Here is a 144,179-nt window from a genome sequence, read left to right as displayed (position 1 = left end):
GCGGATTTTAACAATAGCTTGTTCTTCCTGTTGTTTCGGGCAGGAGCGGTTGATTGCTGGGTGTGCTCCTCCGCAGTTAAGGCATTTCGGAGTCTTGGGGCATTTTGGGTGTGGTCCAGGCTCACCACAGACCAGGCAGACTTCGGCTTGTTGGCATCGCAGTTTAGTGTGTCCATACTTGCCACATTTGTGGCACATCATTGGGCGTGGATAGTACGTCCTTGTGGGAACACGGACGTACCCGAAGAAAACGTGGGTTGGAGGGACGGTTCCTTTAATGGTGAGAACCATAGTATCGGTTGGTTCCTCCTTTCCATCGACCTTTTTCAGGAAGCGGTATACTCGGGTAATACCCTGGTCCGCCAGTTCCTCGACGAGTTCCCTGTCGGACATACCGGAAACCTCCCGGCAGGAAACAACACATTGAGTGGTGTTCAGAGTTGGATGGGAGGTAATGGAGACAGGGGTTCCATCAATGAGTTGGTTGATGCGGGTTAATTTGGTGGCTTGCTCCTGGCTGCGGACCTTCAACAGGTAACTGGCTCCGCCTTCGGTTGGATTAACACCTTCGATTCGACCAACGGCTTGGTTGATGGTTTTGGCGATGATAAACGGGTTGGACTTCAATTTGTCTTTGGTTGTTGATTTCATCACCAGAACCTGGACATCGCCGTGTAAGCCATCACGGTCCATCCAGGAGGGCATCGTTCTTTTGTTGCTCCTACCAGGGGGATCCGTCTGGGAGCCCCACGGTGGATTTCCATCCACCGACATATCACCGACCACAACAAACTTTTCGTGAGACTCAATCAGAGCAATAACACGCGGCGAAGAAGAAGACTAAATTTCCTTCGAATGTGATGTCCGTGATAGAAACACACGGCACGCAAAACGAAATTACACGGCACAATCCAAAAAACACGTCTTATCTCGGTGACGTTTCGACTAAGACTGACTGAGCTCCGCCTTCGGCTTTGCTCTCTATTTATAGCCTGTTTTACTCTTAGCGCACTCATCTGAATATGCCAGTTTCCCATTCTACTCAGGATACCACATTCATTAGGCTTTCGTAAAACTGTAGGAAAGGTAATACTTACAATTAAGTTCGACAATTTCAACTAATTACTGAGTACTAGCGGTTTGAAGTGTGTCGGTAATCTTTTGGCTAACCTATCGGTTTAGAAAATTTATATGTGATTTGATGTCCTCGAGTAATATTATTTATCTAAACTTACTGTTAGTTTGAGAACAACTCAGTGTTTTTAGCATCGGTTTAGTAAGTATGTTGTGTCGGCATCTAGTGACGAGCTCCAGGTGTGTTTCTTCCTTTTTCTTTTAACGCGAAAAGATTTAGTTGCTGACTGATTCCAAAGGTTTATTTGAAAGATGTTGATGCATTACCCAATTTAAAGCAAGGAAGTTTTATTCTTCCCAAAGAGCATGTTTATTTTCAAAATTTAGGATCTGTTAAGACTTGTTAAATATTTAAAAGCAGGTGTCATTTTAGAAAAAAAATCGTAATTCTAATTGGAAAGAATCTACTCGATAACAAGATCTCTTCATCTCATATTTCAAAATGTTCAAAACACAATCTCGTTTCACAATTCGTAGAAATATTGAAACTTCTCAATTGTTTTTGTTCTGTTTTAAAAATAGTTTAAATAGTTTGAAGATAATTATGATGGGATAAGAAAGCATTTACTTTGCAAAAACCAAGTGTAAAATAATCGTAAAAAAATCGGGAACAGTAACGGTCTATGTTTATTTATTCATTTAATTTTTTTTTTAATATTCACAATGCAATAGAATATAGTAGAACACACGAGTTGATTTAAGGTTTGATGGAAATGCTACCTAGTTTTAATAACACAGTGAATTATATCTGTTGAAAAATGTTTGAACTCTGATGTCGTGAAGTTGGAAAAGTGCACCATAAAAAAATATCTCGATCAAGAAGCATCAAAATGAAACGAAAGAATGACATAGTTGAGTGTCACAATAAATCTCATTCGAAGTAGTTATAAACAAATATACAGCTTTTGCTTTAAAATCAGTTGAAAATAATTTATACTTCATAAGTGTTGAAATTGATTTCGTTAGTGGTAATGGTGGAATTCCAATAATTGAGAAGCGCAAATAACAATGGAATGCTGGAGTGCGTGTGTGTGTGTTTGTGAATTGAAGTGATCGCTGGTTCGGTCGTCGTTTTTTGCTCGTTAGGTCGTTCTAGTTCTTCTCGTTTAAAACTTTAAACGCATGATAAAATTCGGTGAGTTGCATCGTTGCCAAGTGCATTGTACTACGTGTATGAAAGTGCCACGTTAGAACACTTTGCTCTTCTCGTCTTAAGCGAGCGGTAAAATTCGGTGAGTTACGCCGGTGCTAAGTACATTGTTAGTTAGGACGTATAAAACGCGATGTACTCGATAGTGTGCGACGCGACGTTTTTTTAACTTTGCTTTGATCACATCCCTTCCCAAAGGGAATCCAGATCTTATTTACCTTCCCCACTAACAAACTACCCTTCCTGTGACGACCGTGGAGATTTAGAGGTGTATTCGGTCTCTAGTAGCAACGGAAGTCGAACTAACATTCCTTCCCTTTCCCCGATGAACCGTAAGGACGTGGCCGGCGCCGTTATTGACCATATATGATAAGGAACCTTCGAAACGTGCACACAGAAAATGGTAAGCTAATCCCAAGCCCCATTTATTTGGATCTATGTGCAATTTTGATGGTTCTTGTCAATCACGGAGTAGCAACTACTGAAATGTACGGTTTATCTAAGCTCAAGCTCAAGCTCAACTCAGTGTTTTTAGCATCGGTTACAAACTTCTTCCAAATACTTGGATAAACGGTGTCGCTACTATATTGACCGTTTTCTGTGATCTTCGCTAACCTGTTTGTAAATTGTTTATGCAATTGTTAAATATAATTCGTATAACAAGATCAACTCTTAACTCTTAACTTACAGTGAACTTGATATAAACCAAATGAAGCAGTGATCACGAAACTAATAACAACTTTGGATAACTGATACTCTTTTAAGCTAACTAGCTTTGCACGTTTTCTAAACGGAAATATAAACTAATCGATATGTTGTTCGATCATCTGAATCGGTTAGAAATTCGATAAATGTCACTCAATAAAGATAACTTTGTATTGATACGCGAGCGCTTAAAGTTAGACCATGTTGATCTAATTTCACAGACATTTTACCACAAATTTGTCAAAATATCTCCTCACAGCAGTTCAAATATTTTGCGCAAGATTTAACCACCGTATTTTGTTTATTTTACTGGTGGGCAGCTTTTCTACCTTGAAGAAATGAAGTCAAGCCTTTCCGGGAATTCCCGATGTCAATAAAAAAAGCTAAATCACAAAAATTAACACGATGTTAATTGGAAAAATGGTTCAAATTGAGCTAACCAACTTCTATCGATAGTGAAAAATATTTCTTTTTTTTTTAATATTTGCAGCAAGAATCAGCCAAGTTTGTCTGTTAAAGTACTTAGTTTTTGGATCTTCGGTTTTATAATTGCTATTTGAATTTTTGAGGCACTGAAAAGTTTAAATTTTTTTTTTTAGGTTTTATTTTTGACACTTTACCAGCATTATGGCATTCGTGGACAAAAGTTTAAAATGTTTTGAAATACTACTACCTGAAACATTAAAAATATCATATAGATAAGGTTTTTTGTGCAGAAGAGTGTTAAAATCTTCATTTTCAGTTTTTTCGGGATTCCGGGAATTCCCAGGAAAAGCAACGTAAAATTTCCCGATTCCCGGGAACGCTAACATGACCGGGAAATGGACACTCTATTCGCAACGTCCCGGAAAAAAGTTGAGGATGAAGCCATTTTTTCCAACTTTAAATAAACCGACATTTGAAAAAATACAATGTCAACAATACATTTCATACAAGGTTTATAAAATTTTCGTTAAAAATATTTAATGGGTTGTTTTCGTCAATGTTTTTCCCCTGGTTCAATTTGTGGCGGGACAGGCTTTTTGAACTGGCTCCTTGAAATTTATAAGATTGTCATGTAAAAGGTGATACGGTCAAAATTTGGTCAAGGGAAAACGCGTGTAGATCGGTGAAATCGTTTATTTAAAAAATCAAGTTAAATTTCCTTTTCAAGTTTAATTAGTATAAAATTCAGGAAAAATATTCAGTTAGGCTTTTCCAAATCCGAATTGCCGGGCCTTACGCTTAACCCCTGCCATCAGATTTTGTACAGCCACCTTGTCCACCTTCTTCGCCGCAGAGAGCCAGTTTGCCTTGAACTGCTGCTCGTCCTTAGCAGTTTTTTGGTCTTCTTTAGGTTCCGCTTGACAATAGCCCAGTATTTTTTTCAATTGGGCGGAGCTCTGGCGTGTTGGGAGGGTTCTTGTCCTTGGAAACCACCTGCACGTCGTTGCCAGCGTACCACTCCATGGTATTTTTATCGTAATGGCAAGATGCCAAATCCGGCCAAAACAGTACGGAACAACCGTGTTTTTTCAGGAAAGGCAGCAGACGTTTATTCAAACTCTATTTCACGTAAATTTCTTGGTTGACAGTCCCGGAAGGTATGAAAATGCTGCTTTTCAAGCCACAGGTACAGATGGCTTGCCAAACCAGATATTACTTCGCGAACTTTGACAGTTTCATGTGCTTGAAAATATCTGCTACCTCTCCCCTTCCTCTTGCCGTATAAAACTCCTGTCCCGGAAGCTGCTTGTAGTCGGCTTTGACGTAGGTTTCGTCGTCCATTACCACGCAGTCAAACTTCGTCAGCATCGTCGTGTACAGCCTCCGGGATCACGCTTTGGCCGTCGTATTTTGTTTATCATCGCGATTTGGAGTCACTACCTTCTTTTAAGTCGATAGTCCGGTTCGTTTTTTGGCTCGATGCACGATTGTAGACGATACTCCCAGCTTATTTGCGGCATCTCGGAGAGAGAGGTTAGGGTTCCGCTTGAAACTATCGGCGACTCTCTTTGTCGTCTCAGCGGCTTCCGGTTTTCGATTTCCCCCCGATCCAGACTTCCTGGCTGTCGACAAACGTTCCCGAAACACTTTAATTACATTTGTAACGGTTGATTTGGCAACTTTTAGCGATTTTGCCAGTTTTGCGTGCGAGTAGCTCGGATTTTCGCGATGCGCGAGCAAAATTTTAATACGCTGCTCTTCTTCCTTGGACGGCATTTTGACAACTGAGGAGTGAATTCCAAAATCAAAATAGGAGCAACATTCTACACACTAAAACCTTCAACATTCACACAATTCAGCTACATACCTATAATAATAAAAATTCAAGTTTTTTGAGTTTTTAAATTTTATTTTTTGACTAATTTGTATGAATTAATTTCGTGTCACCATCAGCAGCACATCATCACTCGGTTCCAACGAGTTTTTTTTTACCACAGCCGGTCCTTTGATTCTGCACTTTTTCCGGTCATAAGCTGAAAATTAAACAAAAAATGCAGTTTAGTCAAAAAATAGTTTTAATTCACAATTAATAAACTTCAACTCAAACTTACCATTTAAAAGATCTAAAGCACATTTTATGATCAAGAATAACAAACATCTTCCTATGAGCATTGGAAGTATTTGGTGAGTGGAGATTTATCCACTGTTTTGCCACATCATATACAAGCACGTACCACTTATTTCATTTCTAGCGTAGATATGGATCACATCATTGATCAGACAAGATATGGAAATTTTAAACGACTGTTTCCCGACCAGAATATGAAATACGCCAGTACTCAATCTTACAAATCGTTCTATTAACACTTCCCGAAATAAATAACACCAGCTTCTTTGCTTAGGGTTCGATCATCCATGAAAAGCAGATAATTTATTCTTTCCAACTCCGCAGCAGAGCTCGATGTTGCAGACTGTTTAGCCGGAAGAATCACACTTCCGAACAGAAATAGTAGGTAGGAAGGTAAAACCTGCTCGATGAGGCGAATGCGAAAAGGCATCAGTTACAGAGAGCAGAACCCGAAGAATCCGGAAAACCGACCTCCCAATTTGGAGGCAGATACCCACCTCTACATAAACTGAACTGACTGGACGAACCTAAAAATGATATCAACTTGTCTTTGGCACGTGTTTTGCTTCATCGCCAATTCGGTTCTTCCGGCCGGTCTTGGTGTGTATGTGTGTGTGTGCGGTAAACGGCAAAAGCACGTTGTCCTATTTTGGTCAATTTTGAGATCATTGGCGCGTGCTGGTCGGGAATTATGAGGATAATTTAAACTTAATTAGCTTAAGTTCATCTGTGGCTTAATTATTAATCTTCGAAACTCTACATTAGTATTGATACTCTCTGGAGCCACTTTTTGAATATCTATATGTACAGAACGAAACAAAATTTTACAACAATTTAACGATTCCAGACACATTTTTTGACAGCTTAAATAATTTTGTTCGAAAACATAGGACGTTATGTTGGTGTTATTGTTTTGCAGTAGGAAATTCCAGTAGCAAAATTGAACTGAATATCATGTCGCACCCAGGAAACAAGTTCTCTTATTTTTCACTTTCAGTAGATCAAGAAAAAAACATCAAAACTTCGACAGTGAACGGAAATTTTCAAACTATATCGTGTTGAACACAGAATCGCTTAAGAAGTTGATTTAACCATGGGCGTTAATATATGATGAAAATTGATATATAACAAATGGTGTTTAAATCCGACAACACTAGGCTGATTTTTATAACAATTTATGATATTTGGATTTCATGAGATTTTTTTTTAAACGTTTGTTATTGGAGCCCATCTTTTTGGGAAGGTTTGAAGTGATTTTTTTTTAATTTTATTTTTAAAATTTAATCCAGCTTACCCAAAAGTAAGCTGGTGCCTCTGGTGCCGGAAGCTAAGAGCGGGGGAGCCATGTGCTAATCCTTCGGCATCAATCATTCGCAGAAGGCCTAATCCAAATCAAACATGACCGAAAATTGACTCAAATTCCGAACCAGACCACGGCTCAAAGAACAATCCTTCGCTTGGGTAGCTTTCCGTTAGGCCATGGCAGCAGCAGAAGCAGCATGAGAGAAGGATGGGATGGGGGAAGCTGCTGGCGGAAAATATATATTTAATGTAATTTGTTACAATCGCTTTCCGGTTGTGGTGAGTCCGGAATCAGTAATTCAGCTCACGTGGTAGCCCCTCTGCTGTTGCGTATGAACCATGAGTCTCCGGTAGCACACCGGTCGGTTGGTCTGAGCTGAGGTGGATGGTTCTGGGCCTGGGCCGTGAGACTGGCTGGCTGCTGGCGAGTCCCGTTGGGTTGAGTTGTTTCATGCCAAAGTACTGTGTTGATAAGCGATATCTCAACAAATCCCTCAGCAAAAAAAAAAGGAGAAAGAAGAACCGGAGACGGAGAAAGTGCCACAAAACCATGGCCAAGACTCCAGGTTCGAGGTAACAAATGCAGTAGATTCGTGCGCAAAACCAGACTGCGGGAAAATCTTCTAAGCGGAAATGAATCGGGCCAGGGAAAAATAACACGATGAAATTAATTGAATACAAAGTCAATACGAAGGTGGAATAATGATTAGATGTGGAAAAGCGGATTGTTGTTGATACTCATTCTGCATGGATTATACGGAGCGGAAGTGCTGCGTTCATTGTGTGGTTTATATTTCCGGTTCCGGTTAGAAGCGCTTAGCAGCAGTCTGGGGAACTGGTTTTATTTAATTTGGTGCTAAGCGAAAACGAAATTTCATTATGAGATCAATATCGAAAAATTATTTCGAGATTTTTTAATCAATTTGATTTTTTCTTGTCGCTGCTAATACCATATTACTTAAAAGCTTTCTATTGTTTTTTAAATGTCTTTAAATTGTAACAAAGGAATTTGAAAATTGAATTGAAATAAAAAAATCTTCTTCGTTCTGCTACGTTGTTTCATTGAAGTATAAGAACAAGAGCAATGATACTGAACTTTTTTTTCCGGAATCTATTGCAACTAAAAACGTCTGTTTCACAGCATTAAAAAGATAGAATTTTTCGCATAACTATCGATTCCAAACCATTTCTACAGATCTTTTGTTAAGAAATGTTATTGCCACAACTCATGCACAAAGATTCTAATGTCGAACCTAGGTCTGGCAAAAAGAAATTTGCTTGCAGCTTTTTCGCAGCATTTTTTACATTTCGACAGAAAAATGAGCACTTTTTGAAAAGATTTGTAATCGTTTATGATGAAAATTCGATCCGGAACCAAACAAAATCAACAAAGCTATTGTTTCATAGATGAGGCATGCTCAGTTTAGTGAAACTTGTAAACTTGTCCAATGCAAAACTCTCTCAAAGAGTAAAAAAAGGTTTAAGAATGAACATTCTAATGAAACAAAATTTGATACCTGCTCACTGGTCGGTGATTTAATCAGTTCAATTCAAGGCCGTGCGAACGAGGGGGGGTTTAGGGGTTTAATCTTCCCATGAAGATTTTTTAGAATTTCTTGATCTTAAATGTATTTGGAAATATGTGTAGCAAGTCATAAATTTTTATCGCCTCCGGCTTTTTCTCATTTATCAAATTTTAAGAAGTTCTAAACCAAACTGAATTTTAGATATTTTTTCAGCATACATCTTTTTGTAGGTTTCAACAAATAAGATAAATGAAATCAATTTAACACTTTCTCCAGTAATGTCAAAAATACTTGTTGATATCTTTCCATTTTTTTTTTTGATTTGTTGAATTTTACTTTTTTAGATCATGCATCATTTTCATCATAATATTATTTTTACATTGAAATTTTTTCAGCACGTATCCGGGCCGGACAAACAGGGAAATTTTCTATAAACACCTATCAAAATTCGGGAATTAAATTTCTACGAACGAGCAAAAACTTCAATTATCGAGAACTGTTGATCTTTCTGTCAGTAGATGGTGTTAATGTTTGTTAAAAGATTGTCTGTTGGCATTTGTATGAACATTTTATAGAGCTTTTGAATGGAATTATTAATTTTTGTTGTAATTCTGGAAAAGGCTTCGCGGGTCACACAAAGAAGGCAGTGGGCCACATGTGGCCCGCGGGCCTTGATTTGGCCGCTCTGCGAGATTGGATCTACGATTTGTAGTTTTATTCCCAAACATTGCAGGTTTGCATTCAAGCTTTGAGTAAAAGCACAGAGAACACAGTTCGGGCTGGAGCTCAAAACGTGTGTGAGATTATCAACCTAAGTTTCAAACCAAATTCGTAAGTGGACTAACATCTATAAGATGTCGCTACTGTTCGGCCGTGGAGTACCAAACCCACTGGGTACGATGTGTCATCGCTGGTGAGAAAGCTGGCAACAGTGTTCCTCACTCGAGTACAGTTAAGTGACGAACCAAGAGAAAACCGCATGCTTTTTATATTTGCTACCGAATAAAGTTTTGTCATATTAATCCGTATATTTCCACTCGTTCACGCTAATTCCACTGTCCAAAAACTCCTACAGCTACCAGTACCCCTTATATTTTTTTTCATTTTTTCGACACGCTTAGAAATTAATACTCATCGCTTACCTCAAAGGAGGCCAGTGCAATATATAAGAGTTACACAACTTTTAGTGTAATAAATCATAAAAAAAAATCATGATTTTAAAAATGCTAATCATATTTCAATCACAGTTGATTTAATCGCTGTCATATGCCCCATATTGAATTGAAAGTTGAATTCCAAGTTTGAAAGTATGGGCTTTAATTTTACTATCAGTAAACTATTCTAGAACTGAAAATGTAAACATAAATGTTTTAATTGTAAATTATGGGTCGATATTCTGGTTGATGATACCTGAGATCGATACATGAGCACTTGTAATTCAGGATTTGTAATCAGTAGAAATGAATAAACCCAAGTAACCAAAAGTTCCTTAGAATGGTCTCTTAGAAACTTACTCAGCCCTGATTGAAGGCTTTATAGCGTTCTACTCAGCTGAAATTTTAAGTTCTTATTGATACTTTCAAGTTCCATAAACAAAGCTGAGTAGAAGGCTATTCAGCTTCAAATGAAACTTTGAAAAAAAAAATCTTGCAAAAATAAAGCGTTCTAAAGTCGTTTTTTACTTTTAATTCTGATATGCTTTGATCTTTATTATTATTTATATTTTTTTCTATTTTCAACAATTTTAAACTTACTTGAAAAATTTTCCTGCATGGAGATTTGAACCTGAACCTATGGAATGAAAGCTGAGCACGTTACCTTTGACCCATGGCTGTTTTCTGATTCAATGGTATTTAAAACATCTATTTGAAATAATTTACGGGTTATCATTTTAAAGGTAGGCGGGATGAAAAATAGAAAACAATCAGCTTCAAAAAGTAAAATAAGAAGTTGTGAAACGAGGGCTGTCGTACGAAATAAATTATCCTTGCCTGCAATTTTGTGCACCATGAATAGATAATCTCCGTGTGAGTCGTATCCGCAACATTTAAATTTGAACGTAAGTGCACGAACTGAATTCTTTTTTGTGACAATTGTATCTCACTGTATAATTTTTATTTGCAGTTAAAAAAAACGAACATTCCTAAATAGGTGGACCGTGAACAAGCCGCTGCAACTTCTGTTACAAATCAATCCAATTTTAAAGAACTGCAGAAACAGATTCAACTGGAGCAAGTTGTAATTTCTTTCTAGTTTTTTTTTCTAATATTTGCCTAAATTAAAACACATTTAATGTACATTTTAGATTGGCTGAAACCAGATAACCAAATCTAAAAAAATATCAGAATTGTTCGATTTTTACGGCAAATCGTCGCATTCAACATTGGAAAAATAATGAGCTCAATCGACCCACATTTCCTAAGTATTCATCGATGAACTGAAATTATCTTCCTCTGATGTTTGTTAGAATGTACTAGGTGCTGGATGTGTCGTTAATGTTGCAGTGAGAGTTACTCTCATTGAAAAGGGAAATAAGAAGAATCGGAATTACTATGTTTCTACTTATGTGGAAAACGTAAAAACTATGAAATGTAGTCTTATAGTGAATTTTTATATGTAATTGAAATTTATAACCTAATAATATACAATCGCTGATTAATATGCATTTCCCAAATAATTTTAACTTTATTTATGTCTCTCCCTCCACCCATTTTTGTCGAATTCACCATCGACGTAGGGATAAAGCAACTTTTTTTGGGGAAAATTCTGAATGATCATGATAGATCGAACTGTTGCCAATTAAGAAAGGTTCTTTGATGTTCCAAAACTAAAGGGTTTGTGTTTGACAACTCTGGTGCTGAAATTTAACTTTTAATTAGTAAAATATTCTCCTAATATTATTTTCTTCTGTACATACTTAATGTTCTTTCATCATTCCAATTTTTTTCCAATAGTCGGCGACGGTAATAAAACAAACCATTCATTCTTATTTTTTGTAAATAATCCATTTTTGTTCACAAATTGAGAACGCCTTCGAAAATTTTTTGAGGAGAATGTAAACAAACCATTTGAAAATTTTGACACAACTCAATTCGCATTGAAGTTCCATAGAAGTTCCGCCTGGAACCAAAAAGTTCGTAAGAAGTTCCGCATGGAACCAAATAGTTCGCAAGAAGTTCGTAACGAAGCACGATAAGCCGAGTTGATATCCGGACTTTTTAAGGTACTTATAACGCACAAATATGTTATATGCTACTTATTTAGACTTTTATTGTTCGTTCAGAAGTCCAAATGGAGCACTTAAGGATAACAGATTTTATTTCTCTCGAGTACCTTTTACTCAGCGAAATGTGAACTTTAACGTACAAGATTAAGTAGCTATGTGACTTTTGGTTACTTGGGAAGTTATTATTAATCATGAGTTACAACCCCTAATGTATCGATTTCAGGTAACATCAACCGGAATATCGATCCATAATTTACAATTATAACATTTATGTTCACATTTTCTATTCTAGAAAAGTTTACTGATAGTAAAATTCCAGCCCATCCTTTCAAACTTGGAGTTCAACTTTCAATTCAATATGGGGCATATGCTGGGGCATATGACAGAGATTAAATCAACTGTGATTGAAATATGAATTGCATTTTTTTAAATCATGATGTTTTTTTTTTAAATTTATTACACAAAAAGATGTGTTACTGTCATATATTGCACTGGTCTCCTTTGATATAAGCGATTTCTATTAATTTCAAAGCGTGTCGAAAAAATACAAAAATAGGTGTACTGGTAGCGACATCTTATGGATGTTAGTCCACTTACGAATTTGGTTTGAAACTTAGGTTGGTATTCTCACACACGTTTTCAACACATTTTTGTTCGGGGCTCGTTGTCTGTTCTCTGTGGTAAAAGCACATCTTAGCACTAAAACATTGAACATCAAACGTCACATCACTCCAGTACCAGGTGTCCTGTTTTATTAGAATTTGTTCTGATTTTCGAGAGACCGTTCTGATTTTTCAAAAACTCTCGAGTTGTCCTGATTTTTGAAAATTGATCTCCAAAATGTCCTGAATTGTACTGATTTTCATAAAAACTTTTCAAATATAATCGAATTTGTAATTTAATGCTTATCAACTTCAACGCAGCCTTTTAGTTACAGTTAACTTTATAGTCAGGTTTAGGAAAACAATTTGTAGTTAAAGTATGAGAAAATCGAATAAATTTGTAATAGAATGGTTAAACCCATTTGACAGATGGTAATCTTCAATTTCAGAAGATATTTTTCGATATGAACTGCAGGCCAGACGAGAAGCTGCGTACTGCTGTTGAGTAAATCGAGGCGTTTACTGCACCTGTAATGCGCCTTTATTTATGCAATCTAGGCAGTGATGCTTATTATGTCCATGAATCAAGAGGAGTTATAAAAAATCCTTATTTTTAGCTTCGTGTTGTCCCGAGTTTTGACGAAACTACCTTGCACCCCTGTTAGTTAATCTCGTTTTTAAGCTTTTTTATCAGATTTAAGCTTTTTTGCTTTAATAGCACAGGAGATGAAAGCTTAAATTTAAGAAAAAAAGCTTTAATCTTAGAAAAAGCTTCATTTTGACTAAAACAAAAAACTATAATCTGATAGATGTTCTCCACACGGCACATTTCTGTCTAGCATTGAACCGGTATGTAATTTCCTTTCTTGTGAATATATTTTTAATGTCTAAACCTTACGTTAACATACTCAAAAACCAGTACAAAGCCGAATTTAGGAGTTAGAATAGTCTCAGAAAATGTAGATTGATAAAAAAATATCTAAAAACAGTTACTTTTGAATAGCCTTCTAAAATTTTGTGTTTCTAAAGATGCCAAAATGTTCCACATTACGTAAACTTTTTAATTCTCTTTTCAACATTTCTACTGTGATTGGAACAGCTTTGGCGGTTGATTCATTAAAAAGTACGATTTTTACACCACTTTTTTATATTTTGTGTGGCCATGATCTAAAGAAATTTAAAAAAAATATTTCCAAATGTGCAATGTACAGCTTCTACCTTCCATTTTCTCAAGCACTAAGTGAATTTTTTTTGAGCTATTTATAACTGACTTACAGCCTATTCCCCGAAGAATTTTTTATCTGATTTTTTTTTTCTTAGACTTTGAATAACTTTAAAATAAATAATTGTTGCTCAATGTTGTCTAGAAAAACTATTTGCCAGTGAATTTTTTGAGATGAGGGCCAATTTTACAAAAATAAGAGATGTTTATAAAACAAAAATTTATCTAACTATGTCAATACTGGTTTTATACTAATTCTTATGAAGGCTGTCAAATTCGCAGAATAATCTATAATTTCACAAAATTTCAAGTAAATTATGTAACAGAATACCGAATATTGGAGTTATGCAATATTGAATTTCTTACTTTGAATTAGAAAAACACGATAAAATTTATGATGTTGATTGATTTTTGAAATGTAAAGGTTGAAAATATCTTAATTTTAACGACTTTTCAATAAAACTAATGGAAACGATAAATGAACTTGTCGCTACACTAATTGGCCGACAAACTCATCCTTATCCTAAACCGTGTTTTCCCATTCGGAACATTCGTAACCTCAAATCGACGAAAACTTAAGGCATTAACGACCCCTCAAGATGACACACGCTTAGGAGTTGGGTTCAGAGTTCCGCAACCAATCGAATGATAATAAAAGAGAAATTATGGTGACATCATAACTTTCTCAGCCAAACTTTATACTTTTCACAAACTTTTTGTCATCCTCCTAGCCCCAGCCTGAGGCTGGGTATGAGACAGGAAAACACGCTTTACCTTTTTCAAACTACGGCATCCCCACCTTCTGCCGAAAACGTGTGAAAGCTTATAAGTAGGTAAGTTCTTTGGAAAAAGATTTTTCCTGCCATCCACCCGCCAAGCGCATCTCTTCATCGACACCGGACGCGTTTTTCGAAGATTCTGTCTGACTTCCGATTAGGGCTTCTAAATCATGACAAGGAAAGAACAAATCTAGCAACACGCGGAAGGCAGAGAACGAGATAGCACCACATTGTAGAGCTTAATTGAGAAACAATGGCAGAAAAACTTGGTTTTATTGTTTCTTGTGCGTTTCTCGGGGAAGACTTTCACTGTGGATTCGGTTCTATGGAGAAAGTTGCTCGTTTTGATTGGCCGGAATAAAGCCAATCCGGTTTTCCGTACCGTTCGATGCCGGAAGGCGAAATAGAGCACGACACACTTATCGAATGTTCGGAAAAGAGGAACCTACTGCTGTGAATAGTGGAGCAAAAGTTTTGCAGGGCGCAGTTGGTCGGGACGGCGAAGACAGTCAATGTTATCTACATTAACAAGTTGTATCAGAAGCGGAAAACTTGAGGAAATACTAATTTCATTTATAGACTTAGTTTTTTCCTGGACTCTTCTCTCGAAATTTGAAGGGCAGCGGCGAAACTTCGCTTTTTGGTACGGTAAATTGAAGGAAACTTGGAGGTTTTCTTCCACAGACAGATGTAATCGGTGGGAACGAGTTTTCGATTTCTGCATACTTCAAGGAACTTTTTATCAAATGGTATTTTTCGGAAGATTGATTTCTAAAAAAACTAGCTTTTGCCCGCACCCTTTTAAACTTCTGGTTAGAAATATTAAAGCTAAAACCTCAACGTTCTGCTGATGCTTCAAACTGCAGAAATTTTTAGTGCAACGGAAGATCCACTCGTAAATCCAGCTGCCAGAATCAATAATTCACCTTTTTTCAGCCGGCATACGGCAGCGAAAACGTAATATTTCAAGATTTCCTGCTGACCTGGTTCGTTTCGTTTCGCTTCGTTTAGGGATCCAATGTGTTCCGGAATGCATAGCGTCTCCTCCATGCGCACAATTAGTATTACTTTTTCCAATTTAGCCTACGAAAACGGATTGTATCAATTTGTTCCACCGATGCATCTTCTTTGCCCGTCAGATAAATCCTCGAAGGAGCCAAACGCGTAGCAGGGTAGTGCATATTCTTCGGTTGGCTCTCAGACGGAAGAAAGTCGTCTTTGCCGCACGGTGGGCCAGGTTAAAGAAATTCGGTGTACCGTACTGTTTGTAACAAGTTTTTTTTTTCTCGCGTGAGCTTTCATTACGCCGAAACACATCTTAAGAATTCAAAGCAAACTACTGCAAAAGTTATCAAAACAACTTCAAAATTTTTGTTTCACATATAGAATATGTTGTCCAGACTACAAATATTCCAATTTAGAAAAAGTTGCGACTAGTTTATGTCAGGTTTTGTTTTCTTTTGTAACAATACTGTTTGTTTACATTTTACCGGCCATTGACGAAATACTTCATCATTTCTTCTACACTCCATTTCAAAGATTCTTACTGATCACAAATTGATTTCAAGTTTTACCAGAATCAAAACAAGCCGATAACTTCTAGAATGCACTTATCCCTGTATTTATGCAAATACTTGTAGCTTTCCTCGAGCGTAGATGCCTGAAAGTTTAAAACAGAATAGGAACATCTGCTCAAAAAACCTTACATTTATTGATGGCAAAGATGGAAAATTCAATGACTGATTAGCGTTTATGCGCTTAAAATGATTTTCTTTACTTTTTTCTCAAGGGTAGGTATAAAATGTTTTCCCATCTGTCTTTCCAATTATCACCAATACTTCCATACTAAATCTAGAAGAACTTGGAGGACTTGAAGATTAGAAATATTACGAAAAAAAGGAAATATTCATGCTCATCCCATTTTACAGCACCGCATTTCTTATCGATATAATGTTTTAAAAACCTTCAAAATCAGATTTTTTTAAATCATTTCGTTAAATTAATGATATGCGACAAGCGTTGAACGCTTTGATTAAGCGATCACTATCTTTAGCACAACATTTAGTGATTTGGTAACTTGCCCGAATATTTTTTCAGTTAACGACACCGAACAATGCTAATTTTTTTTTATAAAGTTCTATTAGAAGAACAGGTTTTTTGTGTTTATCGCCCTGTGAATATTAAATGCGTCCACTTCGAAGTTACAGTAGAACCTCCGCTTATCTGAGGCCAACAAGTTCATACAAAATCCTCATATTAACCGAGCTATGCGCCCGGATGATATGCAACACAAAAGGAACATGATAGTGTTTTCAGAGTATTTCGTGCTTTCCAAGGTGCTTCTATCTCTGATTGTCTAGGAAAAAAGGGTTCTACTGTAGTTGATTTTTAATCTTAAAGAATTTCGATCCATTTTTGGTTCAGCTTCTGCTTCGATGATAGGTACATTAAATAGAACTGGTACACATGACGAAAGCTATCAGTCTTGTGAACTTGGGTGAAGGACAGTTTTTGGACTATTTTCGAAGAAGGTATTTCTGTCATATTTAGTTTTTTTTACTCTGCAATTCAAAATAGATGTTTTTATTTTGGCCTGTCACCTGATATCTAAAAGTTCCATTTTTTTTCAGATCGTATACAGACCGGGCAAATCCGAGTATTTTCACCAAAAAAACTGGTAAAATCAGGGAATTGGAATTTAAAATTTCCAACTCAGAATCTGGGCAATATCTGGGTAAACCCGGAAAAAAACCTGGTATTTCCAGAGCATTTCCAAAAAATGTCGACATTTTTATTTCGATGAAACAAGCTATAAAATTAATGTTATTTGAACACGAAAGCATTAATCATATGAAATTAATTGTTTGTGATTTGGATTTAGCTGATATTGTGGCAAAATCCGGGTAACAAGGTAGGACTGGGATTTTTAAAAATCCCGGCAATATGTAATGCTTAATCCACGTTATAATCATGTGCAGATTTTTTCCAATACTTTAAGCTGATCTTTTTATTTATTTATTGTTCACGGTCTTCGATAACTTAATATCATACAGACTGGTTACTTAAACTACGCTTAAAACTATCCTTACTTATATTAAAATCAAAATACACATACACTTGGTTGAACAATCTACAAGAGATGTCAAATGGATTATAAAATTCATTTCTTCCATAATTGTTTAATCTTAGCGGCTCGAAATTTCTTAGGGAACGAGATGGGACATGATACGGTATCCTTTCGATGAGACTGGCAATATCTATATTCCCGGATATGACGTCGAATATAAACAAACGACGAAGCAGCACAACACGACACTCTTCAGGATACAAACACTATGTTTCCTGCTTAGTTCATGGTTTGCATCATAACTGTTTCAACCGACAATCTTGATATCATTTTTTCAATGCATCTTAATAAGAATTACCAATAATGGAAATAATGATTTTTACTGCCTGGTATTTACTGAGCACATTAACTTCAGGATCAGTGAACAATTTTTTTTTTTTTGTTTCGATTATAGTCGTTTTACCATCTTTATGGCATTCGCGACTTTATCAACGTTGCAGTTGGCGGATCGTTATTGAAAAACTTATCCGGTACAACTGTGTTCGATGTTTACTCTTGGGCTCAAACTCGCGGACATCGGCTCAGGAGACAACAGACTTGCCAACTGAGCTATGGGGATTTTTTTTTATTATCTGACAATTTGCGCCGAGGGTCTTCAGATTTTCCCCAAAATTGAAAATTTGGTTCATTTTTGCGACTTAAAAACACATGTATTTTTTTCAGATTTCTAACATTTTTATTTTTTGAGTTAGCTTCGGTTAGATTTTTTTGTAAATAAAAAATAACCATTTTTCAAAGCTACATAACTCTGTTGTTCCTCAACGGAAATTATAAAATAGCACATCAAAATACATTGAAATTTTATCGGCTTTCCAAATAAAATAGTTAAAAAAAATTAAATAATGACCTTCAACATGAAAAGTTGTAAATAAACTTTAAATGGCGTCTAAAAGTACCGTCTGCACCACCGAATATTTTGCAAAAAATTCCATTGTATAGCTCGATTCATGATGCAACTTTCATCTGAAGACACCGAAGTGAGCCATTAACACCTTGAAGAGTTATGAAAGAAATAATGACAATAAATCTCTTTTTTTGCATCGAAAACAAACAATGGTGGAACAACTGCACTCACATATGGAGATAGCAAGCACTTCTAACAACATGGAAACAAAACTTTCCAAAGCAGGTAAAAACACTACTTTTTCTGCTTTGTAGAGTGTTTGCAGCAAAACTGACTTTAAATTTTAACCAAAATTCTGAGTATCGTATTGTTTTAGTGATATAACTAATAATGGGAATGTTGCTTTTACAACCTGGTCATATACTATGTAACTTATTAATTTTTCGATCAAAGATCATTGTGAAGCATAATCAATGCCAATAGTAGAAGGTTCAGTTCCTGTGTTTGGGATCACAAAATGTGATTAAAAAAATGAAATATAGACGTGCTTTACATAGTTTTTATATCGGGAGCTAAGCACTGGACACCAAAATCCTTTCCCATTGATCAAAAAAGTATAAGAAAGTGGCACAAATGTTGTAGAAATAATCAAAGAGCTCAGTATGGCCATCCCAGGCTGTAAAATGATGAAAATATGATACTTTTACCGTATTCGTTTTCTACATTCGCCCAGTTTTGAGGTTTACCATACTAGAACGAACATAATTCGTCGTCAGTGTTTTGCTACCTCGATCGCTCACACACACGAATCTTCAGTGTTCCACCGTCCATTTTAAATCAAATATTGGGAATTACGGATGCAAAACTTAGCGCATAAACTTCTAAAAATGACAGTAAAATGTGCATAACTTGTTGTGACCTGGTGCAAAACTGGGTATAAACGAATACGTTAATAGATTTTTGGATATAACATGAAGTCAGTTGAGCTGCAACAATCTACCCTTCTTTCATAACAGTCCCATATACAAAAATAAGCAAGCGAGACAATCAGCTTTTTTTGTTTTAGAATATATTTTTCAATTGTGATCACCACTTTCAGCATAAACGAAAATCGTTTCTAGGTTGTCATAATAAATCGTTAGGCTTGAAATTTTCGAAATTGGGTTATTGGTAAGGTCGAGAGCACCATTTTTATTCATTATGGGACTGTTAATCGACCATATTTGAAACCTTTTTCGAATCTTCTAGCATAACAGTCCCATACAAAGTTTATTTTTCTCACCAAGCTACTTTCTAAGACTTAAATTTGATCATTTTTGAACTTCTAAATGAAATTGTCAGAAAAAGAAACATACTTTTGCAAAAAAATATCATGAATTCCACATTGTAAGTTGAATCTTTTTACGATTTTTGATTGCATCCGATAGTTTTTCGCTCAGGAAGTCATTCCTAAGAAAGTCATACCTGCCTTCGAAAACTAGTGTGCATCATTCGACATCAAGTGAGTTAAAAAAATGTTTAAATGATTCAAAGCAATAAACCGAAGACTATTTCGCCGAAAGAAACATTGAAAAGTAACCGAATCCGTGGTATTTCACATATGGGACTGTTATTCAGGAATATTTCATATAGGACAGCCACGAATTGATATTTTTTTTCGAAATTTCTAGAACAAAACCTCTTTTTTTAGTCTTTTATGTTGAAGCCTTATGTTGACCTAAAATGACGAAATTTCATATGGGACTGTTATGCGAGTAGGGGCAGTCTGAAAAAGACGAAAAAATAGTGTTTTTTACCTGCTTTGATAAGTTCTTTTGTTTCTATGTTGTTAGAAGTGCTTGCTATCTCCATATGTGAGTGCAGTTGTTCGACCATTGTTTGTTTTCGATGCAAAAAAGGAGATTTATTGTCATTATTCCTTTCATAACTCTTCAAGGTGTTAATGGCCCACTTTGGTGTTTTCAGATGAAAGTTGCATCATGAATCGAGCTATACAATGGTATTTTTTGCAAAATATTCGGTGGTGCAGACGGTACTTTTAGACGCCATTTAAAGTTTATTTACAATTTTTCATGTTGAAGGTCATTATTTAATTTTTTTCAACTATTTTATTTGGAAAGCTGATAAAATTTCAATGTATTTTGATGTGCTATTTTATAATTTCCGTTGAGAAACAACAGAGTTATGTAGCTTTGAAAAATGGTTATTTTTTATTTACAAAAAAATCTAACCGAAGCTAACTCAAAAAATAAAAATGTTAGAAATCTGAAAAAATACATGTGTTTTTAAGTCGCAAAAATGAACCAAATTTTCAATTTTGGGGAAAATCTGAAGACCCCCGGCGCAAACCCGTCAGATAATAAAAAAAAATCCCCCTATATCACAAGCCCTGTCAGTGAACAATGTATTTTGAGATTTCCGTCGAAAGTAGAAAAAAAATTATGTAGATATGTACATCTTAAATATGGTTCGATTTTGTTACACGAAAAAATCGAACCTCAAATATCTCGGATAATGAAAAATTGAAAATCAGCAAAAAATCAAATGTTCAAAGAAACAAAAATGAGTCCAATTTTAAGTTAAGGTTAAGATTTGAAGACCCCCGGCGCAAATTGTTTGAGAATAAAAAAAATATACCCTTAGAGCGTGATCTACAAAAATCTATGAAGGCGATTAGCGCCTTCCCATGCAACCAAAAGTCGCGTTTTATTTGAAGATGGAACTCCGAAGTTCAAATTTGGCTGAAAAAAAAATGTTTTATTGGAATTTCAGGTAACTCTTGTCACGTAAAATTTACTCAGTAACCGCCAGTTCTTTTGAAAGGTTAAATTATCGATAACGGAACTTATAAGCGCTTTTGATGCAACTTCTTTCAAGAAGGTCGATAACGTTCGCGTAATTCTTTCTAAAATCAATGTGGTAGACCGTGATAGACCGGCAACCTAGCAATCTGTAATCTGGTTGTCAGAGCAATCTGTCAACCAGATTTATTTCGGCGCGTAGAAGTTTTTCGACTGAAAAGCTGAAAAGCATTCTCTTCAGCCACCTAATCGAACTTCAAAGTAGCTTTAGGAACTTAAATTTTGGGCTAGCAATCTCTTCAGACAATAACGAGAGCTGATTAAGCTTATATGAAACCTTTAAAAGGGAATTCTGGTTGCTTGGGTTTCCTTGAAATGCTGGACATGTCTCCCTTATTATTGCTTAAATGTTCTTAGGGATTTCATCGTGAAACCCAGGAGTCGAAGTTTTTAGCACCAGACGTGATTCCTTATTCTGATTTACAGTCCAAGTTTATAAATCGTATTTTTTTTTATTTCGTAGCCGCGAGTATTGAAAATTCTATTGATTTTGTGAAAGAAAATACCTGGAAAACATTGCTTACGATGTTTTCCATACAAACATCCGTCCAATCAAAGAATGAAATCGCCTGTTGGACAGTAATGAACCTGATTTTCAAACCAGCACAACTGAAACTTGGCCAGGTACTAGATTAATCATTTTTACATCTTTGGACCAAATTTCAAGATTTTTCAATGAAAATTACCAAAGATACATAGAATTTAATGAAGCAATTCCAAGTTTCCTTTTTTATGGAAAAAGCTGTATCCTTTTTTCTAGTTATTATTAAGCCTTCAAATTTTGCAGAGCGTTAGTTGGATAGTTGAACTTAATTGTGAGAAAATTTCATGAAAAAATATCAACCGAGACAGAAATGGCAGCTTGTCAAAGTTGGAAGAGAGTGCGCTGCTTCACGCGGTTTCATTCTTTTTTGAACGCAACTAGATGTTGTCTTGTCAGCCGTTTCATCAAACGGCTGTAGGCGCATTTAACGCCGCCGCCCGTGGCGTAGTGGACAGCCTTCAAGTCTTCTAAGCCAGGGGGTGTGAGATCGAATCCCGGTCACGGCATACATAGTACACTTTCGGTGGGATGGTGGTTTTAGCATTTGTAAGATGCTAGCCATCATATCCTCGAAAGATGTACGCTTAGAGTTAAGAAAAAAGGAATCTCTTCGAGGAAACATCATGTTTCATTGAGATCCTGTATGTGTTTGTGTTCGTTTTATCAAAACCTACTAAGCGTATTTAGGAACACTTTCCCCTATAGTCGGATCGAATCTGGAATCTAGATGAGTTAACCAATCTGTACCCCTATACTAAGAGTGTTTGGGCAAATTATTGCGTATTAAGAGAAAAATTGGATTCACGTAACGGTAGTTAGACCCGAAATTTGACAACCGTAACTTGACTTGACAGCTCGATTGATGGGCTGCATTTTTGTCAGTGTAACCGAGTAATACTGAAGAAAATAATCATCTTATATCTGAGGCTTCTTTTCTGATGGTGTTTTTTGTTGTCCTTTGATAGAGAGTAGCATATGCGAATAAAAAGGTACACAGAAAAAATTATTTTCTGTAAAATTACAGCAAATATCCTGTAACAAAAAGGAGCAGGACATTCACCGTTATTTTACAGGATGAAATAAAATTCAAGGACCTGTAATTTTCAGTGTGCAAAACCAATCGAAGGCTCCTGTAAAATTACGGACCTGTAATTAAATTTTTATTTATTTTTTGCTTACATTTAATTTGTTTTTGTTTTTTGTTTTCGGAAATAACAAGCAATTAGAGATTTACCGTTTGTTCCAAGTTGTTTATTCAATTATTTTTTTTTAATTGTTCCTATTAAAGGTACCTAGCTATTAAGTTTTCTTAGATTGATGTTAAAAAAAATGTAGTAAACATTTCCGTCAATGCCTAAACACAATCCCGAAACACTTGTTCTGGTTCCTATTGGTATGTTCACCCATTCGACTTCCTGCCAATCCACAATCGGGTGACGATCGACTATTATCCGGAGTCTTATCGCAGGAGTCATCTTGGTTGACGAAAGCTATCAGGACAGGATGAGAGCTTGGGTCGATAATTTGACAACATTTTCCGATTCCAGATCCTGGAAAAAAAAAGAAGTTATATTATGTTGATTTCTTCGCTTATTTTGTTTCCAATTCTATCAATTTTAACAGCACAGCAATAAAATGACAACAATCTATTTGGTTTATGAAAATGAGCAGCTTAACACTAAAGAAGGCTAACGAGCAACGATAACTACGATTACAAAAATGATAAAGATTTCTTACTCACCCAGAAATGTTTCAGCTAATGAATGTTGTTCCATCCCCGAAAACTTGCGCGTATTCTGGCCTCCTGTACTCAGCTGCAAGACAGATTCCCGGTACCGGGAAAACATTCCTCGTACTTGCCATCTGCTTGTCTGTAGTGCAGAAAACTCCTCCCAATGGTATGTCGTGGCCGTTGCTGCTGCTTAGGATGCGACGGATGATCGAGAAAAGACGGAGGAATTAGTACTGTAGGCACAGAGAACAGAGGTCTGGCCCAGAACAAAAATGAGCCGAAAACGTGTGTAAGAATTTGAATGCAAATACGTTAGTATTTCGTTCAAATATTACTCAGCATATAGCCACTAGATGGTGCTGATTGCTAAGTGAACGAAAACTAAACGAACTGCCCCGTTACTCAACAGGGGTGCCAGGTTTTTTTTAAAACTGCCTTCAGTCTTTTGCAACTAATCCTCAACTTCCTAAAACGCAACCTATATCATAATTAGTTAATTTTTAGAGGAATTTATATTTTCGATTGGAATTGGATTTTGATTGGATAAAACAATGACAAATTCCATAATGTTATATGATTAACCCTTCCAGAACGTATCCAGGCCGAACAAACCCGGACAATTTTACCAGAAATCTTTGCAAAATCCGCTCATTGGAACTCAAAATTTTAGAATGAAAAACCGGGCTGATCAGTTTCAGGAGTGAACATGATTTTTTTTTCTCGAGACACCTTAGTGGCATTGATCTTATTTATGATTTTAAAAAATAGTTAAAAGTTCAATTTGATTAAGCAAAAATTGTTATTTGACGCAAAAATCATGAATCGTTAGTTTTATTGGAGCTTTTGGTTTTGATTTCACCAAAACTGTGGATACATCCTGGTAAAAACCGAGCTTTTTTCTATACCACCCTCAAACCTCGCTTTCATAATTTTTTTCTTTGAAAATCCGCGTAAGCTCGTAGATAAAACCAGCCAATCTGGTATCATTACACTAGATAGCATTTCTTTAGAGGAATTCAAAATCGCAAAGTAAAGTAAATCGAATTGTGGCCCAAGATTTTTAAGGAAAAAAGAAATTTTCATCAAATTGGCATCCCTGATAATGTTTTGAATTTTCGTCGCCACGTGGTCTAAAATTGTTGTTTACATAAAAATTTGCATTTCACACGCTCTAATTTTCTCACTCATTTTAATTTATTAACTAATTTTATATTTTACTCACATAAAATGTTATTGTAGGAATCGATTCATAAAAACTGTTGGCTAGAGTTTGAATGGTTTGAATCCTGGAGCTCAAATGAGTTTTTTCATCAGTTCAAATCAGACAATCATTCAATCAATCATTCAATGGTTTGTTTTTGAATACTGTTGATAACTTACACAGCAAGCATCATTTTTTGTTTCCTACGATTCAAAACAAATTTTTATGTGTCTGGTGAATTCAAATATTTTGGCGCTTGGAAATGCTAAAATTTACTAGTATCTAGTAAATTAATCATTAGTAACTGATAAACCAACACACCTTTATGAAAAAATACTTGTTTTGAATCAATTTGTTATCCTCTAATCAATTAAGGTTTTTTTTTCCTAGATGCGTTGCGTGGCTTTTAGGTCTACATTTTTTTCAAGGATTTCTATTTTTCTCAACAGTTAAAACTTTCATAAAAAAACGAGAGCCCATAGAAGAAAAAAAAACAAAGATGCCTCCAAATAAGTCATAACTATGTGCATCTCGGAAAAAGTAAATTTGGTAGACCTGTGTTATCAATACCTCTAAATACCAATATATGAAGAAAATTTGTGTTTCTCTTGTTGATGATTATAGTTCAGCAAGTTGGATAAAGATTGCACAGTAAAATGCAAACAAAAGATATAGATTTTACAGCCATTCCTTCAAAACGTTGGATCGATAGCTTTTCAACTGACGATCAAGTAAGTAATTAAATCAACTAAAACTTTATCGTTTGTATACATAATGAAACTTTTCTATTTTTTTATTTAATTTCATAAGTTCATGCGATGAATGTTACCAAATAACCATTCAAAAATGTTCAGAGAGGTTGTACATTAATGCTTGAAAGTGATGTTTACCTTAGCGTGCATGTTTAACGAAAATAAACAAATCTTCGTTAAGTTTGTTCTTAACGACATCTAGTGGCTATATGCTGAGTTATTTTTTTCTTTAAAATAACGGTTGGCATTTTTACACAAGATTTGAGCTCCAGCCCGACCTCTGTTCTCTGTGCTGTAGGGATGATAAAACTAAAAAAATAACTTACCTTGAACACCGCATCCAATCTGTTCGCCCGGTCGATCGTCTACTTCTGCTCCTGCTGTAAGAGCAGTAGATATTCACCGGACCGCTTCAAAAGATCCGATGCCGTTGCTGGTCGCAAGACTTCCGTCTCCCGAATCCGGATCGTCGCGGGAAAACAAACACGGTAGAACACCCCCGGCCGACATAGAAATTTTTGACAAAAACAAAGAACCAAAACAAAACACGCGGCTTTTGACGATTCTTTTTCTGATAAAAACTGAGATGCCAGGCGCCCTGAATTTTTAATGTATGTACATTAAATGTTTGATGTTTGATTAAAAATATAATTGAAAATTATTTATTTTTACAACAAATGACCTGTAACAAAAGGAGCATGACATTCACCGTAGTTTTACAGGTCGAATAAAATTACGTGCCATGTAATTTAACGACACGTAATTTATTTTCGACCTGTAAAACTACGGTGAATGTCATGCTCCCTTTTGTTACAGGTCATTTGCTGTAAAAATAAATGATTTTCAATTTAATTTTAAATCAATCAGTTGAAAATTTTGTTTTTTTTTTATTACAGGTTATATTTTTTATAGGGTAGACGTTTTCAAGTACACGTAATAGTCATTATTTTTTTCTGTGTAGGTAGAAGTGAAATATGATTTTGCAAATTCAAAATCAAAATCGCTTTCAGGTATGGCGCTTTTGAGAGCAGAAATGGAGAAGCATGCGTCTCCTAATACAATTGCCCATAGTTTGTTTGGGTACTATTTTTTGGGACTGGAAAAGTAGAGCTTGCCAAAATTTACAACAACAACAACAATCGGAAATTGAGTTAGGGGCCGTTCAGATACCACGTGGACAGAAAAATGAGATTTTTGACCCCCTCCTCCCCCTCCGTGGACAAGCGTGGACATTTGGCAAACCCCTACCCCCCTCCCTGGATGTCCACGTGGACAGATTTGAAATAGTTTTTTTTTAAATACCTTCGACAGTTAGAAAACACCACTTTTTGCCTTTTTGATTTTGATTAAAACCGAATAAGACATTCCTGATATAGAACAATTTAAAAAAAATTAAATTTCTAAATTATTATATTTGCTTTGCTTTCAAGTAGCTACTAATAATTGTTTAAACCTTAACTGGAAAGCTTTGAAATTTTAAGATTTTGATTTAAGGGGGGGTAGGGTCTAACGGGTATAAAAAATACACCATTTTCACGATTTTTTTTCTAGAGCTATCGTTCAAACAAATGTATTTAAATTTTTTGCATTATACAAAGCATTGTTTAAAGAACATTTAGTATTTTTTTCGTAGAAAAATATTGAAAAATGAGCCGGTGACGGAGCACTTTCTAGGATGCCTTTTAGAAAACAGGATTTGCGGTGGACACTGTACCTCAGCACAGAATCATCTGAAGTCAAAAAATCAGAGTAAAATATTTTTAATAGATGTTTTTCTGGACCCCAACGTTTTTTTTTAACTAAAATTTTTTTTTATGAAATTTTTGTGGCTGTTTGAAGTAAAAACTACGATTTTTCACGAAAAAATCCGCCATTTTTCACCTGTAAAATCTCCCCAAAGTAAAAAAAACAAAAAAGAAAAACGTTGGGGTCTGGTATTTTATATGTAGAAAATATATTCCAAATTTGAAAAGAATCGGATAAGTAGTTTTCAAATGACGATGTCCACGGACTTTAAGAATGTGCTTTCGAGAAAAACGCGTTTGAAGTTTCTGCTCTTGCTTTCTTGCAGTATTAGATAGGAGGAGATAAAGGCCTATAATTTCTACAGTTTTGCTTCAATTGGCTTGAAAATTTGACACAACATTCTTGAAATGTTTTACAATAAGAAAATAAAAAAATAAAAAAATCGATTTTTTGAAAGTGTTAGACCCTAATCCCCCCCCCCCCCCCCCTCCTTAAACATCTTAATATTTATTCACCTTTAGAAAATATTTTGAAAGTAAGTATGTCCACGTGGACATGACCAAAACCCCTACCCCCCTCGCCGTGGACAAGCGTGGACATTTCCATGCCCCCCTCCCCCCCCTAAGTTGTCCACGTGGTATGTGAACGGCCCCTTAGCAAGTTTGAGCTCAACGGAACGGTTAACAGATGCAACAGGGTAAAAATCTTTTTAAAATTTTCCGAAACAGAGCGGAAGTGGATTCAACAATTCTAACAACAACAACGATTGCTCCATCGGAAAATTCATTTTCATTAGAAGTAGTCAATGAAATTCCCGATTGCACAGATGTCGATCACATTTGATTCCATTTTATTATTTTAATATTTTTTACTTCCGTTGTATGTTGTTCGGTAGAAATTAAGTAGCCAAATGTTTTCAAATTGTTTGTTTAATTAAATAAATATTTCTAAAATATCAATGGTTTTCTTTAAATAAAAGATATTGAAAAAAATCTGAAAAATGTTTTGGGTTGTTTTAGGCATCCATTTTTTTTTAAATCAGTGGTTGTTTTATCACGAAAATAGGTAATAAAAAAAAACATTTCATGTTAATTGTTAAAGAGTAGTTTTTGAAATATATTTTGTTCTACAACTATAAGAGTTAATAATTTTATAACTAAATTTGTTACGGAATGGTAAATATGTAAGGCTGAAGTCAACTTTTCTATTGCAAATTAATGGAATTTGATTTTTTCTTAAGACGTCGAATACAATCCCTTCACTATATTTTTGTGTAATTATGACATAGACTTTGAATGATTCTGAACAAAGTAATGCTTGTTCCAGCGCGTTTCTTGACGTGTCGCTCTTATTATACCATCCACTTTAAAGTTAGAAAATAAATCCCTTAATACTATAAATTCCCGTTTTGTTTTTCAAATCAATGATTCGATACATTTCTTTACTAAATAAATGTGATAAATCATATAAGAATTGGTAAAATGCATCATTCGTAATTGACTTTTAAACAACAGGTTTTTTTGCCCGCAAAAACTCATAAATATAATCTGAATTGTTTGTTTCAGTGCAACAGCTTTGACGTTTGGCGGTAGTTTTTCTTCTTCTTTTGGAAGAGTTGCAAAAATCCAACTTTTCTCTGTAGGAGCAATACGATCGTTGTCAGACATTGTTTTGAGTAGAGATGTACCGAAAAGTGGTTTTCGGCGAATGGCCGAATACCGAATATTGACCTTTTCGAAAAAAACGTTATCCTTTGTGCGGTTCGTTCGGTTGTTCAATCGCAATTTAGTGATTTCGGGACTCACTGAGAATTTGAGTTTCACCAGCAGTGTTTGGGAAATTTTTGCAAGAACGGATAATTGTAGAATTGTGAATAACCCAGCTGGTTCCGAAATAAATAAAAATAAAATAAAAACATTCACTACATATAACAGAGTGCATGCGGACTATCCTGGGTGGATCTGTTAACGATAACAGAAGAAGATTTAGAAAGTTCCCCTTTGTTTTGTAGACGTTGAATGGGCGCATGGGAATGTTTTCCGGACTATCGTTGAGTGGCGAAAACGAAACGTAAGTTCAAATATTATTTATTTATGAAACCTTGAAGTTAATAGAATATTTTAGAAAGACATTGTCCATAACCTTTTTACTGCTACGGTATTTCCACCGAACAAGCTGTCTTCCCGTACCGAAGACAGTTGTTCTGTCACATCCGCAGAAGAAGGCTTGGAAAAGCCAGGAACTTCGTACGGTTCAGTTCCAAATCCACCATTATCAAAACGTAAGCGTATTAATTAGCAATCGGACGAAGACAGAGAGTCGTGTCCCGAATCAAAATGTTCCATGGATATCACTTTTTGTCTCAAATTTCTGGAAGGCATTTTGAAGAAAACCAAAGAGGGTAAATACATTCTGGAACGTGTTAAAACTGACCTCTTGTGCTAAGCTGACAGCCATCGTTATCGAATTCAAATTGTCAAACTCATGGTTATAAAAAGACAACAGCAAAGGATTTCGAAGATTACGACAAAGCTATTCGCACGTTACTGAAGCATGATCCAAAAGTAATTGTTACGTATATTTCTGCTAAAGCATGCGATCCTTCAGCGCCAGAAATAGTCGATCATTTTTTTTTCTTCAACTGCATCCGAGGGTAATTAATTTATAGAACTTTTTTTTAATCTAAGTAATTGTTAATTTTCACAAATTCCAAGTGGCGTGCTGTGCTAATAGGGTTAAATACTAGATTGCCACCGATTTTAACAGGTCGCGGTTCAGACCGTCGATACAAGTGGCTCAAGAGAACACTTTTGTGCAGAAAGAATAGGCTTCTTATTCTGAAAGAAGATTGCGATTGGCACCAAAGCTCGTTATAGTTGGAAATAACTATCGAGACATTGAAGTCCTTTTTATTTATACTTCGATAGTTTTTATTATTAGTTTTCCAGCGCGCTGCGTGTAATAGATGTACCCATCAAGCTAACAGCAGTACTGGGATTGCCGTTTTCGATACTGTCGCAATTAGTTCGGCAGTTTATCAGTGCTTCGCTATGCTGCCAGTACGAGAACGATATATTAACATTGTGAAACTATCTAAGCACTTAAATACACAACCTCCGAGCGTTTCAGAACCTCGGTAGAAGGGCCACAGCCGGTACAACTCCTACTCAGTCTGGGATCCAAGAACGCGCTACCATTTCCGGACATGAAAACAAAAACTTTTTATCATTTGATAGCAGACGTCGAAGACATGATAGAGATATCCCAAGAAGTAGTTAAGATCAACAATCGCAGCACAACAGCCTGCTACACTCAGAAATGAAAAAAAATATGAAAATTATTATATTTCAATAACTCCGATATTTCTCTGTCATTAATATCCAGAAATATTAAAAAATAACTATTTCAGATATTTAAATTTATGCATCCGAATAATTTCTTGGCGTGTAATGATCCAATGCATAAAATTTAATAACCGAGAAATTATATATTATTTTCTTCAAACAAACGCTTTGTGCGTTTGAGTCCCAACTAAACGGGTATGAGCACATGCTAGATTCTTCAGTTGCTAAATGCCTTTCAACTTGACTGCATGCAGATTCCATTCTCTGTAAATATTTAACTGAATCATATTTAAAAAGGATGGACTCAATTGCAGTAAGTAATATTACCAGCGAAATGCACATGTTTTTATGCTATGGTCAATTATGCACATTGACCATAGAACATGAACAAAAATCAAACGATTTTCGTTTGGTTTTTCTGTTTATTTCTGCTTTAAGCGTTTGCCTTTACTTTACGGCTCAAACTTTTATTTCTGACCACCAGATGTCGTTCCATAACATTTCTCAATGCATAAATTTTAATCGCAGAAATATTTCCCAGTGAGAAATATCCCAGTAATTACACCATGAGAAATATCCGTGTGCGTAAAGAGGGAGATATGTGAAAATACCTAAAATATAACTGTTTGATATTTTATTTATTTCTGAGTGTAGATGATTAACTTCATTAATGCACACAAAAAGAACACGGCACAAAAACCATCAGACTATTTGTACAAAACTGCAATTGCTGCCACAAAACAATTTCTCGTATCCGACCCAAACATCATTGTACTTGAAGCGGACAAGGGCAACGTTACAGGAATGATGAAACGTGAGGATTACGACAGAAAGTTGCTCACACTAATTGAGGACAACAACACATACACTAAATACGGATTTCAAACTGAAAATTACGAGTATGCAAAACGGTTAACAGATAATTAATTGATCGAAAAACAGAACTGAAGTTGAAAACCTACAGAGCAACAGCCCTCTGCATATACGGAGCACCGAAGGCACACTAGGAAGGCCTCCCGTTGAGGTCAGTCGTTTCGTGCATGACGTCACCATCGTACGAATTATCAAAATATGTAGGGCGAATATTTAATGCAATCAGAATTTATCAATGTCGTCATTTTACCACTTGGCTGCAAGGTTGCCGAAAAAAAAAATCTGTGTTTTGACGAAAAAAAACTGACTTTCTGTGATTTAATCCAAAAAATCCGGGACGTTTTTCAGTGATGCTTTTTCCATTATTTTCATTCAAAAGTCATGTCAAATTGCATCTTTTTTTCATTTTACTTAAGAAAAATCAATTAACATTACCAATTTTATGATAATTTCCAATTCAAAGATAATCATCCTAAAATTAATATTGACATTCATAATTGTATTTTATAAAAAAAAACGTTTTTCTGTGATTTCGGCAACCTTGCTTGGCTGGCGAATGGAAGATACTGCGCAACACGAGGTCATATCCAAGGTTGCCGAAAAAAATTCTGTGTTTTTGAGAAAAATAATTCTGACTTTCTGTGATTTTACCCAAAAACTCTGTGATGGATTCCTGTGATGCTATTTCCTTGAATTTCATCGAAAATTCATGAAAAATTGGGTCTTTCTCACATTTTAGTTGGGCGAAATCAATTACCATTATCAATCTTTTCATACTTTTCTGATTCAAAGTAAAATATCTAAATTTGATACTGTCCAAAAAAAAAATATTATTTCGGAAATCCATTCAAAATTTAGAAATTCTGTGAAATCTGTGAAAATTTCAAAATTCTGTGTTCTGTAACACAGATTCTGTGATGAAAATTTGCTGCCAGAGTTGAAAAATTTTGAAAGGATACATTGAGAGCGAAAAAAAAATTTCTTCCATTCAAAATATCCTATTGAAAACTACTGAGGGGTTGGGCGTGGGGTGGGTGGTGGGTTTCGACTAGATTGATTACTCCATTGGATTGCCAGTTCCCCTATTAGTGAGTTTTTCATTCAATCAAAAGCTGACCCTTCGTAAACATTCCGGTTGAGTTAGTTGATCTTTTCATTTGGAGAGGACCCTTTGTAACATTTCGTTAGTCAAACTCAATAAAGTTCTACTTTCAAAAGTTATTTCTTCAGCATATAACTGGAAACAAAAAAAAAAAACAGGCAGCTTAACCTGTGAAGTAATTTCTTTTCCGGCACCATAATTGTTGCTGCTAGCTGGTACAAATGCAAAATGCTTGGGTAAGAAAATATCAGACGGATGACTATGAATGATTTTTTTCTCCTTTCACTTTCACTTGAATCACTTGACAATGACTAAATCAAGTGTTCATTTTCAGTGAGGGCAGTCAACGAACGAGTGTGGAAGTAACTGAAAAAAAAATATTCTCGAACGTGGCAGAGTGTGGATTTCATGCAATGTGGTGGAAAGAGAGGTGATGAGAAATCCGACGTGCAATAGTGTGCGTTCCTTTGCGCCACCTTAGTAAAAGTGTACCTCATTGGATTTCATGAACGCACCTCTTGTTTATTTATCATGAACTGCGAAAAGTATCGGGTGACTGAGATGTTTTCTCAATGTTACGCGATGTCAGCTAAATGATCTACGATATTTTCAAGACTGTTTGCTGCCTTGTCAGCACAAATGTTGCACCGTCTTTTCGCTGACATTTGGGATACTGCAACATTCCCAACCGACTGGATGCAGGTTATCCTCGTAAAGGTCCCGAAGAAAGGAGACCTGACAGAGTGCGGTAACTGGCGAGGCATAACGCAGATCTGTACAATCCTCAAAGTTGATCCTCCAACTGCCATGCCATGGCAAGTATTCTGCTGTTTATTGTTTTTCCCCGAGTCACGCACCTCTGCCTTCCAGCCACTTATGCGCCTCAACTCAGCCTTATTTTACCCGTTATGTTGTACATTTCACCACGGATGTCAACTCTTTGCCATTGCCTGCTGCTAACAATGCTTTGAACACTGAAACCAATCTGGCGAATCTCTTCTGGATGTCGGGACGCACCAATCAAGGCAATTTGGAAGTTCTTTTTTCTGACCACCAACAACCGCCCGTTCCTGCTTCAAGTCGTCCCGTGTATCGGTCAGGTGGCCTAGGGGAAGGCTTCCAATTGCCATTCTATGGCAAGTATTTTCCTGTGCTTTGTTTTTCTCCGAGTCACGCACCTCTGCATTCTAGCACCCAATCGGATACGTCGAATCAGTTTTATGCTGCACATATTATATCTCAAATCTACCCGGATGCCAGCTTGATGCCACAGCCTGCTACTATAGATGGCCTCGATATCGACTCTGTTCCTGCGAATCTCTATAGGACCTCGGGACGCACCTCTCTAAGCAATCTGGAAGTTCTTTTCCCTGGCCACCAACGACCGTTCGTTCCTGCTCCAAGTCGTCCCGTGTATCGGTCAGGTGAGACAGGGGGAGACTTCCAATTGCCTAACTATGGCAAGTATCCATCGGATTTTAACATTTCATCCAGTCATGCATCTCTTGCGCCTGATGATGTTCCCTTTTCCAGCGTACATCGCACACAGACATCCGGATCGAAATCTTTCGATTCCATATCCCTTTACTACCAGAATTTCGGTGGTATAAATTCCTGCTTGTCCGACTACCTTCTCGTTACCTCATGTTCCTGTTATGACGTCATCGCCTTTACGGAAACATGGCTGAACGACTGCACACTATCTGGCCAGATATTCGGCCCTGATTATTCAGTGTTTCGCTGCGACCGTAGTGCCCGTAACAGCAAAAAGTCTAGTGGAGACGGAGTGCTAATTGCCGTCAAGTCGAATCTCTCAGCACAGCTTATCGACGATAATTCCCGGTGCGATCTGGAACTTGTGTGGACTCGCATCGATCTTGGAGATAGGAAACTGTACGTTTGCGTTCAGTATTTGCCGCCCGACCGCTCTAGAGATGCTGCCCTAGCAGAGTCGTTTTCACGCTGCATCTCAAAAGTAAGCTCTTCTTGCGCCCCGGAGGATGACATACTCGTCATAGGCGATTTCAATATGCCTGGTTTGAAGTGGTGCTCCAACCATGGTAGCTTTCTGTACCCGGATCCTGCTCGTTCTACCTTTTCGACACCTTCGGACATCATATTAGACTGCCTGAGTACATCGACCTTGCGTCAGATCAACAGCGTGGTGAACGAAAACGGTCGTATGCTAGACCTTTGCTTTGCCAACGATTGGTCTCGTATACCGACCATTGAATTAGCTCCTGCACCGCTCGTTAAAGCAATTCCACATCATCCTGCTCTATCGGCCTCACTTGAAGTAACTAAGTTGAACGCTCGTGTTGTAAATTTACCAGCTTTTTACCTCGACTATAAGAACGCCAACTTCGATGATGTTTCTCGCATCTTGGCCACCATCGACTGGGCATCGGAGCTCGATTTATCGGATCCTAACTCTGCTGCAGAAACCTTCTCGCATATCCTGAACTATGTCATTGATCTTCATGTGCCTAAACGTACTATCAGACAAAATCTACGAACTCCCAGGGTTACGACTGAATTGCGACGACTGATAACGGAAAAAAGATGTGCGCTTCGGCATTATAATGAACAAAAATCTCTTTACACCAAGTATATATATCGGAAGCTTAATTCCGCTTATAAAAAAGCCAGCAAACGTTGTAACCAGAACTACCTTTGCCGAGTACAACGTAACCTCAAATCCTGCCCAAAAATCATTTTGGAAACTCTTGAATAGTCAGGGGAAAGAACCTGGTATTCCTACCCATATGTTTCTGGATGACATCACGGCGAACTCTGATCGTGGAATTTGCGATCTTTTTGCCCGAAAATTTTCAAATATCTTCACTACAGCTTCCACATCCCCAGAGCATTTGGCTAGTGCTATCAGGAACATTTCGCCACTGGGCTTTTCATTAAACGGTATTGAAATCGAGGATGCAATCATCTCAAAGGCAGCGTCGAAGCTCAAGAATTCCTTTTCTACGGGTCCAGACGGGATACCAGCTTCGTTTTTAAAAAGTTTCATGCCTGTTTAGTTGACTCCTATTCGTCTTATTTTTCAAGCTTCGCTTGACAGAGCTACCTTTCCACTTCTGTGGAAAGAAGTTTATATGTTCCCGGTCCACAAAAAAGGTGATAGACGAGATGTCAACAACTACCGTGGAATCTCAGCCTTATGTTCGATAGCCAAACTATAAGTATTGGTGGTCTTGGATCCCATTTCCTCGTTTTGTAAGAATTACATTTCTAATGACCAGCGCGGATTCATGCCTAAACGCTCTACGACAAGCAACTTGTTGACATTCACTTCTTTTGTACATGAAAGCTTTGCTGCAAAATCTCAAACTGATGCCATATACACCGATCTGTCAGCTGCATTCGACAAAGTGAACCACGAAATTGCCATAGGGAAACTTGGACGCTTGGGGTTCGGTGGTACTCTACTTGGCTGGTTTCGCAGTTATTTGACTGGGCGCAAACTGACTGTTCGGACTGGTGATACACTTTTCCAAGCAGTTTTCTGCCTCATCCGGTGTGCCACAAGGAAGCTATTTAGGAACGATTATTTTCCTTATGTATTTTAACGACGTGCTTTCACTCCTTGACAGCCCAAAACTTTGCTATGCTGATGACCTAAAACTGTTTTACAAAGTAAACGACTACGACGATATTAATTTTTTGGAAAATCAGATCAACCTCTTTGCTAATTAGTGCGACATCAATTGCTTGCCATTGAATCGTAACAAATGCGCAGTTATCAGTTTTTCCCGTAAGCGGCAGCCTTTGATTGCGGAATACTACCTTGGAGAACAGCCCATCGCACGCGTGGACCATATTAACGATCCGTGCGTCATCCTCGATAAGCGACTGGAATTTTAAGACACATACAAACTACGTAGTCAACAAAGCATCCAGAAGTCTTGGTTTCATTTTTAGAGTAGCGGAGGACTTCAAGGACGTGTATTGTCTTAAAAGCCTATATTGCAGCATTGTTCGTTCCATTCTTGAATACGCATCTGCCGTCTGGATCCCCTACTACCAGAACGGCGCTGAACGTGTCGAGGCTATCCAGCGGCGCTTTTTGTGATACGCACTTAGGCATCTGAACTGGCAAGACCCTTTCCGCTTACCAAGCTACGAAAATCTATGCCGCCTTATAGACATTGACACTCTTCAAGCCCGTAGACATGCAACCCGTGCATCTTTCGTTGCTGATCTCTTGGCATCGCGAATCGACTGTCCAACTCTACTGGAAGCTATTCCACTAAGTTTGCGACCCCGTGATCTTAGAAATCAGGATCTTCAATTGTATGTTCCCATCCGAATGAACAATTATGGAGCAAACAGCGCCCTCATCGGTGCAATGAAATCGTTCAACCGTTTTTCCGAGCATTTTGACTTCGACGTTTCGAGGGATGTTTTCCGATGAAAAGTCTTAAGTGCGTTGAGGAGCCCGTAGCTATACCTAAGTGTTTTGTTTTAATTTAATTTTAAGTCATCATTTGGATCTATATGTGATCTGTTGATCAGAATAAATAAATAAATGAAAGTACTCTGCAAAGTGATCCTTGACAGGATCCAGGAGAAAATCGACGCTACACTCCGAAGGCAACAAGCTGAATTCCGATCCGAACGATCATGTGTGAACCACATCACAACGCTACGAATAATACTGGAATAAATCAACGAATTCCATTACTCTTTTCTGCTGGTGTTCGTTGATTTCGAAATACTTATTCGACCACCTGAACCACGAAAACATCTGGGCGGCTTTAAGGCGACGAGGAGTCCCAGAGAAACTAGTCCATACAATCGAAGCACCGTACGAGGCATTTTTGTGCAAGATCTTGCACGACGGTGTCTTGTCTGATCCAATCCCGGTAACTGCTGGAGTGAGATAAGGATGTATTTTATCTCCGCTACTCTTTCTCTTCGTAATGCATGAGATTCTGACTGAATCGATTGACTGTAGACCAAACCGAGGATTGCCGTGGAATCCTTAAACAATGGAGCAACTGAACGACCTTGACCTGGCAGACGATATATTTTTGCTCGCCCAAACACAACAAGACATGCAGAGCAAACTCGACGACCTCACCGAAAGCTCCAAGGCAGCAGGTCTCAAAATCAATGTCGGAAAGACCAAGTCGATGGAAATCAACACGGTAAATCCATCCAATTTCGGTAGCTGGACAACAGGTTGAGAAAGTGGAGTGGTTCCAGTATATTGGTAGCCAGATTTCGCCTGATGGTAGTACCAGGAAAGACATCGAAACCCGGATCAGAAAGACCCGATTTACGTTTGCGAGTGCCCGGAACATCTGGCGGTCACGCCAGATCTTTCTACGAACTAAAATCAGAATCTTTAACTCAAACGTCAAATCCGTATTGTTGAACGGGTGTGAAACTTGGCGCACATATGCGGTGACGACGCGAAAAATGCATGTACAGTCCCTCCACAATCATGGGTCACACACAATTATTAGTCACCAATCATTAAAACTGATGATATTCACTTATCTAAAAGAAATTATTTCATATTATTATTTTAAGTTAATCGACAATATCATCAAAATGCATTAAAAAAAATTATTTGAGCGTTTGATAACAGTAAAATTGCTGTTTGAATACTTTTTATCATAGGTGAACTATAATCTGTCGAACTATCGCATAAAATTCCAATGTTATAAGGTTGACATCTTAAACCGTTAAGCCTCTTATGCGGGTATTTCAAAGATTCCAGCCAAATGAATTGATCCCATATAAGCACGATGGACTAGTTTACATTTTTCAAGTAAAACTGAGCAAATGAAATGCGAAAATTCAATAATATTTGGCAAAATAAAAGTGACCCATAATTGTTACAGAATTCATCAAGTTTCACACAATCATGGGTCACTTTTTTGCAGGCAAAACAAAACATTTCTTGGTTGCTATAGCTCAACCCAATTGCCCTTGAACGTATACTAGCTAAGAATGCCCCTGAATGTTTGCCAGAAACTTGTTGATTTTCATTTTGATATTTGGGTGAAGCCATGGGCTTCTATGTGACTAATAATTGCGGGCAATTTGACTAATAATTGTTACAAGCTATAGTTTTGACCCATAATTGTGGTTTTTAAAAACGTTGATTGTTTTGGAAAATTATGTTATTTTTTAACAAAATTGAAAATAGAAATATATTTAAAATCAAAGAGGAAGTATTTAATGATTGAAATTCATGCAAAGCTTGATATTTGGTCCACTAACACCCGAATAAACGAACATTTTGTGGTGAAAGGATACGTTAATTGACTAATGATTGTGGGGGGACTGTATTTGTAAATCGCCGCCTGCGGAATATCATCCGCACTTAGTGGCCTGGCAACTGGATCTCAAATGAGGAACTACATCGCCGGTTTCATCAAAAGGCGCTAGAAATGGAGATTCAAGAACAGGGCTTGTGATATAGCTCAGTTGGCAAGTCACTTGCTTTCTGAGCCGATGTCCGTGAGTTCGAGCCCAAGAGTAAATATCGAACACAGTTGTACCGGATAAGTTTTTCAATAACTGTCCGCCAACTGCAACATTCATATAAAGTCGCGAATGCCACAAAGATGGTAAAATGACTATAATCGAAAAAAAAACCAAAAAACAAAAAAAAAGACATTAAGGAAAAAAGACATTAAAAAACGTAAGTGGAGATGGATTGGGCACACGCTGCGAAGAGCTGGAAACGATATTTGCTGAGAGGCGCTTGACTTTTATCCAGATGGGTATCGAAGAAGGGGCAGGCCTAGAAGCTCGTGGCGGCGTAGTCAAGCCGCTGAAATCTACACAGTTGACGAAAAACCTTGGCTGGCAGCAAGTGACGACGATGGCTTCGGATCGCCAGCAGTGAAGATCTTCTATCTCAGCCCTATGCGTCTATTTGAACAAGTTATCTTCAAAATAGTTGTTAAAAAGAACAATGATCCTTAACGTGCAGTATATCATACGAATCCGCACATAATTATATAGTTTTTTGATTGAACATGAACCCGAAAAGTCTGTATTAATATTATCAATAATGATAATGATGATGATATTTATTTAAGACCTTTTAACCTCAAAGGTCATTCGAGTCTGTAAATTAATAAAATGATCCTATAAAAGTTTTTGAAATTCCCAATTTTCCAACCAATTGTTTGAAATTTCAAATTACCATAAATTCCGATGAACAGTAAATCTTATTCATCTTTTACAAAGTTTGTATAAGTTTTAAGTAAATTTATCTAATTTATTTTAAAGGACTCTGCGTTTATTAATTTTCCGTGAAGCTTGATTTAGTGTTGGAGTAGAAACCGGAAATTGTTTCAAGTCAAGAATAATAAAATCTCTTTCAACACAATCTGACACGTTATCCGGTGGATCCATTGCTCTTAAATTGAGTCAATCCTCAAAAAAAAATGTATTTCCTTCTGCATATCTGCATCTCTTTGGCTGCTATCCGTGCGCTGCATTTCCCTTCGCCAGCATCACGGGATAGTCGCGAAGGAAAAAATGACGAAACAATATAAAGAACGAAAAATAATTCACCCTATAAGTTTTCCTTCCTCCCGAGCTAGGCAAATGATTGCATAGCAGGAAATATTCAAACGTTTCGGTTGTTGATCCTATCCTGGGACCAGCTGTACGGGATTGAAAATCCTTAATAACTGGAAGAATACAATGTTGGCAGAATAGTGTTGAGTTATTGGATTAAAAATCAAGTGTGAAAAAAAGATAGGAAATCGACGTATGTATGTTGTGGTGCGCTGAACATCTGCACTGAGTATGGAAATTGTACCACTCAGCTTAAAAGTAACCAACTACCCTAGTGTTCAACTTTTTCGTCCCTCTTGAAGAGAGTGAAGCTTCTTGTGCTGTACATGTGCTCCTTTCGTTAATCCTTATTTATTCAGCAGTAACAGTTTTTTCTACTTTTGCTTCCCAAATGTAAAGCCATCTCGTGGATTTGTTGCATGGCTTTGCTACTGGTCCCGAGAATAGTATACCGACTGGAGATGTTTGACAAACCAAGGCAAAGGCGTCCAGAACCAGGCGTAGCGAAACCTTGGCGAGGCAAAAGAGACTGGTGGCGTATAACGTGGTTAAATGACAAACTTTTGCATTATGCACCGAAGCTATCGTGTGCTCCAAGTGTGCAAGGAGTTTGGCTCCTCGGGCAGGACATGTTGGCGGGCATGCAATGGTCGTTGCCAGCAAAAATTGCATACCCCATAATATGCATCGAATCTGGTGCCATTGTTGATACATTTCAATAAATAAGTCTTAGTCCCGTCGTATGTTTTTGTAAGCTTGCCATCCCATTTTCAGGATGATAAGTGGCGTTGAATAGAAGAAACTTTTGCCCATCGTCTGAAGAATATTAAAGGACAATTAGACTGGTTTCTCATGACTTTTTTTTAGATTTTTTTTGTATTATCGACCTCATTTATTAGTTGTTTTGCTTAAGTACTTATCTCTTTTCGAAGCTTGAACTGGAATAGGACCACATAAGACTGTACCACTCGAAAAAGTTTTTTTCGATTATAGTCGTTTTAACATCTTTGTGTCATTCGCAACTTTTTATCAGGCGGTGCAGTTACTCGAAAAGGTTACGAATTTGATGACAGTGGAGTTTTATGTTGATCTCTTCATGGATGATTTGCAGAATCATTTTGACGATTAAAGCGTCAGAACGATTTACTAAATTTTGCAGGGTAGTGCCTCTCACTTATGCAATTGTTCATGACCCATTCCAGGCGCCCACCCACGTTAAGCAAACACTACAAAAGGTTTTATTCACTCTATTTGTTCAAGTAACTTAGCTCTCGAAAATCACCGATTACATTTGAGTATTTTATGGGAAAGTAATTTCAAAACGCCTGAAAGTATAGGGGAGAGTGGGGATACTTGATCCCCTTTTCTTATTTTCACCATATCTTTTTGGAAAAATTTAGCAACTCGCCGTCTTTGACATTTTCTGACAGCTTGTAACTTCAAGTTTCTATGCTCCAAAAATTAGAACGATACTTGAACCCGTTGATGAACTAGAAGCATTTTCGTGGGAGTAAAAAAATTGTGATGTTTCTGAAGTTAGGGGAGACTTGATCCCCTATTGAAGGAGACTTGATCTTTTATTCAGGAAGCCCTAATCCTTGTATAAAAACCAAACAAAACCCCAAGATAGAATGTTAATTGACTATTTTGATCATGTTTGTTCTCATTTCACAATTTATAGCAGACATAAGAAGAAAATTCTATAACTTTGTCTCAACGCTAATAACATTGCATACTTAAAGGCACTATTTTTTATAATTATAAGAAAATTAATTATTTTTGCTCTTTTCTTCAGACAATTGTTTGATAAATATTAGTTTTTGGATAAATATTAGTAATTTCGTAATCAGCAATCATAACGATCAATTCAGAAGAAGAATATGCCGTTTGGAAGGGGGATCAATTGTACCCAACTCTAGGGGATCAATTGTACCCATAATCAACATTTTAGAAAACTTTTTCTGAAAAAAGTTGAGAGTTTTCCATTACTTTGAAAATATGACATTATGAAGTTCATTTTACGCTCGAACGATTGATACATTGGAACAAATATTTTTTTTCATATTTTCCCCATGTAACGAACATTTTAAAGTGATGAAAAAAGATCTTCAAGTTACATTTTGTGAAATTTTTCAAAAAAAGTTCAATTACTCAAACAATTATTTTGTTAAGATTTCTTAAACTACAAGCATTGTTGTTTTGCTCATTTTGGCACATTTTTCTAGAACATTTGATCTTTGTAAGACTTTCCAGTTTCGATATATATCTAAGGAATCAAGTATCCCCAGGGATCAAGTATCCTCATTCTCCCCTACTTGTTTTTTTAATCATAGATTTTTTTCTGGGATTTTCATCCTGTTGGATGATTCATCCCTAACCTTCCAAATCATAGATTTCTGAATCACTTTTTTCTTTGAAATTTCAGATTTCAGATTATATAAATTAAACTTAAAAATATTGGAATATTTTAACGTAAATCATTTTGACTCGTTTTTTTAATGGCGTTTGAAACATTTCAGTTGGAAAGTAAGTAAGTGAGGGTGAAGAAGGGTTTCAAATAAATTAAAACGTGTGTATTCTTCACCTTCGATTTGCTTCTAAGCAGAGCAAAATCGTATGATTGGAACAGGTGATCCGCGATTTTCAAATTCCTAGGTTTTCGGGTCGTAATTGCGATGATGATCTGTAAAGGGTTAAGCTATATTTCAAACCAATTTCGGATTAAATGTCTGACTTAATTTAAGCTTAAACAAAACGCACATACGGAAAAAATCGTTAAAAGTTTAAAGTTATTGATGAAAATCCATTCCTACCTCCTTTTCCAAAATAATGATGACATAGTGTCTCCTCCGCGCAGACCATGGCCTAGAAGATAACGTTTAAGTCTTCTAAGCCAGAGGTCATGAAATCGAGTCTCGGTCACGGCATGCGTAGTAAACCTTAGTTCTTTTAGAAATGGGACACTTTCTTTTGCTGATAGCTCATTTACTAGAAATCGAACATTCAAAATTTTGACAGCATTTTGCTGCCTGTAGAAAGTATTTTTAGACCTATTTTTTCCAAAATTTAGAATTCTCGCGTTTTTTTTAGATATTTCCGATGTTAAAGATAAAGAAAAAATAATTTTGCACAATTTCCTTCAAAATCCGTCATTATCAAATAAATAGCTGACAAAACCGATGACTATTCAAAGAATTACTATGTGTGAGTGGTGGAAAAGTATGCAAACACTGTCAAAAATGTCCAAAAAGTTCAAATCAAGCATTAGAGTTAAACACATGATCGGCAACTACGGTTAAGGGTTATCAGGGAAGTCAAGTTTCATACCAGCATTTAACTAAGTGTAGAAGACTGAAATGTCATAAAAATTTGTCCGATAAGCTGAAAGTGTTGCCTAGTTATGATTCATTCAAACTAAACTTCAAACGACAAATTTTTGCTTTTTCCAGAGCTCGTAAGCTGAAATTCCATTAAAAACGCTTTAAAGGGGCTTAAAATTAATCAAGTTTTATTTATTTCGAAACAGTTGTATCCACTAAATAGCCCTCAGTTTCTTTTTAAATATAGAAGTATTAGACCGAAAAGTAGCAGAAATTAAAGAAGGAGGATGAAGCCATCTAAAATACAGATTAGACGAAGAATAAGTTTGAAAAACTGATCAAATAATGACTGAAAAAGATGTAAGTCGGCCGATAGGAGGTCCCAAAAGTAAAATGAAAAAAAATCATATCAAAAACGATATTTTTTTATTTTTTTTTAATGAATGATCATAGATGGTTTTTGAGATACACGCATTCGTAACTGTCCCATTTCTAAAAGAACTAAGCTTTACTCTTTCTGCGGGCTGGTGGTGTTAGCATTAGAATGATGCTTAGCCATTAAACCCTTGAAAGATGTAGATGTAAATGACGAGTCACTGAGTGAAAGGTAAAATCTCAAGTTACATAAACATATAACTCCTGCACTAATTCGTGTTTTTCTTTGTGTTTTATGTGACTCTTGAACGAGATTTCTTCACAATCTACTCACCTTGGCTTACGTTTCGTGAATTCGCTGAAGTACCGTAAACTGGGGGAGCATTGATCAGCGAGGTAACTTTGATCAACATGATATTTTTGCGGATAATCATCATTAACTAAGTATAAAGTTAAAATAGCTGAAAACTGCTTACTAAGTTTGAAAACCTATAAATTGAGTTACAATTAAGCTAAATTTGGTTTTTATTATGAGATTTTTTAAATTACTTAACATGGAATTTTAAAATCTTAAAATATCTGGTTTTTCGAAGGCTCACAAACACACATCTCTCCTGATCAAATGCAAGCATTTAGGAGCAAATGGGTTGTTTAATATGAAAGTTCAACTTTTTTCTTGGTTTAGGTTTAGTTTAAGTGCTATTTTAATGATCATTTGATGATAATTTTTGGATATTGAAAAAAAACAGTCATTTTCCACGAAAAAGCCTGTATAGAAAAAATGGCTTAAAATCCTATCAAATGGTTTAGTTTGAAGAAACTTAGTGAATTGCATGAAGATAAAATTTCATTTGGTTTTGAGGCAAACAAATATTGAGAAATGGTTATAATTTTTGCCCCTGAATGTATGCAGCAGCGTTGTCCATCTTTTGAGTATATTTCTTTTTGAAAGAAAACGTTAAAACATTCAATTGAGTCCAAACAAAAAAAACTTTTATCGATGTTTTGAGCCTTCTGTGCTTATTGGCATCAAAACAATAATTTTGAAGATGTTGAGATACTTAAAAACCATAATGATCTAAGTTACCCCGAAATTCGAAATCTCGTTTTGTAACAAACATTCAATTATAACCACCAATGTCGTTTGAATTTACTGCAATCAATGATCATGTTTAATACTCCTCACCTCAGTAAGTGTTTTAATGCTTTCAGGTATTACGAAAAAGCAACCCTTTCCAAAATATTAAAAAATGAATGAAAAAAGTGATCAAAGTTCCCCCAAACAGCCACTGGTATTTGTTGTGCATGCAAACTCGATCTGGCAAAAGAAGAAGAAATTGTGTGCCAAGGATTTTGCCGCTTTACTTTCCATCTAAAGTGCACCAATTTGAACCCAGCCACCAAGGTGGCCGAAATCACAGAAAAATCTGTATTATTACAGAAATTTGAACAACATTTCGTCACAGAATCTGTGTCACAAATCACAGAATTTTTAAAATTTTCACAGAATTCACAGATTTTCTAAATTTTGTACTGATTTCCATAAATTATCAATTTTTATGTCACTTTCGAATTTTTATGTCTGACTCCAATTCATGAAAATATGAAAACAATTTAATGCGAATTGATTTTTGTCTATTAAAACTCTTAGTAGTATCCAATTTGATGGTGTTTCACATGATTTTCAATGAACTTAATAGAAATTGCGTCGCAGAAAACCGTCACAGAATTTTAGGTTCAAATCACAGAATTCGAGAATTTTTTTTGTCAAAAACACAGAATTTTTTTTGGGCAACCTTGCCAGCCACCCGTGATCTGGTTGCAAGCAGCCACCAACTATTTTGGATATGCGCGTCCTGCACTAAAATGATGGCCAATGCAACTTTCCGGCAAGGAATCGTATCCACTTACGCTGTGATTGAAATGGTGCGTGATGAACAAAACAAAACTTTGCTCGTTTTACAGAAGGCGATTTCACCGATATCGAAAAAGAGGAAAGTACCGCCAACCGAAAAGCGTTTCGCCAAATTGCCAAAATTACGCTTAACCGGCAGCAAAAATGTGGATGCTGATTTTCCGGTGACGCTCGCAAATCAAACTCGAATGGCTACAGCAGAAAACAAATTCTGGCTATATCAATCTGGTTTCGACCCAAGTTGGTGAAAAAAATCTCCAGACAGACACCGCGGACGTAACGAAGTTAGTTCCCAAAGGTAAAAATCTTGCCGAACTTTCTTTCGTTTCGTTTAAGGTTGGAAACATACACCCGGTGGAAAACTATCGCGGGATATCGATTTTGAGTTGTTTTCCCAAATTGTTCGAGAGCCTTGTCTATGATTCACTGTACCAATCTGTACGTCATACTATCTCAGAAAATCAACATGGATTTATGCAACGCAGATCTACGACCACCAACCTCATGACGTACGTTTCAAAGTTAATGAGGAGACTGGACAAACGTCAGCAAGTGGACGCCGTGTATGTTGACTTGAGTAAGGCCTTCGATAAGGTGCCACACGTATTGGCTGTAAAAAAATGCGTCGTCTAGGTCTTCCTAGTTGGATTAGTAAATGGATCCATTCATACATGAAAGGCCGAACTGCTTTCGTACGACTTGGTGCAGTGCACTCGACACCATTCCAAATCACATCTGGTGTTCCCCAAGGGAGCCACTATAGACCATTGATCTATCTTATTTTCATCAACGACTTATGCGCCATTCTTGAGTCGGAAAACCTACTTCACGCCGATGATCTTGAAATTTTCCGTACAATTTCATCTCTTGTGGATTGCTGCGCACTTCAAAAGAACATCGATTTTCTTCAGGCTTGGTGTCATCACAACAATATGGCTCCAAATATTGCCAAATGCACTACCATCTCGTTTTCCGTCAACGAAATCCCACCAACTTCGAATATAAAATGTCAACGACCGTTTTGAGCCGCACATTAGTCGCCAAGGACCTTGGAATCACCCTGGATAGCAAGCTCAATTTTTCATAGAATATTTCCTCAACGATAGCGAAAGGTTTTGCGGTCCTTGGCTTCATTCGTCGAAACACGAAATTCTTTAATGACTTTTATAGTTTGAAGATTCTGTATTGCGCTCTTGTGCGCAGCATTATTGAATACGGGGTGCAAATTTGGGCTCTATATCAAGCGGTACATTCGAATAGGATAAATAGAGAGGATACAACGATGCTTTATTAGATATGCTCTACGAAAACTACCTTGAACGACCCATCTGACCTCCCGCCTTATGAACAACGCTCCTTGCTACTAAATTTGCCGAAGCTGGCATCAAGGCGCGTCTTCCTGCAACGGCTTTTTATTTTCGACATCCTGCATAATAACGTAGATTGCCCAGAACTGTTATCGTTGTTACCGTTTCATGCTCCTGTGAGAACAACTCGATCCCAGGATTTCTTCAGGCTTGCTGTTCGACTGTGAACCATCTACGAAGATCAAATAAATAAATGTACGCTTTAGCCTTAAGTAGAATTTAGATCTCTTCAAAGAAACATGAAGTTTCACTGAGATCCTATATGTGTGTGTTCGTTTAAAAAAAAATCGAGCAAAGTTTTATAATTGAAAAAAAAACCTCTTTCAATTATATTACTCATAATCATTGTAAATTTTTGAATACATTTAGAGCAGATTCACTCGTGTCGGGAAAAGTAGTATAAATTTTGACACCTGTAGCATATTCATTTTGAAAACTCTACCATGCAAAAACATTTTCAAGATCTGCTCAGTGATTGATCGTTCAAGAATTTAAACATTGACAAGACATTTTTGAAAATTGTCATGACGTTCTGGGATTCTTTTATTATTTATTTATTTATTTATTTATTTATTTATTTATTTCGTCAATCATTAGTAGACACATACATTGTTGGTTTTGCACCCTTTAATGCATAGTGTTGTTTTAAAACAACACTAATCAAAATCCAGATCTCTCGAAAACGCGTGGATATTTTTGAATCGTGTATTCACAAAAAATATTCTAGAGATTAAGATAAATTAGTCCATGGTATTTTCGTTACGATATTTTGATGTCTGTGTGAAATATTGAACAAAGTATGCGGAAAAATTGCAAAAATCAAATTAATTTATTTTTTTGAAAAAAAAAGTTTTTGGAAAATCGCTGTTATTTCTTCAGATTTGCAAATTCTAACAAACTTGTTAATCTGAATCAATCACAAACACCTTCCTGCACCCAATAAACAAGGTTTTGAAGAAACTTGCAAAACCTAATTAAAATTAACTAAGAATTTCAAAAAATACTTTTCAACTTTGATGGGCCATAACTTTCATAATACTCTAAATAACGACTTCAAACCTGTTGAACTTCGTTTTTCGAATTAAAATGTTATTATTTCACTGAATCAATAACTGCAAATCTCATTTAAAAAAAGTCATGCATTAAAGGGTTAAAACTATACAAAAATATAAAAATAATTATGTTTGTGAGTCAATTATGTCAATGATTTAAAATACTCTTTGAGCTTATGCCAAGATGTTGTAAAGTCAATGGCTTCACAGTGTTGATTATAATAGTTCATCATGCTGTTGATTGGTCCAGTTTTTGCGTATTCTGTGCGATGGTGATTGAGAGCAAATATATTACGGTTTCGAAGTCGTCTTGTTGGCGCGTAAAAATTTAATTTGGAAAGCAGTTCTGCTGTTTCAGCTCTCTGCGAAACAATATCGTTTACAAAAGAAATCATTGCATACTCTCGCCGTTTTCTTAGTGTTTGGATGTCGATTAACATGCAGCGAGCCTCATATGATGGAAGACGGTGTGATGCCCAACCTAGCTTACGAAGAGCATATAACAGAAATTTCTTTTGTACTGATTCTATACCTGGGCGAGGGGACCACACAATGCTACAATATTCCAAAACGGACCTCACATAGGCAACATATAGAGTTTTGATGGTACACGGGTCTTTGAAGTTATAGCAGAAACGCTTTATAACCCTTAACATGCTATTCGCCTTATGTATAACAGTGTTATAGTGGTCAATAAAAGTAAGTTTGGAATCCAGGATAATTCCTAAATCTCTCACTTTCTTACATCTTTCTACATCCTGGTTTCCTAGTGTAATTACAATATTTGGAGACGAAAGTTTTCGGCTAAATGATATTGAGTTACATTTTTTAACATTTAATTCGAGTAAACTTTTCTTACACCAGGTGTAGAAAATGTCTATTTCATTCTGGAACAAATTCATATCTTCATGGTTTTCGATTTCTAAATATAGCTTCATGTCATCGGCGTATATGAGTATTTTAAGATTTTTAAGGATGAAGGTAATGTCGTTTACGTACAAGATAAAAAGAAGTGGTCCTAAATGTGAGCATTGTGGAACACCTGAAGTGACTTGAATGGGATTTGACTTCTTTCCATTAAATTTAATTATATGTTGTCTATTTATTTATTTATTTATTTATTTATTTATTTATTGCCATTATGTAACGTAAGATACAATCTTATAACTTGTTACAATGTGTTATACTGATGTGTTTTCCTAGCTAAATTTTTATTCGCTCGTTTCTTAAAGATTATGTCGTTCTTAATCTGCAAGTCCTGCTAATAAACCCCTCTTGAACTCTGACCTAGATCTAATAGATTTTACATGGAAAGGAATAACGTTCCAGTTAACGATACCTCTCACGAAAAACGAGTTACTATAGTAAACAGAACTGTGTCGGGGAATAACGAAACATCCTGTATGAGAACTACGTAGCGGTACAAGGAGAGATCTTAGATACTCCGGTTTGCCTGAGGAAAGAATCCTATGAATAACAGTAACGGATCTGAAGGCATAAAATCTCTCGAAGCGACATCCTAATAAATCTTTTTGAAGATGTGAGACGTGTGAGAATCTTGTAAGATTAAAAACATATCTGACGCAAGAATTCAGCGCAGTGCGAAGTCTTCTCATAGATCTCTCCGAAGCGTTTTGATAAAGAAAATCACCGTAGATGAATAAAGGATAAATAAACGACTTAAATAGGCGGAGTTTCGTTGAGGTATCCAAATGTTTAGTTGTCAAGTAGAGCTTTTTCAAAGATCCATATATTTGTTAAATATGATTCAAGCCATTTCAGAAGTCCCAAATCAACTCCAATTTTTTGCAGCTTATAAAGAAGCATCGGTATATCTATACGATCAAAAGCTTTGCTAAAGTCTGCCGTGATTGCCATTATCCATTGCATTTAAAGAATAATCTACAAATTCAAGTAAATTTGTAGAAGTTGATCGACCTTTGAAAAATCCATGTTGTTTGGCTGTTATTCGGTTTTTGATCTGAAGGAAAAAAATTTCATTCGCAATTGCCTCAAAAAGCTTGGGAATGCAAGAGATAATAGCAATTCCACGATAATTACGTACATCAGCTTTCCGCCCAGATTTAAAAATAGGAACCAGAAATGAACTTTTCCATACTTTGGGAAAAAAATTCCTGTTTCTAGTGACATATTAAATAGCTGAAACAAAGGGTATGTAAGTTCATTGGCAAGGTTCTTTATAAATACTGGAGGAATTCTATCTGGTCCATCTGGTCCATCTGACGGGTTTGCGCCGGAAGTCTTCAGATCTTCCCTAAAACTGAAAATTTTGTTCATCTTTAAGACTTAAAAACTGAAGTTTTTTTTTCAGATTTCTAATTTTTTATTTTTTGAGTTAGATTCGGTAAGTTTTTTTTAAAAATATAATAAAACTATATTTCAAAACTTCATAACTCTGTAATTTTTCAACGAAATATCAATATGCATTGAAACTTTGTCAGCTTCCCAAATAAAGTATTTAAAAAAAAGTGATGACCTTAAACATGAAAAATTGTAAATAAGCTTTAAATGCTGTCTAAAAGTACCTTCTACATCACCGAATATTTTGGAAAAAAATGCCATTGTAAAGGTCAATTTATGATGCATCTTTCATCTCAAGACACCAAAGTGAGCTAAAAACACCTTTAAGAGTTATGGTCAAAATAATGACAACAAATCTCTTATGTTAGCATCGAAAACAAACCATGGTCGATCAATTGCACTTACAAAGGCAGTGCGCGCTTCAAACAACATGGGGACATTTTCGTAGATGACGGAAAGAATTAAAGAAACATAAGCTATCAAAGAACGAAAGAACATAAGCCGTAAATATCATGAATTTTTCGAAAAAGATACAACGGCTCACCGGCAGGACTTGAACCTGCAATCTCCGCTTAAGTACAACGGCGCGTTAGCCAATTTCACCACGGTGAACGTGGTGAAACCGGCGAACACGAGCAATCGAGCTCTGCCGATCAACCGCTGGACCTTCTATCGAAAACACAATGTATATCCCGCATGTGATCTTTCCCGCTATTGATATCTCTTGTTTCTCTAACCCCACCCATCAACTCGGGATTTAAGCCGAGCGAGCACATGGTCGATTGCTTCGGGTTTGCCGCAACGGAGATTGCAGGTTCAAGTCCTGCCGGTGAGCCGTTGTATCTTTTTCGAAAAATTCATGATATTTACGGCTTATGTTCTTTCGTTCTTTGATAGCTTATGTTTCTTTAATTCTTTCCGTCATCTACGAAAATGTGATTATTTTCAGGTACAAAGATGTACCAAACGATTTCATAACATCAGTATTGAACATGGGGACAAAAGTTTTTATCAAATAGGGTAAGTGTTCCTAATGTGGCATGTGTACCTAATGTTAACATACTGTTCGATTTTGCCTGTTTTTGACGTTATTTTTCACTTATCACAATTATCAAAAAATGATAATGTAAAGGATCATTTGAACTTTCATTTTACTAACAAATTAGCTTTCTAATTCACAAGATTTTTCGTGAAATCCGGATTGTTTCCAAGTATGTCTAAATTGAATGGAATTGTTAGCAAATTTCTTAAAAAACACCTGTTTAGAAATAGAAGATTAAAGCTGAATTTGTCAACCGATTTTTTTGAAATTTTTTGTCGGATTGTTTTTTATCATGATTTAAGTAATAAGTATGTTAGAACCATGTTCTGTTCGTGTAAAAACTAAAAAAAGCATATGTCCACAATTAGGAACACTATTTTCAACGTGTTCCTAATTATGGACATAGTCAAAGTTTTCCGAATTATATCAAAGTCATAGAATGTATTTGAAATAAATTTGATTGATTGAATTGTGTTTTAACATTATTTTCAACGATCTGTTAAAATAAACTGTTTTGAGCTAATAAAACATGATTTTTTTTTTTTACTTCAGTATATCTCAAAGCTTAAAATTTTGAAAAAATACTTTCGCCAGGTTGTAAGGAACGCACCTTTCGCGACAGAGAAGGAAACCATCAAGTTACAGAGAGCTTCTTAACGAGAACAGAATCGAAAGGAAAAATAAATAAAAAATCTGAATAAAATACGTTGTATACCGTCTTTTGGGGCATCATGCAACACTTTTCAACTTCAATTGCTTTTTAAACCCTAATGTCCATTGATAATCCTACCGTTTGTACATCAAAAGTTTTAAGGTTAATGGGACATCAAATTAACGTAGTCAGAAAAATAATTGGTTTCACCAGTTATTTTAAAATTTACATAACATGCGTTTTTAACCCTACTAAGAAAAAGGGGTATCTCAGTTGCAAAAACCTTTGTTCTTAATGAAAAATCAAACAAAAAAATTGGAAAAGTTTTTGACATATTTGTGATGTCGTTACGCATAAAGCATCTGCAGTTATTTAAGATTTTGTTAGAATTAAAGTTTATATTTTTTCTTTTAAAAGAAAGCAGAAGGGTGCTGATGCATTTAGGGATAAATAATACTACAAAAATTTTACATCATATTCTAGCATATGGAAACAAGATTTAAACTGTGAATCATTGATTTGCATGTCGATGCATTTAAGCCCAGACTGGTAACGGAATTTTAAAAATATTTATTTTAAAAAAATAAATGATTGTTCGAAAAATATTCATACACCAACAGTGTTGATGTAGGATAATAAATTCCATATAAAGTTTGTAGGTAATATCACTAAGTCAATCCGTCCCATTGTGTAAAGTTTTTTACGGCATCAAAAATGTAAAAAATTCGATGTTTCGAATTTTCTATGAGATTCAAAAACTTCATAAAACTTTCTCACGATGTGAGAAACTATGGCATCATCGTTTTTTTTATCATTAAATGATAATTTTAATCAATTATATAAAAATAATATAAATAAGTGTTGTGGTACCCAAATGTTGCATCTAAAAATGCTATTGCATGATGCACTGTTTAACTGAACTTATTTGTATCCATTACAATGAATTTTCTACTTTCATTCGGAGTTAGGCATTCGTCGGGAGCAGACGTGGTTTTTCTTCATGTGTGTAGTGCTGCGTGATGTGTTTTTTTTTTCAAGCGGTTTGATTTGCGAATTCGGATTTAGGTGAATGAAGTCAGGTTCACCCAAATTGAGCCTTTTTTACGATTTTTCCATCGGTTCTGGTCGAAATAGTGTGATTCTGGTCTACCGACGCATTTGCCAGATTGCGTGCGCGAGGAAGAAAAGTGCAAAAAATATGAGCTTGGTTATGTTGTTTTTGCAGAGCAAAGGCGCGAATTCGATGTTTTACTTTTGCTAAGCCTAGGGTAAATGATCTTGAGCGGAACCAATTGGCTAAATTCGACGCAACTCGGAACAGTTGACCAAGTGGTATGGCTTTGGATTTTATACGAACAAAAAAATTTTCTATTCAGCGGATAGATCTTGGTTTCTGCTTTCTAATGATGATTTTTAAAATATTTTAGAGTAAATCCTAATAACTCTAGAGCTGTTTTACTGAAGTAAGAATTCTGATCTTGAGCGGAACCACGCTGATCTTGAGCGGAACTAAAATATGATCTTGAGCGGAACCATTTTCTTCTGTCAACATCTTAATAGCTCTTATTCCTAATACTTGTGTAACTGTGAAAACTTCTATTAAATTTCATCTTTGAAGATTTTAAAGTTCAGAAATTAATGTTTTTACATGAAAAAAAGAAACTCTGCGTTCCAAAGCTGTTCTCAAAATATCCGTTAAAATTTATTTCTTGCTTAAAAAAAGTCAAATTTTCCCTTTGATGCACTGTATTGTATTTTGAAAGAATCGATTTTCTAAACTCCAATTTTAGTTTTTTTCAATCTCAAAAATTAAATACGTTATTATATTTGATTGATTTTTTGAATGTGCGTGTTTAGGATCACACTGCTCCGAAAAACTTTTGAAGGTAACGACAAAGTTAGTAAAACAAAAGAAGATGCCTTAAATTACAGATTTGGTAAAAAAACTGTACATTGCTCTGAATCAATGTTTTTGAGAAAAAAATCTTATTTTTTTTAATGCCTATTCCCTTAATTCCTTTAATTTTATTGGAAATTCATGATAAATTGGGTCATTTTCATATTTTAGTTGGGAAAAATCAGTTTACGTTGAAAGTTTTTTCATACTTTTTCTTTTATATTTTAGTAGGGAAAAATCAGTTTACGTTGAAAATCTTTTCATAGTTTTCTAATTCAAAGTAAGAAACCTTAATTTTATATTGACCAAAAAATTTATAATTTTGGAAATCCATCCGGAATTAAAAATTCTGTGAAATCTGTAAATATTTCAAAATATCGTGTTCTGTTACACCGATGCTGTGATAAAAGTTTCCTCAAAATTTTGTGAAATAACAGATTTTACTGTGATTTCGACAACCTTGCTGTAAGCAACTCATTCATAGAATAAAGTTGAATCACGTTAACATTTATTTATATTAAAAATTTATGGAAACATTAATTATTTATCTCAATTGATAAAACAACTATTTCTCAAACCGATTTCCAGTTCGAGCTCAAGTGTAAAGTCAAGGGACAAGGGAATCGGATAGGTTTTCAATACCAGGCCACCAATTGAATCGTGAAGTATTATAAAATAGCTAACCCGGTGTGCTTTGCTACACTTTGTAAAACTGAAAGAATGGGTGTAAAAAACAATTTGAATTTTTGTTTATTAAGTAGTATATCGTTTTAAATTTGAATGCGAACATCTAAAACAATCTCTTTAAAAGAAAGCTACTTCATAAAGTACGAATAGTAATGGCAATGAAGATTGATTCTTATTCTGAAATAATGACTTAACTTTATTGGCTTCATTAGTTCTCGAATTATGCCAAAAATATGTATGAAAGCCTTTCTTCTCCTTCTCGTCGTCCCTCTGAAAGAAAGATTGTGTGCCTTGTTTGGTACGCTGTGTCACCAATTAATTAATTTTTGTTCAATTCGAACCTTATTTTACATTTTTTCTTTCCCTAAAGTTGATAGAATAAGAAATATACAAATGTGCTGCATACATTCAGGGGTAAAAACTGCGTGTGAGACATTAGTCATAAGGCAGCGCACCTAGCGGTTTATTTCGGAAGCTAGTAGTTCCGCTCAAGATCAAAGATGGTTCCACTCAAGATCATATTTTACTTTTAAAAACTACGCTATTTATTGATATTCTGATAGAAAACTTGTTACAAAAACCCGAATAATGCTTTTTTATGAGTTTTTCTACCATTTTAATCATTGAGAATCAGTTTACAACGATCAAGGGTGACATAAATTGACGTTCAAAGTCAGCGTAGATTGATGAAAATTGCAGCAGAAATGGGTATGTTTTTAAATCTTCTAATAACATTATTTCAGTTAATAAATTTTAGCAAAAATGTCAATGCTTGTATGAAAAGATCTTGAAAAAAGTGTTTTTTTAACAATTTGGTAAGATTCATAAACACTCATTGACTAGAACTTAGAAAAAGTAAATGGTTCCGCTCAAGATCAGATTTTGACTAGTTCCGCTCAAGATCATTTACCCTACTCGGTTTTTCGTTTGCGATGTTTTGTTATGAAGGGGAGGTGTGCAGTGCGAAACGCAGTTTTTGGCTCGCTGCCGATTTTGAGGCAAATGATTTAAAACCAAAATTCTTGAAATATATTCGAACAGTAATATATTTTACTCAAAGTCTCTATAATAATAAAAAAAAAAAGTGAAGAGATCTGGGCTGATGTATTGATATGGTAATTTTCATAAGGTAATCATTATTGATGTGGTGTGGATGCAGCGCTCATTATTTTGGAAGGCCACTTTCACTATCCAACGTGTAGTGTACATAAAGCTGACTACAATCCGTAAAATAAAACCATGCTCTTGGGCTCGTGCTTTTATTCGCATAGTTATTTGCGCCTGCGTGTGATTTCTTGGGGCGGTTTAGTGTAGGGGAAAGGTTTCCTAAATGCCTATCGGGTTAAATGACCCTACGGCTGTTTGGCGAAATGGCTGACTAGACAGCTTATCTGACCAATGCATTTTGAGGGTGATACGCTTAGAACATAAGGCAAGAAAGAGTTTTATGAATTTATAAACTCAAAAAAATTTAAAAAATCATACAAGGTTTTGATACATTTTGATGTAATATTTCGACTTTTAAAAATTATACGTAAAGAAGTTTAAAACAAAAACTAGGAAGGTTTTTGTTTCTTACTCAATTGAACTTAAGAAATTAAACATATTTCAGCTTTTGTGGACGTTTAATAATGATTATTTAGTGGAATAATAGAGTGTTTTTGTATGCCCCCATCATGTTTGTAAAATGCCTCCATCCTAAAATAACAGGTTAAATCTATATATATAAAAAGCAATTTCTGTATGTTTGTTTGTTTGTTTGTTTGTTTGTTTGTTTGTTTGTTTGTTTGTCCTCTATAGACTCAGCCGTCTTAAGAGCTAGAGAGCTGAAATTTGGCATGGATGCTCATTACGACCAGGAAAGATGAAAAATGTTTTCAGATTTTCGGATGACCCCTTCTGAAGGGGGTCGTCCATACAAGGCAAATAATGTTTTCGCGATATTGAAGTTACTTTTTGTCGGATTGTGTTGAAAATTTGCACGTGAGTGTTTTTAAAGACGAACAATTGATTCCAGGTGTCAAATTTGATGTAAGGGGTCATCCTAAGGGGTCGTCCATATTAACTGTTTGTTGTTTTTGCGATATTAACGTTATTATGCATCGTATTCAGATGAAAATTAATACACGATAGTTCTGAGTGACGTGCAATCGATTTAAGGTATCAAATTCAGTGGAAGGGACCGGCGAAAGGGGTCGTCCATATCAACTTTTCAATATCTTAGTGATACTGACGTTATTATACATCGGATTGGGATGAAAATTTGACATAAGAGTTATTACGGACAAACAATTGATTTCACTTATGCACATTAAAATCAGGGGTCGGCCAAAGGGGTCGTCTATATTAACTATTCACTGTTAATGCTATATTGCCGTAATCATACATCGGATTCAGATGAAAAATGATACACGAAAGTTTGAAGGAACGAGCAATTGTTTTCAAATATTAAGTTCAGTGTAAGGGGCCGGTAATAGGGGTCGTCCATATTAACCTTTCAATATTTTTGCAATATCGTCGTTACTATACATCGGATTGGGATGAAAATTTGCATACTGTAGTTTTCAGGGACGGGCAATCGATTTCGGATGCCAAATGTTTTGCCATGGGTTGACGAAAGGGGTCGTCCATATTATTTTTTTTTTCGCACTGTTTTAGGAATATTGACATTATTCTGCAATGGTTTGCTTTGAAATTTGCACATGATTTTATAAAAGGCCACCGAAAGGCGATTAATTTATTGACAATAATTGCGTCGTTATGCAACGATCGAGTCGAAATTTATACACGGGGGTTTTTGGCACGGTCAATTGATTCCTGATTTCAAATTTAGTAGCAGATTACAGAGAAAGTGATCGTCCAATATCTTTGCAATTATTACTTAACTTAACTTCCAAGTTGAAAGCGAAACGGAGTTCGTATGGGATCAGCTAGTAGAATAAATAAATGATTTTTATCACTGAACCTTCAAGTCTAAGCTCTGAATAACATCTTAAGAATGAATTGAAGATCTAAAGACAGATTTGATAAAGTTTTTCTCATGGATGAACTACCTCCATAGTATGGCAACCCTAACTTTTGTTTTATTCCACACAATTATAATATACATAGATTTTTATAAAACTTCAGCTTTGTCGTACGGAAATTATTACTTTCTAGCAGTTTCAATGAAATTATACGGAAATATTGCCCAAAAAACAGAAATTTTGTTCAAAACATAAATAGGCGCATTTAGCCCGCACGGTTTGATGTTCGGCATTTTAGACAACACTTACAATAAAATCGTTTTCTTGGAAACAGAAGAAAATTTAAACATAAAAATTACTCCATTGTATAGAAAACAGATGCCTGCGCACGTGTATATAGTTTTTGTACACATATTCGACGTGATATTTGATTAAATCAGTGTTCTGCTTAATAGGCGCATATAGCCCGCTCCTCCCCTAGTAAAGGCTGATATAAAAAACCAATTTGCGAAGAAATTCTGTAGATGCGAATACCATCTGCATCGTCTATGGCGCTGTTTAATGGAGCGGGCAACAGTTTTATGTGAAATCGGTCGGGGTCGAAAATTCTTGCGCAACTACATGCATTGGTTGCATTGTAGTCGCATAAACTGCAAGCAAACGAATTTTAAAGTTGTCCGAATTGCGTTGGAGGGGATGTTTATTTGCAACAAAGCATTGATGTTTAATCGGGTTTTACCGATATCTGGCAGAAGATGAAGAGTCTAACGTGTGAGATTGCGATTGTGTTATTGGTGTTGAAGGTTTGGTTTGTGTGCTGGGTTCGAAAAGTGAAGTGCAGGGGTAAGCAAGGTAAGACTTTGCTTTGAAATCCGAAGTTATGGCGCTGGTGATTGGCAACTTTATCATGAAATCATTGGAGCTGCGAAGTTGAACCATGGTGAGATCGTTTCATTATTTATTCCATTGAACATTATGTAAATTATAAATAAGAATGTTCAATCAGTTGCCAGCTGGCCAGGTATATACACGGATGCCGGAATACCTGAGTAAATTTATAACATTGATATTGTTATTAATTTTTCACTGGTTGAGTAGCTGATTGATTCATGCGCCCAAAATAAACATACATAGACACGAAATACATTCACTCCATAACAGTTCATACGAAGCCATGGTGCCGGGTATGGAATCTGTAAGCCTTTTAAATAATGAATTATAATCCATACTTTGGTCAAACTGCGGTGAATCCGTGCACCCATGGTGGATAACCAACATACATAACATACATTACAATGAATTTTCTACTTTTTGAAATTTAATAAATGTATCCATTGGAAAAGGTAAAGTTCGAATTTAAATGAGCTCAATATTCACTATTTTCTTCAAAACTAGCGTAAATAGCGTAAGCGTAAGGAATATTGTGTAGGGTTTAAATAGTTCTTATTTCCCTATTCATATTCCAAAAACCTTGTTATATTTATAAAAAGGTGAGTTTTAAGATTTTTCTTTTTAAAGTATTAAAAAAACAGACCCATATGCAAAATCAGGAACAAAAAGTGTAATATTTGGGTACGCGGACACATTTTTCCTCATATGTTAACATTAGGAACACCCATATGTTAACATTAGGAACAATTAGTGCCATATTTGGAACATCGACACACTTTATAAAACATGATATTTTTCGTAAATTAAGGGGGGGGGTAGGGTCTAACGGGTATAAAAAAACACCATTTTCACGATTTTTTTCTAGAGCTATCGTTCAAACAAATGTATTTAAATTTTTTGTATTATACAAAGCATTGTTAAAAGAACATTTAGTAATTTTTTCGTAGAAAAATATTGAAAAATGAGCCGGTGACGGAGCATTTTCGAGGATGCCTTTTAGAAAACAGGATTTGCGGTGGACACTGTATCTCAGCACAGAATCATCTGAAGTCAAAAAATTGAAGCAAAATATTTTTAATAGATGTTTTTCTGGACCCCAACGATTTTATTTAAAAAAAATTATGAAATTTTTGTGGTTGTTTGAAGTAAAAACTACGATTTTTCACGAAAAAATTCGCCATTTTTATCTGTAAAATCTCCCCAAAGTAAAAAAAAAGAAAATCGTTGGGGTTTGGTATTTTATAAGTAGAAAATATGTTCCAAATTTGAAAAAAATCGGTGAAGTAGTTTTCAAATGACGATGTCCACGGACTTTAAAAATGTGCTTTCGAGAAAAACGCGTTTGAAGTTTCTGCTTAGATAAGAGAATAAAGGCCTATAAGAGGCCTATAATTTCTACAGTATTGTTCCGATTGACTTGAAAATTTGACACAACATTCTTGAAATGATTTACAATAAGAAAATAAAAAAATTAAAAAATCGATTTTATGAATGTGTAAGACCCTACTCCCCCCTTAAACATGAAAATTTTTAAATAAGCTCTAAATCGTATCTAAAAGTGCCTTCTACATCGCTGAATATTTTGCAAAAAAATACCATTGTATAGGTCACTTTATTTTGACACTTTCATCTCAAGACACCAAAGTGAGCTAAAAACTCCTTTAAGAGTTATGGTTGAAATAATGACAACAAGTCTCTTATGTTTGCATCGAAAACAAACAATGGTCGTACAATTGCACTTACATTGGCATCGCGCGCTTCAAACAACATGGGGACAAAAGTTTTTATCAAATACTTTTTTGTAGAGTATTTGCAACAAAACTGACTTCAAATTTCAACCAATAATCTAAGTATCATATTCTTAAAGTAATATTACCAATGATTGAAATTTTGCTTTTACAGCCTGGTCATATACTGAGTACATTAACTTTTCGTTCAAGAATCATTGTAAAGCATGTAGTCACTGCAAAGCATAACACACATAAAAGTGGATAAAAATCAAATATAAACCAAAATATTCGATGATGAAGACGGTACTGTTGGACACCATTTAAAGCTTATTAACAATTTTTCATGTTTAAGGCCATTTTTGGTTTGTTATTTTATTTGGAAAGCTGATAAAATTTCAATACGTTTTTATGTGCCATTTAATGATTTCCGTTGAAAAATAACAGAGTTTTGAAACTTTGAAATATGGTTTTATTCTATTTACAATAAAATCTAAACAAATCTCTTAGAAATCTGAAAAAATACGTGAGTTTTAAGTCGTGAAAGTGAACTAAACATTCGATTTTGGGGAAGATCTGAAGACCAAATGCAAATTGTCAGATAATAAAAAAATCATTATCACTATGTTTTTTAATTTGTCTTTTGTCAATTTTTTCTCCTAACGAAAAAAGTCTGAGTTCTTCATCCGGTCGAAAAAACAAGTTCAATTCTAAACAAATGTTATAAGTTTCTCAGATTGTGACTATAAAAATCAGAAATTATTGAATTAGTTGGACAGAAGAAGAAAAAACGGCTTTAAAAACGGCACAATTTTTTAATGGAATTTATCTACTGTATTATTACAGATTTAATTGCTTCGGTTTCGCTAGTGTTCAATAATTGGTTCCTGTTCAATAAATATTGCTTCTATAGAATTCGATCAGAATGAGTTAGTTGATCGATTTCACTGTTTTAATGCCTATCGAATTTTGCCATTTTTTGAACACTATACCGTCAACTGGGGCAACATTCAACACTTCTCAACTTCAATGGCTTCTGAAAAACTTATATCCACAGATAACGGTTTATCCATCGAAAGTCTTATGGTTTATGTAACATAAAATTGATGTAGTAAAAAAATGTATTAATTTCTTCAGTACTTTTCAATTTTCTTAAAACATACGATTTTCACCCTACTCGGAAAAAGAGGTAATTTGCATCAAATTTGGATTTCAGTTAAAACTCCAATCAAACGTAGGAAAATTTGTCCTTTTTATAAATTTGTGATGCCATAAGGGCCATAACGCATAAAAACTCCAATGGGCGATGGAATCGAAAATTTATTCTTTCTCTCCTTAAGAAAAACCCGTAAGATCTGTCAAAAGTTGGGTGAAATTTTAGCTGCATCCCGCTTGCACTAATGCAAAACCATCACCCAAATTCGGCAGCGCTTCCATCGCCTATTGTAGTAATTTTTGGTTTTCTTCGAACTAAATTTTACATTTTTTTCTGTCAATAAAGTTGTTACATTCTGCTGCATACATTCAGGGGTATAATTAGCTTCAGAAAAGTCTACAAGCTGAAATCTTGAATATAAATATTTGGATGGACAAAATTTTAACGGAAACAAACACGTAATGCAAAACAATCATATTCCAGGATATAGAAACGAGATATATAAGGTCTCACTTTTATTTATGTTTTTTTTTTACCCCAGACAGATAACTGAAATATAAAAATATTTGTTCAATTTTTGTTTGTGATTATCCGAAAAATGTTTTTTCACAAACACTGTCGTATAGCATATTAAAACCAACTTTTAGGGAATATCATCAAACCAATCAGTCAAACTTGGTTAAAAAATTTTAAGGCATTGAAAAATGTAAAAATTTGTACATCTATTGCTTGATTTTTTTTATTTCTTATAAGAATGAAAAAGCCTTCAAGCCTTCAGATGTTCTTAAATGCTAAGGAACATACAAACATAAACACATGTAAGTCCTAAGCCGATGAAGATTGCTCCGCCAAAAAAGCAATTAGCGACGGAAAAGACAAAACCACTTCATGCAGAATCCCAACAAGACCATTATCGAAGCATTCTGTGCTCAAGAGGAGGAAAGGTTTGAGAAATGACCCAGAAATCCCAATATTTCATTCGGAAACATCCATACATTCAATCATACGATGCCACCCATTGAAGTTTCAAAGCGTTCTTCTTTGTTGGTGGCATTGACCATGGCCACACTCTCAATTCATTCGTCGATCGACGACATCAACGGAAGATGCCGCGCACTGCTGGCTGGAGGCACCGACAAGAACCTACATATGAAATAGGTATGTCTGTATGTTAGGTTCCTTCCAACTCGTCCTGGCCACTGGAACGGAATGGCAAATCGGAAATCGTTACTCAGCATATTTTTGCCGAATCGATAACCGGCAACCGGCAGCAGTGCATAATGAACCAGATGTGATTCCACTTGCTATCTTTGCTTTCGACGAATTATTAGCACGGCTAAAGGGGAAAATGTTGGCCACAGACGACTTACACGTTAAACTATTTTTGATAACTCTAGCGTGTTCAATCATTCATTTATTTTCTTTTAATATTTTTACAAATACTAATTAAATATATTACAAACAACATTTCATGGTCAAAATTCATCATATTTTTAAACAGTTCTTCGATAGAATTAAGCGTGTAACGATGCAACGAGTACAAGGGTTCAAAATGCTATCTATAGATTTCTCGAAAAACTTACAGCAGTGGCCTCCCGACCGCCCTGTAGGTCGCAACCAGTAGTCAAAGAGGAATCATGGATGATGAACGCGGACAGAGTTGAATTATTTCGTCCAGTTGATACAAACTATTGCTTGGGTCTTGGCTTCCGCTTCTGGAGAATAGAATTTTAATCTCTCAATGTCGTGCTGAGCTTAAAAAAATTGATTGATGGCATGTGCGGAATGCTTCTCTACATCGAAGATTACAAGTACTAAACTTTAATATTTTCTTTTGATATGTTTTATTTCTGATGCCACATGCAATACAGTGTTAAGGATCTCCTACACTCGTGGTTATTAGAGAAAAACAGAAGCTTTAAGCTTCCACCATGAACATTTCTTAAAACTAAAGTATAAATGATGAAAAAGAGGTTTGATGGGGATTTGAGAATCATTTACATTAAAACATGATTAAGATGCTTAGAGGGAACCGACAACATTCAAAATTATGGAAGTTGAAACGAATGACATTTTTTTTAAACTTAAAATGACTATAACTCCTATAATGATTTACGATTATTTTTTCATAAATTTTTCTACATGACTATTTTTATTTTCAAAATGCACGTATTGTTTCATTATCCTAATTTTTTTTTTAAATTTATTAGATTTCAAAAACATTTTTTAGTCTGAGTCAATTTGGGGTCATGTTTAAATTTTCTCAAACTCTGGGGATTGAAAAGTTTCGTTTTGGTTCAAAACACATCCATGATTTTTTGCTGAATTTTTAAGAAACGTTTACATGAGTAAACTTGAACTTTTAGGTTTATGTGGGTAAATTGAATAATTTGTAATTTTCAAATCAATATCATTTTTTGTTTCTTCTGTGGAACCGAGCCTGATGGTTTGTGAGCCGATTTATTAATTCCTGCTGAACCACTTTGTCGAAGACCGTAATTTCGTATCTAATTAGACCAAAAAATTATTAGCTGTTTAACAGGGGTTTTTTCTTTTGGCGTTGAAAAACAATAAACTCAATTGACATCACTGCTGGGTTCCTAGCGACGTATTGTATGACTATTTTTCATGCAATACTTCGCGAAATGCTAAAAGACACACCCCTGTAAAACAGATAATATTTTTTTTGTCTAATTAGATACGAAATTGTGATCTTGGACAAAGTTGTTCAGCAGAAAAAAATCCTTTAGAAAATTTATAAACTGACACAAAAACCATAGGTGTTGATTTTTCAGTACAAAATATTCAATTTTCTCATACAAACCTTAAAGTTCAAATTTACTCATGTAAACGTTACTCAAAAATTCAGCAAAATATCATGGACGTGTTTTGAACCAAAACGAAGCTTTTTAGGCCCCAGGATTTGAGAAATTCGAAAATGACCCAAATCGACTCAGCCTTATTTGGTATACCTACTTATAACGCCGGGGCACAGTGGTTTAAAATAAAAAAAGTTGGAAAAAATTATTTAAATCTTTTTTGTTAAAGATTTTGGGCGGAAAGCTGAAAAAAAAATATTGATTTTTGTTTCAAAGTTTGCAATTTTTTCTATAATTATCAAAACGGGGTTTAAGCTTTATACTAACAAATTGAATATTTTTCAATTATTTATGAATATTTTTGTTAAAATTAAATATGGCCTCCGAATTTCCTCTAGGTTAGTTGTATTAATACTTAAACTGATGTTTTATGGTGATGTTGCATAGATATAGAAGCAAAGAATGCTTGGTATACTCTGTATAAATACTTTAAAATTTTCATTTTTGAACCAAACAGCGTTGCACTCAAAGACATCGTATTCATAATATAGCAAAACTAGCAGCTGATTTTAAGATATGTTTTTGGTGAGGTTTTCACCTATCCAACGGTATATAATTTACCACGGCGATCGGCAGCGCAAGCTATATTTTTGCTTCCGAAAAATAAATAGAGTAAATCGAAAAAAAATATCCTCAAATTTTGGGTTCTCAATCAAGCGAAACTTTATTAGTTCATGATATTGATTGTGTTTTTCATCTTAAAACTGTAAAATAGATTATAATTGATCACTTCCGTATAGACATTTATGAATTTTTCAAATTAAAGATGCCTTTTTTGATTGTTTGGAGTAAACAATAAAAATTCCTATTTTTTATTTTTTTGTTACAGTTGTCGTTCTTGTTTGTTTCATGGAAGGTGTATAAAAAGTCGTAGAAAATATCTTATTACATCATAACGTTCTCTGAATATTGGAGATACGATTCCAACATAAAAAATTTGGTTGTCGCTGACTTGAAAAATTGACTTTTTCCAGCTTTTTGGGAATTTGAACCACTGTGCGGGGGTCAAATGACCCCTAACACTTTTTCTGCTATAACTATCTTGTTATCCAACCGATTTTTACAAAATATATAGTTTAGGAAAGCTTGTGATGTTACTCAAATAATTTTCAACATTCAACTACAATTATTCATTTTAAAGTTATAGAAAATTTAAAGACTTTTTTTGAAAAAAAAAACATGCTTCGAAAAAAGGCTCTAGTCAATTTTTAAGTGATAGAGAAAATTTTTTCTTAGTGTCTGAGAATGCTGAAGTTAGAAGCTTTTTGTTGCAAATATGGATTTTTTTTAATTTCTTAAGATCATGGCCACAAAAATATGAAAAAAAGTGGTCTAAAAACCGTACTTTTTAATGAATCCACCACCAAAGCTGTTCCAGTCACAATAGAAAGTTTTAGAAATGTGAATTGGAAAGTGAACGTTATTTGTGACATTTTGGCATCTTTAGATTTATAAAACACGAAACACAGATTGATACGACTATTCGAAGGCAGCTGTTTTATGAAATTCTTATCAATCTGCATTTTCAGAGACTATTCAACTACTAAATTCGGCTTTGAACTGAATCTTAAGTATGTAAACGCAAGATTTAGGCAATAAAACTGTATGCAAAAGAATAGCAATTTCATACCGTTTAGAAAATATTACGGTACGATTGTGGACACCAACCAAACCCCGGCTGTAACGAACGCGATGATAACAAGCTGAGACGGCTACACATCGATAGATCCGTTTCTGAGTTTAAGGGAGCATATCTGAGCGATCCCATACCATCTTTTTTGTTCGTTCTCACTGCAAGTTTCCGCTTGTGGGGAGAACCACACATGGCCTACTAATGTGTGATGGTAGATGCAACTCTATCTTTATCTACCACTGCATATAAGTTGGCCCGTACTTACTTACTTCCCGAGCCGATCCTCCAGTGCATAGGGCCGTGGTAAAAGACCTCCACTGTTGACGATCCGGAGCCAGTGTCTTCACTTGGTCCCAATCAAGACCACGTCGATAGTTCGTATTTCGGCGGCTAGGCTTCGTCGCCACGAACTTCTAGGTCTGCCTCTTCTTCGATGTTCTTCTGGATTCCATTCAAGCGCCTCTCTGCAAATCTCGTTCTCATCTTTCCGTAGCGTATGCCCAATCCATCTCCACTTATGTTCCCGAATCTCGATTTCTAGCGTCCTTTGATTACCGCATATGTGCACCATGTTTCGAACCCGTTCAGAAATACGGATTTGACGTTTGAGCTAAAGATTCGGATTTTCGTTCGTAGAGGTATCTGACGTGAGCGCCAGATGTTTCGGAGACTCGCAAAATCCAAATTCAGCTTTTTCTGATCCGGGTTTCGATGTCCTTCTTGGTACCACCATCCAGGGATGTTAAAATCGCGAGTCTACATACTCGCACTGTGCCCTTCTTTGCAGAACGATTTTATTTCGTTAAACTCAAACTGCAATGATGCTATCTTTAGTTCAACTCGGAATGCATCAGGAAGTAAGCTTCGGGTAAACTCGGCAGGAGTAAACAGCAATCGGGGGAACATCAGCGAAGCGAACGTACAGTTCTGCGCAGGGTTGCCTACATATATTTTCAATAATCAGGGAACTGGTGAAATAAAAATCAGGCAAAATCAGGCTACATAAGTAACGGAAATTCCTTTAAAAGTGATGACCTTTTTTTTTGGTCATCCATCACTCTACATTTTTACTGTGTTGTGGGCCTACTTGGTTGAATAATTCTACTGAATCAAAGCCGAAAGATTCCTTTTCATTCCCTTTTTAAGATATGAATTAATGGGAATCTTTCGATTGGTTTCATTCAGCCACATTTTCGCTTTTTAACTTCAGCAATGGTACCTAATTTAGTTCCTTACTACCCATTTTTCATCACATTCGCAAAAATCAGGCAAAATCAGGCATTTTTTGAAAAATCAGGGAAATTCAATGGCTTTTCAGGTTGTCAGGCAGAGCCTCAAAAAATCAGGCAATCCCTGAAAAATCAGGCCTATTGGCATCTCTGGTTCTGCGAATTCAAAATTCAAATCGTTTTCATTCGGCAGCCGAACACATCAATCAGACAACGCATGGGGACTGGGGACGTGGCTAAAAGTGATAGATACAAGGGAACGGGAAACGAGCAAGAGAAGGGTGCGAGGCAGTGTTCACTCGGTCCGTCGGCAACGATCGCTCGTGTGCATTTGTGTACGGTAAGCTTCGTTCTGTTGTTTCGTTGGTGTGATTTCATTCCTGCGAGGCATGGAAAACATCAATGCAAAACTGTTATCTTCGTTTTGTGTGCAATCACGTAACGATTGGAACGAAGATAAAATCAATCTGCACCCAACAAGTTAAACTCGGAAGAAATCAGCCGAATGATTCTTTCCGAAGCGAGTTTACGCACCTCTGCTATCATCAGGCGTAATCTGGCTACCAAGATACTGGAAGCACTCCATTTTCTCAACTTGTTGCCCAGCTACCACGAAATTGGAACAATTTCCTGTGTTGGTTTCCATCGACTTGGTCTTTCCGACGTTGACTTTGAGACCTGCTGCCTTGGAGCTTTCGGTGAGGTCGTCGAGTTTGCTCTGCATGTTCTGTTGTCTTTGACCGAGCAAAACAATATCATCTGCCAGGCCAAAGTCGTTCAGTTGCTCCATTGTCGAAGGATACCACGGCAATACTCGGTTCAGATTACTGTCAAGATCTCATCCATTACGATGAGAAAGAGTAGCGGTGATAAGATACATCCTTTTCTCAATGCCTCTTTCTGCGCTTCTATCTCATCGCTGCTCATTCAACCTACTTGTTTTTCTGGGACTCCTCGTCGTCTAAGAGTTCAGTCGGTCGAATGCTTTTTCGAAATCAACAAATTCCAGCAGGAGAGAGTCCTGGAATTCGTTAATTTGTTCCAGTTTTATTCGTAGCGTTGTGATGTGGTCCACTATGATCGTCCGGATCGGAATCCAGCTTGTTGCCGTCGGAGTGTAACGTCAATTTCCTCCTGAATCCTGTTCAGGATCACTTTGCGGAGTACTTTGAGAGCTGTACAGATCAAAGTTATGCCTCGCCAGTTACCGCAATTGGTCAGGTCTCCTTTGTCGGGACCTTTACGAGGATACCCTGATGGTGCAACATTTGTGCTGACAAGACAGGGTCGGCTTTCAGCAGGAATGCAATCAATTACAGGCGCTTTGTTTTATTGATTGGCGCTTCTATTTCAGCCAGCGAGAGCGCTTCTGAGTTGACGCCATTAATGCGACTCACTGTTGGCGCTTCGAGCTGCGGGTTCTGTTCTGCCCATATTTGATAAACGGTCTAATATGCCATTTTTTTTAAATGGAGAAAATTGTGCCATTTGATAGCTTATACTCTATATAATATCCCTACTTCATTAATTTTTCAAAAAATCCATTGGTGGAGGCATACAACCCTAAAGAAAATTTGTCTAATGTGCAATATATTTGATAAATTGTCTAATGTGCATGATGTGTTGAATCATCCTTCGCAGCAACCGGTGTCTTTGTATAGAAAGTTTTTCTAATCCCTTCTTGTTGTGATCTTGTGGCTTGGTGGTGATGGGCGTGAGCAATCGCAGCAATATTTGAAAACGTATGCACATCAGGCAAATTCAGAGCTATTTGTCAACTTTTGTTCACGTTATATTTGATAAAGTGGCCACTGAGATTAAAATTATTTTTTTCATAAATTCTTTATCTAAATTTACAATTTAGCTCAACCGCCTATGTCCTACACCTACAATGATTGTTATGCACAATAATCTACTTTATTTTGAGTATTAGGATGCAAAAAAATTGTTAAAACATTTATTTTGCGTTTATCTCGCATTGGTGTTCATGGCACATTAGACCGTTTATCAAATATGGGCAGTGTTGGCCATCGCTATTCGTGACTCGGAAGAGTTGTTCAAAATGCTCAGTCCAACGCTTGAGCTGATCTGTCAACAGCTTACCTGCCCGGTCTTACACAGGCGGCGGCAACGCTATTCAAACCGTATGGAGCACATCTCTCAGATTTCCCCTTTTTTTCCCCTCATTTTGACAGATTTAAGCTTTTTTCCTCAGATTTGAGCTTTCGTCTCCTATGCTCTCAAGGCAAAAAAAGCTTAAATCTGAGGAAAAAAAGCTTAAAAACGAGATTCACGACCACTTATTTAAAAGATGTTGGTCACACGATACATAGACAAATCGTGTAACGTTGCAGGGATCTGGTCTTACAGCGGCATTCTTACACTTGTCCTCGCACCACTAAGGCGGTGAGAAATGTTATAAAGAAATCGAATATCTCCAATAGCGGCTGCTCTTTCTCCCTCGTCGGCTAGAGAGTTTGTCCAGCCTCTCTTGTCTCGTTCACAAGCTCGTGACGCCTTTTCCAGCTCCGCATATCGTAGACGAGCGGTGACCCGTTACATGCCTGCTCAATTCTGACTTTTGTCTTTCTCCGATCATCGACCAACCTCCAAGTTTCATTCGACATCCATTCACTTCTTCTTCCACAAACTTTACCGAGAGTACCATGGCTCGTTGTGATAAAGGCATTCTTGATTCCACACCACTGCCCAGCAAACATGAAACCGTATCAAAAATCATTGCAAGTCGTTTACAATGGTTTTGCGAATCGCAATGCCAACTTCATAGTGAAAAGATCGTATAAAATGTCGTCAGAAGTCAGTTTCAATCGGATATGATTAAAAGTACGCCATTTGGTTAAATTTGAAATGATATTGCTCCTGCGCGTGCTTCATTCAAGTGAGAAAATAATCCGTGCCAGCCGTGCATTCAGATGGCTGAAAAGCATTTGGGAATTGAGATATATCGACCAATAAAAGAACAGGAAAATATTGCGCTGGTAGCTATTGGCGTATTTTTTTTTGATTCCGGATTTGGCTCTGAAATCATCCGAATATAAAAACGACTTTCGGGTTTCGAGTTATTCCATACGTAGGTGTGCGTGAGAACGAGCGCAATGTTTACATGCAGCTGTCATTTTGTTCTCCCTTCTGGATTTCTTCACTCGGTTCTTCACATCCAGATTGCCTTTTTTCGTGTCTGGATTGCACTGGACAGCAGATAGTACGATTTTGCTTGGCTGAGAGGTTCAAAATCGCGGCAATAATCATTTTCCCGTTCATTATTTCAACTGTTTTGCTTACAGCAAAAAACAGCTGTTTAATGTTTTGACAACAACGTTGAGAGTATTGGTGAACTTTTCGCAAAACTGACTTTCTTCTCAGGGCGACTCCGTCCGTTTTTCGAGCGAACCTAGGTTGCCTCTAGAGCAATAAATGAGCACGATGACAGCAGTTAGAACGAACCTAGGTTGCCTCTGGTTTATCTCCAGGTGAAAAAAAATACGGTGAGTGAGAGTGAAATCTCACGCTCTCTTGCATTCTTCCGATAGATGTTAATTTTATGATTAATTTCATTTCGGTGAAATATACATTCTAACAGGAAGAATTTCAAATGAAAGTAATGAAAATTATAGACGGATAGATTAGATTAGGAAGCATGAACGGTGTTGAAAATGAGCCAAAAGCGCGATTTGAGAAAACTTCTTGCCGTACAAGGCCATTTGTCCCGCACCGTATTATTGTCTAGCTAGAAGAAGCAAAGTTGATAGGCTGACTTTGCACTGATCTATACAGTGATACTACGAAAAACACGTGCTTCAATCCATCCAAGTATTAACTGTGTTAACACACATTCTTCCGACAGATACGAATAAGGTGTCAGATAACGCCCAATTGGTGTAGTTTTCGTCGCTTTAGACAGAAAAGAAATTTTTGTTTATATATATTTCCTCCACTTTGATAGGTAAATGCCGCTTTTTCAACTTTCATACGATTTTTCTATAATGCCTATATGGAACCGATATCAAAACAGTATAAGAATATAGCTACAAAAATGTTTGCTGGGTGTTCTTCGATTGATCCGCTAATCTCACCCCTGGATTCTCCAGCTGGCGGACGTCGACATCGCCTTCTCCACTTGCCTTTGCAATATCTGCGCTTCGTTTGTTGCGGACATCAAGAAGGCTCCTTCTCCATTTTCGGCTGATGCAGATGTGGTCAATTTGATTTTCTGTTCAGCCATCTCGGGATACCAAGTGACCTGATGTGCTGGTAGATGGGGAAAGAGCGATCACCATGTTGTTGTTGCCACAAAATTCTACTAACAGCTCTCCGTTTTCGCTCATCTGCGCTCTGATGTTCAACAAGAAGAGTCAAACTATAATCCCACACATCATCCTTCGGAATTTTCTCAACCACGCTGTTCAATTGACTGTAAAACTGCTTACCCGGACTGTTTCTTGTGTTCTTCAGTGTTGTTAGGCCAACGGACTTCGCTCAGTCCCAATATCTCTAGCTTGAGGCGGTCAGTTCTAGCAAGTTGAGCCAGCTTACCTGGCTAAGCAAGGGTCAGAACATTCCGAGTTCCAATTCTAGTCCGTGTTTTCATGCTAAAAGTCGTTGCCAAAGTTCCAATTTTGTTATTTCTTGTCTCAGTTTCCGTAACGATTGATTTATCAGGACTAGTAGGTTGTTAGCCTAAGGTCCCTATTCCGCGATGGGGCTGCCATCTTGGACTTGGACGAGAGTAGAATTTCATAAATCCAGCCGCTCGCTGCGAGACAGATGCTGTTTGAGCCACCCCAGACGCGGGCGGTCACTTTCTCAGTCTGCTTGTACCAAAGCATCCACCGGGTTTGGATATCCGATCTCCGCATAGGTTACTCGTATCACAGCCGGCACCACGTGGAGGTTGATATAGAAGTTATCGTTATTTTTTGTTTGTAAGTAATTGTAGGTATATTATAACATTCCTTAGTAAATTTACAGAATTCATCTGTCGTAGTTTTTTAAACCACAAAAAATTAATTTTTTAATGCATACCGTCAAACGGGGCATCATGCAACAGCGGGGTTCGATGCAACATTTATATAACACTACATTGAATCTATTTTTAAATTAATGTATTGTAATAAAGTTATATTTTAATGATAACAAAATGATGATGACATAATTTCTCGCATCTTAAGCCAGTTTTCTTAAGTTTTTTATTTTTATGTGAAATTTGAAAAATCGAGCAATAAATGTACAAATATTAACATTTTTTGATGCCGAAAAAAACTTTACTTAGTATGACGGAACGGCTTGATAAAATTACCTACAAACTTTTTAATGGTTTCCTCATGTTATACCAACATTGTTGGTATTTTTTTAAATAAATATTTTTAAAATTCAGTTGGGTGTCTGGGGTTAAATGCAACAAAATGCAAATCAAAGAAATACCTTGTAAATCTCGATTCCATGTGTTGAAATATGAATGTTTTGCATCACGCGTTTGTGAACATTGAAGTTTCAATCATCCAAACATTTATTTTTATGATTTCAGCTTTTAGAATTTTTCGTAGTATTATTTAACCCCTAAATGTATGCAGCATCCTTATTTTCAGAAATATGTGAAAATTAGTTATTACAGACCCAAAAACTACTGCAATTGGTGTTGTCATGCGTAATGGTCTCTAAGGCCCCGCCAATATATTAAAAACTATAAATTTTAGTACGTGTTCATAAGATTTTTCATTAAAAAAAGTTTGTTGCAAGTTACCCCATTTTCTAAGGAGGGTGAAAATCGCATGTTTTTAGAAAATTAAAAATAATTGAAGAAACCTATAATTTTTCTAACTACGCCAATTTGATATCCCAGCATCCTTAAAACTTTGGGTGCATAAGTGGTAGGATTAATTGTGAACATAAGTTTTTTAGAAGCCATTGCAGTTGAAAATTGTTGCATGTTGCCCCAGTTGACGGTACTTTAGTTTAGAACATTTGATCTTTGTTCGATATATAGCTAAGGTAAGGCATTAAGTAACCCCGTGGAACAAGTATCCCTATTCTCCCCTAGGAAGATATCGAAAATCTCTGAACACTTTTCATGTTCATCAATGTAACCCCGGAGATCAAAGACACTCCAATTTACGGTACCGCTCGGTTTCTGGATGGACGCCTTTATTAATTCCTTCTGACCGCAGCGTCCGCACTGTTGATAGAAAACTTTATATCTTCATTGGTAATTGTCGTTAAAAGGCAATTATATCCTTATTGTCGCTCGAGATGATGACTGCTGTTGTAATTCCCTGTCGTTTACCTACAGTAACTTTTCGGATTATTATCAAGTGTAATAGTTTAAAGGAAAGCGGCTCAGCTATAAGATGCTGCTGGCTTTGACGATGCAATGAAAGCTAATACTGCAAGTTAAGAAGCGATAAAATACGAAATGAAGACGACGACGACGACTTACGAAGGAACACCACCACCGGCGGAAAGTTTTGCGGAAAGAAAATAAACTTATCCGCTTGGTGTGTTGAATGAGAAAAACCGTTGTTCTCCATCAGATCCACGAGCGAAAAGTTTTATCCGTAGATACCAACCGCCTCACTCACTCGAATGAATTCTAAGGCTTCGTTCGGCAGCTGCAACGTAAGTGGAAAAGCGAAAGACAGTAGTAATTATAGCACGTCACATATTACAATTGCGATAGATGTAACAATTACATTTAATTTGCTGCATTTGAGCCGGTGGAAACATCTGCTGTAATGAAGTCGTTTTGTGCAGTACAAATTTCAAGCTAATCTGCCTCGGGCGTTGCTTGAAATTTCTCGCATGGAAGAAAACTACATTAAAAGTAGAATGGTTTCCATATGCAAAAACTGGCAAGTAGATAGGAGAGCGGAATGAATTTAAAGACGTCTATAATAGAAGATAATGAGACGGATAAAATACTCACATGACCTACAAAAATACCGTTGCTCAGTGTGACCCATTTTCATTAAAAATTCTAGTTAAGTATGTCGCGGAAGGATAAGTTGGGTCCATAACGGTCAGCAAAACTCGCTGACGCAACAAAAAAGGTAGAAGGATTGGGTTTTCATCGATAATTTTTTTATAATAGAGATGAATTTGTTTTTACTGTGAGATTTTTCAAAGCTTGTTATTTGCATGGTTTTCCGTCTCACGACATAATATGATGAACAATATTCTTTCAATACACTCGGTCCACGGCAACTGTTCTCCAACTTCTCGGGCATCCCACATTCCCCAGATCACGCTCCACTTGCACCTGGTCTAACCACCTTACTCGTTGTGCCCCTGCTCGTCTCGTTCCTATCGGATTCGTAGCGAACACCTGTTTTGTAGGACATGTCCTGGCCAGCGTATCCGGCCAGCCTTCACCACCTTCTGGATACTGGGTTCGCCGTAGAGTCGCGCGAGCTCGTGGTTCATTCTTAGCCTCCACACTCCGTTCTCCTGCACGCTGCCAAAGATGGTTCTTAACACTCGTCCCTCGAATACTCCGAGTGTTCGCAAGTCCTCCTCGAGCAATCTCCACGTCTCGTGTGTTACCGATTCAATCCTGTTTTAAAAAAAATCGGAACAATTCATATTATTTAATACATGTTTTGATCGCGTTACTCTAGTAGTTTATTAGTTTGTTGATTACTTGGTTTGGCTCATTTACCATGTACATAAAATTTCCCTACTTTTGCATTTATTGGAATTGTTTCGGGTTTGGGAATGCCGAGGTTTATGCCAGTCTCAACTATGCCACCCTTCGACTACAGCCGTTTAGACCACTTTTCACCGGAACTGGTGTAACGCTAACATGGGCATTATCACATTTATTTGTATCTCAACAAGAAGCTTGGACGACCAAAACAGAAAACAAACTGTGGAGGATAAAACCTCAACTTGGAAAATGGCAAGATCTACCAAACCGAGAAGAACAACGAGTAATCACAAGAATCCGTATAGGACACACCCGATTAACTCATGGATACCTGATAGCAAAACATCCTGCACCTATTTGCACCCCATGCAAAACATCGTTATCCGTTGAACATATTCTGAAGGAATGCAAATCATATGATGATTCAAGGAAACAGTTCAAGTTTGGTGAAAACCTTGAAGAAATAATTTGTGATAATATTGAGTCCATGAAAATCCTTGTTAAGTTTCTTAAAGAAAATAGTTTATTTAAGCAAATTTAATGTACACGGACATTAGTTATTAAGAGAGGGTAAAAGTTGAAGGCTAAAAACCCTCTTTAAATAAATATACAACAACAACAACTGGTGTAACGCAAGAGAGCCAAGCGGAGAGAGAAATCGTCCGAAAAAGATAGGAGGGGTTTTTGGATGGGCTGAAGTGCCGACTCGGTCACTGTTGTCGGGAATAGGAAGCGACTCACATCGTGGACAAATCAGTTTTGTGATTCGTGAGATTTGAAGTGCGAAGTGTCCGGCCAAGAGGGCCGAAGAATAGGGAGTCGGAAACCAATAAAAATCTCCCCAACCGTTCCGAAGGGCGCTCCGCTGCTTCCAAGCGCTCTGTCGGATTTTAAATCCCGACCGCACCACGAAGAACCTCGCCAAACGGGTTCCTGAACGATCCGAAATACACCTCTGTCACCAACCCACATGGTGTAATTTTCGGACAAGGACGGACCACATCGCCCCTTTTTGTATATTGGCTCTGGTCCCAACCCTGTTGAACCGATTCAATTTTGTCAACAAAATTGCTCGGCTCGGATCGGCAGGAATAAATAGTGGTTGTTAGCCACCCACCCACGGAAGGAATCCTGTGTACCACTACCCCGGGATCTCCTAATTCATCGAGACATCGTGCACCAACGAGCCCCGAGGACAGCTAGCTAGCGGAAGAAGGAAGTTCCCCCATGGTACCCCGAAAATCTGGCAAGTTCAACAAATGTAAAATGTCTCGTAACTTGTGATCGTTTTCTAAATTTAAAATGAGCCATATACATATCTTGGTTGATTGATTGCTTCCACCTCTTCCACCTCCACAAGCTTGGTCGTTCCCGTCCTCCCCGAGATCGCTAAGGAGCGACCCTGAGATCACGTAAGTACCGTTTGAGCTAGCTGGTAGTTACGGCCAAAACCATAACTTTTACGTGCCCGTAGAGAACAACCGGTCCAATGAGTGTAATGTGCAGGTTACACTTCGTGCGTGAACTTAGTCTTCTCCACCGCAGTTGCTTGTGGAATCCATAGTAGGTACGACTTCCGCTGATCATTCGCCGCCGGATCTCACGGATAGTGTCATTGTCTGCGGTCTCCAGTGAGCCGAGATAGACAAAGTCTTCGACCTTGTTATCACTGGACAAGGGGTGGTCTGTCGGTTGGTATTGTGACAAATATTTCACCTGCATTGCATTAGAGCTATATTTAAACAGTTTTAACGTTTTCAAAATTTCACAAAATTAATTTGGGTTGTTCCACATCACAGTTTTCCTGAGTGATTTGCAGCTTCTACAGATCGTCAGCCACCTTAAGAACTAGACATTATATTTTCAATGTTTACTCTTTGTTTATCTCCGTTATCTTATTTTGATCGCCGCTGGGATATATTCTTATCTAAGTTTGTGGCATATCGGCAAATTGAAAATCTAGTTAGAGAGCAATTAAGACAGACATGAAAATTGATAGGTGGAAAGGCCAAAGCTAGAGCGCTTTGGGTAGAAGAAACGAATAGATGGTGAAAATGTGAACTAGGGCATTGTTTTTATCGACAGCATGAAACTGCTTGTGTGATTCTTTACCCGGCACCTGCTGTATATCTCCGGAACATCCAGACGAGACTTGTCAATGAAAAGGTTTTAGCTGTAAACCTGCCAGATGTTCGCTAAAGAGTTCGTTTTGATTTCCATTACGGCATTTCTCCCAATATCTCCTCGCTAGCGGTTTAAATATTTCGCGCATGATTTGTCAACCGTATTTTGATTATTTGAACGGCGAGCAGCTTTTTTATCTTGCAGAAATGAAGTCAAGCATGTTTATGAGTAAGCTAGACGAATCAGTCAAACAATTTTTGTGTCACTTCTGGAGAAACAGGGTCACCATTTTTCATTCAATCAAATGAAACTTGATGCTATAAGAAGCTCAGTCTCATAAAGCTTTAGTGCCTGTCAGAAGAAAACTTTTGATTTTCATACCACAGTGAAAGTCTTTAAGTGTTCATTCATTTCAAGAAGACCGACAGCACTCTGGATTGTCAATGCTACCTGTAGTACTGTCAAATGAAAACAAACTTTATTCATACGAAATCGTTTCTGAGTGATTTTCAAAGTGAATTGAAAATTATCAGTGGCTTGATCTTTAACTTGCTGAAATTTGAATTTTATTAAATCTAATTTTCCAATGCTTACTGACTTTTAAAAACCTTGTCTGAGATCCAAAGGGTTAATTTAAAAATTAAAATATTTATTTCGTCAATTATCCTTCGTACCAAATGCAAGAGGTTATGCGATAAAAATTCGTATTAGTTTAACCACATGAAAATTTGTGAAAATGGTCAAAACTTCTGATAGAATTTCAAGAAGGAAAACAAAAAAAAATATAGTCTCACTTTATACTTCTTTTAGGTCCTTTCTTTGTTAATAAGATTATTCTTTAGGAAAAAAAATGCAGGTGCTTTTTCAACATGAAAAATGTATAAAAATTAAATAAATCTCACTTTCGTGTGAAAATTAAAAACGATATTTCAAATGAAAATCAACAATAGTACCATGAAAGCCAACCTTGTTATATTCATCGGAAACACCATCCAGTTTTGAATGAACTCCACTGAGATGAATTCACAGTCAAAAGCTTTATTCTTTCATTTGACAGCATTTCGAAAAGTGAAACTGAAAATTGGAGACTAGACGGAGACGATTGGCCAAATATTCGGCGCCGAATACCGCCCAAAAACCGTTAGGCCGAATATTCGGCTTACCGAATAGTTGAGCTAAGTATTCGGCCGAATAGGTTAAATATTTATTTCTTAAATTTAAAAAAATAACAGTTTTGTCAAAACTTTTTTAACGATTTTGGATAATTTACAAAATATACAAAAGTAATAGTGAAAAAGCTACACAATCATCAAAAACTTTTGGTTACAGCAAAAATATCTTTGTTATATCCGGGTATCTTTCACTGTTGATCGTACAGAGAAGGATCGCTTCATGCTTTGATTATCATTAACCAGATTTTCTTGGTATATCCAGGCTTGCCCATGAATCAAATAAAGAATTTGAGATAAGCCAAGTCTGGCCAAGAAGCCCAGATATTGTTTAACACATCCGGGATTTTGCCTGGGTTGATTCAGATTATTTGCCAAATCAAATAAAAAACTCAAATTTCTTACCAAAAATTTTTAGATTTTAGTATCAAAAACAACTTTTAAAATTATTTGAAACTATCATAAATTTTGGTTTGATCCTTAGATTCGATTTTAACACTGCTGTGATTCAATGAAAACAATAAATTTTAAGTTTTTTTTTGTTGTATGTTTTTAAAAAATGCCTAAATTTTGTTCAAATTTGCTCTATTTTTACAATTTTTTCAAAAATCGTCCTGAATTACCCGACCATGTGGATACGTGTGATAGAAAGTATGGTATGGTTAAGGTAAAAGATCATCGTTGTTTTAACAACTGTTTTAGAGTTATCTTTCTCAAATGCGACCTCCATTTAATTCGATATCAAATAAGCAATTTCAAATTGTTTGGCACCTATTTCAACATGTTTTGTCCTAGATTTCAACCCAATCTCCCCCCCCCCCCCCCCCCCCCCCCCCCAAGCAACCCAATCCATATGATGATAAACGCCCTAAAAGCGACAAGACATCTGATGTCTTTTCATTTATGCAGTTGATTCAGATATCGGTGTTGATCAAGTTAAATGGCACGTTGAATTGAAAATCACTGGCATGGAAGAGGCAACCATACGAATTTTTATAACAACTAGTAGACTTTTTTATCCGTGCGTGGGAGACCTAAAATACATAACAAAAATATGCTCGTACGCTTATGATCTTAGTTTTGTCATGTTCTTTCAAGACGAAAGGAATGTTTAATGAAACAGCAATAAGTCACACAAACGCAACCAATGCGCAAATCATAGCTTGTGGGGAATCGTGGGCCACATTTTGAGGGGTACCTTGGGCCACCTATATTTTTTTGTTTTTATACACCTTCAGAACTTCAAATACGTTTTTCCTATCTGAAAAGTTTTCTTATGCCAAATAAAAAATTGGGAAAAATATTTTATCCATTTTTTCCAATGCGATAGAGGCGAACATAAATCCTACATAAGGAATTTTGCCAAAACGTTAGCGAGCCATTAATCAGCCATCATTAACTATTCGATCATACACAACTCTCTTTTTCATTTCTTCATCTGAAATTGCTTTTAAATAACTAAATGAATTATAAAATTTCAGTATTGGGTCATTTAATAAACTTTGCACGTTATTTAGTCAATTTGGAATTGGTGGCCCACGTTTCCCTACAGGTTTTCAAAAACCAAAAACAATTTTTTTTAAATAGTCAAAACTCGGGAAATTAATGTATTTAAAAAATAAGAAAAAATGCCTAATGATACCTTAAAAATGTAGAAAAAATTTTAGTATTTATCCTTTTTATTATTTACCTTTTTATTAAGGAGAGGCTGGGAGCACTTGCTTTTTGTTAACACGAGTTCTCTTTTGAAGAAAATTTGAAGCAAGTTTAATACGGTTCCAGTAATTTTAAATACAATATTTTGAGTGAATTTGGAAGATGAAGTGTTCGTCATTTCTTATAGTGTGAAGTCAAGTGAAATTATTTTGTCGCGCTTAGATTATTTGAGATTGAAGTTTTTTAAATTTTGGATTGCGGATGATGCTTTATTGACATTTGTTTTTGATGTTTTCATAGCATGTTGAAAACAGCAAAGCTTGTTATGGAAAAAGTAGATGGCACTGAGTGGTTTTTAAATAAGGTTTGGAACCAAGCTGAAGTTTACGGTGCTAGTGTACCAGAAGGAAAACATCGCAATTAATTTCCAACTGGAATAAATCTGAAAGCAAGTCGGCCGATACTTGGATTGGAACATCGTCAGGATAAATCAGGCTAAGTACATTTTCATACTTTTAAACGAAATTGATTCTACCGAATATCCAAAAAATTCTATTCACATACTTAGTTTTCAGCTTTGTTTTGCGATGACGCAGTATTTTACAACATCGCATCGAAATAGGGTCACAAGAAAAGATGTAGATGACGCTCAAAAATTTTTAAGTAAACCTTCAAACCTAAATAGTGCCATCTGGTGGGAAAATAAGTTGTACTTCTGGCTGTGTATTGAGCTAAAATTCCTCACTGATAAAATACCGTCACCGATCCTAATTTTGGCCAGATTTAAAAAAGTGTCCACTGTTTCAGCTAAAAAAAATCAACTCCCTCTAGAAAATATCACTACGTCTTTTTATATATTTTTTTAATAAATAATTATTAGTTCGAATGAACTGCATATAAATATTAGTCAAAATTATTTTCTAAAAATTTATAACAGAAGTTGACTAAAAAATCGATTAAACTCAAATTGGATAGTGATTCATTTTTTGAATTTTTTTAATTTTCTGTTTATTTGATAATTGTTTAATCTTTTCATTTTTTACTTGTTTATAACCAAGTACCTACACCAGAATAATAGATCTTTATTTTACTTTTTATTGTTAGTTTATCTAGTTAGAAAAGAAAAGAAAATTGTAACATACATGTCTGTAATTGATTTTTAAAACTATTTAAATTTAAACACTAAAATTTATAAAGCTTTACATGTACCAATACACATTCAAATCTTAAGAAAAACATATTTTGCGACGGATGCTTGAGATGATGAATTGAGTAATTGAACTTTTAATTACTGAATGAATTTATCTAATTCGCAAAACAAACACTAAAAACATTTAAAACTGAATCACATTGCAAATCAAGTTTCCCCCAAAACTAGTTTTTCCGATCTGTTAAATTTTAAAAATTGTTAAACATTTCCACCTAAATTCCGTTTTCTATTTCTATAAGATTATATGTACTCACATATATTGTGCAAAAAAAAGAAAAATTTCCATTGTTGATTCCAGGTATTGACTCAATAGGTATCCTGTTCTAAAAAATAAGTAAATCTTAATCAATGCATTAAAAAGTACATAATAATATTACTTCAGCGTGTGCATTTTTGAAACTAGATAATCAAAAAAATTGAAAACTTTGAACAATGATTTACAATAAAAGGATAAAATGAGTACCGAAGCGGCTATTAAAACAAATAACTGAAACACATTTATAATGAAAATGCTTGAATAATCTTGATAGATAATCTAAACTTGATTTACCAATATCAAAACGAAAAAAATATCTTGAAAAGTAACAGTTATCTAAAACCAATTCAGGCAATAAAGCTTTAAATGCTAGGCTTCTAAAATATATGAGGCAAAGGTGAACGAAGAATTGAATAATTTCCAAAAAGGCAACTTACAAAAGACGGTTTGGAAATTTGTGTCTTCATATAATATATTAATACATTTTTAATTCAAGTTATTTCCGTCTTCAATCATAAAAGCCCTTTTGCAAATTGTTTGCTTAAACAGGGATAATAGTTAGGGAAAAAAGCGAGCTAGTTTGTCTAAGATGGAAAATGGAAGGTAATAATTTTCACTCAATACATGATAAATTTTTATTGAATTTTATCGAATGCCTCATAGAAATAGGAATTTCCTTAGGAAATGTCTAGGAGCATAGGAGGTGTAGGAAAAACATGATCGTACCATTTACCAGAATGGATCCTGATCTTAACCTTTCCCCTACTAACACAACCCCTTCCTTGGATACTTGAATATAGATTCGCAGACGTACAGACGGTTTCCATAGTTGGTGATACTAACTTACCTCTTGTTCTGATTATTTCAAAATTATTTTTGGGATATGCAGGAGCAAGAGGTTGCTAGTTTAACCTAAAGAGTATCATACTAACATTCCTTTCTTTTGTCCCCATTGACTACTAGGACGTGGCCGGCGCCGGTATTGATCTTTTTCGAAAGGAGAGCATGAGTTTAGTGCATTGTGAATGAAATGCTAATCCCAAGCACCATTCTGTTGGCCCTTGCACTAAATTGATGGCCTCGATCAATCACGGAGTAGCAACCATTGGCGAAGTAGAACTTGTTCTTCCTAGCCACGCCAGCGATCATGGAATTGGAAATGCGTAAGTTGAACAAAGTCTAATGAAATATGTTATTTGAAGTCTCTTATGATTGTTGGTTGGTGTATAAACATAACTTCACAGCATTTCGAATTCAATGATTTAAGGTGGATATGAGTAGTCAACCAAGCTAAGCTAAGCTAAGCTTTATTATTTACCTTTTTATTAATTATTTTTTTATAATAAAGAAGTTATGAAGCAAAGAAAAAAGTGGCCCATAATACCTCACTCTTCCCTACATGTAAATTACACTGGTAGGTAGCTTCACAGAAACTTTCATCAATTTTCATTCATGCATTCATAAGTTATTCACAGAACGAAGTGTTGCATTTTCTTCGAATACACTCCTTAGTTGAATTGCAGCTGTTTTGGGTCTACCTCGGGGATTTTGCAGCGTTTTTCTCGATGCTGTCCAAAAAAGTTTGCCTATGAGCTTCTGCATTGGACGCTATCCAAAAACCACTTGACAGATTGTCACCAAATTTTGCATTACATTACGAGGTAGATTCGCTGAAATTTTCATCAATTTCCATTCATGAAATCAAAAGTTATTCACAAACATTCAGCGATAAAATAAAAGAACACAGGGTGTGATAATTAAGACTGAGCGACTGAGTGAAAGTTGTGAAAAAAACTGTAGAGCAAAAAGCGCATTGTTGTGTTATTTATGGGTTATGTCAAAGAAATTCATTTGGAATTGGAAGTGAAGAGAATAAAAAGTAAAAGAAAGTAGAATTTAAAAGAATAGCTGCCAAAATATAGGAAAATTGAAGCCTTCTAGTGAATAAAAATAATAATAATCTGTTCAGAGCATAACGCGACGAGCGTTTAACGTAATGACAATCTGGCAGATTGCGTTTAGATTCCAGCATCGGTAATAGATATTTTGGATTTAAGTTCCATTATCCGCAGATGGATCAGATGGAAGTAAGTTCGGTTACAGCTATATTGGAAAGCTACGAGTGTCTTGAGGTAAGATTGTTAAGAAGGTAAGATTGGTGAAAAGGTAAGATTATTTTACTATAAAACTGTTGCATTTCTTGAATATATTATATAAGAGCGTCCAATCAGTTGCCAGCTGGGCAGGTATATACACGCATGCGGAATACTTGTCAAAGATTCATAACACTGAAAATGTTACGAATTTTATACGGTTACGATACTGTTTGCTCGTTCTACAAATAAGACATACACATAGACGAAACACATTCATTACATGACAGTTCACACGAAGCCATGGTGTCGGGTATGTGGTGATTTGCATTGAAGATTGGCCGTACAAATAATCTAAAGAATGCAATTTAGCATATACGTTGGCGAAACTGCAGTGAATCCGTGCACCCATGGTGGATTATCTACATACATACACATGAAATCAAAAGTTATTCACAAAACAAAGTGTTGCATTTTTTTCGAATACATACACCGTCGCTATTCGCAAGACTGTCCCATATGTATTTTCATCATTTTTAAGTTTATCTCAAAATTCGTTCTAATACTGTTAGTTCTTCAATGTAGACTTAAAACTTTCATAACTTTGTTCTCAACGTATGTGAAAAAAATACCAAGTCACGTCTGTCCCATATGAAATATACCCGAGAAGCCATATGTATATTTTTACAAAATGCTTTAAAATCGCTCCTCTAATTTTCGTTTATTCTACAAATAGTCATGCAACGTGTGCGACAAAATTAGCATTAATTGAAATTACGAAAGTTAGACTAGATAAAACATTACAGTTAAGTCAAAAATAACAATTTTCATAATTTTATAAGCTAAGCATTAAGGGTAAATTCCACCAAACTGATTTTTTTTTTAAATTTCGTAAGAGGCTTATTGAATTGTTCGTTGTAAAACATGGAAAATAGTCAGCTACAAGGCCATATTTTTTAAGTTTTTCTCATGCTATTAGTTGCTGCTTGGACTTTCATCAAATCTATGAACCATTATACGCGTACCTGGTAGCACACGCGTAAGTCATATTGAATTGATTTTTCTCATTAGATATATATTTGCAGCCCCGATGCTTGGCTGTTTCTGATTCAGCATTATGTTAGTTTGTATTTAGAGTCTTTCTTAAAAGATCATCGACCAAAAAACTTACGGAATGACGAAGGTACAGGTTGTGAAATTCATGGAACGTTGTTATTTATTTTATTTTGAACCTCCTCAATTCTTATGATAAACTTACGTTATCTTTATCGAGATGCACCCTAAACATCATTTCAAACTTATTTTCATCAGTAAACAGACAGTTAAGTGTATAACATTGCGCAGATAGAGGGAATCAAAACAATAACCTAAAATGGGACAGCTTTGCGAAATATACTCGCAAGGCTGTCCCATCATTATTTTCTTCTCTGCATCAGCAAATTCCAAAGCAAAAAAAGCAAGGGACTAAATTTTGCAACAATTATCTTCATATATGTTAGCAACGAATTAGAAAAAATTAAGTTTCAACCGAGCAATCCACAAAAGTTTATAAAAATCTTTAAAGCCGTTTTTCTCGTTTCGTTGTTTTTACATATGGGACAGACTTGCCAGTAGCGGCAGTAAATAAGTAGGTCTCACCCACCATCACTTTTGGGGGTGATAGTGATTTAGAGACTAAGGTGGCCATGTCATATGTCCGTAGAGTAGCATATGGAGTTATATTGAAGAGATTTGCGATGACTTAATTCAATGTAGTCGTTAGTCAAGTCAGAAGAAAGGACTTGTTATGGCCAGTGTTGTGACCTGATAAATAATTCAGGTGTTTTTCGTTATGGAATGAGTCATTGTTGAGGTTGTTGATCAGTGGGATCAGGTTCTGAAATACGGATAGAATAATTTTTCAGTAAAGTTGGTCTTGATGGAAAAGACATAGAGTGATGAGTCGGTTTCTGGAGTCTGAGAAAGCAGGCTGTCTGCTAAGGCAGAACTGGAAGCCCTTCATACGGATTTTGAAGGAAATTGAATGATGGTTTGTCAACTGAAAAAAGCCCGATTACTTCGGTTGGGTGCGCCATGGAATGCGTTAGTTAATCCTTTAGTTGTGAATCAGTTTGATTGGTAATGGACAATTTGAGAAGCTATTGGCTACTTCATTGTTGTTCTACTTCGTGTGAAGACTTTTTGGTTGATAGAATTGGTTACTGGACAGCTTTAGGGTTCCAGAAGAAAGGTTCCAAGGTTGGTTCAGTTTGAGACATTTTGAGTTGTATGCGTCTATTTAATAGACTTGTGACAATTGAAGTCGCAAGGATTGCATGCTGGGAATGCCTGATCATTGGGATCAGAGGCCCAACCTAGACACCGCCACTAAAAACGCGTTGGGTTTAGGACACGCATTTACACCTCGCACGAGATTTTGTAAAATTGGTGAAATGACTAGCTGAATTGTGTTACAGCCTGTAGGAAATAAATAATTAATCATTTGGATCAGTAGCCCATCTTTATCGTTTGCGATCTAGAAGACCCTAATTGAATCAGAATATTGGATACGAATAGCATAATTTGTCAGTTTGCCAGTGAATATTGCCCTGATGAAAGGGACTAAGAGCGATGATGATGTGTCAGATTGATATGAGTTGTTGAAGATTAGATTATATTTAGTGTGAAGGCTGGATCACGTTGAATCTGTTGATTGAAGCAAAGAATTGATTTAGCAGTCAGTATGTCAGTCTGTATGATGTCAGATTCTGTTGAATAGATTGCGTTGATGGACTATTAATACTCATCCCGTGTTTTTTGTGGTGACAGGTTTGCATTTTTCCTGGAAATTTTTTTCCCATCTTTGCCTTTAAAGATGTTTTATGGAATAAAGAAAGGACAATAATTGGTTGGTCATAAATCGGTGCGGCGCGCAAGGTTTATAATGTGACGGTGATCTCTCCGAAGGCATCATCCAACCTTCGGTCGGCAAGGCATCCAGTGGTGCAGAGCTTCCACGATCGGGTTTTCGAAGCGTCCTCAGCGGTCGCACTGGCGCCAAGAAGCGTGAGCCAGTCGTACTACAGCTGGTTGATGGCAACTCACGAATTTCTTCGACGAGAACGCGAGGTTGCTATCGAACTATGTAGGAAGAACCAGGTCACCGTTATTAATACAGCAGAAGTGTCGAGGCAGTCCTCGGAAGCCATGGCAGCGATTGAGAAGAAACTGCAGGAAATTCAAAGCACGGGTTAATTTAATAATCTTTAAGTGACTGTAGGAGTAGAGGACGACCACACAAAACTGGCAAGGGATATACTCTGTTTCTTTTGTCTCCAGGAGCATTTTCTGTACCGATGCCAGAGTTGGCGGCGAATGAGTGTTTAAAATTTGCTGTTCTTAAAAGACTGTGCTTTAATTGTTTTGAGAGGAAGAACTTTCTACGTCAGTACAAACAAAAACCAATGTGCATATTTTGCACAGGAAAACATCACAGCTTTTTGCATGCTGGCATCCTTCAATGGACGAGCTTTTGAATAAAAGACTTTGATGAATCTCATCACAATTGGTCACCCTGAGTTGATAGTTTTTTTTATTAGTTGTTAACCCTGGTGGTAAATCCAATTTACGGATTGCATTCCAAGGCGCGATGAGCCACCGCGTCCCCCCAGTTTGCTACTCTGGGTCCATAGGTGCAATTGGACGACTCATGATACAATGCTAAGGAATACTGTACCCTCTACGCCTTAAAGTCCATCTGGGGCCACTGGCCTGACCCTGAGTTGATAGTGAAAACGCCTCGATGTATACTAGCTGTTGCTAGCTGTTTGCTTCGTTTGGACTGCTGCTATAATGTTACCCGTGGCATTGAATTATTGTTCATGTTGATTTAATGAGATTTACGCGGTAAAACTGTAATCAGAATTAAATGACAATAAAATATCCTCTTCAGTTTTAGTCGTCGACAAGAGAAGGTGTCTTGTCAATTTCTTATCCGAAAATCTATCCAGACAAAACATTGGTGCCGTGACCAGGATTGGGTAGTTTTCGCTACCTCGTCCTGAAATTGATCCAAAAACCTAACAACGTAGGTGTACCTAACGCAATCTGCCGCCGATATTATTCAGCTTCCGTTCAACAACAACCCGAACCGCGCTGACCCCCGAAATACGAACCCTGTCCCGATCAGTGATACGGCCCAGATGGGAGGTACTGGTGTGGTGTTGAAGGTAGACTACCAGCCATCCGGGCACCTGCCGTACTGGCTGTCCGGTCAGTACTCTCTTCGGAAGTGTGCCTATTGCTGATCACTGCTACCAAAACGTAAAGCTGCCCTGGCAACTAACCCTGGACCCCATTCCATACGCTGTTACCCATCTGAGCGCCGATCCAAGGCCCCCTCGTTACCCATCTTCCCGATCAGTAATACGGCCCGGGTGGGAGGTACTGGTGGTTAAGGTAGACTACCAGCCATTCGGGCACCTGCCGTACTGACTGTCCGGTCAGTACCCGCTTCGGAAGCACTTCGAAGTACGTGTGCCTATTACTGATCATCTGGTTTAAAGTTGCTAATCCAGAACATACCAGTGTAGACCGCTACCCTGCCGAGGTTTCCTAGTTACAATGTGTGCCAAAATTCCATTCCGGTTCAATTCAACGTACTCGATGGTGGCCAGCTGTTTAATCTCTTCGAACCCACCTTTGATCCAGGAACATCCAGTAATTTCTGTTTACAGTGAAATTCGTTGACTTGTTGAAAACTGTTCCAAAAATGTTGTGCTGATCAACGACAAGACAAAAACAAAACAAAAATAGGGCAGCCATGTTTAAAACAGTCGTTTTAGGTAGCCGATATCATTAATCTCATCACTATTGGTCACCCTGAGTTGATAGTGAAAACGCCTCGATGTATACTAGCTGTTGCTAGCTGTTTGCTTCGTTTGGACTGCTGGACTGCCCGTGGCATTGAATTATTTTTCATGTTCATGTTTCGCGGTAAAAACTGTAATCAGAATGAAATGACAATGTTTTAAATTTTTTTTTGTTTAATTGAAAGTGAATCTCTTAAAAGGAAATCTCTTTCCATTGAGATTCATAGTTGTAAGATAGTTAAATTAGTATCGTCACATTTCCTCGCACTAGATTATTACCATTTTGAGTTCTCAGCATGAGTAAAATTTTGCTCGCGTTTTTAGTTTAATATTTCTTTGTCCAATTGCAGCCAGACGTGCTGAGAACAGTAGCGTCCATTACCAGGGGGCTCAATCGAGCCTTTTTTTTGTGGGGGAGTGTGGTGGGTCGCTACATAAATAAATTGAAAAAAAAAAATAATAAAATATCCTCTTCAGTTTTAGTCGTCGACAAGAGAAGGTGTCTTGTCAATTTCTTATCCGAAAATCTATCCAGACAACCCAAGTAACCATAAGCACTAAAACATAGCCCTTAATCAACACTATATTCCCATATATAACTCTGTGTTAATGCTTGTTTTGCACTATATGCGTATAAAATGCAGATTTAATGCTAAAAAGGCGAAATAGCGGGCTGATTAAATGCTATCACAACATAGCCTTTAATAAGCATTAGAAATGCTGAATTAGAGCACCATCAAAACGTCATTTTTCGCAAGCCGTATAAAAGCATTAACAATGCATACTTAGAACACCTTTTGTTTATTTAATTATTATTTTTTGAATAATTAAAATGAACAAAAATGAAATAAATAATTATTATCTGCAACATCAATCAACCTGCTGTATGAAGGAGGATTATGCCTGCTTAATGAATTCTTCTGAGTCTCGAACCGAGGATCCCGCAGCAGCCTTTATCTCTCCTTGCGCCTTTACCATTTCGACCAATTTTGATGCTGATAAGATGGGTGAAAAAACCCGTACTTCAAGTACTGTTCTGGTCACACCACTCCTAATGCTTATTAACTTTAGAGCTACTCTATATGTGCATATAGTGTTATCATTAGTGCTAATTTTCTTTATTGCTTCTATGCATTAATAATGCTTATATAAAACAAAAAAGCATTATGAATGTTGATTTAATGCCATCTTGCATTAGAAATGGTGATTTCATGCTAACTTGCATTAGAAATGTTGGTTTAATGCTGATTCAAGGTTTTGGCTTAATGCTTATGGTTACTTGGGAAAACAGACTTTCAAAACGAATTCAGAATGTTTCATTCATTTGATTTAATTGAGATTTGGAAAGATTGGGATAAAGCATTTTAGAATTTTTATTGCTTTGCAGTTTACGAGGTTTATTGTTATTCTACAGGGTCAGCAGTTGGTATATTGGTAGCTATTGGCATTGGTGTCAAGGATTGTGGTAACAATTGGTTTGTTGTTTTGGGTGTCGATGGGCTCAATCGAGACGTATTGAGAGCGTCAATTTGGAGAACTTGTGGCAATAGAGGTCGCAAAAATGTCATGCCGGGAATGCCTGACCATTGGAATCAGAGGCCCATCCATCAAAGACCTCAATAACAGAATTTTTTGGTTAATTCCAAAATTCTCCCAAAAACATTAAGTTTGCTTTTTAAAATATTTTTAAACAAAAGATGGGCAATGTTGCTGCATAAATTTAGGGGCAAAAGTTATAAACATTACTAAATATATTTTAGCCAAAAAAACATAAGTAATGTCACCTTCATACAATTCCCTAGGTTCTTCCACTATTCTCAGTTTCTTTTTTTCCTTAAACTTTACCATTGGTGTTCTCATCCATTTGTCTTATACTGGCTCACTCGAGAAAATGTCTCATTTTACTACTTATCAAATATTTATCATACAATGACAATAAAAACAACCTTTAAACTTCTCATATACAATGGAAAAATGTTTAAGTTTAAGATGAAACATTCCGTTTGCTTCTAAATGCGTTGATTTCATCAGAAGAGGCGTTCGTTCTCAAGCCTTCGAAAAAGTCGATATCTTAAGATTTTGAAATTACATTTTTACTAACATTTTTACTTTACTAATTATCAAAAACAAACCACCATTTGCATATTTGATACTAAATTCATAGGTTCTCGAACGTAGAAAAAAGTTTTAAGATTTTTTATGTTCAGATTTAGTTATTGATGGTTATATGGAAAAATTTCAAGTTAATCAAAGTTACCCCGGTGATCAAAGTAACCTTAGTTTACGGTACCTAAATTGAATTTTTCATTTAATTTTGCAAGTTAAGTGAATAAAAGCGGGCTCTCTTCAACGAAATTCGGTCGACCGTAACAAATCAGTTCTTTCCTTAATTTTGTACAAAATATCCGGACAAGTCCGGCGAACACCTGCCACTCTAACAAAATTAATCTTATTTCTTTGGTAACAAGTGGAGTTAAAATGTTCAAGTCATAACTGAAAGAATTGGTGTAGAAAAGTAGTTTATAAACTTTTGACCAATAAAGATAGTTGAAAATGAAAAAAACGAACATATATAATGTAGGATCTTAGTTAAACTCCATGTTTCTTTAAAGAGATATAAATTCTACTTAAGGCTAGTAGTACAAAAATTGAGCTTACTGTGTAGAACAACAAAAATTGTGATAGATTAGCAAAGAAAAATTTGAAGCAGAAAATTGTCTTTAACACTTTGTCCCATTTTGAAAACAAGTTTATGCGTAAGTTATGGAGATTTCAAAACATTCTAAGATTGTTTTTCTGCATTTACAAACTCTGAAAAGATAATAATCAGGCCGGAGTTCCCATCGGTGGAAAACAACTCAGGTACAACGCAGGGAGAAAAAAATCAATTCCGTTGAAATCAATTCACTTCCCTCCCAACTGAAATGAGTAATCCTGCTCAATTTGTTTACTACTTCAAAAGCAATCGTCTCTGCCGGAAGAAGAAAAATCTTGCCGCTTTCTCATTTCCGTTGCTTCCGTCTCGAAGGAGGAAACATATTCGGCCTGTGCAGGAAAAAATCTACCTACCCGGTCCGGGAGAAGTCAACTCCAACTTTGTAGCTAAGCCAAGCAGAAGACGGAAAACAATAACCATTCTGTGTGCATTATTAGCACAAAGTCAGTAGGGATCCCTCTCTCTCTGTGTTTTTCGCTGGGCCGAAAGCAGCAAATGGGTCCGGAGGGGTAGCTGCTGAGGGATGTTCACTAGGACGGAATCCTTCTCCCTTCCTGCCAAACCAACGCAACGTCGTTCTTAGTCGTTGTCGATGAGAATCCCACAGATGGCAAAGCAGGATAAAGGGTAGCGCTCGAGAAATGAGATATTCAATTGAATTTTCCGCAACGGCAAACAATATTGGAATGAAACGCGCGCGCTGCAGATAAGGAATAGAAAAAGCTCATGTTTGGATGGATTTCAATCTTACTCCCTCAGGTGTTCAAGCCTAGCAGGTGAGTTTTGATTTGAATGTGAAAGGTTGAGTTTTTGTGCAGTCCGTGCAGAGTCTAGGCTGAACACTGTTTCATACATTTTACGGATTGTATTTTTGTATGATGCAGCTTAGAAAAATGTAAGAAAAGAAAAATTAGAATTGCAAACAGTATACGATTTGAAGATTGATAAATGTTGGCAAAATTTCATCAAGACGAAATAAGATTTCTATATGGAAATGGTTCGTAAACCAGTGTATGTTTACCAGCTTGAGCTTTGATAGAGATTGGTGGGAAAGTTTTCCCTAGCTAGAAATTGTTATAAAAATAGAAATTCATCCAAACTTTAAGGTAGCTGGCCAGTAAGTTACCACGAACCTTTTACTTTCGAATATTCCTAATTTGAAACAGCATTCTCAACATAATCTTATATATAAAACTAAAAGGCTTGTTATGTCTGTATGTCCTCAATGGACGTGAAAACTATTGAAAAGTTTGTCGTGAAAATGGGCATGGAGAAGTTTTTGAGGCCGACAATTGTTCCTAAGAAGTATGAAGTCATGGGCTGAGTGTGCTTATAGATATGGAAAAAAAAACGAATTGCGCAACTAACAAGGATCACTGTTTGCTACATAAGAAACCAGTTTAATCTAACTCCACTTGGAGTCATGTGTCCAGCCGGATTGGCACAGAGTGTGCAGATTTTTATGGCTGCTGCTACGATTTTTTTTTTGATACAGCCTCCGGTAGATAAACGGATTGGTACAGGGAGCACAGGTTTTAAAGGCTGCTGCTACAAAAATAAAAATTGTTTTGATTCGGCTTCTGCTAGAAAGACAGATTGGCACAGGGAGCGCAGATTTTTAAGGCTGCTACTACGAAAAAAAATGTTTTGATTCGGCCTTCGATAGAAAGACGGATTGGCACAGGGAGCGCAGATTTTTAAGGTTGCTACTAAGAAAAAAATGTTTTGATTCGGCCTCCAATAGCAAGACGGATTGGCACAGGGAGCACAGATTTTTTAGGCTGCTGCTACGAAAAAAAAGTTTTGATTCGGTCTCCGCTAGAAAGACGTATTGGCACAGGGAGTGCAGATTTTAAGGCTGCTGCTACGAAAAAAAAAGTTTTGATTCGGCCTTCGATAGAAAGACGGATTGGCACGGGGAGCGCATATTTTAAGGCTGCTACTACGAAAAAAATGTTTTGATTCGGCCTCCGGTATAAAGACGAGTAGGCACAGGGAGTGCAGATTTTTAAGGTTGCTTATACGAAAAAAAAATTTTATATTCGGCCTCCAAAAGAAAGATGGATTGGCACAGGGAGCACAGATTGTTAAGGCTGCTGCTACGAAAAAAAAATGTCTTGACTCGGCCTCTGCTAGAAAGACGGATTGGCACAGGGGGCGCAAATTTTAAGGCTGCTGCTACAAAAAAAATTGCTTTGATTCGGTCTCCGGTAGAAAGACGGATTGGAACAGGGAGTGCAGATTTTTAAGGCTGCTCCTACGATTTTTTTTAAACAGCCTCTGGTAGAAAGACGAATTGGCACAGAGAGCACAGATTTCTAAAACTGCTGCTACGAAAAAAATAATGTTTTGATTCGGCCTCCGGTAGAAAGACGGATTGGCACAGGAAGCGCAGATTTTAAAGCTTTTTCTACGAAAAAAAATTGTTCTGATTCGGCCTCCGGTAGAAAGACGGACTGCCACAGGGAGTGCAGATTTTCAAGGCTGCTGCTACAAAAAAAAAATTTGATACGGCCTCCGATAGAAAGACGGATTGGCACAGGGAGCAAAGATTTTAAGGCTGCTGCTACAAAAAAAATGTTTTGATTCGGCCTCCGGTAGAAAGACGGATTGGCACAGGGAATGCAGATTTTTAAGGTTGCTCCTAGGATTTTTTTTATACAGCCTCCGGTAGAAAGACGGATTGACACGGGACGGGAGCACAGATTGTTAAGGCAGCTGCTACGAAAAAAAATGTTTTGATTCGTCCTCCGTTAGAAAGACGGATTGGCACAGGGAGTGCAGATTTTGAAAGGTGCTGCTTTGAATTTGTTTTTTGATACAGCCTCCGATAGAAAGACGGATTGGCACAGGGAGCGCAGATTTTTTAACCAGCTGTAACGATTTTTTTTTATGCAGCCTCCGGTAGAAAGACGGATTGACTCAGGGAGCACAGATTTTCAAGGCTGCCGCTATTAAATAAATGGTTTGATTATGCCTCCGGTAGAAAGACGAATTGGCTCATGGAGCGCAATCTATTAAACTAGCATATAATAATTAATCAGCGGTGACTATTCTTTAAAAAGAAATTACACAATTGGAATGAAACCCATCCTTCTCAACATGGTCCTTGATTGTTCACTGAACTGGTTTAGAATCTATAATTCATACTAAACTAGGTTTCCTTGTCTTTTTTCCTGAAACTGAATTGAATATAGGTATACTTTACTTTTTCTTAATATTAAGTGAAAGCAAAACATTGCAATGTTTTCTTGTAATATAGACCATAAGACAGCAGTAAAAATTACTTTTTGCTCCCATTTGATTCCTTTTGAGTCTCCAACAGAGGTGCCAGATGTCCTGATTTATCAGGATTTGTCCTGATTTTCGAGAAACCGCCCTGATTTTTCAAAAACTATCGAGTCTTGATTTTTGAAATGTGTCTTTAAAATGAATCAGTCATCCTGATTTTCATGAAACGTCTCAGTTGCAATCGAATTAGTAATCAAACTATGATAATTTCGAATAAATCTTTAAAAAAATAGTTGAACTCTTTTAACCGATGGCAATCGTCGATTCAGATGATAATTAAACGGTGTTTTTCGAGATCAACTGCAAGTCAGCCAAAACGCTGCTCACGTTCGTTGCATAAATTAAGGCGGTTAAAGCTCATCGCTCGCATTAGTTTATGCAATAATAACAGAGCTGCATATTTTTTCCATAAATTCAGAGATGTCCTAACAGATCCTGTTTTTTTTCTTCGCGGTGTCCTGATTTTTGACCAAACCACCTGGCACTTCTGGTTTCCAATCATTAGTTAAAAATTCTATATGATTTGATTGATTCCTGAAGAGCACAGACAAAATTTTTATTCACAAATCTTCAGAAATCTTCCGATTATTTAAAAAAAAATAATTTTAGATAAGATATATTTCTTGGATTTCTTACAGTACATTCCATGTTAATAAACTACATTCCCAGAAAAAATATTAGACGTAATACTATTTTTTTCTCAAATACCTATACATCTTTGATTGCAAATTTGGAAGTTTAAAAATCGCAAAAAGCTGCTTACATAGCTATGAGTTTTTTTTATGTATATAACCTTGGAAAAAAACATTTCATGAAATTATTTATAGCTCCAGCAAGTAAAGCCTGTCATATTTATTTGGAATTGCAATAAAATTACTTTAAAAATTCTTCATATAACATTCAAACAAAGCAAAACAAATAGCATAGTTATAAAACAAATAACCAAAATAAGTTTAGCTACCCTAGAAAAAGAACTAAATAAAAGGATAATACGGCAGAACTAGAAAAAGAAAAAATCCCGCATAGAAACGTTTCCATCGTAAAACATATGGAGAGGAAAATATGAGAAGCTCTAGCCGAACACTCTCATGGTAAACAGATAAATAAATCAGGTCTGTTGTTTGTTGTTTGTCATGTGTCACACTTATTTTTCCGGATCTACTACACAACCTTCTTGCTACTGACACCGTTTCCCGGTCGGTGGTGTTAAATTGCATTGAGCTTTACCCTTTATTGGTCGCACTGTGATTGGAAATGTTTTTGAATAGAAATTGACAATGTGAATAGAAAAAATAAACAAGTTATACTTGAACTGATCTAGGTGATAGCACAGTTCGGTCCAATGAGCTCAATGAATTATAAATGTACAATTGCTGAATTAAAAATGTAGCTTTTCATTGAAATTGATAAAGGTACTACCCTTTAAAATGCAACAATAATCCTGACCATTTTTTGAGCTCAACTCAAGCCTCGGGTGCAATGCGTTCCACTTTCAACAACACAATTGGGCACTAATAGGGCTTTAATTTCAATTGATATAATACCTCCCGTTTTGCATTATGCAAATGCAAGGATTCCGGCTCCGGGCGATTAAACGTCAGTGAAGTGCAATAAATTCCTACCTATGAGGGGCTTTCTTATGAGCGAACGTTTGGTGCACATTACCCTTTAAACAGACGGGAATTTGCCATCGAACGTTTGAAGAGAAAAAAGTAAAGTTGCTTCACATCTGTTAGTAAATTACAAGTAAGGTTAGGGAGTTTTTTTTTGTCTGGGATTGAAAGGTTCTTCCATAAAAAAAGTATTGATGCAAAATTAAAGATTTTATGAATTCATAAAGGATTCCAGAAGTATTTCACAGCACATGGTAATGAATGACGCCTAGATGTTACCCAGATTGATATTTTACCGATCGAATCAAAACCTTTTAAATGATTTTGAAAATTGAAATCATTTTCAATTCGTGTTTATAGAAGAAGCAATTGTTGCAAAAACAACAATCAACAACAACAAGTTCAAAAAATGTTTTCGATCTATTTCTGTCAAAAAACAGAAATAGATCGAAAACATTTTTTGAACTTGTACAAATCTAACTGATGATGTATTTAGCGCCTTTAATTTTTTGAGAACAGCAACAAAATCCGATTAAAATGAACAGACATCTGAGCTGAACAAGAGCCTATCCTTTAAAATAGATTTTATATGATTGATGTATTTAAAGGCCGAATGCAGAGAACATTTTGATTTTGTGAAGCATAAGAGAAAGTAATAAATTAAAAACCACTTTTTCATAACAAAAAGTGAGAATATGCATTTTCCGGAAGAATTTGAGGTTAAAAAGGTACACGCACTAGAGCAAGTGCAAAAAATTAAACATTAACAAAAAATGTATAAATTATTTCTTCATCTATAAATCGTTGGGCCCAAATAAACATTCTGACTAAATAAACTCAACTTTTTTTATGATCATTTACCGAATAACACTGTACTGTTTGTATACACACAATTCAAGTACCGTAAACTGGGGGAACATTGATCACTTTTTAATTCATTATCGAATATTTTGGAGGGGTAAGTTTTGAAACTCTTACTGAGGTAAGGAATATAAAGCATAATCATTGATAGCAGTACACCAAGGTTTTTTTACGCGGTTTTTTTACACGGATTTTTTGACACGATTTTCGGGAATGAACACGTTTTTTTACACGGATTTCGCGAATTAACACGGTTTTTGAGAGATGTACTAGCGAATTCGCTACACTACTTTTCGTCACCTACAAGACAAACCATTTTAATTGATCGGTCGAAAGTTAAAATCGGAGCTAAACTAATTTCTCGCGGTTCTTACACTAGTAGCTTGTACTAGCGAACTCGCGACACTTTTTTTCGTCACCTACAAGTCAAACCCATTCACTAGAGGGGTCGGAAGTTGAAATCTGAGCTAAACGAATTTCTCACGATGCTAACACTAGTAGCTTGTCTCAGGTCTCAAGTCTATCGTTTTATGTCTAAAGTCTCTATTCTCAGGTCTCAAGTCTAATGTCCCATGTCTTAGGTCTCATGTCTCAGGTCTCAGAACTCTAGACTCAGGTCTCAGGTGGCATGTCTAAAGCCTCAATTTTTAGGTCTCATATCGCAGGTCTCAGGTCTCAAGTTTCATGTCGAAAGTCTCAGGTCTCAGGTCTCAAGTCCCATGTCTCAGGTCTGAATATTGGTTATCTCAATTGTCAGGTCTCAAGTCTCAGGTACCAGTTCGCAGTCTAAGATCTCATGTCTCTAGTGTCAAGAATCAGATTTCAAGTCTCAAATCTCCGATATCAGGTATCAGGTCTCAAGTATCAGGTCTCAGGTCTTATGTGTCACGTTACATGTCTTATTGTTTCAAGTTTCAGAGCTGCATATTTTTGATGGTCTATTTTACATGGTTTTCCGCAATTAGCACGGTTTTTTACACGGTTTTCGTGAATTAGCACGATTTTTTACACGTTTTTATACGCGGTGCGTATCAGTGTAAAAAAACCTTACTGTATATTCAAACGACATTAGCGACAATGTTTGTTGTTTTCGTAATATTCCGTCTCACGACATAACTTGACGAACATAATTCTTAAAATTCACTCGGTCCATGGCAACCGTTCTCCAATTTCTCGGACACTCCACATTCACCAGGTCACGCTCTACTTGGTCTAACCACCTTGCTCGTTGCGCCCCCGCTCGTCTTGTTCCTACCGGATTCGTAGCGAACACCTGTTTGCAGGACAGTCGTCCGGCATTCTCGCAACATGTCCCGCCCAGCGTATTCGGCCAGCCTTCACCACCTTCTGGATACTGGGTTCGCCGTAGAGTCGCGCCAGCTCGTGGTTCATCCTGCGCCTCCACACTTCGTTCTCCTGCACGCCGCAAAGATGGTTCTTAACACTCGAATACTCCGAGTGTACGCAGGTCCTCCTTGAGCAATATCCATGTGATGGCTCGTGCCCGTAGAGGACACAGTCTAATGATCTTCATATACAGGTTACACTTCGTGCTAGGGCTAGTTCTGCTCGACCGCAGTTTTGCTTGTGGAGTCAATAGTAGGCACGACTTCCGATGATCGTTCGCCGCCAGATCTCACGGCTGGTGTCATTGTCTGCGATCACCAGTGAGCCGAGATAGACAAAGTCTTCGACTATCTCCAGCTCCTCTGCCAACTCGGTTTCTTGTTAAGTTACTGTGTTTTCAACTGCTCCGAAAAAACATCGTTTTTCCATGCAAATCGTGAACCGATCTGCCCGCAAAACCGCCCAGTGATCCAGCTACCGCCAAGAAACCCGCATTTTATCTCCATCAGCATCAACCAGACCAGCGGTACGGAAAAATTTAATTCCACACGACTTGAGATTGAGATTGAGCGCCTACTGCCCGCCACATAAGCTCTCTCACCTCGCCACGCATACCTACCCGCTTATCCCCAAAATCCACTGCGCAATACCAACTGCCACCGGCACTGCCGCTGCCATAACCAATTCGCCACCAAATTCTGCCTTCCCATTGCCTAAATCACCCGTGTACATCATTAGTCACAATTGATCACACCTCGGCCACCTGTAAAATCACCAAAACCACCACTGCTGTTTTTATTGCATCATCCGACCGCCCAGTCAGCTGGTACAACATCAACATAAACAATAGCCTCGTCTCGCTTGCACACACCTCATGCTGATTTGGATTCCTGTACCCGTTCTCACACACACACACACATACCGCTGAGTCGCCGTCAATCAATTCAGGTAATCGTCATCGTTCATAAACCAAATATATTAAAACAAATATACCCCACTGTCAGCCTTCACCATACATCTCATCAAGGAGACGTATGTCAGCACCACCTACTGACGAAAGTTCCTAGTAAAGTTACTAATAGTATCACCATCACTACCCTAAGCGACAACAGCACCACCTACAAGTCAGATATCCGCCAGAAGTAGTTCAGATCGTCGAAGTTTATACGTGATAGTTGGAACTTTCTCCATATGATGGCGTGGTTGATGTGTCGCCTTGTTTTTTAAAGAGTGAGGTATATTGGTTTGATACTATATTTGCATAAACGTCAGCACTCTTACTGATTGCAACGACATCTTCATCTCAAGCTGCACAACACAAATATTTAAAATTTCAAGCCTCACATCTGATGATGTATGTTTGTGAGAAATGTGCTAATGAATTTGATGGCGATTTTTGGATTTGCCAAGGATTCTGCTCGTCAAAATTCTTTATGCGTTGTTCCGGTATGATGCAAGAAATTCTGTCTGCGTTAAAAAACAATTCGCACTGCCTTTAGATGTGATGTTCCGCTCTTTATTGTATATCTAAAGTATATCTGTTGGAAGTGAGTACTTCAGAGCCATCTACAATGCTTTAAATGGTAAAAATGTATTTTGGTTGACCTTTTGGACGAATTATTAACCATATATTTCCATTCGGAAAAAAATTGATTTGAATTTGAATTAAACCGAAACTCTGCTTTTCTTATTTTACTCTGTTCGAGAAGAAAATCATCTATTGAATGCTCAATTGGGAATCTTTTTGTTCAGAAAAACAAGTATGTTGAAATTGATACCAACAGTGCGAATACGAACAACGGTTGCTTTGATAATTTTGTATGTTATTTGACGTTGAAGTTGTTGAATACTCAAACCATTGACCCCCATGGAGGGTGTACAAGCTATTTTAGTCGCCTGTTATGATACCCCTTCTCAGAAGGGAGCAGCACTTAGCGTATAGAAAGAATTTTCGATAAGTTACATGAGTCTGGTGAGCGTCTAGAACAGGTTGTTATTAAAATCAAACAGCATCAAAGAAATCTATACTTTTGTTGTGCCTATTTCCGCCCAAATACTGATATTTCCACTTATGCAACACACTGCACTGCCATTGAAGGAATTATGCATAACATCTCCGAAAACGACATTATTATTATTGCTGGGGACTATAATTTCCCGAATCTCTCGTGGACATTTGATGAAATCACCAACTGATTCATCCCTGTGAATGCATCAACCGAACAAGAACTCGCAGTTATAGAAACGATTTCAGCTGTTGGCCTTGCTCAGATATGCTCTAGAGAAAACGTGAACGGTAGAGTTCTCGATCTGATTTTTACAAACAGACCTGAAGTAACCGAAGCTTTGGACCCGCCAATTTCCATTTTACCAACGGACCGACATCACAGACCTTATGGGATTCTTATCGACTGCCCCTATGATAATACCACAACTGACGACGATATCTATCGTATCGATCTTGACTTTAAAATATGCAATTCTGTACAAATTATTGAAGCCCTAGCATCCATGGATTGGCTACACCTCCTAGGCAGCCTTTGCCCCGACGATGCTCTCTCCGTTTTTTACGAACATTTGCTAAGGACAGTCGCGCTTCACACTCCAAGAAAACGCTCATTCCGTTACCAGCAGTACAAGCAACCATGGTGGAATGCTGAGCTTCGTCGCTGTAGAAATAAACTACGCAAGTTGCGCAAAAAATACTTAAAATAAAAGTAAAACTGCTGCAAACAGAACCGAGCTTGCAACAAAGGAAGGCGAATACTCAGAGCTACGTAATACCCTCTTCAAGAGATACATCCGTAATATGGAGAGAGAAATGAAAAATAAGGTTGAAGGTCATTCCTCTGAAACTGCTGCCGAATCCGCGAACCTGTTCGCAGAATTCTTTAAGAGCGTTCACACCAGTGATGATGATGATCCTCAACCATTTTCTCATCAGAGGCATTCAAAATACACACTTTGAGGCCTCGTATAGTAATACAGGAGACGATACATATACATTCATTCAAACCTCCCCCCATGAGGAGGATCTGCTCCGAGAGACACTATTTGTTCGCTGCTCCGAACGAACTCTCTCAACGTTCGGTTGCTACATGATGCATGAAGAAGACGAGGCACACATACTCATTTACGTTATTGAATTTGATGGACTCAAGCCGATAGCTGTCGTTGAGGAGAACATCTTCAACTTCGCCGCAAAGGTTGAGGCAACAACGACAACAACCGAACTTATTGCTTTGCATAGGCCCGCAGCGTATGGAGCAAGGAGAGGGGAGGAAAAGAAACGAAAACACTAGCTGCCTGCGTGCGGTTGCTGTGCAATAATAGCAAAAGCAGAAAACCCTTGGGTATTCGATCCAGGCACAAACGAGGAGACTCGGGTTTGCTCTGCCTTTTGAATTCGGTTCCCTCAAGAATGTAACAGGAGATGAGTGAGAGCCATTCGTTTGGTTTTTTGGATTCGCTGCCTCGAATGTATATTGCTTCGTGAAGGCGGGCCATGTGAGAGCGTATGCATCATCGGTTTTGTCGTTTTCGTTGCCTCAAAGCAACCTTTGCTTCCGAGTAAAGCGTTGAGCGAGAGATGGTTGATCATTCATGCTCAGCAAAATTCAATCACTGGTTCACACTTCACAATCACCGCATGCCTCTAACGAATACCTTGAAGCATTGCCCAGCTTTGACGTTATTTTACCTCAGCCAATTTTCACCCAACATGAAATATTGTCTGCCTTAAAAGCCATTGATCCTTCAAAAGGACCCGGTCCAGACGGCATTCCTCCGTATCTCATACAGAACATTGCCGCTTCACTCGCCGAGCCATTACGGATAATTTTCAATCGATCGCTAACTGATGGTGTTTTTCCTAGTGTTTGGAAAATGGCTGCTGTAACTCCTATTCACAAATCAGGAAATTTACATGACGTGACTAATTACAGACCGATCTCAATACTCTGCTGTTTATCGAAAGTTTTCGAATCAATTATGTATGAAAGACTGTACAACGCCGCTAAACCGATAATATCAAAGTATCAACACGGGTTTGTGCAGAAAAGGTCAACTGTTTCCAACTTGTTGTGCTATTCTAATACACTGCATTCGGCTATGAGCAAAAAACAACAAGTTGACGCTTTTTACGTGCACTTCTCTAAAGCATTCGACAAAGTACCGCACGAGCTCGCAATTATAAAATCGCACGCTTTGGCTTCCTGTCGTGGTTCACATCGTGGCTGTACTCTTATCTAACGAAACGCCAAGCATTTGTCCGGCGTCCCTCAGGGAAGCCACTTGGGCCCACTCATTTTTATGCTCTTTGAAAACGACCTTGCTTGGATACTCAAATCTTCGAAGTTGATGTACGCCGACGATCTTAAAATATACCGAATTATTGGATCACTTGTGGACTGTGTAGCACTTCAAGTTGACATCTTAATACTCTTGGATTGGTGCAGGTCACATGAGATGATAGCTAAAACGAATAAGTGTAAATGTATTACTTTCCATAAATCAAGAGAACACGTACGCTTTGCTTACACCATGGACACAGAAGAATTGGAGAGAGTGACTTCTATAAAAGATTTAGGCGTAGTGTTTGATCATAAACTGACTTTTACGGAACACATAGCTGCCACCACCGCAAAAGCTTTTGCCATCTTTGGTTCCATCAGTAGAAACACCGCTGATTTTGAAGATATTTACTGCCTCAAAGCGATTTTCTGTGCCTCGGTTCGTAGTGTATTGGAATATGCCGTGATAGTCTGGACACCCTATCAGGAAGTACAAATCGAAAGGATTGAAAGAGTTCAAAAGAAATTTTTAAGATATGCACTGCGACGATTGCCATGGAATGATGCCGTTAGACTACCACCGTACGAGGAACGATGCACTTTATTAACCCTCGAAACCCTTCGTTGCAGACGGACATACATTCAAAGAATGTTTGTCTTTGACCTGTTAATGAATAACATAGACTGCCCACAACTGCAACAAAACATCAACATTCATGCACCAACGAGACGACTTCGACAACAGATTTTTTTATGGATACCACTTAGCCGCACCGTTTTTGCACAAAACTAACCATTGTTGTCGTGTTTTTAACGAAGTGTCAAACGTTTTTAATTTTAACCAGTCCAAAGAAGTATTTAAAAATATTATTTGTAGTCTTAGAACATAAGTTGTGTTTAGTTTAAGATATGTCTGTATGGTGATTATCAAAGACACTAACATAAATAAATAAATATCCAGCTTGTCACCGTCGATCGAGACCTTGTTATTACCGGACAAGCGGGTTCGGTCGGTCTCGAATCCGCAGGCCAGCATGTACTTCGTCTTGGACGTTTTAATCATCAATCCAATCCTCCCTGCTCCGCGTTTCAGTTTGCGGTAGATCTTTCCACCTCCACAGATGATCTGCCGACTATATCAATGACATCGGCAAAGCAGATAAGTTGACTGGATCTGTTGAAAATACCCTGCATTTCGCCCACTGCTCGTCGAATAACACCTTCTAGCGCCACGTTGAACATCATGCAGGATAGACATAGATCATCATCATGCAGGATAGACATAGAATTGCTAAACAAAATCTGCCTTGAAAGTTGAACGTTCTTTCAATTAAACATTTTCATAAATTTGTTCGATTTTGTTTAATATAATCAACTTGAAAAATCAAACCCTTAAATTCAATTTGTAACCTTTTTTATTTTTCAAAGGATATGAAAGCAATTGTTATGCCCCGCGTTTGAAAATCGAAAAACAAATTGTTACGCTCAGCTTCAACAAGAAAACTTTAATAGGTCAATCCCCTGTTAGCTCAATTATTCATTGTTGTTGTGGTTTCTTTTATTGACTTGCTATGTAGGGATGCTGTTGGTGATTTTTTGAAGCAGCTATTTGTCAACCCTGAGTCATTCCACTCTAGGTCAGACGGCCTCTTTCAACCCAACATTGGTCGAAATAATACATGGAATAGTCCGATTCCCGGAACGACCTTTCCACCCTCTAGAGGACAGGGGAATAGAAACATTGCTTCTAATGGTCACCAAACGCAATAAATTTTATTGACATCTTCCACCGGGGAACGAAGACCAAACAAACAAACGATCAATGTTGTCAAAGAGTGGCATGTATTTGTAAGAACCAAATGTGGGATGTCTTTTCCTGTTCCTTTTTCACTGTTCATCCTATGGAAAAACAACTTTCTTCCAGAACTTTGGTATCCTGTACGATTAGGTGGAGTGTTTCATGTCCCCAGCTTCGTACACTATTATATCACCTATCCGGAGGCAGAATGGCTTCTAACGGGTGAACTTTTCGTCATTCCAGTCCATTTTATCCTCGATTTTTAACACCAATACTAAAACAGGAGAAAAACTAATCTTTCTTCTTCGGAAAAAATAAAACAAAATGCCCTCCAGCCCACAGGATAATCTAACTACCGCAGTAAGGCTACTTTCCTTTCGTTTTTGTTGCCGTTTCTAAGACGATGAAGTATCTTCGTTTCTTTACTGCATTAGCACACAACAACATACGTTAAGTCAATGCTAGTGGTCCAGTTTAGATGAGCAATAATGGAGTTTGGGACCAGGGATGCCAGGTGTTGAGGATAAAAAATCTGGGCAATTTTGAAAAAAAGTCTGTGTGTGTCTGTGCATAAGGAAGATTGCAAATTTGGTACCAAACAAGAAATTTCACGATGCGTGTGAGCGGGGGGGGAGGGGGAGATACTGTGGTATTTAGGTTATTTTAGAGTTGAGACATATATAACAAACACTGTTTTCTAACACGTAACATGCCGATCTTATTCTAAAAAAAAAGTTTAATGAATGATTGATCAAATACCAATGAATACAAGCAAGATTTCAGTCTAATCTGGCACTTACGGATCACTCAATTGTAAAAGTCTGTAAAATCTGGGCACTCTCAGCAAAAATCTGGGCAAAATCTGTGTCTGACCAATATCTGGACGAAGGGTCAAAAGTCTTGGTTTTACAGACAAATCTGGGCACCTGGCAACCCAGTTTGGGACTAACCACACGGGATCAGACGCAGGACGAGAAAACATATCCACAAACATAAGCACCCGACCCAGTCCAATAGACAGTGGCTTTGGTCTGCCGCCTGGTCCTGCGGGGTCAAACACTTTAGCCTCCAAGCCGGTCGTTCGATCTTTCCCTTTGTGGTTGGCGAGATTCAATGTAGGGTTTATGATTCAAAGTCAGTAGTTAGATGAAGGCAAATAAAAAAACCAAGAAAAGGAGAAAAACAAGTGTAGCAATAAAACAAGTTTGCTTGGCTGGTATCACTTCGAGTTTTGATAAAACTAAGCTTTACACAGTTAATCAACGTATCAAGTATCAAAAAAGAGGTAGCTTTTAGGAGGCACTTTGTCCGAATGTACTGAACAATTGTCCGTAATGTAAGATTGCATTAGTGCATAACTGCAAAAAATCATAACAACACAATTTGTTGCATAAAATTTGCTAAATTCTTTGCCTTGACAAATGTTACGCAATAATACAGTCCCCTACAATCACGGGTCACACACAATCATTAGTCACTGAGCATTTCACTTCCATCTGTACCGTTGAGCCGTCAACACGTACGCCGGGGCATCGTATCGTTGCTGTGTACCTGCAGGAACATTTTACATTATTTTTTTATTCCCATTATCCTTGGATTCCAATTGGAGGGGAGAGGGGATTTTATATCTAAAATTTATTTTTATTCATAGATAAATGGAATTCTGGTTCACAAACTGGTTCACTTTAATCGAATCATCCGGTTTCAATTTTCGTGGACCTGACCGCTGGATTTGGAGCGGTGTCATCTTGCGCTGCTTTCGCCTCGGTTGAGGCATCCAGGGACTTGGAAAATCATCCATTGTCCGTGGTTCTGTAAAATTCCAAGCACTTATTGAAAATCATCAACATTCACTCTTTAATTGACATATACTTACCATACTTCATCCTTCATCCTGAATTCTCCTAACTGAGCTAACTCTGATCCACATTTTCACACGACCAGCCGAACTTGAATCGATTTTTCGTTTTAAATTCTTCTAGCTCAATGCAAAAACCCTTCTAAGTTTGAAGTCTTTATTTTAAGAAATTATTCCTTTGCATTGATAACATTTTTCTTCGATTGGAAGAAAATTTACTTTGTTTCAAATAAATATGCAACTGAACAAATTCCTTACGAATCAAAGAATTTCTTTAAAATCAAAGTCCAAAGTTATTAGACTCAAAAAATTAATTCCTTCTTTCAAAATTATTCATTTGAAACAAAACCATAATTTGTTGATTCAAAGAAAACAGGAGTTTGTTTCGAAAAAATGAACGTTTTGAATCAAAGTCAGTTTTGTTTAGTTCCAAAATCCAAGTTTTCGCTGCGTGTATTTGATTATTTCAAAAGATAGATTTGGATCGGCATAAAGTGTTTTTTAAGAAAAAATATTTTATATTCAATCGGTCAGAATAGAAAAAAAAACTGTTTGACTGTTTTTAAATTATTGCTAACTAAAATTTATGGAAAAAATATTTAAACAGAAATATCGTTATTTTTTCTATACTAGATGACGGGTTTCGTTTTTCAATTTGGCAAAAAATGGGGTTTTTTTTTGAAGATTCGTATCTAAAGATGCTATTGATATAAACTCATGCTAGATGTTTCTTATAGGTATTTGAAAATTTTCAAACAAATTGGTCTATCATTATCAAACTATGAAGTTTGTTAGATCATGACATGACATAAATCTCTTTTGAATGTTTATAATCAACGAATTGATTAAAAAAATAAAAGCTTACAAATCGTTTCTCAAGCGCCAGTGCTCCAAAAAGACAAAAGGCTAACAATTTATAATGTACTCTGATAATGGACTTGTACTTATGCTTAAGAGACTTGTAACATATCTTTAAGATTCCGAAATTCTATTCGTGTCTCCCGTTTTCTCGTTAAGTGGTGTATATCGGTTCAAGTATATCTGAAAAAATGCCAAACTACTACAATTTTGAAACCTGGAAAAAGTGCATATCGAGTACTAGAGTTGTACTACATTTTCCCGAAAATGATTGCCCAGAATGAAAAATCACCAGAATTTCAATCACCTTCTGGTGATCCAGTCCTCCAGAATTTTTTTCCCCCAGAATGAACCATTTCCCCGAATATTTTGACCAGAATAAACCATTTCACAGAAGAATTTTCACCAGGAGGAACCATTTCTCTGAAAATTTATCGCCAGAATTGCCATTTCCCAAAAAAATTAATATATTTATCCAACCTGGAATTAAAAAAAAATCCACAAAAATTGGGTTCTTATAACCCGTTTCTTTTGCGGCAAAGCCGCAACCAACGAGAATGAAGGGGCCGAGGCGGCACAAAGCTGCCGAAGCTCCCAAATCCGAGGTAGCCGCCGACCCACCGTCGGAAGCGGCGGCCCTAATACATTGCACAGTGGGGATTTTTGATGGAAAAAAAGGTATCTATTTAATATATAACCGCCCAGCACGCGGAAAATTCTTGTAAAAGATCATTCTTAATGTAAAAAAATGCGAGGAATCGAATGAATCACACCGCTTTTCGATTAAATCACTTTAAAAGCCTCATTTTGCCCGATTTCCCCTACGTTTTTCAAGTGTACCGGTATAATTCCCGTTGTAGCAATCCACATCGCTAAAAAACAATTTATGTAAAAATGTTGTCTGAATCGATTGGTGTAGACCAAGTTATCATATGTTAACCCAAAAGGCTCATTTTGCTCAATTTCCTCTAGAATTTAAAAAAAAGTTGATTAAATGGAGTAAAACAGAATTAAATGCAGCTGTGAACCTCCTAGAATGATCCTTTTTTGTAGATTTATTCTCAATCAATCTAGTGGTATCTTTTTTGCAAAATTCAAAAGGTTACAATAGCCTCTATTGCCCCATCCCAAGTAACATTTAAAGTTTTATAGCAGTCTACAAGACCAAGTTTAGGTTTCATAAAAGGCTTGAAGGGTCTTACAAAACAGTTGGTGTTACTTGGGATCTTCCCCTAAATTCATAAAATGTTTTATTTTATTCGATGTTACAATCGAGAACGTTGCAAAAAAAAAGAACAAATAATATTTTGAAGTGTAAAATGTGCCGATGAATCGAGTGGTGCATACCGCTTAACACTCAGTTAACTAGAAAAGCCTCAATTGCCCTGATTTCCCCTGAATTTTTGCAATATTACTAAATAATCAATGTAACAAACGGGCATGCACTAGAACAAGTAAAAATATTTCCCCTAATTTTATGCAATATTATCGAAAAAATCTATGTAACAAGCTATAAACCAAGTTAAAAAATGATTGAATCTGGTGCCTTACTAACTGCTGTATAAAATGATGGACACCGCTTAGCGATCAGCCAATGAGAAAAACCTTAATTCTCCCTGAGTGAAGAAAAAAAAACCATTGATACTAAAAGAGTTACAGGCCCAACTACTCCAATTTTTCCTAAATTTAAAAAAAGTGAAATGGTGCAATGTTTTCCTTGGAATAAGTGTAGTGATGGCAAATAAAACAGTAGTATTAGGCCCTTACGGACCTTTAAAAAAAAAGTTTTTATGTGATCTCGTTCTCAATTCAATCAGATTCTTCTCCACTTGAAACATAGAATCAGAATCCTCGCTCTCTCTGTCGATGTCGTCATAGTCATCGTCACATTTTTCATCGTAAAAAAGCAATTTTTCGTGGAAAATCAGCTTGTCTCGCTGGCTGATCGCTAAGTGGTGTCCATCGTTTTATTGAACAGATAGTAAGGCACCAGATTCAATCATTTTTTAACTTATTTTATTGCGTGCTCGTTTGTTACATAGATTCGATAATATTGCATAAAATTAGGGGAAATCGGGGTGATAGAGGCTTTTATCGATAACCAATCGCTAAGCGGTGTACATCATTCGAGCCAGTAGAAAATTAAGTTCCAGATCTAATAATTTTTTTACTTGATTTATCACATGCTCGTTTGGTACATAATTTTTTTGGTAATATCTCATAAACTTAGGGGAAATCGGGGCATTTGAGGTTTTTCTCCTTGGCTGATAGCTTAGCGGTGTCCATCATTTTATTCAGCAGATAGTAAGGCACCAGATTCAATCATTTTTTACTTGTTCTATTGCATGCCCGTTTGTTACATTGATTTTTTTTAATAATATTGCAAAAATTTAAGGGAAATCAGGGCAATTGTGGCTTTTCTCGTTAGCTGAGTGTTAAGCGGTGTGCAGGGGAAGATGGGGCAATAGAGGCTATTGTAACCGTTTGAATTTTGAAAAAAGATACCACTAGATTAATTGAGAATAAATTTACAAAAAAAGGTCATTCTAGGAGGTTCACAGCTGCATTTTTAAATTCTGTTTTACTCCATTTAATCAACTTTTTTTTTAATTCTAGGGGAAATTGAGCAAAACGAGCTATTTGGGTTAATATATGATAACTTGGTCTACACCAATCGATTCAGACAACATTTTTACATAAATTGGCACATTTGGTTTGATTGTTTTTTAGCGATGTGGATTGCTACAACGGGAATTATACCGGTACACTTGAAAAACGTAGGGGAAATCGGGCAAAATGAGGCTTTTGAAGAGATTTAATCAAAAAGCGGTGTAGTTTATTCGATTCCTCGCATTTTTTTTACATAAGAAATGATGTTTTTTTCGAGCAAGAACGAATGGACTGAATAGGGTACCTTTTTTGGCACGAAAATCCCCACTGTGCATTGGTGTAGGTCTGCCGGGGCTTCCTAGGTCTGCGTGAAAGCTAGGGGTGATCCCTTAGCCCCGTGCACCGCGCGACAGCGTGAAGGGCAATATGTCTTTCAATTTCGAACGCGCAGCGTGAGGAGTCGGATACCAAAACGGTTTCTTAAAGGACCATGGTTAGCATTAAATCAATTAAAGTACCCAAACCTTAAACAAAACACAATATTGGTTCTGAAATTAATTTAGTTGGAAAGTTTCAAACTTGTGGTTTCATTTAAAAAATCATTTTGAAAAAATAAATTTCGGATTACATGAAATTTAGAAGAATTCATTAGAAACAACAAAAAAAGACTAGATGAATAAATCTGGGATTTGTGCAATTCTGGGGAAAAAAAAATTAGGTAAATGGTGCATTCTGGGGAAAATTCTTTCTGGGCAAAAGTTTTCGGGTTAATGGGATACAATCAGAGCTACTGTATAAAATTACCAAGCATTAAGACTATAGCACTGGAACTTCCTGTTAATGCTTATATAAAGCTTTGAATCATAATCCTTCGTTTAGCAGGTTGATTGATGTTGTAGATATGTAGATAATGATTTCATTTTTTAATTTTTGTTCATTGATTTGATTAATATCAATATCAATCAATTAAATAACTAAAAGGTTAAATGACGTTTTGATGGAGCTCTAATTCAGCATTTGTATTGCTCATTAAACGCTATGTTGTGATAGCATTTATTCAGCCCGCTGTTTCGCCTTTTTAGCATTAATTCTGCATTATATAAGCATTTATTGCATTAGCATTAATTCAGAGTTATATGTGGGAATATAGTGTGGCTTAAGGGCTATGTTTTAGTGCTTATGGTTACTTGGATAGATGTGCACGTAGGTCACCACTAAAATGCACAAAATGAATTTTCCTGTCAAAGCATTCTAACGCAGTCATCTTTCGTTTTTGGTTAAGTGTGGTTTGAAAAAAATACAGTATACAATTAATCCTTAAAACGAGAAACTTTTTATATGGATTCAAACCTTTTTGAGAGCTCGAGCAAGGCCGGGCAAATCAGCTTGTATAAAAATAATTCAATGTAAACTAAAAACTTTCGTATGGTTTTCCAGGTTAATACTTGGAAACCCTAAGTCGAAAAAACCGAACCTTTAAATTCAAACAGCTAGGTATAAATTTAAATTTTCTGTGTCAAATTTCACCGAACAGCTTTTGTTCAGTTAATTAAGGCACTGAGATTGAATTTGTTGACCATTAATCGTATACACATTTCCGAATTATGAGCTTTATAAAATGAAAATCATTTGAGGAACAGTAAAAACGTTCACTCAAGCTGCGAGTTGGAAAAGTTTTAACAAGAATCTTAAGAAATACAACACTAGTAATAAAAAAGTAGGTACTAGAACATGTCCCGCACTTGTTGAATTGGTAACAAACTATTAAAAAGCGTCGATCGACAGCGCCAAACTCGAGAGTACATTGATTGAGTACCACTCAGCAAAGCGAGAAATTTCATCGCCACCCAGACAGCATCCACTAAGCAGTGAGTTGTCGGTGCAAAGGGTAAAATTTACACCACCATTGAAACGGCAACAACGCTTCTAGGTTGGGTACGTACATCAGCTATTTTCGATTGGTGCCGCTTAAGAGCGTGTTATACATAAGTGACTACTTGAAGCACGGAACGCCAGAAGCCGGAGGCGGAAGCTGAAAAATAAAACATCGTCAACCACGAGAAGCGCCAGGTTTCCGTCCACCCCGCAGTCCAAACAAATCACTGACTCATGCTTTTAAAATAAACAGCTTCGCCGACGGATGGCCACAGACCAACAACTATACCGGACAGGGATTGGGTTCAAGTTGATTTTAAACTACTGTTCTGCAGCTACCACTCACTGCTGGCTACTTTGAGGGCTGAGGACATGTTTCCCCTACTCCTGTATGTAGGCACTACGGCTGGCTTGTGCCCGGTAGTTCGTGCAGAGTGCATTAAATGGCAGCAGTACGCGCCGTCAAGTGGTTTTGGTCGTGCCTGGAGCGTGTTTCAATACAATCCAAAACTTAAACTACTGGAAATTTTTATAGTAGCGAGATTGATTATAAACATTCCTAATATGAAAAAAAAACTATTATTATCCCTCTAGGGCTTAATCTCGCCTTTTCGCGGTTTATACTGAAATAACCTTGAAACCGCGACGAATAGTTGTTTTTTTTTGCCATATGATAAATAATAAAATTATGTTAATCTATCAATATTTGTTAATAAAAACTGTAACTGTGCAGCTGTAAAAAATAACAGCTAAGAGAAGCTTGAAATCATAACAAAATGGACCGAATTTTCGAAAAATGATCAATTTGGTAGCCTCAGAAATCCTTGGTCAATTTGTTGTTCGATCTAAAAAAAATATGTTATGGGTTCAATTGAACCCTAGAGTCAAAAAAAAAATATATACTTCATCTGAATGGATCGTGATCATTGCTTAGAATGAAATTACTAAAATCTATAACAAAAACTATTGTGTCGGGATTCGACCAGATCGAACTGAACGCCAAAGAAATTGAGTTATCTATATCAGTGGATGCGACACATGATAAAATGCCTATACAATGAAAATCAGAATTTTTATCCTATTTAATTAGATATTATTAGAAAATTGCAATGTTGCAGTCTGTAGAAATGGCGAAAATGCGTTGATTCAAAGTGATCTGAGAGCCACCTTACATGTGTTGGTCACGAAAACTGAACTTGTGCGAAATAATCTTATGTGTGTTGGTTTTTTTCAAATCTAAACAGTTCTTCGGGTCGTCAAGAAGTAATATCTGATAAATTAAATTATGAAATATGTTTCCCGTGGCTAAATATTTCATGTTGCGGATTATTAGCATTTGTAGAAATCTCGTTCCGCCAGACTGAACCGAATCTCTTTTGTTTTCCAAATTACTCAAGGGAATTTTAGGATTTTTAACATTTAACGATTCTATTGCTTACTGTTGTTCAGAACGCAACCAGTAAGAAACAATCAAAAATTTTCCTCATTTCAGAAGTTCGAAATTTGTATGGCTAGGTTCACTCTGGCGCAACGTACAAAATCATTTTTCAAGCATCAGCTCGTAAAGCGCCTAGTATACAATTATCTGCTTTTTGTGTAAGGTACACCGGGGTAAGTGTGGACGGTTAGGTTATCGAAAATCAAAGTTCGCTGCAACTCGGCTCGACGCTTTTCGAGTGTCGCTAAACTGATCAGGCTGCATCTTTGTTCATACGTTGGTAGTCGATGTGGATCATTCTAGGGAAGCTGTCGTAAAGCGTATCTAACGAAACTTCGCTGAACACGTTCGAGGCGGTAAGATTGGGTATTCTGAGAAGGAGCCAAACCTGCACGGCGTACTCCATGATGCTACGCACTGAAGAGCAATAGATTGCTTTAAGGGTAAGGGTAAATCAGCAGTGTTCCGGCGCAAAAATCCAAGAGCTGCTAAACCTTTTTCAGCAGTAAGCGCAATGTGCTCAGAAAATGTGAGTCGGCTATCTACTTTAACACCTAAATCAACAATAGACTTCACGTTCTCCAGGCTCACTCCAGAAAGTTGATAATTGTAATGAACAACATTACGCGAACGTGAGAAATCGACCACTTAACTTTTTTTTTTTTGCGTTCGCCTTCATTCCGTTTGAGTGGCACCAGTCCTCTAGTTTGTCAATGTCATTTTGTGAGGCGAGACAATCAAATTCACTAAGCACTTATCTAAAAAGTTTTGGATCGTCGGCATACATAAGCGTGTAAGATTGAAACAATAGAGGTCCTTGCGATGATCCGGATGGCATCGCAAATTTACTCGAGCGTGATTTTTTAATGTTTGTGTACGCCTGACGGTAAGCAAGGTACGATGCCTCATGGATGACGAAACGTACGTGAAGATGGATTTTGGGCAGCTTCCTGGCCAAAAAGTTTATAAAGTCACACCAGCGGTGCACTGCACTGGTCGGGGTGATGTCCCCGGCAAGTTCGAATTCGTTTTTTCCGATAAGTTTGCAAGAAAGCGTTTGATCTAGCCAGGTATTTGCAGCTGCGGCCGAAAAACCCCGGTTTTGTGAAAAACAAGAACCATAGACTCCGAAATGTACAAGGAGGAGTGCCTGAAAAACGTTTTTTTTTTTCATACATTAGATCTCACAAAGGACCAGTACAGTTTCCGCCAGATTTGGCAAGCTGCCACTACAGCAAAGAGGTACCACAGTAGTATCGGGCCAACGGGTGGATTTTGTTGAAAAGGACATCAACTCATCCAACTGCCCTCAATTGCGCCCTATCGAAAAATTTTGGGCAATTGTCAAGCAGAAGATGAAGAGGAATGGTAGGACGACTCGGGATGCAACAGAGATGAAGAGATTGTGGAACAAAATGGCCGCTGAGGACAGCGAATAAGGTGTCCAAACTATGATGAGTGGTACTCGACGAAAAGTGCGAAAATTCATCAAAACAACATCCAAATTTTTTTTTTATTATTTTCCCTTTAAAGTGCAACCCTACATTTTAAGTACAAAATATTTTATTTCGTTTACATAGCTCCGAGATAGATCCGCTTTAATGCGTCCAGATTCATCGTGATTCATGCTTCATGTTGATTGTTCATGCAACAAAACTTCGAAGGCTTTGGAAATTGCACTGAGTATCGAAATCGGTCTGTAGTTTTCTACACAATGTGCGTTTCCTGATTTGAAAATCGTAGTGATAGCCGCAATACGCCAGTTGCTAGGAAATGTCCTTTCTCTAAGTAAGCGGTTAAACAGGTGACAAATCGATGCAGCTAAAGATGCAGCGCAATTTTTTAGCACTGTTGAAGGTATATCGTCTGGTCCAGTACATTTAGATGGGTCGACTGTCGATAATCTTTCGAAAACTTCATGTTCAGTGAGGGATGGCATAGGAAAGTTGAGGTCGTGAGATTGTATAGAGGCTAGGTAGATGAAGGATCGCGTTTCAGGTTCTGTTGAAGGCGACTGATGTGTTGACGATAAAGATTGTTCAGTTCTTTAAAATCTCGCTCCAAAGAGCTCAAACGGCGTCTTTGGTCTTCGGTACGAATTTTAATAAAACACGTGCGGGCCTTACGTAGCTGTTTGCTTAATCGTCTGAGATCAGAATTCCACCAAACATGTTTAAATGACTGGGGTCTCGGTGGGTGCTTCAAAGGCACATATTGTTTTAAAACGCAGTAGAGTTTTCTGTAGAACGCATAGACTGCAGCATTGACGTTGTCGGTAGCACCGATGAGTTCCCAGTTTGTAGAGTCAAACGCAGCAGCAATCAGGTCAAAGTTTCATTTAGGTACTGTAGTTTAAGACGAAGTCGAATCTTCCTGTGCAATCGCTCGGTGTTAAATCGCGGCTTGTGATATAGCTCAGTTGGCAAGTCAGTTGCTTCCTGAGCCGATGTCCGTGAGTTCGAACCCAAGAGTAAACATCGAACACAGTTGTACCGGATGAGTTTTTCAATAACTATCCGCCAACTGCAACGTTGATAAAATCGCGAATGCCACAAAGATGGTAAAACGACTATAATCGAAACAAAAAAAAACTCGGTGTTAAATCGGAGTGAACTTCTACGCTTAATACGTACGGCTTGTGATGACGGTCAGTAGGAATAATCGAGACTGGTGATTCGAACATGATCACATTACCAGGATCATTACAGAAAGCAAGGTCCAATAAGCGCATATTGTTGTTTGGTATGAAGCATATTTGATGCAAGCTAGCGGAAAAAAGCATTTCACTTCGAACATTTCGGCTTCAGCGGAGGCGTTTGTCGGCATGTAGCTGTTTAAATCATAATCTTCCGTACCAGTCTGAAGTTTGTGATAGAGAAAAAGGAGGAGGAGGAAAAGGAGAAAGAGGATAATGCAGAACGATGATCAAGGAGAAAGATCAAAATTGAGGAAGAGTAAAAGGAAAAGGGTGAGATGTATAAGTGCATGAGCAAAGCCTACCCCTTGATGTAGTATCATAGGGTGAAACCAAGGGGCACATCTGGCACACGAAGCCCAAGGTGGTTTTAGTGGGACGAACCATGGTTTGAAGTCAAATTTCCATCTTGTAAAAAAAAAATCATGATCAAAGATCAATTGCAGGTGTGGGAGATTGTAATTGCCAACAACAATGTCAGAGTCCAGTGCGGTGGCCAAATTTGTCATTCAGCCAAGTTTCTGAGATTAAAATGCAATCATGGCCACTAGCAGAAAGCACGTTTTAGAAAGCGATTGTTTTAGCATGCATACCACATGCATTCTGGTAGTAAAGGGAAATATTACGGAGTTTTTTTTTTACGTTGAATTACGTCTTACGACAACACTATACGGGTACAAATTGAAATTCGCGAACGGATCTCGCGTCACGAAAATAGCCTCTTTAACGGACATCTCTTCCAAACATCCAAACAAAGTTGAGAGGAAGTGACTAGAATGTAATGTTCTAAGTTCTAATGGTACCGCGGACGTGTGAGATTGCGAATAAGGCTGTCGGATACGATCAAATTCGCAGCAGTGAACCACAACCCGTAAAGTGCTGATTACAGTAATAAAGCTGCACAAAGAGATCCAGGTATGACAATATTATCTACCGTGCACTCCGTATCAACCGTATCAAGGAAAATTCCAAGTGGTACATCAATGTAATCCTCCATTTTGTTGCCCCTCAACGTGGATAAGACTCCTCGATCTTTGGCTTAATATAAGCATTACCATAGTTCCGGTGACACATCCAACATTGCTCGGCGTACACGCATCGGTGGGAAGGCCTTCCCGCGGTTACCAACGATATCGTCGTCAACCTCGATATTTACAACATCATTATCGAGTAGTGTATCCGAAACTAGACGTAGGTGATTATTTATGACTCGCTAGTGGGAAGTTTGATTGGGGGAAATTTAAGTGTTTTCTTGGCTACTGACGCGATAGAGAGCGTAGAGCCGACCCTGAGGTTTGTCAGGGGGTCTTGTCAGTGCTAACCCTAGTCGGACCGACTCTTACAACCTGCCGCAAAAATCAATTGGCAAGTTGTGTTGAAACATTTCAGAATTGCGGATGTGTGTTACCGAAATTGCTTCCGCGGCTGGTGCTGCTCGCCAGCCAAGAACAAGAATCCGTGTCGCAACGAGTCGTCTCTCCGTATGACGTTTTTTTCAGGATTTTAACCAGGGCCATTACCTTCATCTAGGAAGTTTCCAAGCGAGCAAATCTGCCCCGGTGAAAACAACCTTGTAGTCCTCGAGTAAACAATAAACACGAAAACAATCAACATTTTTGATGATTCCATTAAAATTTTGATCGTTGATCTACTGCAGGGGACGGGGAACTTTTTGGACCATTACCCCAAAACATTTTTATTTGAGTTGATATTACCCCATGACGAAGAGTAAAAAAAAGTATCCGTAAACACTAAGCGAGCTCTCTGAATGCCTCAGGGGAGGAAATGAAAATATACACTTTTCACTCACAGAATATTCACTGTTACCCCCAAGAATTTCACTTTTACCCCATTTGGGGTAATTTACCCCGGTTCCCCGACCGCTGATCTACTGGAATCTATGTTGCATACTATTTGAAAATACAGTAAAGTTTTTTTTTGCGCGCTTTTTTGCTACACGGCTTTTTTAACGCGGTTTTCGGGAATTAACGCGGTTTTTTTAGGCAGTTTTCGGAATTTACGCGTTATTTGAGAGAAAATAGTCCTTTTCAAAGGAAACACTAAGAAAATCTCAGGTCTCATGTCTAAGGTCTCAATGTCATTATCATATCATTGTCAATGTCATATCATGTCATTCATGTCAGGTCCCCCCTCCCAGCTTCAATTTTTACACGGTTTTACACCTTACTGTACCTGATCAGATGTAAGTTTTTGTACCGGAATAATGGCGAAATGATGATCTGTTTCGTCTACGGTGGAATCTACATTTCATAAATTTAGCGCATGCAGAACGAAAAACTAATGGGAGTGCACTACAACTCAATAAAAGTTAATTTGCTAACCAAAAATAAGCGGACTCATGTATAAGCGATATGCGTGAAGTTTATTTAAAAACGTTGAATGAATAAGTTTGATGAATAAAAAGAATATTTTTTGAGATAAGCTAATTTTAAATTTTCCTTGGTATTTAATGATAATTGTTTTTAACAAATCTATAGTATATAGATTAGTAAGAGCATAAGAAAGTTTATCGAGATAAAAATTTCTGTGAGAAGTTTCTCAAAAAGAAATTGAGAAATCATCAAAACTATAAGTGAATCGAATTCAAACAGCTGTAGGTCTCTTTGGATATTTTGGTCAATCGGATAAAAGAAAAAAAAATGAGCTGAGGAAACCAAAGTTTACTCTTTCAACTCGTCACAAAGTGGCATGTTTTACGATCAGAGGAAAAGTTTAGTGGGAAATTTTCCTGCTATAATTTGTAGCCCCAGTCCCAAGTGGCATTCGCTGGGAGAAATACGAGGACAGCATCGACTTTGATATTGTTTCTGCACGGCGGCGTTGTGTTTTTTTTCTACCTTCGGTAGGAGCAAATTTTCCCACAACTTCTAAAGATGTACCGAGCTTAGAGTAACTTGGAAGAGGAGTCAAAATTTGAGCTAAGATGTTTCTTTTATTCGCTCCAACATGACACCCACAACTTACTGCTTTGCCTGATGTTGGAGTGCGAAAAAAATGAACTCTTTCGTTTCTACTGCTGTTGCTGACGACGCCGACGACGATGAGGACAACGACGACGACGTCGAGAAACGTGATAAAGTGCCAGCACATGCTCGAGAGTGAAGACGCTCTTACGCATACATGATTTACTAGGATGATTTTTACAGTTTTGCTCCATACGATCTCCATTTCCAAGCCCTTCAGTGTGTTTCTTTTTCCGTAACATGTGAATGTAATGCTTTTACATGTAGTATGAGGAATGTCACCCGAGAGTGTCCCCTGACACGGGTAGCAGAATAATCAACATAATAATAATTTACATTTTTCTTTCATCAGACTTGCAGATGAACTGCAAGATGAGTGGGCTTTCCGGGGACTCCTTGGCCCCAAGTTCATAAAGTGAGCAAACAACGTGGCACCAGGAATTTGATCCATGTGTGGGGACGTTTTTCCGAAGAGCTTTTGACTTCTGGTTGTTTCGGTGAATACGGGAACGCAATCGTATAAGCTTTTCGACCATCGGGAAAAAATCACTCATTAATAAAGATAACTACGTTAACAAGATTTTTATGACAACTAATTCTATTTTATACAATGTTGCGCTTTTTAATTCAAAGATACTATCAATCAACTAAAAATAACAACAACAAAAATATTTTCTTTTGTAAAAGTAGATATTGGAAGTTCAGTGCCTAATTGTTTGTGATCCATGATTGTGGTGGGATGTGTAGGATTATCCGAACTCTCTAAACTGGTCGTTTTGGATCCTATTTTCTCGATTTACAAGCTCCACATTCCGAATTGCCAGTCCGGATTCATGCCTAAACGACCAACGACTACGAACTTACTGAGCTTCACATCTTTCTTCCAAGACTGCTTTGCCAGGAAGAACCAATCTGATGCCATTTGACCGATCTCTCTGCTGCGTTCGACAAAGTGAACCAAAACATATTGCTATCGCAAGATCGAACGTTTAGGGTTCTGTGGATCCCTTCTGGATTGGTTTCGGAATTAATTAACGGGACGGAAAATATCCTGAAGAACTCTTTTCCAGGCAATTCCCAGCCTCCTCTGGAGTGCTCCAAGGAAGCCATTTAGGACCGATAATTTTCGTCACATTTTTAGAAATCTTGGATTCCTATTTCGCATGGCCAAAGACTTCAAAGATCCAGCGGCGCTTCCTGCGGTATGCCCAACGTCACTTGAATTGGCATGACCCGTTTCGTTTCCAACTCGCCTGAACAACTACCTATGGGGCCAACAACGCTTTTGTCGGAATCTTAGAAACTTCCAATCGTTTTTCTGAGCCTTTCGACTTTGACGTTTCGAGGAATGTGTTCAGAAGGAAAATTTCAGACGTATCCAGAAATGTGTCGAATGGATTTTAATTTTAATGAGTTATACATGATTGATATGATATGATATGATCCATATGATCATATGGATCAACACGTGATCCGTAGATTTAATAAATTTATTTCTCTGGGTTGTGACTGTTCAAGAGAAAACCCCACCTTTGGACGGGGTTAACTAAAATCAGCATAAAACCAAAGCCAATCATGTAGCCAATTATGTGCAGAATGATTCAAAATATTTTAATCTAACGATCCATACTAATGAAAACTGTTTGACAAGCATTTGTCAAAAGCTACAGCTAAGAGAAGTTAAAAACATGAGAAAACTTGAAATTATCAATCTGGGCAGCCCACACTCAGGCAAAATCTTATTATAATTTTCATAAGATACGTCTTATGAACCCCTTTTTGGGTCCAAACTAAGTTTTCATAAGAGTCTTATGAAATTCTTTCAATTTTCATACGAAGTTCGTATGAAAAATAGATAAAACGGCATTGTGGAAAAATTATGAACACATTCATTCCATCAGTCATATTTCAGTCGTCAAACGAAGTTGTGGAATAATAAGTTTTATTCTTTTAAATGGTAAGTTTGAATTGAAGTTTATTGTTGTAATCGTTAAACATATTTGTAAAGGTGAACTCTAATTTGTAATTTGTTTACTTTTCAGCACGTTTACCGAGAAAAATCCAAGGTCAAAATACCGTATGCGACCGAACAAATTCTTTGGAACCGAGTATTGATGTGCTGCTGATGGTGACCAAAATCTATGTAGTTCCAAACAAATTAGCCGAACAATAAAATAAATTTTCAACATCAATCGTTTTGAATTATTCTCATCGAACGTGACATTTCCTGTTTTTATAAAACCCTCTTATGAAAAGCCACAACTTATCATTGAAGCAGGTGTTCATCTGCAGAGTTCATTCGCGTCATAAGATAATCTTATGAATTTCATTGATTTTTTCTTATGGCGCCACTTCATAAGAGAATCTTATGGCATGTATAATAGTATTTTTCTGAGTGCAGGAATTTCTGGTCCATGTGTTTTCGATTAAAAAAAAATCCTAAGTCAGGTCCAAGAGCTACAAATATTCTGGATGGACTATTTGAGAAAAAAATGCCCCGTAAGGTAGGAGAGATGAAACATGAACCCCGTCTAAAAGCGTGGTTGAGAAACAGCGAATATAGTTCGCGAAATATAATTATTATTTATTGTTCAATTAAGTTAATATCTTTAATCATTCGGGATAAAGCATTAAGTGTGTAGAATCCACAACCAAAAAATAACTGAAAGTCAAGTTCCTTATCCCCAGTGGTTATGCAGTTCAAATTAACTTCTGTGAATTTTTTAGCAAAAAAATAAAATTGGTTTCTAAATAGAGGGTAAAAGATTGAAAGAAAATGCGGTTCACCAATACAAAACTGATCAAATGACATACACAAATTATGAGTTTTCCCAAAACAGTTATTTGTTTATTTGTATAATAGTACAAGTACTCTTTTTCGAACGAGAAATGGGTGCACTCTTCTTTTTGTGAAATTTTGCCAAATGTACTCTTTTTTTGTTGAAAGAAACTGGATAAGAAAAACCAACGTATTTCTCCTATTTTAATAAGTTGTACCGAATCTAATGCAAAATCTACGAAAGGAATACAGCTTACAACAAATAACTTTAAAATTTTTCCATATTTTTTAAGCTACATATATATCTCTGAATCAATAATATCTAGGCAAAATCCTTGATTGAATGAAGGATAATAAGGCCGGAACAAATTTCAAACTTTGTGACACCGAAAGTCAATTTGTGGATGATAAGAATTGTAACACCATTTGTATTCGAGATTTTTCAAATCTTCGATTTAGACAATTCGATTTTTAAGATTGGTCAACAAATGGATAAAGTCTGTTTCACATAGAATTTGGTCGCATCTTTTCATTTACACATCGCGAATCTATTGACAGTGTTTTTATCCGGATGGTTTTTTTTACTTAGTGGTGAAAATTTCATCAAGATTGAAGCAGTTAGTCAAAAGTTATCGACGATGGAACGCGAAAGGCGAGAGAAAATTTTGCACAGACCCGTAGAGAAACCGACGTGATCAGGGGTAAAGATCGCGAAATTCCTGAAATATCCTAAATCGACTGTAAATTCGGTGCTGCAACGTTACCGGGAGACCCTTACGGTGGATCGAGCAAAACAAACCAGGCGTAAAAGTGGAACATATGACCGGAAGCTGCGAGCAAAGGTTATTCGATCAGTTCACAATAATCCTGGAATCTCCTTGCGTGATTTGGCGAAAAAGTTCAAGACGAACCACAGTACGGTTCGACGAATTTGTTTGTGAGAAGGCTTGCGGTCGTATCATGCAAGCAAACACCCCAACAGGACGCTGAAACAAATCCTGGTTGCCAAAACCAGGGCAGGGAAGTTGTACGAGAAAGTGTTGACCAAGTATAACGGATGCATTTTGATGGACGACGAAACTTACGTCAAAATGGATTTTGGACAAATGTAACAAATTTTACCTTGCAAAGCGTAAAGGGAATGTTGCGGGTAGATTCAAGTTTGTTTTCGCAGATAAATTTGCTCGTAAGTTGATGATTTGGCAAGGGATCTGTAGTTGTGGGAAGAAGACTAAGATTTTCATCACTGGGGACACAATGAATGGAAATGTTTACAAAAAAGAATGTCTTTGCCATTCATTCGGTCCCACAAAGGTCCGGTGAAGTTCTGGCCGGACCTGGCATTTGCCACTTCAGCCGGGATGTCGTTAAGTGGTATAAGGAGAACAAGATCGATTTTGTTGAAAAAAGTATCAATCCACCAAACTGTCCGGATTTTCGTCTCATCGAGAAATATTGGGCAATAGCTACGGGCAAACTGAAGAAATGTGGCAGAACCATGAAAAAAACCCGCTCAAATGGAAAAGTGGTGGAACAAGATGGCGAATTACCAGCAGTACTGTGCAGAAAAGCTAACGAATGATTTTTATGTATTTTTTTCCTTGAAGTGCAATGGAAACCCTACAAAATGACATTTTTACTTTTGTTGTACGTTATTTCTTTGCGGAGAAATGATCTATTTCTGACAACTTTGGGATTTTTTCTAGAAGCAATAATTTTTGCCCTAACCTGATTACCTGCGCAATTCGCACATTTGAAAAATTCTGTTTGCCACCAAAAAGTCATTTAGATTGTTCATGATCGAATGAGCCGCAAAGCATGCATCTGGCATTCATTCTACAATTTTTAGTGCCGTGACAAAAAGCTTGACAACGACAACATTGCGTAATATTTTGAAGAATATTGATAGATGATTTTCGAAAAGGTTCGAATTTGACTAGACAATGAAACATATGACGAGTCTTTTCAAGAATTTGCAAATTATTAACCTGATCCTTTTTTAAATGGATCAAATAAAGCTCAGAAGCAAAACCAACACTACTAGTATTATTCGTGTTGGTTCTTTTCCTCATTTGAATTACTTGAATCGGAGAAAAACCCAACAAAGATTTTGATTCAGATGTGATTTCAGCCGGTGTCTGATCGCCGGTGAGACCAAGAAGTACAACTTTGAAAGGACGATCACTTTTAGTATCGTAAGTAAAAACTTGGTGTTTTTTATTATTCAGGAATCGTGACCGTAATTGGTGGAATCTTTTCATTTTTAAGAGTATGAGAAGAAGAAGGTTTCTTATTACTCTTATCGAAGTTTTTTTACGACTGTTACTTTAATTTAAGGTGATTTTTCGGCTTTCAGTCTGTTCAAATAGCAAAAACGACTATTTATTTAACGTTCCAACGTTTCAATCCATATAGGATCGTCATCAGGGACTGTAATGTTTATTGTGTGTTAACAAAATATCAAAAAATCTTCACGAAATTAACTGATTCTTACCTAAAATGTGTCGTATTTCTTGTTAGGTTTGATTCGGCTGATCGGGTAAAGCTGTCATTTGTGTCTGTTACAATATTTTGTGATTAATTTGTGATTCTAGTGTTTTGTAGTGCTGTCTGACTTACTGTGAAAAAATCCGTACTTCCTCCTATTTTCTGGATTAAATTTCCGCAGCATCGATTTTCCACAGTCACTACTTTTCACTTTTTGTTTTGCTTTGATCCGTTATTACTAGTCCGTGCTATTGTTTTCTGAATGTTGTTGGATTTGTGTTTCTGTGTTGGTAGTTTTATGTTTTTGGTTTATTTTTCGTATGTGTTGGATAGTTTTAAAAATGTTTGCGTATGATGTATGTATGTTTTCGGTGTCTTTTTTTAGGTTTATTGCATGTTTTGTTGTTTTAATGTGGCAACTCTCCAGTATTAACAATTTGTTTTCGTTGTCACATCTGTCGATGATATCCGCTTTATCGATGTCGAACAGATGATCCATAGCTATTTCATGTTCCAGTAAGGCTGTTTGTTGGCGAAGCTGTTGAATTGCATAATCCTGTTTCGTGTATCCGATGTTCCATAATCGCTTAAGTTCATTTGTTTGGGTCCTGTGCTGTGAAATCCGTTGTTTTAGTTTCCTCGTAGTGCATCCAATGTAGCATGCTTCGCAGTTTTCCGTTTCTTGTGTTTCCTCCTCTTTCCAATGTCCTTTGCAATTTATCCTGTAAATTACATTTGTTTGTTCGTCCCGTGGTGTTTTGTCTTTTATTATCGGGAAAAGGCATCCAATAGTCTTTGCTTGTTTACTTGCTGTTCGTATATCTGCATATTCCGAACGCAATGTTTTTGTTATGTTGGCGCTTAGACCATCAATATTTGTGAGCGAGCGTGAAATTTTATTTTCTTCTGCTACCATAGCTGTTTGGATGTCACTTTTTTCGTTGAGACGATTGATAATCCCATTGATTAAACCGATTGGGTAATCTTTCAGTCTCAAGTTGGTGCGAATAATTTCGTGGATTTCATTGTTGTTTGCTCGGGATGAAAACAATGAAACACGCTTTGCAAAGGCGGTTGCGACGTTTAACTTTTGATGGAGTGGATGGAAAGAGTAGAAATTCAAAAAACGGCCAGACGCGATCGGTTTCATGTACCAATCGGTGGTGATTTTTCCTTCTTCATTTCGGTGCAACATCATGTCTAAAAATCGCAAACTTCTGTCTTTTTCAACCTCAACGGTGAATTGTATGTTTCTATGTTGTGAGTTGAAAACGCTTTGGAAGAGATCCAACCTCAGGCTTCCAAACGAAGAACAACGACCTTGTAAAACGTTTGGAACAGCTGAGCCTCTTGGACAAAAAAGAGCAGTTAAGCTTCGTACATACAAAGCTGTGTGCCCTAAAATATACGGCCAACCTAAAACCCACAAAGCAGGACTCCCCCTGCGCCCAGTCGTCCCATGTATGACAGCTCCCACCTACGGGTTATCTAAATTCGTAGGAAACATTTTACAGCAATCAATCACATCCAAATACACAATTAAGAACTCGTTCGAGTTTTGCGAATTTGTTAAAACTATCACTGTGCCCGACGGACACTTGATGGTTTCATTCGATGTCGTGGCTCTGTTTACATCTATACCAATAGAGCTTGTACGCAAAAGCGTGATTGCCAATTGGGATCGCATCACCGCTCATACTCCCATTTGCCTCGATCTATTTTTAGAAACTATCGAGTTCTGTGTGAACAGTAGTTTCTTCTGCTTCAACCAGACTTACTACAAGCAAAAAACAGGCCTGGCTATGGGAAGTCCCATTGCTTCTCCCATCGCAGAGATTGTGGTTGATGATTTGCTCGATTCAGCAGCCACACAAAGTTCCATTCCGCTCCCACATATAAGAAAATATGTGGACGATTTATTCCTGATTCTTCCCGAAGACTCTGTGGAATATGTCCAAAGCGTTTTCAACTCACAACATAGAAACATACAATTCACCGTTGAGGTTGAAAAAGACAGAAGTTTGCCATTTTTAGACATGATGTTGCACCGAAATGAAGAAGGAAAAATCACCACCGATTGGTACATGAAACCGATCGCGTCTGGCCGTTTTTTGAATTTCTACTCTTTCCATCCACTCCATCAAAAGTTAAACGTCGCAACCGCCTTTGCAAAGCGTGTTTCATTGTTTTCATCCCGAGCAAACAACAATGAAATCCACGAAATTATTCGCACCAACTTGAGACTGAAAGATTACCCAATCGGTTTAATCAATGGGATTATCAATCGTCTCAACGAAAAAAGTGACATCCAAACAGCTATGGTAGCAGAAGAAAATAAAATTTCACGCTCGCTCACAAATATTGATGGTCTAAGCGCCAACATAACAAAAACATTGCGTTCGGAATATGCAGATATACGAACAGCAAGTAAACAAGCAAAGACTATTGGATGCCTTTTCCCGATAATAAAAGACAAAACACCACGGGACGAACAAACAAATGTAACTTACAGGATAAATTGCAAAGGACATAGGAAAGACGAGGAAACACAAGAAACGGAAAACTGCGAAGCATGCTACATTGGATGCACTACGAGGAAACTAAAACAACGGATTTCACAGCACAGGACCCAAACAAATGAACTCAAGCGATTATGGAACATCGGATACACGAAACAGGATTATGCAATTCAACAGCTTCGCCAACAAACAGCCTTACTGGAACATGAAATAGCTATGGATCATCTGTTCGACATCGATAAAGCGGATATCATCGACAGATGTGACAACGAAAACAAATTGTTAATACTGGAGAGTTGCCACATTAAAACAACAAAACATGCAATAAACCTAAAAAAAGACACCGAAAACATACATACATCATACGCAAACATTTTTAAAACTATCCAACACATACGAAAAATAAACCAAAAACATAAAACTACCAACACAGAAACACAAATCCAACAACATTCAGAAAACAATAGCACGGACTAGTAATAACGGATCAAAGCAAAACAAAAAGTGAAAAGTAGTGACTGTGGAAAATCGATGCTGCGGAAATTTAATCCAGAAAATAGGAGGAAGTACGGATTTTTTCACAGTAAGTCAGACAGCACTACAAAACACTAGAATCACAAATTAATCACAAAATATTGTAACAGACACAAATGACAGCTTTACCCGATCAGCCGAATCAAACCTGACAAGAAATACGACACATTTTAGGTAAGAATCAGTTAATTTCGTGAAGATTTTTTGATATTTTGTTAACACACAATAAACATTACAGTCCCTGATGACGATCCTATATGGATTGAAACGTTGGAACGTTAAATAAATAGTCGTTTTTGCTATTTGAACAGACTGAAAGCCGAAAAATCACCTTATATTACTCTTATCAGAATCAAATATGAATATTTCCTTATCACCGATGTTATGAAGGACATCGAATGAATTGGAAATTTAAACTTTTTTGGCTGATGGATCTGACAAAGATCTTGTATGAAAAAGGTGGCTCAACTTCCGCTGAAGCTTGGATAACAGGAGCTCAGATAATCAGGATTCCACTGTAACACTACGTTGGATTCTGATTTTCAATTGGAAATTCTTTTTGAATTTGACATTTTGTTTGCTCATCTGAAGCTGAACATTCGTATATCCGTAAGGAACTGAATTCTAATTCATTGTTATATAATTCTAATTTCCGAACATCCTAACACTAGACATTTGTGCATCTGGATCTTTGGACTCCACGATCATTTAAAAACAACATTCAGGAATCTAAACTCTCAAACTTCTACCATGATTGCAAGAAATTAGGCAATCGTTATTGGATCAAATATGTATGCTCTTCCGTTATTTTATTGCTATAAATCATTGATTTTGATTCGAAACATTTTCCTAAGCTCATAACACAGAAACATTTAATTCTCCGTTGTTAACTAGAAAATTTTGCATTTGAAGGTTCTTTTCCACACTGAGTGCAAAATACAAAACCTGAAAATATTTAAAAGCAAAATTTCAGTTTCGCTGAGAAGAGTTTTCAAAATTTTTAACAAAACTTTGTTTACATAACACAATGGATTGTACCCAGTGGTAGCCTACCTTCATCTTTTTAAAACAAGAATCCCAAAGTGATGTAGAAAGCTTCACACTGGCAGGACAGAATCCCGTGAATTGAGCCTCCGCTGAACAACTTTTGAGCGGGCCACCTTTTGTTGAACAATTCAGCAGCAGCAGCACAAACTCGCTGGAGCATAAATTACGAATTCATGTTGAAGCAGACAATATTTATGGCATCCCTCATATAGAGTATACAGTGGAATTTACTCGACATAAATTACCCGGAAATTTATTTCATGTTCGGCTCTCGTTCGCTCAGCCTCCAGTCGGTCCCCATCCCAAAGACAGCAGAAGGACGCTCTTTTTCGTTCCGTCCATTTCCGACAAATTTTCAGCGATGACGGTGTGTGGTTGATTCGAAGGGAAAGTAATCCGGGTTTATTTCCTTGATTTTGTTCCCGCCGCGCCGACCGAGCGAACCAAACCCGGTCTGCTTTGAAAGATGTATCTACAGCCGGGCAAAAATGACAGCGGATAGCATTTGATACCGTCCTCGTTCCCAACACCAAATAGCGTCCTGTTAGCTTTTCGACACTCATAGCAGAGTGTTTGACTTTGCTCCGGACAACAAATTGAGCACAGTTGGCTTCAAATTTTAGATTCTTGTTTGATTGAGGAGTTGGCTATTGATGAATTGTGAAAGTTATAACTTTTTTTACAATAAAACATAAGCTTTATTTATAAATTTGTGTTTTTTTAAACTCAATACACATTCTATTTCATAAGTCGTATTAGGTGGGGATGCCTGATTTTGTGCCTGCTCGATAAATTTCCAATACCATCAAATAAAAAGTATCTCAAAATTTATGAAATAAAAGTTTGATACAATATACGTACAACTCATGGTTTTTATACAACTTTTCGTGCATTCAGGGTCAACTTGCCTAATAGTAGGAGAGAATGAGCATACTTGATCCCTAGGGTGCGTGACTTGATTCCTCAGCCATATCTCGAAACCGGAATATCTTACAAAGACCAAATCTTAATATATAAAAAGTAATTTTCGTTTGTTTGTTTGTTCGTTTGTATCTTTGTCTTCAATAGGCTCAGCCGCCTTAAGAGTTAGAAAGCTGAAATTTGGCATAGGTGCTTATTAGGACCAGGAATGATGAAAAATGCTTCTAGATTTTCGGATGACCCCTTTTAAAGGGGGTCGTCCATACAACACAAAGGTTGTTTTGGCGATATTGACGTTATTATACATCGGATTGAGATGAAAATTTGCACATGGATGTTTTGAGGGATGGGCATTTGATTTCATGTATCAGATTTTGTGTAAGGGGCGACGTTATATTGACGTTATGGTTCACTGGATTGAAATGAATATGCGCACACGGGGGGTTTTTAAGGGCGGGCAATCGATTTCAAGTATCAAACTTTGTATCAGGGGTCACCGAAAGGGGTCGTCCATATTAACTGTTCAGTGTTTTCGCGATATTGGCGTTAATATGTATCGGATTGAAATGGAAATTTGCTCACAGGGATTTTTAGGGATGGGCATTCCATTTCTGGTATTAAATTTTGGATTAGGGGTCGGCCAAAGGGGTCGTTCATATTAACTGTTAACTGTTCTCGCGATATTGTGCACCAGATTAGGATGAAAAATTGCACATTGGGGTTTTAAGGGAAGGGTAATTCTTTTTGGTTATTCAATTTTGTGTCAGGGGTCGGCCAAAGGGGTCGTTCATATAAACTGTTCACTCTTTTTGCGATATTGTCGTTATTACACATTGGATAGGCATGCAAATTTATTTTAGTTAGATTAATTTTAAAAGAATTGATCCTAATTGATTTCGGGTTCCAAATTTTGGGTCAGAGATTGAAAAAAAGGGTCATCCATATCAACTGTTGACCGTTTTTGCAATATTGTCATGATTATGCATCAGACTGTGATGAAAATGTGCTCATGAGAGTTTTGAGAGAAGGCTTTGAATTTTCATATGTCCTATTTTGGATCGAGGGTCTGAAAAGGGGGTGTCCATAAAATTTTTTAAATGTTTTCTCAATTTTGTCGTGAGTATGCATCGGATTGACATGAAATTTTGCACATAGGAGTTTTTGTGACGAACAATTCATCTCGATTGTCCAATTTCGCTTCAGGGTACGTCCATAGTATGTGTTCACTGCTTTAATGATAGTGTCGTTGTTATACATTGGATTGATTTGACAATTTGCATATTGAAGTTATGAGGGAAGGGCAATAAATGTTAGGTATCAGGTTTTGGGTTAGGGGTCATTCGTTTTAGATGTTCGCTGTTATTGCAATGTTGTCATTTATATGCATCATATTGAAATTCATGAGATTTTTGAAGGCCAGAAAATTAATTTCATGTGTCCAATTTTCAATCGAGGTCGGAAAAAAGGAGATGTTCATAATTTCGCGTCACACGTCGGCCAAAAGGGTTGTTCATAGTAAATGATTTGCAATATTGATGTATCGAAATTAGAAAAAAAAAACTAACACGAGGGACTTGCAAGGAGCGGAAAATTGGTTCCCATAATCAAATTTTCGGTCATTGGACAATAGAAGAGCACGCCCAGGTTTAGAAAAGGAGTCGTCGATATAAACAAATTAATGTTGCTTCAATAATAGTATGATGTTGCATTGCAACCGATCGAGGATCACTCACAGGTGTTCTATTAGACAGTTAATGAATCTTGAATTTATAATATTAAGTTGAAGAACAAGTAAAAGGGTCACCTTTAATACTGTTGAATGTTTTATGCAATATTGTAGTGAAAATGCATAGGCTTCATTATTCAAAAGCAAGCTCATCTTCGCGTATTAACAGTTGAAAGCGAAACGGAGTTCGTACGAGATCAGCTAGTATTCTACCAAAAATGTGCCAAGTAGAACAAAACAAAAAAGCTGTTATCTCAAAAAAAAAAATCGCAAAATTTATTTTTATTGTGATTTTACTTTGTTTGAAATATTTAACAAAATGTAAATTGAAGGTCTGTTTCTATCCCTTCAAAATGGTACCCGCAAGAAAAACTTTTTTTTTCCAATATGTCAATCGTTAGAGTATATTATGAATTTCATATTTTCAAAGCAATAGTAAACTCTTATTTTTTTAAGAAAAAGTTATCCAATTATGGGTTCAATTAATCCCTAGAGTCCTAAGCATGGATGGCAAAACTCCTCAGATCGGCTTGTCCAGTGAAAGAGAGTTCAATTTTTTTCGTCTGCTTCCCCAAGCTGTGCGGGGAGAGATAAATCGCACTGAAATGAAGGATGAGATTGTCAACACAAAAGAGTGAGCAAGAGCGTTCACATCCGCTGATGAAGAGAATTTCCTACTCCGGACAAATATATTGCGGATTGTGTTTAGGAGAAATCTGAGAGCTAACACAGGCACAGTCTGTTCTTGGTACGTTCACGAGAAAAGACGCCGTTCTCCGAAAGAAAGGTGCCAGAGGTGTCCTGATTTTTGAGAAGCCGTCCGGATTTTTTAAAAACTGTCTTAATTATAACTGAATTTGTAGTGAAGCAGATTAACCTCTTAAACCGAAGGTAATCTTCGGTTCGGATTATATTTTAACGGCGTTTTTTCGATATAAACTGCAAGCCAGCTAACTTCTTATCACTCCTGTTGCATAAACTAAGGCGTTTACAGCACCGTTAATTCGCCTTAATTTATACAATCTTATATGAATCTTAGATCCCTGGAAAATCCTGTTTCACTTTCTTCGCGATGTCTAGAATTTTTGACGAAACCACCTGGCACCTCTTCTCCGAACGCTACTCGCTAACTTTCAGCTACTCAGTTCAGAGTGACGGCTACTCAGTTGTCGCCAAAACCGCACCTACTCAGTTCTGACTAAACGGCTTTTACTCAGAAATGACTAACAGCCCTTTTCGCGACAACTGAGTCTTGGTTACTCAGAATGCGCGAATAATTCTGAAGCGGTTTTTGGCCGCTTTTTTCATGCTAGAATGGTTAAAACCTGTATTATTATTCATACTCATAATGGATTTGTTGATTTGATAAATAACAAAAGTAAAAGTAATGTCCATACACCTTTATTTTAAAAAAATCCTCAAGTTTGTTGAAATTTTTTTTTCACCCGTCGGGTTTCGTCTCTCGGGCCAGGACCCAGTATTCCGTACCAGATTCAGCTTTGGCAAATTTATTTGGACCATCATCATTTCGTCTCAGAACCCTGTAATATAAATAAAATTGAATTAATACCTAGAAATTACCTTTAAAATGAATATTCACCATGTAAGTTTTCTAGTTTTGCCGCAGAAAAACAAACCAAGTCCGACCACCTCGCACAAACTGATCAACATTTACTCAGTTGTCGCCTTCAAGCACTCGAGTTCTCTGAGTGCCGAATTTTCTGACATCTGAATAATTTTTCCGCTGATATCTGAGTTCATTAAGATCAGCCGTCGGCTGCTTCATACATGTGGCGACGTCTGAGTAAAAGGTAGGCGGGCTCTGGGTATTTCAAATTTAGAGAGTACCTTTTGCAAGTAAAAAAATCCAGAACAGCAAACAGCAGCGGGCATGGTGGCGGGGGAGAAATTGTTATTATTTTTTCTACGTTGTGTGGTGGGAGTTTAAATTTTTTTTTCTTCATTTACAATGAGGGGTATGACACACTAGGACGCTCTTTGTTTAGAATTCTCTTTCTCCCACTTAGATGCTAAAAGCTCTCACACTTGCCGTCCGAGCAGTGTTGCCACATCTAAATTTGTACCGCTCATCGAACAAATCTTGTTCATCTGTACCGAAAACTCAAAAATCTGTACCAAAATCTGTCCCGAAGAAAACAAAGTTCTGCGTTCAATGTATTGACCTGTGGAGATTTTGTTTCCTAAGATAGATACTTTATTGCACATAGTACAGTTTTTTTTAAGTTAATTACTTTTTGTGAAACTCATTCAATTATTTTTATTCTCTCTCTTTAAAAAACTGACATTGAGAAAAAAAATCACAACTAGCACTTCCTAATGTTCATGATATTTATACATAGATTTATTAAAAAAGATTTTTGAGCGTCATATGTAATACGATATTTTTCGGTCTGCCGTTTAATTTTAAATAATTTTTCGTTCTAAGGATAGCGTTCAACGTGTCAACACTCAGACGATTACAAACTTTGGTTTTATTGGCATTTACTTGCGAGAAAATGCGCTCAACCACTGCTGACAAGTGGGGGATTCTTATCAGATATTTAATTATTTGTAGCAAATTTGGAATAGTAATTGTTCCATCGTGTACTTCCCAGTAAGGAACTCCTATCGTCAGAACAATAAATGCTAACTTTTCACTTATTTTCTATAAAGTTTTCAATAAACTGGATGAAAGCAAAATGTACGAATCTGTACCGAAGTTTGAAAATCTGTCATCTGTACGTACAGATTCTGTACCAAAAATGACCTCGAAAATCTGTACCTGGATAGATAAAACTGTACATGTAGCAACCATGCGTCCGAGTCACTTACAACAGCTCGTGTAAACTGTGGAGCACGATCTGCGAAAGAGGATTACACTCGAAAGTCTAACTGAAAACAGTGTTGTTTTCTCTCGGCTCTTTGTTGTTTGGGAGGAGCCGACCATCCATGGTGCAAAGGATACATTTTTCTTCTGAATAGGTCTTGATCATTGCTTAGCAAGACATTATTAATATCCATTTATTAATTAACTAATGTATTATCCAATTAAATTGCCTGGTAAAAAAGGAATTTAAAAAGTGCTTTTATTTGAAAATTGGAAAATTGAGCCTCCGAGTATGCAATGACAACAAATCTCGAAATGTCGATTTTGTCGAAGGCTCGCAAACAAACACCCTTCCTGATGAAGTCAAAGCGTTTAGAAGCAACAGGTTGATTAGTGTTACAGTTCAACTTTTTTTTTAGCAAAATTTGTAGTTTTGGTTGTATTTTGAGGTAAATTTTTGATATTTCAAAAATAGGGACGTTTTCCAAGAGTAAGCCAGTCTTGGGCCAAAGGCTAGAAACCCTATCAAATGGTGAAGTTTGAAGAAAAAATTAAAGAGGAATAGTGCGAGGGCGTAAAGAATTGAGTAAAGGCAAAATTTGTTTTGTATTTAAAATTTTATAAGTATGTTAAAAAATTTAGCCCCTTAATTTATGCAGCATCATGGCCCATCATTTGATTTTAATTATTGTTCGGCCTTAACACACGAACTGTTCATCAGTTTATCATCATTTTATCATCAGTTTTTCAATTACTAGCATTTGTAAATATTATGAAGGTGTTTTGTATCCTTATGATCAAGAAAACTCGTTAAACCCGTCAAAATAGAGACTGATCAATATTATCCCACAGCATCAAATCCTAAAAAAGGATCGATTTTTAAATCAAATTTAAAGTAGTCTAATAGAATTATGTAACCATGTTTTACGTTCACAGGAGTGCAGTACTGCTTTTAAAAATATGGAGCATGTCATATTCCCCGTAATCTAAAAAAGTCAGGCATTAAAGAGCTAACAAAACATTCTTTGGCGCACTTATGAGGTTCATCGGGGCACGTACAAATTCATCAAAGATGATTCTGAGTTTGAGCTTACGCTGGATATCTAGAAAAACAGTTCCCAAACTTCTTTGTTCTTCTTGCCCCTGGAGGTAGGCAATATTTTTAGCATTTCTTTTTAAAAAAAGAGTCAGTTAAAGAAAAGGTCATTACAGGGCGTTGGAAAATCAGAAAAAAATGCAAAGCGAGAAACAATGCGTTGATTTACGTTTAAAATTGTGATTTGATGTGATAAATTTATAGTTCACTTTTCCTTTTTACGTCACTCGGGGGATAAACCAAGAAAGCTGTTCAAAAATTGTTGATATAAAAATCCTACTTTGTTTTATTACTTGTGTTTGGTTTTGATAAGACCCCCATATTCACCATCTAATAGAGCAAATCGTGAACTGAAAGTTCTGAAACTGATGGAAATATTACAAAACTGACCAGAAAATGTACCGATTCACCCTATTTTATGGGATTGTATCCCAAAAGCCCGAAAACATTTACCCAGAATGACAAATATCAGAAACCAAACCCCAGATTGAACCATTCCCTTGATTTTTTTCCCAGAATGCATCATTTACCAGAAGTTTTTTTCACCAGATTTTTTTTTCTCCCCAGAATGGAACATAACTTAGAATTTTTCCTGAAGCTTTTTTTAATTTCCCTCTAGTTTAATCCAACTTGTCGAGTCCGGAGGATTTCGCGTTCGGAATAGGTATCTTACACCACACGCTCTCGAATGCTCCGTTCGTTATCGCTATACTCTATCAACTGACTTGTCTCGTCGATCTTCGGGAAGCTGAAATTTTACTTCGAGGGTACACATACAATCAGTGATGTCAACCTTCCAGATTTTGTCTGGATCTTCCAGACTTTTTGGACTTTTGCCAGACATTTTTTTAGGTTTCCAGACTTCCAGACTTTTGGCATTTCTTCCAGACAATTCCAGACTTTTGTGTTTGGACATAAATTGTTCTAAGATTCTATGAAAACTCGATTTTGTCATGGTGTAATATGGCAGGAAACAGGGTGGCCACCCATTCGGGAAATGCGGGAAAAAGACGGGATTTGGAATCCACCGGGAAAAATGCAGGAAAAAGCCGGGAATTTCTCCCGAAAAGTCGGGAATTTTTGGCTCGGTGAAAGTCTGTTTGCGAAAAAGGCGAAACAAGTAAAAGTTGATTCACAGTTGATCATCAATCTCTTTCCGATTGGCTTCGACCGATTTCTACCAGGTCGAAATGGATCATCCTACCGTGTTGGATCGGTTTTGACTAGTTTTAACTTGCTTCATTGAACAACGGGAATAACCGTAACGAAATCGTTAATCCAGTATGCTCGTTATACTCGCTCGAGAGATGTCGAGTCCTTTTAAAACAAAAAAAAAAGGAAAACAATCAGTTATAAAAACTATTGCAAATCGGAAGCTAGAGGCGGCCGAGGAGGCGAAACAATTGAAGCTTCTATCCGACGCTCATAGAGAGGAAGCATGATGGACGAAAAAATTTGTACTCGGCCAACGGCCAAATACCGAATATTGACCTTTTAAACTATTCGGCCAAACGAATATTCGGTCGAATACTCCAGAGAGTTTTTAATTATAAAACCAAGAGCGATTATTTCATTTTCCTTATATTTGTTCCATTGTAATACCCCTCATGTCTTGAATCGATCATTTCCAATAAGATGATATTACCATATGATGTATTTCGTCTTTTTCAGGTAGGGGTTTCTCTGAAATTCAAAATGTCTCAAAGAATTGAAAGGACATCAGATGACTTGTCGCTGCTAGGGCGTTGGTTACCAAAGATATTTGGATCCTGTGAAATCTGGAACAAAATAAGTCAAAGCAGGTGCTAAGCAATTTGAAATTGCTTATTTGATATTGAATTATATGAAGGTCGAATTTGAGCAAAATATCTTCAAAATAGTAGTTTCAAGGAACGATGATTTTTAACTTAAAAATACCATACTTCCCATCACACGTTTCTTCATGGTTGGGCAATTCAGGACGATTTTTGAAAAAATATTAAAACAAAGGCAAATCTTAGAAATCAATGTCTAGGTAGGTGGTTTCAAAAATAAATATTCGGATTTTTGTTTTGTTTCCTGTTTTACGAAATCGGTAATTTCATGTTAACATGCGGGAAAAAGTCGGGAAAAATGCGTGAAATCCAAAATGGATTTCGAGTGGCCACCCTGAGGAAATGATTAGTAGAACCTATGAACTACGAATTCAATAAGGGTTCGAAACCTTGGCAATTGCTTTGAGGATGTAAAGCTTAGTTCTTTTAGAAATGGGACAGTAACGAATGCGTGTATCTCAAAACCCATTCGTTTTATCAAAATACTTTATATGGAAGAAATGAAGGTAATCTTATGATAATTCATTAAAAAATTTAAAAAAAATTATTTATCTTTTTTTGTAAGAAAAATCTCTACTTTACTCTTGGTACCTCCTATCGGCCGGCGCACACTTTTTTCAGTCATTATATTGTTCAGTTTTTTCAACTTTTACGTCGTCCAAATTGTAAGCTAGGAGGCTGCATTCTCCTCCTTCAATTTCTACTACTTTTTGGTCCAATACTTCTTTTTTAAAAGAAACTAAGAGCAATTTAGTGGATAAAGATGTTTCAAAATTAACAAAACTTGATTATATATGAGACACTTAAAAGCTTTTTTAATGGAATTTCTGCTGGCAAAAGCTGACAATAACGAAGTAGAACCATCATGAGATTAATATTAAAGCATAATCGGTTAGTGTAGATCGTAGGTTGCGAAGGGTACATACAATATTACTCTTTTTGGGCTTTTAAAAACTGCAAAAATCAATGTTTTTGTTTTGAAAATTGTTGTTTTTCTCCATAGGATCAGAATCTTGGCACATCATTATAATTTATACAAAACAGCCAGCAAATACATACTTTAATATGCGAGGGACCTAACCACAAGCAGACATGTTATGAGATTCAAGTTCTTGAATTTGTTTTATATAGAGTTTTTCACAAATTTTATCGTCCTTCAGAAATCACCTGTCTCATTGCCACGGTACCAGCTTTACAGCTCACGAGCTCTGGAACTAGCAAATTTGTTTTGTTTGAGGGTAGGTTTGAATTACTCATAATTAGGCAACACTGTCAGCTTATCACAGAAAATTTTTTTGGACATTTCACCGATCTACACTTAGTTTTTCGTTTATTCAAATTTAAAAATTCTGATCTGAGTCTTGTCTTCCCTGCTGGCCCTTAACCGTAGTTGCTGATTATGTGCTTAACTACAATGCTTGATTTGAACTTTGTTGACATTTTCGACAATGATTCCATACTTTTCTACTACTCACACACACACAAAATCTTTGAATAATCAACGATTTTGTCAGCTATCCATTTGATAATGATGGTTTCTGAAGGAAACTGTGCAAGATATTTTTTTTCTTTTTCTCTTGCATCGTAAATATCTCAAAAACGTCAGAATTTAAAATTTTGAAAAAAATAGGTCGGTTAGTAATTTTCACAGGCAACAAAATGCTGTCAAAATTTTGAATGTCCGATTACTAGTAAATGAGTTATTAACAAATGAAAGTGTCACATTTCTAAAAGAACTAAGCTTTATGTTAAATTGAGACTCAGACAGAGCACGTGACTGATATAGTGACAGAAAAATACTATTGTAACATTGAGATCTGGGGACCAAAAAAAAAGGTCGCCACCTTCAAAACTTAGGTGTCCAGACATTTGCAGAAATTTCCAGACATTTTTTAAAAATCTTCCAGACTTTTCTGAAAAATAGTTGGCAACCCTGCATACAATCACACTTTTCTTTCGTTAAGTTTCTTTCTTCGGACCCGATTCAAATTAATCTATCGCTTCGCTCGAGCGATTCCTTTTCTTGCAAGCTAGTATTTGTGATGAACTGTAAGCAAGGTCTTCTGATTTGGAGTGGCTTGTGAGTTCACAGACAACATATATCTCAACTGTGAAATTATTGAATTGATGCTTTCTATGATGAATTACTAAGATTCAAAAGGACTACATTCATTTCAAACTTTCGTTTATCTTTTCTCTCATATTCTTTACATCGTTTATCTTTTCTCTCATATTATCTACACAACTGTCTATTTGCTTACAAATATTTGAAAGTTTCAAACTAAATTGGTTTGAGAAACAGTATGGTAATATGTTAAAGTACCCCAATTTGATTTTAAGTTTTAGATCACTCCTAGCATTCGGAGGCCAATTTGGAAGCTTCAGCGGCTTTGTCCCCTTCATCTTCGTTGATTGCGTCGTTTGCCGCAAAAAAAAATAATGCTTAGAAAACCCAATTGTTCGAAAACAAATCCATTTTTTTTAAATCAAAATACAATTTGAATAAATATATTCAATTATCAAGGAAATGGTAGTTCTGACGAAAAGTTTTCTAGGGCAAGGTTCATTCTGGTGCAAATCTTTTTTGGGAAACAGTTGGTTCTGGCGAAAAATTTTATGGAGATGTTATGTACGCTTTTAAATCAGGAACAACTATTATCCAACTTGGAAATTAACTTTAAACTAGGGGATTTTCAATACAAAATATAAAATACACTTTTAGGATGGCTCCGTTTATCGTCACGGCTAAGATCAGAATGATCGTTTATTTCATTTCGACTCCGATCGCACATCGATCGGATGAGTAGAAGATCTCGTCTAAACGAGTGATCATTATAAATCATTACAGTGCGTTATGCATTTATCTGGACACTTCAGTCCTCCGTTTTTTAGTAAATTCAATAATCATAAAATTATAACTTTTAAATTCATATAACATTTTTCGACAGCATGGGATTGCTGCTTTTCTCTGCTAATTTCATCGAATACATTTCAATGTATGCCACAGCACTTATAACCCTTGTATGGATCGACTTGCTGGTATTTTAATTCAAAACCTTGGGGATGTTTACTGGGCTTCCTCTAGACCGCGTCCAAACAGGACTGCGTATTGCTACGAAGCGCTTTTTTGGTGGATGAGCAACGTGTTCCTCGTCGTCCGGAAATCCTAGGAATTCGTCCTCTGATGATGAACTTCGTCGTCGTTTGCCATTTGGACTTCCTAGCAAAACTCCTGGCCGGATCATCACGTTCCACCGTCGTTGCGGATTGTGTATCATTTTCAACTGATTACGATGTGCCTTCAAATGTAATATTGGATATTTTTTTGAGCAGTGTTTAGAGAAAAGGACGTAAAACATATAGGTTTCTCTGTTCCATTAATATTGTGAGCTAATACTCCTCCTAAGCTATAGGATGAAGCATCGGTCACAACTACCAGTGGTTTACTGGGGTCGTAGAACTCAAGAATATTAGCTTTTAATAAACAATCTTTACTTTCTTTAAAAGATGCATCACATTCAGTTGTCCACATAAATCGTTGATTTTTCTTAAGCAAATCATAAAGATTGCGCAATTTAGCTGATAGATTGGAATAAATTTATTGTAAAAGTTTATCAACCCCAAAAAGGCTTTTAATTGTGTCACATCCTGTGGTATTTTAGCATTTTGAATAGTAGATAATTTTTCAGGGGATGGCAATAATCCATCACTAGTTATAATGTGTCCTAAATATTGTAAGGAATTTACAAAAAATTTACATTTCTTAAAATTTATACAAACATTAGCTTTGTAAAGTCTTTCAAGCACCTGTTCTAATTTAAGCAAACATCCTTTAAAATCCTTTCCTGCGATTAACAGGTCGTCAAGATAGCAACATACATTTTCCAACCAGCACTGGATGACAAACCTTGGGGTAATCTGTTATATTTGAAAAGACCAATTTCAGTATTTATCACCAGATATTTTTTTGAACGTTCAGACAATTTTAGCTGAGTGTAAGCCCCTGTCAAATCGAGGGAACAAAAAATTTTACATCCAGCCAAAGAAGCGAAAATATCTTGTGCAAGTGGCAAAGGATAAGTACTGGGAATAATAAATTTGTTTAAAGAAACTTTGCAGTCTATTACCATACGAATATCTTCGTTTTTCTTCAATACGGCAATGACCGGAGATGCCCATTCACTAGATTTGACTGGCGTTATGATACCCTGCTTCTCTAATCCTTGTAAATGTTTCAAGAACTTCTCCTTTAGTTTATATGGCACCTGATAGGCTCGCTTAAATATCGGTTGCTCTGTTCTGAAATGTAAATCAACTTCATATCCTGAAATTGGTTCTGTTAAATCTTTGTTAAAAAATTTTCCATACTTTTGTTTAATCATGTCCAAAGTTTTCTCCCTGGTAGCCTCCAAAATAACGTTGTTAACAGTTGAAACCTTTGAAAAACTAGCTTTCCATTGCGGATAAAATGTTTCCATCCAGTCCCGACCCAAAAGAGGTACAAAATCATTTTTACTTTTCAAAATTATCATGGTTTTCAATGTTTTGCGATTATTGAGACTAGCCAACACTTGAACTTGTCCTACGATATCAAGTTTGGCTCCATCTACTACCAATAATTTTTTGTTACATTCAAAAATCGGGAGGAAAGGAAAACGCTTTTTGTATAAATTTTCACTCATCACCGATACTGCAGACCCTGTGTCCACTTTCATAGAAAGAATCTGACCCTCAACAACTGCATTGACCAAACAAGCTCCAGAAATACTGTTTATAGACGATATCATCATGCAATTAATTTCGCTCTCCTCGCTGGAATCATTTAATCGTAGACAATCAAATTTATCGGTGGGTTGTTCTTGTTCTACAAAATTTACATTCTTTTTCTCGAACCAGCAGTCTCGACGTAAATGACCTGAGCGATTGCATTTGTTACAAACAGCTCTCAAGTGGTTGAATTGTTTACGACCACGAAATCGACGATCATTATCTCCACTTTCGTCCCTACTCCTACTACGCGATCGATACCTAGCAAGCTTTCCGTAGCGCTGTTGATTTTAATCCGCCCGATTACCAAAACGATTGCTTTCGAACCCATCACGACGACCCAGTCTGTTTTTAATTGAAAAAACATCCGCTTGAGCCTCACTGTGTTCCCCAATTATTTTCGCGCGTTCCCCAGCCAGTTCATTGTTAATTATCATGTTAGCTACCTCTTCCAGTCCACGATCATCGTCCATCAAAAGTTTATGCTGTAAAACCTTATCCCTGAGACCGATGATCAGTCGATCTCTTATAGCTTCGTTTTTAAATTCACGGGAATTCATACATTTTTTAGAGCGACAGAAAATTAGAGTGCTCAAAAGTCCGCCTTACAATCCCATCCTCGTCGCCAGCTGTTATGTACGCTTTTAAATCAGGAACAACTATTATCCAACTTGGAAATTAACTTTAAACTAGGGGATTTTCAATACAAAATATAAAATACACTTTTAGGATGGCTCCGTTTATCGTCACGGCTAAGATCAGAATGATCGTTTATTTCATTTCGACTCCGATCGCACATCGATCGGATGAGTAGAAGATCTCGTCTAAACGAGTGATCATTATAAATCATTACAGTGCGTTATGCATTTATCTGGACACTTCAGGAGAATGGTTTGTGTGACGAAAAAATATCTGGGAAATAACAGCGGATTTTTCATTCTTGGCAAAAGCTTTCGGAGAAATGGAGTACAACGATTTGACGGTACTCGTTAAATCAATGCATGTTCCGCTTTCCGAACTAAAATTATTGAACGAGTGTTTGGAAATGTATGAAAACTGCATTTTGGTTGACCAAATTGCTCCTTCAATGTGGAAAAGGAACCAAATCGCCGCGTTTGCAGAGGTTTCAAAAAATCTGATAAAACTGTAAGTAGAAGTGATACTTACTAAAATCAAAAAGCAGTGTGTTATCTTTCGTAACAAAACAAAATCACCTATGAAAATAGTAAAAAAGAATGTATAGTCGTTTGGTATTGGAATGGTTAACTAATAATAGTTTCGAATCATGTTTCTGAGAAAAAAATCATATCTTTTTGAGACTGGATAGGAACTTGAGCTCAATCAACACTATCCAATTTTTATCGTACATTCTTTGGATATTTTTCATCAGCAATAAATTTGTCGATTTTGATAGATGGTGCACAATACCTTTATGATTCTTTTATCCCACTGTTTTCGTAGAATAAAACTAAGTTTATATTTACTTTCACGACACAGTTTGAAATCCTCATAAGTCTTAGCTTAGGAGAAGTTTCTCCAACTATATGTGATTCCAATCATAGACAAATGAATCAAAAGATTAAGCTGATGATGGAAAACCTGGAAAATATGCGAAAATCTCCTTGAGTTAGGCAGATATTTAAGTATTGCATATCGTTCCAATAAGTCAAGATAAATTAAAATTAAAGTTAAATACTGTTTTAAAATAAGGCTTCAACTCTACCAGCTTAGCTAAGAGCGCTTATGTGCAGATAGCAAAAGTACGATAATTTTTTTTAATTTGAATATCCTGATTTATGCGAAGAACAATTTTCTTTTTTTTTATAAGGATTTTCATCCGTTTAGGATGATTTATCCCTGAAATGCGAAGAACAAATCATAGAAGGTAGCAAAAGAATAGACTCAAGTGTCTGTATTGCCTATAATAACAAACACAATTCATAGTGATGCTATTGAGCAAAAATGTTCATCTCTATCATCGCCATCTCGCACTCTCGAATGTCACTCTAGAGGCTAATTTTATTAGTGCAAGTGCTGTGTGTCAATAATTACCGTAATTAATAACAATTATGAATGCAGATGGCTCTACCGCAATTATCAAAGAATATCCCAGCCCATGTATTCACCATTTTGTTTCGTGCCATCTTAAGCTCTGTATACAACAAGAAACAATTTTTGCCACGTTTAATGGCCCACATATTTCTGCCACTCGCTGCGACCAGAAGACGAAGTCATTTTGCCGCCATCAAGAACGAATGCAGATGTGGCAACTGGTCTCACTTTCTCATTTTGCCTTTCTCAGACGATTCCCACGGGGGCCACTTCCTTAGTAGAAGAACTACCGACCCCAACCGGATGCTCTTCACCCCACTAAGAAAGACTGGTTGCCCTCTTGATGACGCTAATTAGACAATGGCTCCGGAAAATCGAGCCTTTTCCGTTTGATTCACTCCACCGTTCAGGAGACCAAAGTCATTCTGCACGGGAACCGTTCCATCTCGATGTTGGTCCTCACGTCTATGAAGTCGGTCCCGGAATGACAAATGGCTGTGGCCAGGATCTGCACGTGTAAATGAATGAAAATCATTTACAGTGTGGCCCGGGAATGTCCTGGTCTCGGTGGTCACACAGAAGAAGAATGGATGGATCTTCACACGTGCGAAGTTTCCCAGTGGCGGTGACTCATAAACCTACTGGGGCCATTTTGTCATTTGTTGGTGCGTGCTGATTTGCCTCTTGTTATTATTTTAAAAGAAAGGCCCACGCAGTCATTGTCGTATAACATGACGTTGAAATTGAAAATCGTTTGAACGTTAGGTATTTGATTGTGATTATCAAAAATGCCTATTCCACTCTAAAATGCGTTGTGAGCCTACTTGGTTGGATAATTCTACTGAATCAAAGCGATCCAAAGGGTTTACCTATAATTCAACCACCTATTTCACTGCCTACCTTTCAGGCGAATTTCTATACTGAACCCGTAATTTCACGATTCCTTTTTTTTCAATAAAATCTTAAATTAAAATCTTAAATAAAAATGTACGTACATTTAGAAAATACTGAAAAATAAATCAATTTTTTATATATTACACAAGGCAAAATATTCACATTTTCCGAGGTTCGAAGAAAGCTTACTTTGAAAAGTATTGAGGCGCTAATTCCGTATATTCCGTAACTTTAAAAAAACTTTTAAAAACATAAGTCAATTCGTTTCGCAGTCTAAAACCCTGGTTTTAAATAAGTTAAAATGTTCAATCTTAAATACATATATTAAAGTCTTTTTTTTATGATTTCAGGAAAATTTGTAGTCTTATCTCTTGTAATTGCCATAAATTACCTATTTTTAACAGTCCACCACAAAGTCATTTTTTATTTATCATATTCTTAAAAATTCTTATATGTACACCTT

At 36.8% G+C, this 144,179-nt stretch overlaps 1 protein-coding gene across 1 annotated transcript; it reads left to right on the top strand.

The window, feature by feature from the left end:
- Positions 1 to 83,146: 83,146 nt before the first annotated feature.
- On the top strand, positions 83,147 to 126,854 carry LOC129737605 (uncharacterized). Its single transcript, XM_055728765.1, has 4 exons — positions 83,147 to 83,206; positions 87,238 to 87,418; positions 125,167 to 126,300; positions 126,811 to 126,854. Exons 1-4 carry the CDS (start codon positions 83,147 to 83,149, stop codon positions 126,852 to 126,854), a joined length of 1,419 nt encoding a protein of 472 aa, XP_055584740.1.
- Positions 126,855 to 144,179: the final 17,325 nt, after the last annotated feature.

This window comes from Uranotaenia lowii, chromosome 1 (assembly GCF_029784155.1).
Source record: "Uranotaenia lowii strain MFRU-FL chromosome 1, ASM2978415v1, whole genome shotgun sequence".
In the NCBI taxonomy this organism is placed as follows: Eukaryota; Metazoa; Arthropoda; class Insecta; order Diptera; family Culicidae; genus Uranotaenia; species Uranotaenia lowii.
The sequence above is the reverse complement of the archived record's forward strand: the minus strand, read 5'-3'. Positions and strand labels throughout refer to the sequence as shown.

What these genes read in the sequence shown, in the direction of transcription:
- LOC129737605 (XM_055728765.1), top strand. Translation starts at nt 83,147, where the DNA reads ATGGATCAGATGGAAGTAAGTTCGGTTACAGCTATATTGGAAAGCTAC. An exon ending in CCTGCCGTACTGGCTGTCCG is followed by an intron (nt 87,419 to 125,166) that starts GTCAGTACTCTC and finishes CTATACCAATAG; the next exon opens with AGCTTGTACGCAAAAGCGTG. An exon ending in AGCGGATATCATCGACAGAT is followed by an intron (nt 126,301 to 126,810) that starts GTGACAACGAAA and finishes TAAACATTACAG; the next exon opens with TCCCTGATGACGATCCTATA.